General features: G+C 46.8%; 1 protein-coding gene across 1 annotated transcript; it reads right to left on the bottom strand.

The window, feature by feature from the left end:
• Positions 1–46,576: 46,576 nt before the first annotated feature.
• On the bottom strand, positions 46,577–129,296 carry SOD1 (superoxide dismutase 1). Its single transcript, XM_078658399.1, has 5 exons — positions 129,142–129,296; positions 122,195–122,288; positions 112,979–113,048; positions 68,179–68,296; positions 46,577–46,774 (listed from the first exon to the last, which is right to left on the bottom strand). The coding sequence occupies exons 1-5, from the start codon at positions 129,214–129,216 to the stop codon at positions 46,664–46,666; spliced, it is 468 nt and encodes a 155-aa protein (XP_078514525.1). The 5' UTR covers positions 129,217–129,296; the 3' UTR covers positions 46,577–46,663.
• Positions 129,297–144,179: the final 14,883 nt, after the last annotated feature.

Genomic DNA, 144,179 nt, shown 5'->3' with positions numbered 1-144,179 from the left:
TCTGGGCACAGATTTATACAGGTGGTAGTGGATCGTGCCACCAGGTATCCAGAAGCTATTCCCCTAAGGACCACAACAGCACCTGTTGTGACAAGAGCCCTCCTGGGAGTTTTCTCAAGAGTGGGCTTTCCAAAGGAGGTTGTCTCAGACAGAGGTGCAAACTTCATGTCTGGGTACTTGACTGCTATGTGGAAGGAGTGTGGTGTTAATTACAAATTCACTACACCCTACCATCCACAGTGCAATGGGCTTTTTGAAAGATTCAACAAGACCCTCAAGGGTATGATCAAGGGTTTACCTGAAAAGCTTAGGCGAAAATGGGACATCCTTCTACCCTGCCTTCTGTTTGCTTACAGAGAGGTCCCACAAAAGGGGGTTGGCAACAGCCCTTTTGAGCTTTTGTTTGGGCATCCTGTAAGGGGATCCCTATGTCTGGTGAAGGAAGGATGGGAGTTACCTCTCAAAAAGCCTAAACAAGACATAGGCTTCTCAGCCATCTCCGCTCCAGGATGGCTGAGTATATGAAGAAGGCTTCTAAAAACCTTGAGGCTAGCCAAGAACTCCAAAATGCTTGGCATGACCAAAAGGCTGTGCTGACTGAGTACCAGCCAGGACAGAAGGTGTGGGTGTTGGAGCCAGTGGCCCCAGAAGCACTCCAGGACAAATGGTCTGGACCCCACACCATTGTTGAGAAAAAGGGAGAGGTCACCTACTTGGTGGACCTTGGAACCCCTAGGAGCCCCCACAGGGTGCTCCATGTCAGCAGACTCAAAGCATATGTTGACAGGGCAGACATGGGCTTGCTCATGGCTACATATGAGGGACAGGAGGAAGAGAGTGACCCTCTCCCAGACCTGTTGACTCAGAACCCTGACGATGGTTCAGTTGATGGTGTGGCCTTAGCTGGCAGCCTCACTGACCAGCAGCAACAGGATTGCAGACAAGTTCTACAGTCCTTTAGACACATGTTTTCATTGACACCTAGTCAGACTAACTGGTGCACCCATGAGGTGGACACTGGTGACGGTCTGCCTGTGAAGAGTAAGATCTACAAGCAACCTGACCATGTCAGGGACTGTATAAAGACTGAGGTGCAGAAAATGCTTGAGTTGGGAGTAATTGAGCCATCAGAAAGCCCCTGGGCCAGCCCAGTAGTCCTTGTACCAAAACCTCACACCCAAGATGGTAAGAGAGAGATGAGGTTATGTGTGGACTATAGAGGTCTCAATGCTGTCACAAGGACAGATGCTCACCCAATTCCAAGAGCAGATGAGCTCATTGATAGATTGGCTTCTGCCAAGTTTCTGAGCACATTTGATTTGACAGCTGGCTATTGGCAAATCAGGTTAGCTGAGGATGCCAAGGCCAAAACTGCTTTCTCAACCCCAGGAGGTCATTATCAATTTGTGGTAATGCCCTTTGGCTTGAAGAATGCACCTGCCACTTTCCAAAGGTTGGTGAACCAAGTCCTCACTGGGTTGGATGACGTTTGTGCAGCTTATCTGGATGATATTGCTGTCTTCAGCTCCACCTGGGAGGATCACCTGAAGAAGGTTTTAGAGGCCCTGCAGAAGGCAGGCCTAACTATCAAGGCCACAAAGTGCCAGATAGGGCAGAGTAAGGTTGTGTACCTGTGCCACCTTGTAGGTGGGGGTCAGGTTCAACCACTGGAGAGTAAGATCCAGACCATCAAGGACTGGGCTCCTCCAACCAACTAGACACACGTCAGAGCTTTCTTGGGCCTGTCTGGTTACTACAGAAAGTTTGTTAAGAACTATGGGTCCATTGTGACACAACTTAATTACTTGACTTCAAAGAAGATGCCAAAAAAGGTTCAGTGGACAGTTAGCTGTCAAAAGGCATTTGATGACCTGAAGAAGGCCATGTGCTCTGCACCTATCTTAAAGAGTCCTGACTACTCCCAAGAGTTTATTGTCCAAACTTCTGAGTTGGGGGTGGGAGCTGTGCTTTCACAACTTAATGTAGATGGTCAAGTCCAGCCCATTGCTTTTATTAGCAGAAGGCTGACCCCTAGAGAGAAACGTTGGTCGGCTATTGAGGGACGCCTTTGCTGTGGTTTGGGCCCTGAAGATGTTGAGACCATACTTGTTTGGCACTCACTTCAAAATTCAGACAGACCATAAGCCCCTCTTGTGGCTAAATCAGATGAAGGGCGAGAATCCCAAACTGCTCAGGTGGTCCATTTCCCTACAGGGGATGGACTTTACAGTGGAGCACAGACCAGGGACTGACCATGGCAATGCAAATGGTCTCTCCAGGTACTTCCACTTAGAACATGAAGACACAACTGGTCAAGGTTAGTCTAATGTCCCTGCGTTTGGGGGGGTTATGTAGGAGAGTAGGGTCTGCTTTCCTATGGTCACCCCATTTTTTGCTTTCTGCTTCACTGGTTTTCGACTTAGATGTGGCTGTGGGCCTGCTAATCAGACCCACAGCCCTGCTGTTCTCTCTCTAAATTCACACCATGTACTTTAGGTACATCACCAATTGGGATTTGGGTCACTCTTGTGAGTCCCTGTACAGTGTACTATATTTATTATTTATTTATTATTTATTTAACGATTTGTAGAGCGCCTCGTGCCCGGAGGCATCCCCGCGCTGTAAGAACTTGAGTTGGCCAAAGGGGGAAGTGGGCTTATTTTGGAAAGAGAAGGGTTTTAAGCTGTTTGCGGAAGCGTAAGTAACAGGGTTCCAACCGCAGACAGCGGGGGAGCGAGTTCCAGCGTGAGGATGCTTTTACTGAGAAACACCGCCCTCCAGTGCGTACCCTCCTGAATTTGGGGACATTAGCCAGATGCTCGATGTCCGAGCGCAGGGGTCTCGAGGCTTTGTACGGGGTGACCATGTCTTGACCCTTAAGGAGTTTGTGGGTGATGCACATTGCCTTAAACTCTATCCTCTCTCGCACTGGGAGCCAGTGGAGAGCCTTAAGCGCTGGTCTGGCAGAGGCTCTAGAGGGAAGGCTCATCAGCAGTCGGGCAGACGCATTTCGGGTACGTTGTAGCTTGGTCAGAGTATTTTCGGGGGCTCCTAAGTAGACGGCATTGCAGTAGTCCAATCGTGCAAGGATCAGTCCTTGAACCAGGAGTTTCCTAGATGGGGGAGGAAGCAGCGGAAGGATCTTACGGACTGATCGCATGAGTCCGAAGCAGGTTCCCGCTGTTTTGGTTGCCTGGGTTTTCATAGACAGGTCTGGTTCGAGCCAGACCCCCAGACTCTTAATTTCCTTCTTCGGGGCGGGCACCTCACCCATAGCAGCGGGCCAAACAGATGGTGGAATTGCTGACCATTTCTTGCCCATCAGCATGACTTCAGATTTAGACCCGTTGAGTTTGAGTGAGGACTCGCTCATCCAGAGGTGGATTTCCTGGAGGCATTGCAGGAGGTTGTCTGGGCAGTGGTCAAGGTGTGAGAGCGAGACGACCAGTTGAGTGTCGTCCGCATAGCTCACTATCTTGATGCCGAAGGGGGCAACGATGTCCTCTAGAGGGGCCATATAGGCATTAAATAAGGTGGGACTAAGTGAGGACCCCTGGGGCACCCCACTAGTCAGAGGCAGGGAATCAGAGCGGGAATTGCCATCCCAGACCTGGAAGGAGCGGCCCGACAGAAATGACTCTATCCATGCCAGCGCGGTACCCAGTGCATAGGTACCCAGGGCATAGGTGCACCCAAGGCCTACCAGGGGCTGCAGCATATCTTTTGCCACCCCTGGCTGGCCATCCAAACGGACACAACTGGCTGATCACTCAGCTGGGGCAAGGTCGTGTAATCACCCCTTGCTTAGATATAGTATACCTATATCTACCCTTATATCTAGACATATATACACCTATAAGTCACTCCTATGGCAGGCCTTAACAATCCTGGAGGCAGAGTGCTTGGTTTTATGTGAGATGGTGCTCTAGCATGAGCTGAGCCTGTCTGCAGCTTTCGGAACCATGTCCTTATAGCTGTTCTAGGATATTGCCATACCATATACTCTTAAGTGCATTATGAACCTCGCGGTTAAATGCTAACTCTGGTTTGGCTTTATCAAAACATGTCGTGTAAGGTGTCATACGCTTTGGAATACTACCCCCTCGCCAGTTCTAGCGACGGGGGTAGCATTCCACCCTTCTAGAGGGAGAAGACATGTTACTTCCATTAATCCCGGTTAAAGTTAACCAGAGGCTCAGCATCACAAAATGGATGCTGCTGCCACAGACACAAGTCTGACCTCCTGCTGCTGGGAGTCCTTCCAGCGAGGGAGGCTTGGACAATAGGTTTCCTGTCTTGGGAGGTGCTAGCACCACCCCAGACAGGCTATAGTGTATTGGGGCAGGGAGGGCTGAATGAAATAAGACACTGCCTGTGGCACATAAGGTGTCCCATGCATAGTCCAGTTCAAACCAGTGCTTGGGCACTCCAGCCCCAGCTCTGGCGCGAAACTGGTGCAGAGCCATGCTGGGCTGAAGAGAGAAGGAACAAGAGTATTTCAGAAAGAGGGATCCCTAACCTTTGCTGTGCACCATAGCACAAATGAGTTCCATCTGCAGGAGTATACCGTCTTTGTGGAGAGACGCCGGGCTGCCAAGATTACATCACAAAGTTCAGGAGGCAGAGCTAAAGAAGTCAACAGCCGCCGCTCCATCTCCACGCAAGGAGGTGGAGACTGGACAGTTTCGGGTGGAGGACAGAAGATCCTCCCGAAGAGGCAGTCGGATCGGAGGATCGATGGCCATGTTGAGCAGCTTAGGATACCAGACTCTTCGTGCCCCATCCGGAGCCACAAGAATGACTTGGGCCCGGTCATGCCTGATCTTCAGCACTCTGGGCAGAAGTGGTATAGGCGGAAAGGCATACAACAGACCGCAGCTCCACTGGCGACGAAAAGAGTCGCTTAGCGAGTGCCGCCTTGGAAATTCCAACGCGCAGAATTGCTGACATTGGGCGTTCTCTTCGGTGGCAAATAGAAACAAAGGGAAAGGGGTGTAACCACCCCCTTCCTGGGTCCCACCCATAGGAGGGACCTAGCAGGTAATCCAGCCCCTAGATTTGGTATATAGGTAGGAGCTGAGTCCCAAGACTTTAGATTTATCCTGACAAACTCGGATACAAAACTCTGGACCTTCGACATCCTACTCGACGTAGAAGACTGAAGAATCTCCCTTGTGGTCAAGGAGCGACCACCCTGTGCAAGCAGGCACCATCAATCGATCAATGGTTCGCTTTGTCGACGCTCCTGCCGAAGCCCAAGCACAGAGCCTGACATTACCCGGACTTCGACTTCCAACAGCCCGATCCACAGTCACAGCAGAGCTGAGACCCGTGGAGGAGACGAGAGACGTGGGACCAGCCATCTTGGAAAGCCAGCGAATTGATTTCTGTGCAACTTCTGAGGCACCTTCGAAGTTGTGCATTGGGGATTGAGAAGCCCCAGCCCCGAGCACCAACTGCACCGAAGATCAGCCCTCCACACTCCACGAGTTCTGCGTGGGGCCCTTCTGCATTTTCCTGCTCGACGCGTCTGTCCGGTCACTTGCCCATTGGCTAGTGGCCTCTGTGACGACGAGACCTTTGATTTGAACCGCTGGTCTGGTTGCTCCAGAGTGGCCCCATCTCCCCTGAAAAGGAGCAGCCCATCAGACCTTGCTGGTCTGATTACGAAGCCATCTTCCTTTTCTGCGTGGGGTGCCTTTGCCAAGGCTTGTTGACTCCAATCCGGAAGCAGACACCGCCGACAGCGAGATCCTTCGTGGGACAGTCCGTCCGTATCCAGCGCCTGGTTTTCGTCGACACCTCCTCGTCCACGTGGCTGCAGAGACAAGCTTCACGACATCACCTGATCGCATCCCGACATCGTCTGGTTCCATCCTGGTCACTGGCTAGTGACCCAGACTCTGTCCCCTCTGCTTTCAGGTACTCTTCATCCTTGATCCGTCCTTGGATCCACCCGGACACTTCTCTCCTGGTCGCCTGCAGCATCTTTCTCCAAGGCTCCGTTGGGAACAGCGACGAAACCCGACACACTTTGACACCTATGCACCCGCTTCCTGTGGGTGAGGTAACGCGAGTATTTCGGTACTCCTGTGGGTATTGACTATCCTAGTGTCCTAGTTTCAAGTAGCTTTTCCCTAGTCAATCCGGAAGTGTCCTAAAAGAACTAGTTTCTATTTCTTTCGTTCCCATTCTAACTCCATGGTAACTTGCGTGCAAAGACACTGCACGCGCATCCCGTGGGCCTCCTGCTCTCCATCCATTGGTAGTACAGTGTAGCCCCAGCGATTCTCCAGGCCCTAGGCCTTTCCTTTGTTCGTGACGTGGTCCTTATACCACTATTTTAGTATATGGTTCAAAGTGCCCCTAGGGCATTACTGTATTTTGTGCAACTTATTGTATTTTTAATTAAGTATCTTGTATTGTGCTGGTGCCTCTGACCTCAAAGAGTTCAGAGGATTGTGTTATAAATAAATACATATATATTTTGATATACAACCTGTGTGGTGTCCTTTCACTTGGTATTAAAGGGATTACATATGGTAAAACAGCTGGCTTCACATGCCCTCTTGAGTTTAGCCTAAGACTGCTTTGTCCATGCTACCACTAGGATAGCTGGTCTATAAGGTTGAATTTACAACCATCAACATAAGGGTTGTTTGGACTGATATGTGATGTCCACTAGAATAGTGGACATCACATATCAGGCCAACTTCTCACACGATACCCCAGCAATAATAACCCCGGTGGTGGGTCTGCGAACCAAAATCACACCAGAAAGTTCTGGAGAACAGAACGGCAAAAGAAGCCGTCTCTCTGGGCTTGGCAGTCCAGGCAGTAGTATTTTGTGAACGTTTGCAGCGATGCCTACGTAGCCGCCTGACAGATGTCGTTTAGAGGCACGCCTCTTCCCAAGGCAGTAGTGGCTGCAGTCGCCCTTGTAGAGTGAGCACGTAGCCAGACTGGAGGCTCCTTTTTAGCCAGAGTGTAACAAGCCGTAATGCACAACACAACCCATCTAGAAATGGTGCATTTGTGTACGGCCCGCCCCTTCGTGGCACCCACGTAACCAACAAAAAGTGTATTATCCACCCAGAACGGTTTTGTGCGATCCAGATAGAGCACACACTTTGGGTCCAGACGGTGGAGCCTCTCTTCCTCCTTTGAGGGATGCGGAAAGAAGGTGGGCAAAGTAATGGCCTGCCCGATGTGGAAGGCAGTGACCACCTTAGGAAGAAAGGATGGACGGGTCCGGAGAACCACCTTGTCCAAATGAACGGACAAGCAAGGAGGTTTGGAAGAAAGAGCCTGGAGCTCACTCACTCGTATAGCAGAAGTGATGGCTACCAGGAAAGCAGTTTTAAAAGTTAAGAGGCGTAAAGGACAGTTATGAAGTAGCTCAAAGGGAGCACACATCAATTAAGATCGTACAGTACAAGATTCAAGTCCCACTGAGGCACAACAAATGAAATTGGAGGAAAAAGATCAGTTAAGCCTTTCAAGAAACGGTTAACTATCGGGGACTTGAAAAGATAAGGCTGATCTGGCAGCCGAAGGAAAGCAGAGATAGCAGAAAGGTAGCCATTGATAATGCCCAGAGCAGAGCCATGCTGGGCTGAAGAGAGAAGGAACAAGAGTATTTCAGAAAGAGGGATCCCTAACCTTTGCTGTGCACCATAGCACAAATGAGTTCCATCTGCAGGAGTATACCGTCTTTGTGGAGAGACGCCGGGCTGCCAAGATTACATCACAAAGTTCAGGAGGCAGAGCTAAAGAAGTCAACAGCCGCCGCTCCATCTCCACGCAAGGAGGTGGAGACTGGACAGGTTTGGGTGGAGGACAGAAGATCCTCCCGAAGAGGCAGTCGGATCGGAGGATCGATGGCCATGTTGAGCAGCTTAGGATACCAGACTCTTCGTGCCCCATCCGGAGCCACAAGAATGACTTGGGCCCGGTCATGCCTGATCTTCAGCACTCTGGGCAGAAGTGGTATAGGCGGAAAGGCATACAACAGACCGCAGCTCCACTGGCGACGAAAAGAGTCGCTTAGCGAGTGCCGCCTTGGAAATTCCAACGCGCAGAATTGCTGACATTGGGCGTTCTCTTCGGTGGCAAATAGATCTAACCAAGGCTCTCCCCACTGTTGAAAGAGACCTTGCACCACCTTTGAGTGAAGACCCCATTCGTCATCCATCATGCACCTGCGGCTGAGTTAGTCCGCCCTGGCGTTCAGAGAACCTGCCAGGTGTTGAACCACCAAGGAAATGCCTTGATGTTCCAGCCATGTCCAGAGGTGAAGGGCCTCCTGACACAGGAGGCATGAGCCCACCCCGCCGTGTTTATTGCAATACCACATGGCAGTGGTGGTGTTGTCCGTGAACACCTGCAATACTCTTTCCCAGACAGTGGGAAGGAATGCCTTCAGTGCAAGACTAATCACCCGAAGCTCCAGAAGGTTGATGTGAAGCTCGGACTCCGCCGGAGACCAGAGGCCCCTGATCCCCACCTCTCCCATGTGGCCGCACCATCCTAGGATTTAGGCCCAGATCTCTGTACTGGGGTGAATGTATGACCTTGTTCTGCATTCTGTCCATCAACTGTTTTTGCATTTGTCACCCCGAATGGGACGGGTATGCCCAGACGTGGGTCCTGTGCTCTCCATGCCACTGGAATCAAGCTATCCTGGCTGAAGAGGGGGTGAAACCCCGAAACCAGTCCAAGGATGCTTGTTTCCAGTCCAGGGATAACCTGGCTTGGCAGTTCGGGCTGAACTGTTCCCATGAGGCACAGGGTCAAGACTGATTTGCATATGGCTGGGTTCAAACTGGAATGGCATGGTGAGAAATAAACAATGGATTTAGGCCCAGATCTCTGTACTGGGGTGAATGTATGACAATGTTCTGCATTCTGTTCTTCAACTGTTTTTCCATCCTAGAAGGGAGGCATTCGTCACCACAGTGTGTACTGGTTGGGGAAGGGCGAGGGATCTGCCATTGAACCAATCCTGGTTCGTAAGCCACCACTGCTGTCGAACAGTGCCCTCCAAGATCTGGACGCAATCGGACAGATTCCCCTGATGATGCGCCCACTGGAACTTCAGGTCTCACTGCAGAGCCCACATATACCACCTGGCATGATCGATCAGCAGGATGCAGGAGGCCATAAGTCCCAGCAGCCTCAGGGTCATTCTGAACGAAACCCGGGACAGATTGTGACAGATCGGAATCATAGCCCGAATATCCCGGGCTCGCTGTTCGGGAGGGATATATGACGTTACCACGCGGTCTTTTACCGCGCAGACCATTACCACGCATTTTTTACAACGCAGGATCCTTTACCACGCAGACCATTACAACGCTGGTATTTACAACGCAGGTACTATTACAACGCATACCATTACAACGTAATTATAGGTAAGTAAATAATATGGTAAAATAATTTAATTATTAATAATATTTCTTTAATTAATAAATTATTATTTTAATATTTAATATTTTAATTATTTATATTAATATTTATTTATTAATTTTTAAATATATATGTTAAAAATACCCCTGTACCCCAAAACCCAAACCCAGCCCTAAAACCTAAAAATACCCCTGAACCCCAAAACCCAAACCCAGCCCTGAACCCTAAAAATACCCCTGTACCCCAAAAACTGAAAACTGACCCTGAACCCTAAAAATACCCCTGCACCCCAAAAACTGAAAACTGACCCTGAACCCTAAAAATACCCCTGTACCCCAAAAACTGAAAACTGACCCTGAACCCTAAAAATACCCATTTACCCAAAAACTGAAAACTGACCCTGAACCCTAAAAATACCCATTTACCCAAAACCCAAACCTAAAATATTTTAAATAAAATTATATACTTACCAATACTTACGTTGTAATGGTATGCGTTGTAAAGGTACCTGCGTTGTAAATACCAGCGTTGTAATGGTATGCGTGGTAAAGGGTCCTGCGTTGTAAAAGTTGCGTGGTAAAGGTAGGTCGTGGTAAAAGTTGCGTGGTAAAGGTTGTATACCGTTCGGGAGGATAGACCCGAAATTGCGTTTCAGAACCGCTCCAATGAAGAGAAGCTTCTGAGAGGGAATCGGTTGCGACCTCAGCACATTGATGGAGAACCCCAGAATATGCAGGAGGTCGGCCATAGTCTGGAGGTGGGAGACGACTGCCTGTGGCGAGCCCGCCTTCAACAACCAGTTGTCGAGATAGGGGAAGACTGAAACTCCTGATCTGCGCAGATGAGCTGCGGCCACCGCCATCACTTTCGTGAACACCCACGGGCTCTGGTAAGACCAAAAGGGAGAACGGTGACCTGAAAGTGTGTGTAGCCTACCACGAACCGCAGGTAACACCGGTGGCCCGGGATGTGAAAATAAGTTTCCTGCAAGTCTAACGCTACCATCCAGTATTGCGGGTCGCGGGCAGACCAGACCTGAGCAAGTGTCAACATCTTGAACTTCTCCTTCCGGAGGAAGTGATTGACGTCCCTGAGGTCCAAGATAGGACACAGGTCCTGGTTGTTCTTGGGAACCAGAAAGTAGTGGGAGTAGAAACACAACCTACTTCTGGCACGGGAACACGCCCAATGGCTCCCTTGGCCAAGAGAGCCATAACCTTCCTGTTGGAGAAGGGGCAGATGATCCTCCAACATGCAGTGGTATCACTGTGGCATAGCTAGCGGGGTAGTCTCGAAGGCGACGGAGTAGCACCTTCTGACTATTTGCAAAACCCACCTGTCCGAAGTGATGGTGTGCCAGTGGGGGAGGTGATGGCGAATCCTGCTGCCCACTGGCGTTTGATGGGCCTGAAAGGACGGACAAGGAAGGTTTAGAGGCTGCTGCAGAAGGGGGAGGGTTGGTGAGCTGGTCCACCAGCTGGCCACCAGAACCACGACGTTGGTTCCCACGTCCCTGGCCGCGCAAAGATTGGGTAACTTGCTGAGACCAGTGTCCCAGGGTGAGATATAGCATGGCACCCCTTCTGTAGCCACAAAAGGGGCGAAAAGCAGACTGGGCTGGACAGAAGAAGCCCAAGGACTTTGCCGTAGCCCGTGAGTCCTTGAAGCGCTCTAGGGCATTGTCTGCTTTGTCGCCAAAAAGGCGACGGCCATCAAAGGGCATGTCCATCAAGGTGTTCTTAACATCCCCTGAAAAGCCAGTGGACCTCATCCAGGTGTAGCGGCAAAGTGCTACCGACGTTGAAATGGTCCTGCCCAGAGAGTCAGCAGTGCCCAGCCCACAATGGATTGTAAACTTGGCTGCATCTCTCCCGACAGCGACAGCCTGGGAGAGCACTGTCCGGGTCTCCTCCAGACACGGAGGCAGCACTTGCACCACCGTATCCCACACAAAGTGCGAATAACAGCCCAAGAGACTGCAGTGTTTACAGACCGCAGCCCTAAGCTGGCGGAAGAGAAAAATGTCTTCCCAAGATGGTCCAGCTTCTCGGATTCCCTTTCCGGTTGAGCGGTAGGGAAGGCGCTTTTGGGGAAGAAGGCATGGACCACTAAGCTCTCAGGGGTGGGGTGTTGGGAGAGGAAAGTGGGGTCGACCAGAGCCGTCGGGTGATCATCTGGTCCACAGGAGCCCCTGTGTTGGGCCTGGACCAGGTGCCCAAAAGGACATCGGTGAGGGCCTCATTAAACGGAAGCAGGGGCTCCAAAGAGCTTGCCACCGGTTGAAGCACCTCAGTCAGGAGGTTAGTCCTGACCGCCACCGTAGGAAGCTCAAGGTTGAGAGCCTCAGCCGCCCTACGCAACACCACAGCGTATGACGCTCCCTCCTCCATAGCCAAGGTAGGAGGAGACAACATGCCAGGGTCGGGTGAAGTGTCAAGACCAATGGCATCCCCCAGTTCCTCCCTCCAGTCCTGCTCAGGCTCAAGTTGGTCAATTAAAGGGTCGCCTAACCCCTACCAGTTCTCATCTTCTTTTGGGTGCCACTGTGGTTGGAAAGGGGCCCCAGGAGTGAACAGGGGCATGAAAACCCCACCCGGCACCGGATCCGCTCCGTGTCCAGGTCGGGAAGGAGGCGGAGTTCAACACCGGTCGCGGCCCGACCAGCGTCAGGCACGGTAGTGGTGCCGTCGGAAGTGGCGCCTGTGGAGGTGTAATAAGGTCAACTGGCGCCGATCCAGGCCTTGATCCAGGGGGGCCTGCGCAGCAGAGGCCGCCGGCAGTGAAAACCTTGGCCCGTGCAACCGAGTCTGCGGGAGGAGGAGGGGGGGGGGGGTGGGGGGGGTTCGGTCCACCCAGAGTTGGCATGCATCGCCTCGTAGAACATAAGACACTGTGTGGGGGTCGCTCCGGGTCCCGGAAAGGGAGCGAAGCTTGGAGTAGACTCTTCGGGCTCCGCGCTCGAAGCCACGGGGGTGGCACCACCCCCGCGCCTCATCAGATCGGCCGACCAACGAGAAGTCGAAGAGCGACGATGCTTCTTCGACTTCTTATGCTTCGACTTCCCCGACCCAGAGTGTGAAGACTTAGAGCCGGAATAGCGATGCCTACGCTACCGGTCCCTCAACCTCCCTCTTGAACGGCACAGAGCCGACTGCCGGTGTTCAAGCAGCTTTCAAGACCGCTCCCGCAAAGTCTTCAGCGTCAACAACTGGCATTCAGAGCACGACTTGGGGTCGTGTTTGCACTCCAGGCAAAAAAGACACATGTGGTGCTGATCCGTCACTGACATCATGCAATAGCAGTAACCGCAGGCCTTGAAACCGGGCATCCCTCGTGCACCTAACCCAGTTGAAGACTCGAGAAAAGAAGTCGACAAAAGTCGAGAAAAAGTTAATCAAAAGATGACTGAGGTACTGCTCTTCCTGGATCTGCGCTGGCTGGCTCGTAAAAAAGAAAGAACCGACGTCAGTGTGCGAGGGCGGAGTCTAAGTAGCTGCCGCAACGTCATCCCGGTGACCACGATGATGAACGCGGAGCCAACCGATGCTACCTTCCGACACGCAGAGGTACTGCTGATGAGAAATCTTTCCAGATCCAGTCTGACGTTTGGGGGTAATTCTAAGGTAAGGAATCTATAACGAACATGTTTCTTTCAGATCTCTCACCCAATCTACCACAAAAGCGACCATTAGTATCACCTACTTTAGCCCCTGTAACACCTCGGGGGTATCCACTGGACTCTGCACACTATACCTAACTTTGGTATAGTATATTCAAAGAGCTCCATTTATCCAACATTCCAGGCGCCTGGCAACCCTTCGTGCTTATACAAGACATTGGTAGTCTTTTGAGAGATCCAGGGTCTCAAAAGGGGTCACTGGTTTAAGGACCGACAGTCAAGAGTTATGGATTTCTTAAAGCAAGAGTTCAACTTTGGCCTGGCTATTTCAACCTTTTGGGCTCAATGGGCAGACAGAGCTTTTAGAGTCTGGATTGCGAGGTTCTGATGTCTTTACCGGCCAAATACAAAGTCAGACTACCACCATTCCACTCTGAACCCACAGAGATCACCTGCGGAGTGCCTCAGGGATCCTCCCAGAGCCCCACTCTCTTCAACATCTACATTGCCCCGCTCACAGCCATCGTCCGGAACCACAAACTCAACATAGTCTCCTATGCGATGACACCCAGCTGATCCTCTCCCTCATCAACAGTCGCCAAGAACAACTTCGATGACAGGATAAAGGCGGTCCCTACCTGGATGAAGGACAGCTGCCTCAAGCTCAACTCAGAAGACCGAAGTTTTCATCCTGAGCGCCACCCCCTCCACTTGGTACGACTCCTGGTGGCCCACAGATCTAAGACTAACCCCCCCCCCCCCAAAAAAAAAAACCTTGGCATCGTTCTGGACTCCTTGCTCACCTTAAACTGCCAGATCATCACAGTCTCATCTCCTGCTTCCACACGTTACACCTGCTCCAAAAGATGTTCAAGTGGATCCCCACAGAGCCCAGAAAGACAGTCACCGACGTGCTCATCAGCAGCAGACTACTACGGCAAACCACTCTACGCCATCAACACCCAGAAACTCCTCAAGAAACTGCAGAACATTCAGAAAACCTCCGCCAGACTCCTCCTCAATAATCCCCGCTGCAGACATCACCAGTCATTTGAGAAAACTCCACTGGCTCCCAGTCAACAAAAGCATCACCGTCAAGCTCCTCACACACTCCTACAAAGCCCTACCCCAACCACCACCTCCAATTCCACATACCCACAAGAGACCTCCGCTCTGCCAATTTGGCCTTGGCCACCATCCCACATATCTGCAAGACCACAACTGGGGCAAGATCCTTCACCTCAGTCACTGCCTCAATTCAGGAAGAACCTCAAGACCGGGCTCTTCGACAACCACAGTGCCTTCAGCGAATCAACAACCCATTAGCCCCCTGCAGCTGGAGACCCTTACGGGTTCGTAGTCACGCTTTACAAGTTACTTTATTGATTCAGTTACTGGGCTTTTTTAAACCTTTCTAAATAGACTAGTGTAAACATCTCGCGTTCCCCCTTGTGATTTGCCATTGGTGTTGGACGCTTTGCAGTTTCCTCCGTTTGAGTAAATGGAGCGGGTTTCTTTGAAGTTTTTGACTCTGAAGGTGTTGTTTCTGGTGGCTGTAACCTTGGCAAGTAGGATAGGGAAGTTGGTGGATCTGCTGTGTTTGGAACCACTTTTGAAATTTCTCCTGGATGGGTAGTGCTTAGACAGAGTCTTCAGTTTGTGCTAAAAGTCCCATTCGTGTTTCATTGCTCAGAGGATGCAGTACTCCCTTTATTTATCCTTCTCCAGGTTCAGGAAGGGAAGTTACTTCATACATTGGATTTAAAGAAGGCTCTCGGTTTATATGGAGCAGACAGCTGAATTGTGGAAGGGGTGTGCGTTGTGTATGACATTTGGCATTACTGGTCATAAGTTGAAGCTGTCCATTGCTACTTTGAGTAGATGGCTAAAAATAGTTAATTACCTTCGCTTACATGGCATAGAGAAGCTCTTCCTACTGTTATTCAGGGATGAACAACTAGAGTAGTGGCAGCCTCTTCGGCAACATTCAAAGGGGTCTCAATCTCAGATGTTTGGAAAGCTGCTACATGGGCCTCGCCTAATACTTTTATCAAACCTCATCAGTTGTGTGTAGGACAGAAAGTTTCTATCGATTTTGGGGGGTCTGTTCTGGGGGCTTCAAAGAATTTGAGACATGAATCACTTTTCGGGTTGTGGTCATAAATGATAATTGTAGCATCATTTTGACCGATTCATTTCATTGAAGCTGTTTTTTCAGCTCGGTTATCGGCTCATATGGTAATGACCGATAAGGAGATTGGAATGAGGAGGGTAATGGTTCATTACTTACCAGTAACCATTATTCAGAGGCAACAGCCTCCCAGTCACATTTCAGTTTCCCCTCACCAACTGTTGGCTTCAATGTTAGACTTGGGGAGTTCAAGAAGTAAGGTTGATGTTTACAACATTTATAGGTAGTATGGGAAGCAATGGTAGGTCCGCAGTGGGGATGAGAAAACAGGGCCTTAAATCTACTTGGTGATTGTTCTTGTGGGAGAAGCATACACTCATTATGGTAATGACTGACAGGGAGGTCACGGATTACTGGTAAGTTACTGGCTATTCCTGTTCTACCTACACCGTCCCTTGTAGTGTTCCTTCTCGAATCAGTTTCCCTCCCCCACATCTGCATCTACACTCATTTCCCTCAACTACCTGTGTAACCCACTCCAGGGTTGGTCAATCCCCAACCCATCTGCTGATTAACCTTAACTTCGCTTCTTCCTCTGCCCCCCCTTTTATGCTCCTCCATTCTCTCCTTTATCTAGCTTTTCTTTCGCCACACCATAGCTCCCTCTGCAATACACTTTTTTTGCTTTTGTACTCTCACTATGTCACGGTAGAGATTTCCGTGATCCTACACTTTACTTATTTTATACTCTATATTTCAACACACAAATTTAGGAATGGTCATATGTTCTGGATTTACTACTATCATTCTAGAACACATTTTTCTCTATACAAGTCATCATTTGACATTCCTCAGGTGGGTATTTCTTCAAAAATACCCTTCAGTGTCATGGGATAAACAAATAGTTTTGTTGCCGAATAAAAAAAAAAATGTCTGATATAAGTGAGGATCAGCCTCTATTTTCTTTCAGAACCAAAAGGACACCTTGGGGAGCTATAAAAAGCCTTCAATTCTAGGATCATTATATGGAGGCAGGCATCTTAAGGGTATGCACAGACTACTCAGTGCAAGAAAACAAATGTAAAACAATTAAATGCAAACAGGTGGTGTGAAACAGAACCCCACCAAATGTTTTGCCTAGAGAGAAAAATCCTCTTCGTGTTAGACTGAAAGTAATCATGTAAGGTAGTGGGTTCCACTATTGGCTTTGAAAGGTTACATACACCACCTGCTTCTTGAAGGGAGGGAGCCACAAAGACATCCACGGCAATGATCCATTAAGGTCTCTGGAACCACCATGATATGGGTGCTAGCAAGGACAGATCCCATTTCCACACATACACTTTTAATTACAGAGTGTCTGTAACCACTCTGCAGTTATAGTTAGGATTTCCAGAGATACAAATTCCTTGGATTTTTCTGCCATAGTTTGCTGAAGCTCCACAAAAATGTGCAGACCTATTGCATTATCTACATTGGCTAATGATGCAAAGTTGAGGCAATTCATGAAGAAGGTACAAAGAAATAAGCGAAACTACGTTTTTCCACCAGTGGATTTTCCATAGACTTTTTACAAGGACATGCCAGCAAAATGGCCGTAGGATTCTTATACAATATGGGGTAGAAAGGTTCTTATCTGGTACAGGATGTAATTTGGTTAAGTTGTTTCAAACTTTTAAGGCAGTAAAACTTAGAGATATATTAGGCTGCGTATACCATGGTACATGCTAATAAGACAGTATAGGATTGGCTAATGACTGCCTTTACAAAAGTAAAAGGCAACCACATTGTTGAGCTCAATTTGCTATGTGGGTTTTAATTTGAAATGTAGTATTCTGCCGTTTAACATATAAAGGCTGGAGGCACTTTAGATAAGTCTGTAAAGGCCGGCAAAAGTAGTTTCTCATATATATATATATATATATATATATATATATATATATATTACCTACTGGCGGTCGCCAGTAGGTATATATAGTTAGGATTTTTTCTCTATGGGTTTTTTGAAAATTCTATGTCTAATAACTTTGGCGTTTGTGGACGGAATTGGCTGAAATTTTCAGGAAAATGGCACATTTTGTTTCTGAGCAGCCCTTGAAAATTTGGGGGGGGTTCGTCAAGGGGGGGCTGAGAAAAAAGGGGGGTCCCAAAACGTGTTTTTAACATTGAGTTTTCCATAGGGCGGTTGGCCTCACTTTTAGCCCGAACGGCTGAATGGATTTGCACGAAACTTGGCAAAATTGTAGGGACTGGTAGCCCGATGTGCCTTTTGTAGGTCTCAATATATGTGCTCCAGTGGATTTTGAGAAATTAACGTTTAAAAAAAGATATATATCTGTAACAGCGGACCGGGCAGCGCTCCAGGACGCGTACTTTTCGCGCAACGGAGCTTTGTGAAGCGAAGCTGATTGGTTCTCCGGCGTCTGTCAACATTCCAAACAGTCCGTAGCGGCCGCCATCTTGTCTCTCGGTAGGATCGAGAGACAAGAGGAGGCCAAAGCGAAGGGGCAAATGACCATAAGGGGGAATAGTAGATCCTCGCTGACCCCCTACGTTTGATGTGGAGGTTTTAAAAGGGCCCCGCGGGGCAAAAAAAATAATAATAATAATAATCGAACGGCTGAATGGATTTGCACGAAACTTGGCAAAATATTAGGGACTGGTAGCCCGATGTGCCTTTGCTAGGTCTCAATATATGTGCTCCAGTGGATTTTGAGAAATTAACGTTCAAAAAAAGATATATATCTGTAACAGCGCTCCGCTTCGCGTACTTTTTGCGTTACGGAGCTTTGCGAAGCTGATTGGTTCTCCGGCGTCTGTCAACATTCCAAACAGTCCGTAGCGGCCGCCATCTTGTCTCTCGGTAGGATTGAGAGACAAGAGGAGGCCAAAGCGAAGGGGGAAATGACCATAAGGGGGCATAGTAGATCCTTCCTGACCTCTTAGGTTTGATGTACCATTTTGCCAAGTTTGGTGTAATTCCGTTCAGCCATTCAGGCTGTAGACGTATGTAAATGTCCTATGGAAAATTGCATGGGGAAAACACATTTGAAAGTGTTGAAATTTAGAACCAATTAAAATGTTACTTTGGTTTTGTATTTGTGTGTGATGAAAGTTAATTGGTTATGTATATATTTCAAATGAGAGGAAACCACAGCCATTTTGTGATACTACTGTCTGAGGTACATTTGTGAGGAATTTTTGGTGGTGAATTTCTGGTGTTTGATTTACACAGTACTAACACTTCTCCTACTTTTAAAAAGGTGAGTTGTTAATTTGTAAGGGGAACTATGTTGTACACTTGAAGATAATTTGAAAAATGTTTTCTGTTATTTATTTGCAGTCCTTCTGTTATACTAAATACTTGATAAAGTTAGTTTTATATTATGTATTACTAAAACGATAAATGAAAGTGATTATTTTTTTCTGCAATTTACAGCAAGCAATTTCAAAATAAAATGGCTCACAATGAAGAGACCGTGGCAATTTCTTTTGAATTGTCCACTACATTGATTGAAATTGAGAGCACCAATAATGAAATATTGTCACAAGGAGGACATGACTTGTATGATTCCATTAGATTGATTGAAATGGACAGCACCAAGAATGAAATATTGTCACAAGGAGATGACTTGAATGATTCCACTACATTGATTGAAATTGAGAGCACCAATAATGAAATATTGTCACAAGGAGGAGATGACTTGTATGATTCCATTAGATTGATTGAAATGGACAGCACCAATAATGAAATATTGTCACAAGGAGGAGATGACTTGAATGATTCCACTACATTGATTGAAATTGAGAGCACCAATAATGAAATATTGTCACGAGGAGATGACTTGAATGATTCCACTACATTGATTGAAATTGACAGCACCAATAATGAAATATTGTCACAAGGAGGAGATGACTTGAATGATTTTTTTGATCAATCTCTTGATGGCGAATTTATCGAGTGTTTGGAGACCATAGAGTTACAAGAATCATCATTGGAGACTTTTCATGAGGACATTGCTGATGAGGACATGTTACTAGTTCTTTCAAATTTAGAAAATTCTGAAGAATAAATTTATATTTAGAAATCAAAAATTGTTTGAGACATTATTCATTTTTATTTTTAATTTATGAGGTTGTAGCGAAGTGATTGTAGTATAAAATGAGACTTATAGTATAGAGTGCAACATTTTTATGTTACATGGTAAGTTTACTCATATTTACTTCCCTTCTGCCACTATATTATCTCCAATGTGTATTTGACATCTCTTCTTCATCTCCGGCCTCCTTTCTCTCACTGTGTGTCTCCGATGCATCTTATCGCTGCTATTTTGTGTAATTACAGAAGAGAGTAAAATAAAATAGTTCGGAACGTGAAAAGGGGGCAAAGTAGAGTACTCCTCACCCCCTAGGCCTTTTTAGGCGGTCCCAAAAGGATCAGTTTCTGCTTTCCTGAGAGATTATGGTATGAGTTCCATATACCACAATAACTTGCATTACAACATGCAAGATATCTATCTCCTATTACCAACTTTTGGAGATATTCGCGCTAAGCGCGAATATCTCCAAAAAGTAACACCTGCCCTGAGCAGTTCTTAGCCATGTTATCCAATGGGAGGTGGATAACATGGCTAAGAGCATTAGCTCGGTAATGCATGAATATCGCTGAGTTTTTAGCGATATTCATGCATTGCGGCCGTTTATTATCGCATTTGCGATAAACCTTGATAATAGCAAGGTTTATCTTCGATAATTTCTGACGATGCTTAGTGGTAAAAAATTCGTTGGTAAGCATCGTTAGCGATAAATATCGCTTAACTTTGGTAATATGCCCCAACGTCTGTTAACGTTCGATTCGAAGGAAATGAGGAAGTGTTGAAAAACATGGTCTGCGCCATCTTGCCTTTTTTGAAATGCCACACTTTTGTCGTGCACGGCAGCCATTTTAGATGTCTTGACCAGACCCACTCTCTGCACGCTGTCGATTCGTAGCATGGCTCCTCACCCACGCAAGCATCTCACCCAGGCAGTGGTCACCACCGCTCTCTGTCTTATGCATGGGCAATAAACCTCCCCCCATCTGCGCTGCTCTTCCCTGAGAATCACACTCTGTGCCCGCCCGACACCTCCCTTTCGCCCTATTCACTACCGCACCCTCTGACACTCCTCTTCCTCTGTGTCCGATTGTCCAGGCTATCAGCTAGCCCTGCAGATGTAGTTTATGGCCCCAGCTGTAAAGAATCACCCCTCTTCAAAGGAGTTATAGTAGATCAAGGCCCACACCCGATGAGATCCGTCACACCACACGTGTTCCTACTATCTGAAAACCATCCTGTATTGTGATTGGGGAGGGGACCGAGCCTGAAGCGGAAGATTCCAGGTATGACTCTTTGTACATCAAAGTTTTTACAATTATGTGTCACATTAAAAATATATAGCACTCCAACAAAGTAGTAGGAATATAAAACTTTAATAACATATAAATATATACAACAAAACAAAAACAGTAAAAACATTTAAACAACGAAGAGACCGTGGCAATTTCTTTTGAATTATCCAATAGATTTATTGAAATTGACAGCACCAATAATGAAATATTCTTGTCAGTAGCGGTCTGTTGTGCGAATAGTTCCAAGGCAGCAGAACGCGCTGAAATCTAGATGGCACGAAGGTGATGTCTAGTAAGTTGCCGCCCAGCAAATAACGGCGTGGGGCGCCGCGGGGGTGAGTGAGTCCAGTAGGCACCACAGCTATTCTTACCGGCATTGCAGAATTACTGCTGGGGACAATGCCTGTGCTGTAGCAGGGTCACAGCAGAAACAAAAAGGATTCTGTTGAAGATGTTGTTGGTTTTCAATTTGAAAACAGTTCTGGTGTCAACTGCTATGCTAATGTAGTGGTTAATGTTTTGTTTTCTCTAGAAAATGTAAAAGAGGGGGAGGCAGTCCAAAGTTCCGTTAAAAGGGCAAAGGAAAGGATCGGTGGTTTGAACTATCAGTCAAAAAGGGGAGGGGGTGCAATAATTTTTCCTACCGGGTCACACTGTGCTTTCACCGGAAGTGAGGTCTGCAGGATTCTAGCAATTCAAAGTGAGGCTGGCGCCAGCATGGGAGCGCCGACGTCCCGCAGATACAGTTTCGTCACTCCACGGGCGATCATGGCAGTCATTCCCCATCGGGGGTCGGAGACTCCCGCGGCTCCTCTAGAATCTTCAAGGTCGTGGAGGACTACGGTGGTGGAGTCAACCAGTGACCGGGCCATTTCTTTATGCTGGGCCCGCTCTTGCCAGGTCGACCGCCATTTTGAGAGTTCGGCAGCTACCGGCGATCGCGGGGTCACATGAGCGGACGGGCTCCACCCTGCCGGGCGAGACGTTGCAGCATGGCCACAGTGGAAGAACCCTTTTCCGGGCGCCTGGAGCGCTGAGGGTGCAGCTGGGAAGCCTCCACCTGGGGAGGCGGGAGAGGCCTGTTCGCACCGTCTCTCCCTCCCAGTGCACCCCACGGCGTCTCGCTTGAGATTTGTTATGGCCGGACCAGGCGATGAGGACGAGGGGGGGGTGGTCGGAGGCATGTGCAAGACATCCCCCCCCAGTGTTGTCGCAGCCATTATTCAAGAAAGAAGAAGTGTCCCATCCGTCTTCGGGCCGGGCTTCCGGTAGATGTCGGCCGGACGCCCCTGGCTCTGGCCCCATGAACGGGTTTCTTGGTTTATCGGCTGCAGCCGGATCCCGTCGGCCTCGGCCCCCCGACCGTTGGTGGCCGGACCGGAAGAGCATGTGGCGGGACTACCTGCAACTCTCAAGGGCCACCGCGGCCGGACTGGGAGAGAGAGGGGAGGGTCGAGGAGACATCCCCCCCCCCTGCAACTGTTCAGCGTTGTAAAGGCAATCCCCTGGCCGGGTCCCGCTGGCCTCGGCCTCTCCTCCGGCTACACCCTACGTTAGGATCTCCTGGCTGAGGCGTGGCAGCAGGACCTGCCTTATATGGGCTGCTCCCGGCTGGGCGTAGTCGGAACCCTGCCCCACCTTGGAAGTTTCCAGAGTGGGGGCGGATGTTCTACTGACTTGCATTTTCCCTAGTCTATCGATTTTTTTGGCGTGGCAGGCGGTGGGACAGCGAGGGGTGATTTGGTTTCTCTTACTGTTTTTCTGGTCTCTCACCACTGGCATATTTTAACGTTTTCTTGTTTCTAGGACATTAATAGGTTTTATCATTACGTTATGTTATCGTTTCTTTGTTCGTTGTTTAATAAAAGTTCATGTTCATCAGTGGCCTACTGATTTTCGTTTTCCTATTCTTTTCTTTCCAGGTTGTTTCATGCTAAAGTTTCTGTTAACAGGATACAGTGATCACTTCGTTATTATTGCATATGTCCTTTTCACTAGGGGTGCTCTCTGGTCGGGCCAGATGACGTATCCTTAGTAAATGTTCCGGGTGAAACAGGTGCATCAATCAGTGGGGAGTAGATAGGCATGACAGATTACAACGGGGGAGAAAGGTCCGCATTACGTACCCTTTCACTACTTGCAAAGATTTTCCTACGTTTATTTGCAAACAGGGAATACCTCCAAAAAGAACTAATTCCCAAACAGTCAATGTTAGGACAATCAATCAATCAATGAGGAATGAAATAGGTACGACGTGTTAAAGGCTTGCGTTACCTACCCTTCACTATCTGCAAAGGGAGAGAGAATATTCCTATTCTTCCTCGTTTGCAGGCAGAGAAGATCCTTAAGAGAATTAACTTCGAACAATTCAATGCTCGATTCAAACAATCAACAAGGGGTACTGTGAACACAAATGAACGCCGCTTATGTACATACGCATTGCTATTTTCAACAGGTTGTTCCTAATGTTTCTATTTTAGCGAGGTCAAAAAGAGATCCCATTAGTGGCCTACTGATTTTGCTCGATTCCTTTTGTTTTTTTACACGATTTTTCGCTATCTGCAAAGACTAAACAGAGTATTGCGACTCTGTGCTGGTTTGTAAATAGAGAATGAACCAAAGAGAACAATCAATCAAATGGAGAGAGAAGCAGGCACGACGGATTACAAAGGGGGCAAAGGGCTGCGTTAACTACCCTTCACTATCTGCAAAGAGAGAGTACTCCTAATAGAAATGAGGGGTGGGGGGCAGCATTCAAAGCAGATCAGTGTGCATAAACACGAAAATGTTTTTACTTACCACGTACTTGACATTCGACAGCTTATGATATTTGCTATTAAAAAACCATTGAAATTCACTGAAAAAACCATAGGTTATAGACCATATATAGTTAGGAATTAGCATTTACAAAACCTTGAAAATTCACTGAAAAAACCATAGGTTATAGACCATATATAGTTAGGAATTAGCATTTAAAAAACCTTATTTTACTCACACAAAACCATTGAAATTCCATATATAGTTAGTTGCACTAACTATATATCGCGCACCCGCAATCCACTGCTGATCATGTCACATATTACATCATTCATGACATGGTCAGTGACATCGCTGATGACATCTCAAATGACATCACTGATGAGATCACTGATGACATCTCATTTGACATCAATGACCACATCACTGATGATATCATTCATGTGACAATACAATGCATCTCCTCACGTTTTAATATAACCTCTGTTTCACCCAGTGTTAAATACAGAGTATAATTTTTGAAACCATTGACACACCAATACTAGTTACTACATACGTACTCACTGATTCCTACGTCTACACACACATTCACTCATTCACCCATACAATCATTCATACATACAATCACTCATCTTTACAACACTATCATATGCACTCATACACCTATACAGACACTTACACTCTGCCACTCATCCATGCCACTCATCCATGGAGTTACTCACACACCTAGTCAGTCCTGTAAAGAATCAATCACACTTCCATTTTCTTGTCTATACAGTTAAACATAGAGCACCTTACATTTTCAAACATATACTAACACATACTTACTTTCTTATACAATCATTGATACAAGTACACATTGATCTGCACAGAGTCACACACCTCCCAGCCAGCCACACACACACACTCCTATACAAATACTTGGACAATCAATCAATAACCCATATAGTTAATCATATAGCTACTGATCAACACATGCAGCAGTTTACAGAACAACAGACATAATGATGCACAAATTAAGACAGTTTAGTCACTAACCCATGCACTCAGTGAGACACATTTAATCACTCACTCATACATTCAGTCATGCACCTACTAAATCCTTCGTCCAGACACTTATACATCTACTCATTCTTCAATATGTAAAACATATTTAAACTTTACAGAAACACAGTCACTGGATGATGTCATCAGTGATCTCATCAGTGATGTCATTTGAGATGTCATCAGTGATGTCACTGACCATGTCATGAATGATGTAATATGTGACATGATCAGCAGTGGATTGCGGGTGCGCGATATATAGTTAGTGCAACTAACTATATATGGAATTTCAATGGTTTTGTGTGAGTAAAATAAGGTTTTTTAAATGCTAATTCCTAACTATATATGGTCTATAACCTATGGTTTTTTCAGTGAATTTTCAAGGTTTTGTAAATGCTAATTCCTAACTATATATGGTCTATAACCTATGGTTTTTTCAGTGAATATATATATATATTTTACAGCGTACCACAGTACTACCTAGAACGTATAGCTATACTTTAAATGAAGAAAAATAATTTAAGTATACTTTCAGAAATAGTGTCCTACAGTATATTTGTAATTCTTTTACATATTTAATAAACAATTACAGTACGGCGGTACTACCTAGAAAGTTGTGCGGTACACTGTATCACACTATATTTCACAAATTGTGTATTAGTGTTATGTTTGATATTTCCGAAAATTACGACTACTACAGTACTTGCACACATTTTAAAAAAAATTACAAAAAGGAGTACATTGTAATACACCATTTTGCAAATAGAGTGCTACAGTGTATTTTTTTTTTTTACATATTCATGTTTTATCTTTCTGTAGCTACCCTGGTACTTTCTAGGTACTAGCATGGTACTCTAAACTGTTTTTATAAAAAATATATATAATGTAATAAAAATTATTTACCCTACCACTACAGACTTACCCAAGTTGCTTCACTCGTGGATATGCACATTTTATATAGTACTACACTACATTACCACTTAAAACGCAGACTAGGTGTGGTCTAAGCAACATGGCTACCTTTTACTTTTGTAAAGCCAGTCATTAGCCGATCATATACTGTTCTTTTAAATGGGAATGTACCGCGATATACTGAGAACCAATATATCATTAACTTTTTGTGCCTTATAACATTAAGGCGGCTAAACCAAATTACAGCTACCAAAAAGGATTCCCACCTGCCCATAATCTATATTCCTGTGAAATTGAATCTACATTCAGTCAGGTCTCTTTAAAATACACTCTACGACACACCTTTCAATCTACGACAGTCCACTCCATTCTAGGATACCCACTGCACTCTACCACACTCCACAATATGCTATTCCACAACATCCCAGTTAACTCTACGTCCCTCCACTCTAAGACACTATCACACCTGTCAATAGCACACCACTCCACAACTCTACTCTTCTATGTCCCCCCCTACTGTATGCCACGACAATCTACGAAACACCAATCGACATCAACGTATGACACTACGCTCCTTCACTCTAGGACACTATTCCACTCCGCGACTACCACTATGCCACTACACGCCAATTACTCTACTGTACTCTGTCACATACCACTGTACTCTATGACATACTACTGCACTTTCCTCCACTGAACTAACTACACCACACCACTAGGCCACTCCACCCTAGCACACTGTACAACATGCCATGACAGTACTCCACTCTATGCCCCTCCACTGTACACATTTACAACACCACTCCAGTTACACAATTCCACTATACATGACACTGCATAATAGTACAACTCCACTGTACTCCATTTAACAGCACCACTCCAGATCACACGCCACTTCACTGTACCATACATCACTGCACGACACTCCACTATAAGACTCAACACACCATTCTGACAAACCAAAGCAGACCACTACACTACTCCAATCTACTGACATGCCACCCCACTGTACAACACATTATAACACTCCAATCTAAGACAATGCACTCTATGCCACACTACTCCACTGTACCATACTGTACAAAACGCCACACCACAAATCTAATTGAAGACACTGTGGAAAACGCAACTCTATGACACTACTCTACTAGATGCCACTCACCTACACTGTAAAACATGCCAGTACACAGTAATCCACTATGACACCACTCCAATATACAACACTCCACCCTACAGCATGCCACTACACTATTAGCCGAACCACACCCCTCCATTGTATGATACTGTACGACACGCTACTCCACTCTATGCCCGTCTATTCCACTGCACGCAACTCCCTCTAGGCCAATGTACTGTATGACACTACTCTACTCCACTGAATGTCACTACACTCATCTATTCGACACTTCACTCTAGCATAGACCACTTTGTCATTCCACTACACTCTAAACCCATCTAAGACACTGACATTCTAAAACATGCCACTAAACTGTACAAGATGCAATTACGCTCCGACCTTTACTCCACACCATTCCATTGCACTCTGCTATATTGTAAGTCACTTCACGGCAGTCTCCTCCACTGTACCCTGACGCTCCACTTGACGATTTGATTTTTTTTTTAAATAATAAAAAAAATTGAAATTCAATTAAAAAAACAGTAATGTTACATTTATAATTTAATATAAAAGGGTATAAGCAGTACATCATAAAGGTGTGCGATATAGGTAATGCAGTGCGGCTAGCGAGTGGACATCAATGTGTAAGGAGGTGCTAGAGTTCCAGTAATTTGAAGGTGGTTTATAAAGTATACATTTAAGGTGTGACTAACTAACATTTCCAATGTTTGTGTAGTTTAAGTTTGATTCGTACAGAAAACGTTTTTTTCTAGCTATAACTAAGTTTTAACCTTTTTTTCTATTTAGAGAATATATACACACTTTTTTTACAGTGAAAAAATAAAGGTTACATGGATGGATGTAACTCGTACAAAACCATTGCAATTCTGTAGTTATAGTAACCCAACTATAACTTGAGCCCCAAAAATGCACTGCTTATGACATGGTCAGTGACATCACCGATTCACCCATGCAGCTACACACTCACGTATACAGCCCGTCACACACCCACTACCCATAAAGCCCCTCAACACAACCACTCATACCTCCATACAACTACTTACATACCCATTCACACATGCATATAAGTACTGCATCCACTCACACATACAGCCAGTCACACACTTGTTCACAATACAGCCACTTGTACATCAATTCACTTAACCAAACACCCACTCAAACAGCCACTCACTCACCCATACAGCCACTTATACACCCAATCACTAACTCATGCACCCTTTCAGAAACCCACTCACCCACCTATGCCACATACACCCATTCATACATCCATACACCCATCTAGTCACACAACCACTCACATAATATATGTGTGAAGTACTATCACTCATTAGTAGTACACCCAGCATACTAATTTAACTTTTGTAGTAGCTTAGTATATGTTTAACAATCAAAAACTTAGAAAATACTTACACCGAGAAAGCCAGTCACACCCATAGAGCCACTCTCACACCCACCGCGAAAGCAACAAAGCCACTCACAGATTAATAGTCACACACACCCACACACCCATACAGCGATCTTCCTGTTTGCTCACCTGGCTGACTCTCTTGATTGCGAGGAGGGTGCTTGAGAGACCTTTCACGGCCCCCGCTTCGCGGGCGCCGTTCACTGGACATCGGGGCGGATTTTGTTGACTCTGCAGAATCTGTGGGACTGCGAGGCACAGCAGGCCATTTGCTCCACACCTGCCGCCTCTTCCCGCACTGGACACGCCCCCCGCCTGCCTCCTTATATTTTCATCAACTTCCCGCGACGCGGGCTAAGCCCGGGCAAAGGGCGGGCCGTCTGAGGTTGTCAGAGGTTGGGTTGGGTCACCCCTCTTTTAAGTGAGCCCCGGATTATATTGCTCCGTTGTATGTCACTTTGGAGATTGTAGAAACGGTTTAAAAAAATAAATAATTTCCACTTATTTATTATTGGTGGGGTTTGGAGCCTCTATTATCTTATTCGGTCGATCCATTGAAATTGTTCCGGGGCTGATTTGGTTACAAAAATGACTCTACGATCTGGTAAAGAAAGACTGGTACAGGTCACTACATCGAATGGGGCGTTTATAGGTACCATTGATCATTTTTTTAAACAAACTTCCTGTATTTTGGAAAAAGAAATAGCTCTTGCCGAAAAACGCTTATCTATTGACCTGGTTACTGGGAAGCGGTCTTCACTAGGGAAAATAAGTGAGGCAGTTTCCCCAGTCCATTTATCCCTACTGGACACTAGTGACAATATCGCTGTAAACCCGGTACAGGTATCAGTGGGTCAGGAGTCCGATGTAGCTGATAATGCTTTGGATACTTCATCGACTAGCTCCCTTTTTAATAAATTAGTGGATATCGATTTATGAAATTAATGATCCAGCATCTAGCCCCGAGCCCATAAGAAATACTTTAGGAGACTCTCAAAAATCAAAACCTAGGAAAAGGGAAGAGAAAATACAAATGGGGGTATTGCGAAGGCTTTAAAAAAATAAGAGTATCACTACACTAATATCAGATACAGTAGCTCCCGTGAATATCTCCCCTTCTCCTACGAATATTTTAAATTATCCCCAAACAAATAATGTTGAAGATGCTTTGCTGGGCTAGATAGAACCTGTGGTAAAATCATTATTGTTGCAGTTATTAGAACGAACGAGGTTGTTAAATGACAAAATGGACCAGATGGAGGCATTAGTGAAAGATAATATGGTTAGCTTGAAAAAGTTAACCAAGTTATCAGATAATATAGGTGATGCCCATTCTGGAAACCAGAAACAGCCCAAAAATAAAACTGGAGGGAACGGGCAACCAATCAAACCAGCACCACTACCCCCTCAACAGGTACTGCAAAAACAGGGGGACGTTAGGGTTGAGAACAAAATTGGCAAGGATAATCCCCGGAAAGAAGGTGTGGTAACTAAACCCCTCCAAGCACCTAGTAGGCCAGTTAAAACCTCCCGTTCACTGGAATTTGAAAACCCGGGCAGGGAAAAAAGCCACCAAAAACTGCCATGTGTTAATCTGCCACCTGAGTCATTCCCTTACACTATCATTCTCACGGGAGTGGCACCCTTGGAGGAGGGGAAAGTGGAGTCATATCGGGATTTACACAATAAAGTTAACTTTTGGCTTAATAAGAACAGAACTCTCCCACCTATGTCCAAAACTGAGATTTTTAATGTCAGGAGAGTAGACTGGGTGGGTCATTGTTAAAAGGATCTAGAGGGGGACTGTATTATTGTTAATTTCAGGGAGAAATGGGTGGTGGATTTCATTCGTAGAAAACCAGTATTTGGGAAAGTGGGTGAAGTCCAAACGCTATTGTTGCATTATTTCTACCCCCAACGAGAGAGATTCTGTGACCCTCCCTATCAAATACCAACATATCACAATAGTAGATTGAGAGGGAGACATCCACCTGATTTATCTACATATCCTCTGTTCCCTACCCAACTTTCGAATCGGTATGCACCGCTTAGTGGTTTGGAAGGGGTCGACTGACTCTCTTGTGTGTTAGCCGACTATAACTGTGACCCTATTTTAGTTAGCAGTCTAGAGTATCTTAACCCTTCCTTCAAAACGGGGGAGGATAGTGGTACTCAAAATTTGTATAGTACAGAGATTGAGTTAGGGGGGAGAAATACAGGAGATGATTCTAAAGGTTGTATAGTGGCAGATGTGCCCGTATGTGGGCTAGCGATACGTGAGGAAGAGAGGGGGACTTTAGATTCAAATTCCATTGAAACTCCAAGACATGAACCCACACTAACGGTAGTCTCATGGAATATCGCGGGGGTAAAGGGGAAATTAGATGGAGCAGAATGGGGGGAATTTATAGATCAGCATGATATTTTAATCTTTCAAGAAAGCTGGGCAATAGATCCTGTCTTTCGTACAGGTTCTCAACCTTTATAAACCGGCTATTGAGGGAAAAAAGGGAAGAACGTCAGGTGGGCTAATTATTTGGATTAGACAATCATTAGGTTATAGACCATTGGAATTGATAACAGAAAATAACAATATCCTTGGCCTAAAACGGAGTAGAGACAAACAGGATTTATTTTTGATTTAACATCTATGCCAGGGGCTTACAAGGAGGGCGGAGCCCAGCAATAATAGATGATCTAGATGTCTTATTGGACTCCATTGGGAGAGATAAGTGCATAATAGTGGCAGGTGACCTAAATTGCACTTTTGAACCCCTGCCTAGAGAGGGAGAAGATTGTTGCTATGGAGAGGTTGATCAATTATGGAATGTTCCTTACCTTGACATGAAACCTATTAAAAAGGTTACTGAGGCAGCACTTTCGTGGCTGGGTTTGTGCCTGGAATGGGGCTTCAGGGCAGTTAGTGGACGAACAAATTCAGATAGGGCAGGTCAGGCTACATTCGATAATGGTGTTAATACTACTAGAATAGACTACTTTTAATTAAATTAGAGTTTTGATCGCTATTAGAGGATATGGTAGTTATAGCGAGGCCAGAGAGTGAACACAATCCCCTGGTTTTACAGCTGAAAGTTGAAGGGGAACCCGCTAGATTTAACGCTACAAATTGTATTACAGCGGAGGCTATCCTCACTAATGATTGTCGCAGGGTTCGTTGGTGTAAGATCTTGAACGACCCTGCCACCCTCGATATAATCTCCCATGAAGTGTTATCTTCGGTAACACAGGCCAGGTCAGTGATTGAAAACTTAGGCTCATCTGAGCAGATTTGCTTTTTACATGAGGAATTGTTTAATAAATTAAAAACCCTCTTTATAAAGCAAGGGAAACCCGGGAAAATAGGTGGAGAGCCTCCTTCTGGTACTAAATGGTATGATAAAATCTGCCGTCAGGCCCATAGCTCCCTGATTAATGCTATCAAATCGAGGAAGACATCAGCTATGAAAGCGGTACGGTTAAACTATAAGAAGGTCCAAAAGATTGCGAAGCAACGTTGGGAAGACCACCGCTGGTTGGATTTGTATGAGGCCAGCCTGTCCTCCAACCAGATCAAATTCTGGCAGGTTGTGAAATGGGGCAGGACAAAGGACCCGCAAATACCAGCTATTCATGTTCCCGCCGAGGATTGGGTGGAGCATTATTCAACACAGTTTAAAGGTCTGGCGATGGCAACAAATGAAGAAGAGAGGTTTGTCGTCAATACCTAAGCCCATAAGTAAGCTTTTAGTATTTGAAAGCATTGAGGCTGAGAATGCCTTAAGGTTGGTCCAAGCGGGCAAAGCGCCCGGCATGAACTGCATTCCAGCAGATCTTTTCAAGTATGATCAGCAAAATTGGGTACCATACATAACAACTTTAGCTAATGCCACTGCCAATGGGGCTAGGGTTCCAGAATCATGGAAAAGGGCTGAAATTCTACCGGTTTTTAAAAAAGGAGATCGGTCTCTACCAGGGAATTATCGCCCCATAAGCCTCTTAGATGCCCTACAGAAAGTTATAGCTAGAATGCTTCTTGCTAAAATTCAGACATGGATGAGTGAGGAAAACATGTTATCCCCGATGCAAGCAGGATTTAGGTCATGTACCAGCACAGTCGACCAAGTGTTCAGGTTTAATATGATATATTGGAAGGTTGTGCTTTTAGGTGGGGGTACTATTTACGCAGCATTCGTGGACCTCAAATCCGCATTCGACCTTGTCCCTAGAGAGAAGTTGTGGGATGCACTGAGAAAAATGGGAATGCCACCAGAACTACTGGAGTTAATAAGGCTGCACGAGAACAACTTTGCTAGAGTAAGATGGTGTAGGCAGGGACAGGTGACAGAGCCCTTCCCAGTGACCCGTGGTGTAAGACAGGGTTGTGTCTTGGCACCAACCCTGTTCCTTCTTTTTATAAATCAAGTAGTGCAGTTTCTTGCAGATACACCCACAGATGCACCCACAGATGCACCAGTTTTAGCCGGGAGAAAGTTTCCCCTTCTTATTTTCGCCGACAACACGTTGATCTTGGCAAAAACACAGACAGGGCTACAGGCTGCAATCAACAAATTTGTGGAATTTTGCAAAATAACGATCTTGAGATCAACGTGTCCAAGACGAAATTTATGGTCTTAACAAAAAATAAACCACATCGGAGTCAAGTCAGTATGAAATGGCACCAATTTAGAACAGGTGGGTGTTATGACTTATCTGGGAGTGGTTATAGATTATAGGTTGCGATGGAAGGCACAGATTGAGGCTCTCTGCTTAAAATTTGCTCGCTTAACGGGGTGCCTTATAAAGAAGCAACGATGTTCGCAAACCAAAAGGATACTACCAGCATTGAAAATATACCATGCAAAAATAAGCTCTGCTATCCTTTATGGAGCGGATTCATGGAGTTTTGTGGATCTTGGACCTTTGGAAAAAATTCAAAACAAGTTCATGCGTAGCTTGGTTAGTCTTCCACAATCTACGCCTATTATCCCCCTTCTATTAGATATGGGCTGTAACTCCATCAGAGATCAAGCTCAATATAGGATGGTTTCCCTGTGGAGACGTATATGGTCCACCTCAGAACTGATCTTATTTGCCAATGAAATTTTGGATCTGAGATCAACCATTGGATCTGGTAATCTTCCGTGGTTTCGGGAAGTGAAGTCCATCCTAAACAAAATGGGCTTGAGTCTATTGTGGTGTGACCCGGGAAACAATGTATTTCCGACGAAAAAAGAATTCAAGTTATTATATTGTGCATCTGTAAAAGAACAATATGTTTTGTTGTCGCAGTCTACAAACCGGACAGGTCTCTTTCTGCTTCATAAGGTTGACATCCACTTAGAGCCATATTGGGATAGCATCACCAAAAGTCTAGACAGAAAACTATCATCAGTTTAGAGTTGGTACGCTACCTATAAGGGAGTTTACATACAAATGGCGTGGTCAACAAGATGAATTCTGTCCTTGGTGTAGTGGGCATAAGGAAACCATTGGCCACTTCCTTTTTGCCTGCCCTGCCTACTCTGCCCCGCGGTCCAAATGGCTTAAGCCCATTTGTAGGAGGATTAATTCACGGGTGTGTATGGAAGCCATCTGGGTATTAAAATCTAATACCTCAGAGTGGGTGTCTATAGGAATGGCCACATTTTTGGGGTGGGCATGGATTATCAGAGCTAGGCACCAAATTGTTATATAATCAGTTGAGGATTAACAATTGTTATTTACTGTAATGAAGATTGAATTTTTTTTTAACATAGAACGTCTATTCGAACTCATTTAATTCTATTTTTACTGAACTCTTGATGTTTCATGGGACATTAGGGGAAATCTCTTAAAATCATTGGATAAATTATGTTATCAATTTTTATGTTTTATGAATTGTGAATGTATTTTTAAATGATGTCTTTTAGGATATAAAACTCAAAATTAAGACGTATGAAACTGACTATCACTCATTAGTAGTACACCCAGTATACTAATTTAACTTTTGTAGTAGCTTAGTATATGTTTAACAATCAAAAACTTAGAAAATACTTACACCGAGAAAGCCAGTCACACCCATAGAGCCACTCACACCCACCGCGAAAGCAACAAAGCCACTCACAGATTAATAGTCACACACACCCACACACCCATACAGCGATTGAGACACCCACTCACACAGCCACTCAGGTAGTATATTTTCTGTAGTACTAATGAGTGATAGCATTTCTAACATATGCTAATTTAAACTTTTGTAGTAGCTTAGTAGATCTTTAAATTGAACTAACTTTTACTAAACACTCACATAAACTGGATGTCATTTAAGAGGCCACTGACCATGTCGCACAACAGTGCTCGAAAGATTTAAATTCGTTGAGTCCTGAACTTTGCAAACCTTTGTAGCCTAAACATAAAATGTGCTTTCTTATACCTGTATTCAAATAAATGTTACATTAACTATATAAACAAATACACCCATGCCCACATTGCTAATATACCTCCATGAAGGGTTTCTGGCATGTTCTCAAACTGCAGGATAACTTCAGCACATGTATACAACAAGCATTTACAATGCAACAGTCTCGCCTTTGCAAAAGTTAGAGCTATTGGCATTGTATATTTCAAACTGTTTATTTATGTGTTGGTTTTGAAAACAGATAATAAAGGGCATTGTCATTTACAATGCCAATAGCTTAATCTCTCGCACATGCGAGACCTATTGCATTGCACTTCGCTGCCTGTGCAAGAAAAGTGTGGGGTGCAGGACGAGATACAACATGATGCATGCATATTCCTCTAACAAGAAAAGCAATAGTGCTGGGGTTTGACTTCACGAAGTGTGAGGGGGTAGAGGAAGAGGTGCGGGTATCCTCCACGGGGGTGGGGGTAATTGTACAGTTATCCGCTTCTGGACTCTCTGGGAAATATGCCATTCTAAAGGAGGCCCAGATGCTTAAACGTCAAAGCCTGCCTGGTCTGAGACCCCCCTCCACCATGGCATGGTGTTCTTTCGACCAACAGGTGGGAACTGGGAGGGGTGGTTCATGAGCTGGAGTAGGGGGTGGGGCAGGGGGTGTCAGGCCTTCTCTGTCAGGGCCTCCCTTAGCTGTGACCTCTTCCAGGGAGCACGTGCGCTCTCAGGCCCCCTCCTCCGGCAGTGAAGGGGGAAACTAGGCCTTTTCGCTGCCTCAGACCTGCAGGAAGGCAGCTGCTCCCACCAGCTGCATGGGAGAGGTTTTCAGATTTCTGAAGTCTGGCCTTGTGGAGAAGAGACCGGGAGACTGTTAGAGGGAAGTGCGCTGCCGAAACTGGTCTGAGGTAGCCACCAGTAGTGAAGATGTGGCGAGGAAGAGAACTCACAATGAAGGGCGGCAGCCGCAGTGTGTCATGTTCGCTGGATATGGGGAACCCACTGGATGTAAGCGATGTCGAGGCGGCAGTAGGGGCGGGGGATAGGATATAATATGCGGTACAGGCAAGAGGGTGAAAGAAAGATGGTACGGCTAGGCACCGGCAGCTTAGCAGATGTAAAATAATTCACGCCACTTTTTGCCTCTTTCCTCAGATTGATTTTAGCATGGCAACATTTTTAAAGACCCCCAAAAAAACGACGTTGACAATTTGCACAGATTTATACGCTGTTCTTTATTGGACCCATTATCGCCAACAACTTCAAGAGTGGGGAGAAGCTGAGATTTAAAAAACAAAAATTCCTCAACACAGTTATTCGACAAGAAATAATTAAAGAGTGTAAACACCAAACACTGCTTGGAACCCTATCCGCCCTTTAAAGACGTCTGCTTTTTAGGCTGTGTTTTGTTTGTAATAAACAATACAGTGAAGAAATGTTCATTATTCACAACCCACACATGGGGTTTATTGACAACACATTTATAACAACTACCCAACAATCCGAGGAAAGTTCGCGGAGAAGGTTATGGGGTAGAGCACTAAAAACAGCTGTTGTAACGGCATCAGAGGCCCCTGCAGCACCTTTGGTGTGGGGGGTAAGGGGGTGGAGACGGCCCTATCTCCAGGAGGTCCCATCAGCACATTACCTCGGTCTGTTATTTAAAAAGAACCCTAAGTTACCGGTTGAAGACCCATTTCAGCTAAGGTGCTCAGTGTGTAATTCCCATTCCAATGTTACTTTCACTTTCTGTAGCAATCTGTCCCTCCACGCCTTCCTCCCCTCGATTTATTATTAATGGAATATGTTAATCACTGGCTTTACAATGTATGCAAAGGGGAGCGACCCTTGACCCTGGTCTCGTTCTGCGCTCCAGTTTGTACTTTGATTTTTTCGTTTTGTTTTTCTTTTGCTCTCTGTTAACTGTGCCATTTGTTTATTTTTCTTTGCATTTTAGCCCTACGTTCGCTGTGTGGCGCCCCTGCCCCGCCCCCTTTAGCCTTCTCCCGCCGCTGCCCCCTGTGGCCCCGCCCCCCCATTCCCGCCCGCTCCCACCTCCCAGCTGCCCTTCCCTCCCACATCCCCTTATATGGCGGGCGCGCCGCTGGCACGCCAAAGGCAAGCCCGTCTGCGCCCATCCACGCCCAGCGCCAGAACCCCGAAGCTGCCACTACACCAGACTGCACTACGACTCCAGCAGCCTTCACGCACTCAACCCCGGACGCGATCACTCCTGCTACCGGGCCATCCCGAAGCGCACCCAAGGGCCTTTCACCTGCCGGAACTGCAGCTTCACCAGAATCGGCCCGCCAAACCATCAGCAAGAGAACCCAACCACCTCCGATGCATCCTCCTCAACACCCGCTCAGCCCGCCATCAAACTCTGGGACCTCCTAGACTCAACCACCCCCGACGTCGCCATAGCCATCCCAGAAGGCTATAAGATATCCCGCAGAGACCGCACCAACTGAGTGGGAGGGGGAATCGGCATCATTCACAAGGACACTCTCAGAGTCACAACGGTCATCAACGACACCCTCATCACCGCCGAGCACATGCACTTCCAGATCCACACCGACCCAAACACCACCCTCAGAGGAACACAGACCACCCGGTCCCCGAACACAGTTCAGCGACTCCATTGCTGACCTCATCAGCACGCACGCCCTCGCCTCCATGGACTACATCCTCCTCGGGGACCTGAACTTCCACCTCGAGAACAACAACGACACTAACTCCACCGACTGATCAACAACCTCGGACTTAAACAACTCGTGACGACACCCACCCACGCCACTGGACACACACTGGACCCCCATCTTCTCCGCAAGTCCCCCACGTCTCCTTCAACCACACCACGAACACCACTGGACAGACCACAGATGCGTCCACTTCACCTTCAGGAAACCCACAACCGCACTCAATAGATGCCACGCCGCAGCTGGGGCAAGGTCACCGAGGACCAACTGACCACCACCCTCGCCCTGGGACCACCCCCCGACCCAGACATCGCCGCCATCAACCTCAAACAGTGGATCAACGACTGCGCCGACACCCTCGCCCCACTCAAGACCTCCTCCACCAATCACGCCAACAAGAAAGCCGAATGGTTCACCGAAGACCTCCGGACCTCCAAGCGCACCTGTCGGAAGCTGGAGAAGAGCTGGCTCCGCGACCGAACACCAGACAGCTACACCGCCCACAAGAACACCACCCACAGACACCACCAACTCATCAGGACCGCCAATAGGACTCCCTTCAAGGACTGCCTACACAGCAACGCACACAACAGCAAAGAGCTCTTCAGCATTGTGAAAGAACTCTCCAAACGCAGCTCCAACACCGACATTCCACCATCACAAGACCTGTGCGACTCACTGGCCACCTTCGTCCACCGCAAGATCACCGACATCCACGACAGCTTTGACTTAGTCACCCCCACATCCGCCGCCGAGACCACCCCCCCTGCGACCAACAACCGCACCAATCGCATGACCGCTTGGTCCAACGTCAGCAACGAAGACACCATCAAGACCATGATCTCTATCCACTCGGGATTCCCATCTGACCCATGCCCTCACCACGTTTTCAACAAAGCCAGCACAGCCATCGCACCCCATCTCCGGAAAACAATCAACATCTCCTTAGAGACAGCAACCTACCCCGAGAGCTGGAAGCACGCCGAGCTCAACGCCCTACTGAAGAAACCCAAGGCGGACCCAAACGACCTCAAGAACTTCCAGCCCATCTCCCTGCTCCCCTTCCCGGCGAAAGCCATGGAGAAAATAGTCAGACAGCTGACCGGCTACCTCGAAGACAACATCCTGGACCCATCCCAGTCCGGCTTCCGCAGCAACCACAGCACCGAGACCGCCCTCATCGCCGCCACCGACATCAGGATCCTTATGGAGAAAGGAGAAACAGCCGCCCTCATCCTTCTGGACCTATCAGCAGCCTTCAACACGGTCTGCCACCGCACCCTAACAGCACGCCTCCATGACGCTGGAATCCAAGAGAAGGCCCTGGCCTGGACCACATCCTTCCTCTCCGGCAGAACCCAGAGCATCCGCCTCCCACCCTTCCGCTCCAAGACCACCGAGATCTGCGGCGTTCCACAGGGATTATTCCTCAGCCCGACGCTGTTCAATATCTACATGGCACCACTCGCCCACGTCACACGACAACATAGCCTCAACATCATCTCCTACGCCGACGACACCCAGCTGATCATATCCCTCACCGAAGACCCCCACACCGCCAAAGCCAACCTCCACAGAGGAATGAAGGCCATCGCCGAATGGATGAAGGACAGCAGGCTGAAGCTGAATTCTGACAAGACGGAGGTCCTCATCCTCGGCCCCAACCCCTCAGACTGGGACAACTCCTGGTGGCCAACATAGCTACGAACATCCCCAGAACCCACCAACCACGCACGCAACCTGGAGGTAATCATCGACTCCGCCCTCTCCATGAGCAAAGCAGTACAAAAGGGGGTGGTGATGGACGGAGCATCTGAACCAATCAAACTCTCACCCAGTCAAAAGATCTGGGTTTGATCCATCACAGTTCTTTAGCCCACTCTGCCACCCCAGTTCAGACATGGCTATATGCATATCAGTCTGACCCTGTGCCTCATGGGAACAGTCCAGCCCGAACTGCCAAGCCATGCCTTCCCTGGACCGGAAACAAGCTTCCGAGGACCGGTTTCTGGCATTCCAGCCGTCTTCAGCCCGGCTTGCTTGAATCCAGTGGCAAAGGGAGCAAGGGACTCACGTCTGAGCATACCCTGCCACACTTATGGCGGCCAAAGCGGTACAAAAGGGGGTGGTGATGGACGGAGCATCTGAACCAATCAAACACTCTCACCCAGTCAAAAGATCTGAGTTTGATCCATCACCGTTCTTTAGCCCACTCTGCCACCCCAGTTCAGACATGGCTATATGCAAATCAGTCTGACCCTGTGCCTCATGGGAACAGTCCAGCCCGAACTGCCAAGCCATGCCTTCCCTGGACCGGAATCAAGCTTCCGAGGACCGGTTTCTGGCATTGTATGTAGCGCGCTTTACAAATGAAATGATTTGATTATAGGCGGGGGAGAAGCACACATACATGCACTATAAGCAGATGTTGGGGAGGGGAAGCCTGAAGAGAAGTGCTCAAAACTAGCTCTAGTGTTTTCCATGATTTTAGTGGGTCATGCCTCTGCTTCCAACCGGCATTAATGCCATCTCTGTCTATCAACGAGCCTATTTTTATTTTTAAATCCAAAGTGGTGGCATTTCTCAATGTTTTCCAAAAGCCCTATTAAATATATATACGCTAAGGGCCAGATCTTCAGGGTTAACTGCATGACTTGAATCGAAAAAGTGTCCCAGACAACAGCCACGCATCGTCAGTATGTTTTGTGAGTCAACTCGGCATGAAGACGCAAAAAGCATGTTTCAAAAAACAACTGCAGGCGGAGCACCATCAGCGCATGCACCAGATTTGAGACAGCCTAAAACAAAGTTCACAGAGACTATGATTAAGTTAGAACACCTGTACGAAAGAGAAGTGCGAAAGTGGTGGGAGGCTACCAGTCTGCAAGGATACATTGAGGTGGACAGAATCCCTAGGGGATTGCGGGTATATACCGTCCCCTCTTATGAGAACCCTGACCCTGAGCTACTAACTGACTGGGCTGAGCATACCGCCCACTACTGTAAAGGAACTTTGGGCTTACTGGTGAAATATGCATGGAGTGACCGCGAAAAGGCATTGGCAGAAATAAAACAGATGGAAGAGGACCTTCACAAGGAGGAAGACGCACAGAAAATAACGGAAGCAATGGCGCAAATGAAGTCCAGGCTATTGAAATACGAACAGAAAATCAAAACCCGGAAACAGGAGAAGTTTCAGAGGGATGAAAAGGATTACATGCAGGGCAGGGTATTGACCTATGCGAGGAAGTTTGATGCTCCGCGTAAGGAATTAAGTGTAAAAACAGCAGCACCGATTCAAAACGTGGAAACATCTGAATCGGATCTGACGGGTAATGAATCTAATGATGATCAAACTGCACCAACCACTAGCAGATTCAACAAACAAACCCCTTTTCAGACCGAATTCCAAGTCATACGGCAATCCTGGCTGCGGGGGGGCAAAAACAAGCCACCCGAGGCAGATGCAAACGTCGGAGGACAAGACGTGCAGGCGGTGGTAACAAAACCAAAAAGTACGGCTTGGACCAATCGCAGGCGGAACAATCGCAGATAGGAACAGCCACAAATCTAACGGTGGTCAACCTTTCAAAAAGACAACTGACTGACTCCGAAAGAAAAGTACTTAGCCTAGGTTTAACATTCTGCCCGGATGCACGACTTGAGTATACTCAAACTAGAATTGACCTTTTCGCCTTTGTTAGAAAACTGAAACTACATAAATACTTCAAGATTAGATCCCATTTGAAGCCAAACAAAACAACAGGAAAAAGACTTACAGCAACTGATATCCTCGCTGTAAATGACCTTGTATGTACTGAGACTATGGAAGACCTCCTGAATGAAACAACTAGGGACAATATGGGAAGTCAGGAGGTTGTTCAACGGGCAATTGATGCGGGAATAGAGCAGGACAGAGAGGAGAGTCCCTATAAATCCATTTCAACCTTTAACCCGCAGATGCCATTCGATGCTTTGGATACCTTTTCAGAGGTAATGACAAAGGACCTTTTGCAATTTCGAAAACATCACACATTCGATAGTAATGGCATGAATTTATCACGTGAGGAGAAACAAGCACTCAATATATTGGCCTGTGACAAAACCATAGTCATCAAACCCTCCGACAAAGGGGGCAATGTGGTGGTACAGACAAGGGAACAATACCACCAGGAGGCAATGAGACAATTATCTGATATACGATGTTACCAGAAAACTACGTACCAGATATACCAACTAAGTATCCAAGCGTACGATGATCTAATCAGCAAATGGTACAAGAAAGGAATGCTTGGCAATGATGAACACTTATATCTTCGTAGCTCCAATCCCACTTGCCCCACCTTCTACCACATCCCCAAAATTCACAAGGACCACTTGTGTCCCCCAGGGAGACCTATAGTTTCTTCGGTCCAGGGGTTGACAGAACGTGTCTCTAAATTTCTTGACTTTTTTCTGGCGAAGTTGGTGATCAAGTTACCCTCCTATGTGAAGGACACAAAGGATTTCCTCACCAAGATTCAAGATGTACAATGGGAGTCTGACTATTTATTTGTCGTGCTGGATATAACGAGTTTATACACCTGCATTGATCATCTAAAGGGAATTGAAGCAGTTACTATGTATTTAAAAACTAGACAACTAAGATATGCGCAACACAACTGCATGCTGATTGAATTTTTGCATTTCTGCTTAAATAATAATATTTTTCTCTTTGAGAATGATTATTACAAGCAGGTGTCCGGCACGGCGATGGGTACCTGCTTCGCTCCCAGCTATGCAAATTTATTTGTTGGCTGGTGGGAGAAGCAGGTGCCCAGGACCTACAGGGATGAGGTGTCTAATGGCTCAGTGATTGAGTGGCATCGATATATCGATGATCTACTCATCATTTGGAAAGGATCTGAGGAGAGTGCACATCGATATATCGACAATCTAAACACTAATGATTTAAATCTGCACTTTACTGGAACAATTAGTGCAACATCTGTCGACTACTTGGACCTTAAAGTGCAAATTGTGGAGGGCAAAATAGAGACTGCCTTATATCGGAAAGCAACAGCTGGCAACTCGATATTATACGCGACAAGCTGTCATCCTCCCAAATTAGTGCAGAGTATCCCCTATGGGGAGTTACTTAGATTGCGACGAAATTGCACACGAGAACGATTTTGATACTGCAGCCACAGCCTGTGTAGACAGATTCATCATAAGAGGATACAACCCTACCACTCTAACCAAAACCCTCAAAAAGGTCAAAGCCATATCCAGACAAAGTTTGCTAGATCAGAATAGGGGGAAAAATAAGGAAAAAGGGAAATTCAGACTCATCACTCCATACTCGGCGGAGGCTAATCACTTAAAATACATGCTAAGAAAAAACTGGCACATTCTCAAAGCCGACAGTGTGATAGGTGAGGATATCCCAACACACCCCCTGGTAACTTTCAAAAAGACTCGGTCTATACGTGACCATTTGGTACAGAGCCATTTTGATAAAGTGACCCCCACCACTAACACTCTGAGAAGCATGAAGGGCTTCTTTCCCTGTCACAAATGCAAAGCGTGCTGTAATAGCAAAAGAACGCTCACGTACACAATCCAAGACACAGGTATGGTTAAAAAAATCAACCGGTTCATCACATGCAGCACCCCCTATGTGGTGTACTGTCTCGTTTGCCCATGCGGGCTGCGCTATATCGGCAGTACGGTGCACCCTCTTAAAATCAGGGTATTAGAACACATGAGGGCAATAGATAAGGTGGACCAAGCATATCCTGTCGCAAGACATTTTGCGGAATATCACAAAAGTGACCGCAATCTACTTGCGTGCTATGGGTTGGATTTCATCCCGGATAACATCAGGGGGGGTGACAGGTTGAAAAAACTACGGAGGCTGGAATCCAGGTATATTATCGACCTCCACACAAAAACACCTTGGGGGTTGAACAGTGGCGAAGACCTTATGGTTCACATAGGTGTATAACATGCATAACATCTAGGTTACTAATACATTTGGTGTAGACGGTCGTGTAATACTAGCAGTTGTGTATATCAATAACTGTAATAACATCGGGATACACACAGTTGCAAAATAGTAATATAACACACAATAGTTCAACATTGTATGATATATGGCGGGCCTGATAGTAAGTGAGCACCTGTATATATGTGAATAAACCAATGTACAGGTAACATCAATGTATATATGTATATAGGTTAGGACAACAATCACAATGGTTGGTGGTAGAATGTAGTGTCTTTTGATTCTTGAATTTCATAGTGACCACTGTTACATTTGTTATATATACACATTTTTTCAATCCTTCGGTTTGATTCGAATTATGGTTGGCTAATCTATCATCGAATATTCTATAAACCAAAAGGGATAGATAACAGAGTAACTATGACACATCTGTAATTCTGTAAATATGCTAATGCAACGACATGACTTTTCTCTTCATACAATATGACACATATGAGCTTTTGAATCTAATGGAGCTATTGTAAATGTCATTGTATATTGTAATTGTAAATATTAGCGGGTTGAGATAATATGATTAACAGATATGAGTAGTGGCTTAAGAAGGACAATTGCCGATACACGGCTGAATTGTGACAATGTGAACATTGAGTAATTAGGCTACCCGTAAATATTTCGAGTGGCATGAGAGGAATGTGGTAAACTATATGTGACGCATTTACCCTTCTTTCACTGTTCTCTTTAGTGGTTAGTTGTATGTTTATACATATGCTGACATACAAGGAGTTGATTACAACGTTGTTTAATGTTTGCTTATTAGCCACTCCAAGATGGCGCTGGTGAATGTCAGCACACCATCAGTCCTTCTTCCACTACACTAAATAATGTTTAAAAACAAGACGATGGTCAGTGGCTACTGACATCGAAAAAGGCTGTTTGCCGAAACGCGAGGGCGTCTGTCTTGTCTGTTGTACCATTAAAGCAACCTGAATGAACTGAGCCTGGGAGTGCGGATATTTCTTACACAAACTGAGAAATTGGAGCTTCATATATATACATATATATATATATACACACACACATACATACACACACACATTCCTTAAAAGCAATTTTAAACTGGAATTGTCACAATATTTCTCTTTTAGTTAACTCAATGATATATAAAAAGCATTTCCAAGAGGCACGCTGCTGCCTTCCGTGTCGATAGCCACAAGCCATTTCCTGAAGCTTTTACAGCCCTGTAAAAGGGCCTCAGGCCGGCTGGAAGACTTACAATAAGAGGCGTCATGCTGGGACGTCCGTTTGGAGGATAGAGAGCTCAGTGGGCAGTCACTTACTGGGGGTCGCCATATGACCACTGCACAGCCCAACCACCCCTTCCCCACCCCAGGGCACCACCACAAATTATCATCCAAGGGTCTTGCTTTTGGATGTTGGTGAGATAGGACCGGTATTGCTGCACAGGCCAGTGAATAACCGGTTAAATTAACAGCTTTTTGCTAACGTGCAAGTATGCGTACATCAAGTTTCTAGTGAGCGAACACCAAGTCTAAATGTTCACTTCGGCTTTGATGTGTCTTTAAAAAATAACCACGGGTGTCAGCAGCACGAGGCACTGGAAAGGCTCTCTGAAATGCACCAAACAGGAAGACATCCGCCCAGCTCATTTGCCCTTTCCCAGGCCGTGCAAAAGCACTCTGGCAGCTTAGAGTTGCCAAAGAGGAGAGAAAAGGCACTATACTGTTAAATATAATCGTACACAAGGAGGATTCTTCTCAGATTTATTTGTATACTTTAACCCCCAAGACAGCACCGCAATGCAGACACAACCGTCAGCTGGAGCTCCGTAACAGGAATGCAGCAGGCATTCAACAAACTCAGCGTATACACAACTCTAGAATCAACAACATTCAGGATGGCTCGAACATACGCTCGAGTCCAACAACAACATAAAACACAGCCTGCTCCCATGTGCCAAGGAACTCACCATCTCCCCAAACGCATCCTTGCTAAGCCGCAGGGTCAGCTTTATGGTCCCCATGAAGATGAAAAAGAGCCGTAGAGCTACAGACAGGATCATGATCCTGGAGGAAGCCATGCGGAAGACCGGATGAGCGGGCGTGCAGGTCTGCTCCACCAGTAGATGGTGGGGATCCTCACCAGAGAGACTAGCGGGCAGTTGCACAGCGCTAGCTAGAAACCACACCATAAGTTAATTAATTGCAGGCATTGCTATTGCAATTTGCAAGCTTACATGCAATGCGCGTGCATGACTTTAAACACAAACCTTGCACAGAGTGCAGTTGCATTTATCTGTGCAGTAAGTTAGAGAGGGGGGTGTGAACCTGAGGTGCATTTCAGGAGCCCAGTGGGGCAGCAAATGGTCGCCGGTATTCTGTGGGGAAACCCTAATCGCAACCGTGATCCAAGAAGCAGGCGACTAATCTATGCTCGCAGGTTAGAACAAGCACTTGGAAAAAAAAAAGTTTAAATAAATAAACGGAGCGTGGTGACCCTAAATCGGACGCCACACTCCAAAATATCATAAACCAGCACTGAAAAGGGGGCGGGTAGTGGTGGGGACGACGACGGGTGGGGGCGGGGGGAGAAATAAAAGCACATTCATAAATACGGAGTAACATACATTAAAGGTGTAATGAACACATCCCCCGCGCAAGCTTGCTACCAGTGGCAAATTATCAGACGTAGCCCTTTCGAAATAAAGGAAACAGAAATGACATTCGAGTTAACATGACAAGCACAAGTAGAGACATTGACCTACAATTTACAATGCGAGAGTTGTCAAATTCTTGCATAGTGCTTCCAACGAATGAGGTCACGTTCTGGGTGAGTGTGAAAGAGTTTGTTACATAGATCTCTGGTTTATGGATTACGCTGGACAATAAATGTCAATGCATTTCTGTGTGGTATCTCCAAAACTGATCTAGCGCCATACGTGCTCTCCTTTTAGGGTGAATGAAGTTTGAGCAGAGTTAAGACACAAACGGCATGTGTGTACATAAAGGTGTATTTGGAGGGGGTGAAAAAACAGGCTTTAACTATCTCACATTTTAAATGCCCAAATGTTGTGAACAAGCGCTAGCCATTTGTCACTAAGCCCCATCCTTTTCGGATTGGGGGTGTGTTTAGCTTCTTTCTCACCTCTTCTGCATTGGCTGGAATGTAAACAATGGGCGTGTTTTTGACTGTTTACATTCCAGCCAATGGAGAAGAGGGAGAAAGAAACTAAAAAACATGCCCACCAATCCGAAAAGGACGGGGCTTAGAGCGAGAGAATGTCGTCACTGAGACCTCTTCTCCAATGGAAGGCCGCAGTTTAGGAGGCCAGCCAATGGAGAAGAGGGGCAGGGCTTAACCTCGCTACTCAGACATTAAATCTCGCCAGCGAGACTGCGCATGTGCGCAGCCTAATCTAGCCGAGGCCTAAAAAGGATAGTGGTCTACATGAAATATTTCATCCACCCAGCAGGACTCCCAAAGGCTAATAAAATTACAAAAAGAGGCAACAGAAGTAGTGTAACTGAATATATTTGAACACCGGTACACTCATAACAATATCCTGATTTTCATTTTTTAGTAGTACAACAATACAATTTAAACAATTAAAATCATAGAAATTAAGTGCCACTGGTAATTATGGCTTTGCCATGCTAGGTTTAAGAAGGTATGACAAACGTTCAGTTTTGATCTGTAGTTTATTAGCTGGAGCTACCACCGTTTATATGCTGTAACAAGTACTGTATGGAGCAGAAAGCAATGGGATTCAGCATGAAGTTATCCCAATTACACCACAAGCCAAACGACCACCAGCATTTCCAGTTTTCAGGCTTTCATCATTTCCCCCTTTTCCCAAGTCATCTTCTTTCTCATGAACCTGCAAGAAAGCATAAAAACATACATGAATTACAGATTTACAGTATAAAATGGAGAACTTCACCAGAATCTGTATATAGCAAGTACTTATTCGCCACACAAGAAAATAAAGCAATGACGCCAGCAACGCTGGTTTAGGGAACTATGAGAAATCATAAATGGCTTTCAATGTCAATCAAGTACTACTCTTTTGGTGTTCTTTGCTAGGCAAAAGTAACAGCAATGAGTTCCATCTGTTCCATGCTGCCAAAACACTTAAAGTAACCGAATGCTTTATAAATTAATGTTCACCTATTATTCAAGGGGCCGATAAGGTGTGTTTTCATTTGCCCTACCCCTAGCATTGATCACCATTCTGATATGGAACTCTATCACTATTACTATAACTTAATATGGAGTTTATGCCTTCTGAATTGATGTGGGATTGATCCTTAACTGATAGTATTGCATTGCACAAATTTTTGTTACACAAGCAACTTTTGAAGCTTGGCTGTTCTACAATCCCAAGTTATGTCCAAATCCACCATGTAGGGTTTGAACTTGGAGTAGGCAAAATTTAAGAAAAAGTTGAAATGTATCCATCGATCCACAGGTGTGCTTTTAAAGACCAAGAATGGCGGATGTGGATGCGCACAATTTCAGACAGTCTCCTGCCTCATACACAGGAGGTAGCACAGTATTGAAATACCAGCTTCACACGTGTTTCCTTACTCCTTTGCTTCAAAGCAAGGAGATTGAATAGGTGCATGTGGCTCGAAACCACTATGATAAACAAATAATGCCATTAATCGGTTATTGTCCACATGTTACACGTCAAAGTAGCGAGAGTTTGTACACATGTAATTATTGTGGGAAAAAGACAATGTGTGCACTATGACTGCTTTCAATCTAGCATTAATACAAGATTTGGTAACACTAGGCATGGCAGATAGATAATAGCCAGATTTATATGTATCCAATATAGACAGAATGACAAAGGCTTATGACGTTGCTCTTTAGTTAAGGGTTCTTGTGAGCCAAAGAAAAAAAACGAAAAAAACAAACCAGGCCTTTTTTGTATTATCTCAACGTTTCTAGTAGGGTTACCTTGGTGCTGCGATTCAAAGGCTACACAAATGAGGTCCAGGTGCCCAACCCCCAGTGTCCATTCCATATTGTACATCAAAGCAATTCGAACATATAGCACATAAAGAGAGCTCTGCAGGTTATCCCCAAGACAGACCAATACAAGATTGTGTATGTTCTCAGACTAATTCTGCACTTATTAGTCAGATTGCTTGATTTACTCTATGGAGCAAGGTAACAACCATATAGAACGCTACCATGAAGGTTACATTCTTCAACATACATTTGTTAATACCTTCAAATAGAGGTAACAGTCAGGAAGAATGTTATAACGCAATGGGAGAGATTAAGTCTTGCACAGAAGGCCTAGTCTCACATTACACTACAAAAGCATGCTTTGCAGATCAAGATGGATTAAGAAACCCTCATGAGCCTGTTGCAGCTTTTGGCCAAGTTAAAATACGCCCAGCTTGGAAAGTTTATATTTGCTCTCCTTGTGGTGTTCTCCTGGGGCAGTTGTAACTGAGTTTTTCCCCAAGCTACAACTCCAAGGATCCGGTCCCCAATAAACTTAAGTACACAAGAATATTTGAATCCCGCACATAACAATTGCTGACAAAGGGAGGCCAATCCACCTTGAAAAAGGACCTGAATGGGGAGTGTTCTTTAAACCATATGCAGAACTGCACTTTAAAAACAGGCTGACTGCTACAGAATTTGGTTGGGTTTTCATTATGCACTGCTGAGAGACAAGAGCATACCACTGCGTACAAGTGACAGGCGCACATTCAACCTTCTACTTGAACAACTTGAGCCACTAGTATGTGTGAATGCTCAAATGTGTTTACAATACCAGCTCAGCTGCTCTTGTGCCCATCTCCATGAACTGGCAAAATTAACTGAAGTGCGATCAATACGCACACTTTAAACCGCACTCACCGGGAGAAGCAATGCCTTCTTGCATCGCGGCACCACCAACCTTTTTTTGGTAACTTCAAATCAAGAATGTCAGGCTCCAGCTCTGTAACACAGTACAAGCATTCCAACTTTCCAACCCATCTAGTGGTGAAAGTCTCCCTGGAGGCCCCTACAGGAAAGTCTACTCATATTAGGTCAAGCCTAGCAGTGTGCATGCCCTGCTCTGAAAGGGAGTGTATTCAGTACATGGGCTTCAAGCTGGCCCATCGCTGGTTGCTTTGGGTGACTTTCTAAATTCCTTGCTTTTGAAGGGTAAATCATACCCATTTATCCCTTCTTGTGGCCAGTCGTTCCCTTCCATAGCAGCTGGTCCGGTTACAGGGCTCATTTCACTTCGATCCATTTCAGTTTGTTTTGGACACTATTTTTCCCCAATTGCCTGCCTAGTGTTCTGGAAATGTTGAGAACGCGAGCAGCTGACCAGTGTTACTGCTTTCTCCTCCCAACCACTGTTCCTGTGTGTTCTCCCCTTCACACCTTAGCTTTCACTTATGATCTACAGAGTCTGGCTCACTGAAGATGGAGTTGAGAAGTCACAAAGTTAGAATGTTAGAAATGTGACTTTACTTGCTATCTCCCTTTCATCCAATCTTTAGTGTTGAGCATTAATTATGTTCCATTCGCTCAGAGTTCAGTTTCTGTAAACAGGTCTGCTGTAAATCTTTAACGGGTCACAAAAAGGGCAGCTGTGTCTCTGTTCCAAGTGGTAATTACCCTCTTAGACCTCTAAGCAGTGTTGCAGTTGCATCTGTTCACGGGGTAATTCCTTATTCGAATTCCTCTAGCCAGTGAGGCTAGCTTCTGCTCTGGACCCAGTGGTAATTCCTCACCCGTAGTCCTCTAGCCAGTGCTGCTAGCTGCTTTTCTGGTCCAGTCAGCAATTCCCCCATTTTAAGTGCTCTAGGCAGTGCTGCAGCTGTGTCTCTGTTCCCAGTGGCAATTACTCATTTTTAGGTTGAGCCTAGAGTCAGCGTGCATGTTCTGCTCGCTCTTGAAGGCATGCTGTAACAGAGTATGCAGTGGAAGCCCGCCCACTCTCCGCCTATACTTGCCATTGGCTTGTGTCATTGTACTTCTTAAATGCTGGCTGTTGATTTGTAAATAGGCTGGTTAGTCCCTTCCTGGTACAGCCTGGTCTGCATTTGTTACACTCATAACGACTGGACCGTTTACTGGTCTTGTTACACGGTCTGCATTATAAGTGGGTGAGCACTATTTTGTTTGACACTGATGTGGACAATGGCAGCGGCTTTGAATGTATTTGCATGCTGAGAGTTGCACCCGCTTTAGGGACAGCACTTACCCAGGAGCAGCTGCTGCTATCAACATGCTTCGGCTTCTTCGCTGCCCATTCCCTCAACCAGTCCGTGCATGCCTCCTCGATTGGCACCCTCCCTCCCATAAGGGGGCAGGGCTTATGGGGCAATCTTGGCAAGTGAAAACAGGCATACAATGCAATAGATCTCGCATTTACGCAAGTTTGAGCTACTGGCATTGTAAAGGACAATGCCTTTTTTTGTTTTAAAAAACAAAAACATAAAAGGCATTGTCATTTACAATGCCAATAGCTTAAACTTGCATAAATGCGAGACCTATTGAATGGCAAATGCTCGTTTGTCTTCTACACAGTTCTGTTACTTGAGTCTCTGGTCCCATGGTACTTACTCATTCTTAGACCTATAGACAGTGCTGTTACTCTGGTCCCTTTGAGAATTACTCATTTCTTAGACCTATAGACAGTGCTGTTACTCTGGTCCCTTTGAGAATTACTCATTCCAAGTCCTCTTTAGGCAGTGCTGCAGCAGTCTCTGGTCACAGTGGTAATTCTTCATTCCAAATTTTGCAGCAAGTTCTGCTGACTGCTACGCCAGTTCCATTGGAAATTGCTCACATTTTAAGTACTCTAGGGAGTGCTGCAGCTGTTTCTGTTCATATATCCACTACACTCCAAACCAAAAACCAGATAAAAGACTAATTTACAAGCAAACAGCTCCAACTCCGACAAATGAATACCTATTGCATTGCAAATGCTTGTGAATTTTGTTTCGGTGGCACCTCCATTTCACAATACAAATCTTATTTTTTGCCTGCACAAGTTTAGCCATGGACTTGCCATCCTATAGGAGGTCTTTTGTTTTGAAGTATTTTCAGCACTTATTTAAAGTGGACCATGAGCATTCCACAAAGCACTGTAATACCACCAAGTTTCCTTGTGCAAGCTGGGCCTACTCTTATTGAATGGAGTACACTATGATATTTGCGATAGTTACCTTGAGGATAATGGTGTCAATTTCCCTTCCATTCACAAGAAGGTGACATTACTAAATGTCCTTCGCAAGGAAGGGCAGCAGAGTTTTAAGTACATAACTCAAGCAGGGAATACTCTCTCAGTTTGGCCTTTTGTAAACACATAAAAAGACAGTCAATATTGCCACGACAAGACAAATTTTATACAGCTGCAAAAAACATAAGAGACAATTGTGTCAAGGTAATGTGAATTGGCAAAATCCATCGTTCCTGTCTCAGGTTAGAAGTTAATCACGGACCAACCTATACCCCAGTGTAGTAGTAAGAAGTTAGAAGAATATTCTTCAGGCTGCAAGCAAAGCAACCCTCAAAAGAAGCAATTATAACTGCAGAAGTTGTAGAGGAGTTAGACTCATGATGGAGGTAAATGTAACGCCTGGAGTTGCAAAAGATTTTAGAAATGGCTGGCTGTCAGAACAAATCAAGGCTGGGAACGTCATTGTTCCTGAGAAAAGAGTGAAGGTTTTAGACAGATCAGAAGTGGGACAGTCAACAAGACTTTGTTGCCCTCACATCTCTGGGGAAGTCATGCTTGATCCGATGTGCGCTCTTAGTCGGAGCGGCGCTGCAATGCCCTACGGGTCCTCCGAAGGGTCACTTTGGTGGAGAGCTTTTGGTTGCCATAGGATTAGTGCCAAGGGTGTCCTAAGTGGGGCGATTAGTGAGGAGTGATGTTAGTGAGCCAAAACTGACTAGGGATGTCGGATATGCCTTTATTCTGTGGACCTCCCCAGTCAGGTTAAAATAGTTGGTGTTACTTTTAAGGTCGATAATGTGACCAAGTAGCTAGTGAAAAAAGTGTGGGCCAACATGTTTCGCGCCTCTATGGTCCATGCAAGATCACTGGGGAGACCTCCTTGTGCTGTTGGGCCACTGACTAGGGCCGTGCGTGTCTGGTGCAGAATCGCCGGAATCTTGTCTTGGAGTCCTTGTAGAGCAAACCCGGAGCTCAAGGGAGACAGTCTGTAAGGTGAGTGCGAGACCATTCCTCTGGGCTCAGGGGGTATGCTGCTGCTGAACATGCCGGTTTCATTGCTGTCGACATGATTGGGGCTGACAGGCCGGTAGGACTGGGGCCAAAGCAGTAGTTGTCCTCTTTTTCCTGGGTCAGCACGGCGCTTCGTTCCTTCTTTCTTCCTCTAATCTGAGGAGGTAAGGTTCAGGGTTTTCCCATAATGCTAGATTTAGGGTTTTTTAAAGGGGTGTGCAGGTTGGGATCAATGGGTCCCTTCCCAGTGATGGTACACCCCCTATTATGCCACCTTCCACTGGAAGGGGGCACGAGTCTCTCCCGAAATGGCTGAGTCCCCACATCGTCAAGATGGAGGAGAGAGATGTGGGCTTCACCCCGCCTACCCCACCTGAGTGGGGTTGGCAAAGGTGGGCACACCGCTCTTCGTAGTATGGTTTTCCAGCTGATTCTCCCACCCAAAGTGGGGGCAGAAAAGGTGAGCCAGTTGCTGGGGGGCACTAAAAGGCAGTGACCGCTTCCAAAGGCAGCAGGCCTTTGAAGTGTCCCCTTTGTGGATCCAGCACATGCTGGGGGAGAAGGCATAACACCTCTGACCAGAACGGGCTTGGTCTCTGGACCCAGAGAGCGGAGAGTCTCGACCCAGAGGTCCAGAAACCGGTCTGAGGGTGGCAAATAGCAGGCAGCCATTAAGAAACCACAAGAGGGCTGGTCTTTTTCAGGGGGCATCACTAAGATGCCCTATGAAGGTATTTTACATTAAATCCCACACTGGTATCAGTGTGGGTTTAATGTGCGGATTAATTTGCTATCAAACTTCCCAGGTTTTAGTAAAGCCATCATGGAGCTGTGGGGTTCGTAATGACCAACTCCTAGACAATATACTCTTTATGGCTTTACTACACTTACAATGTCCAAGAATAGGCTTCGACATGGTAGGGGCACAGTGCTCATGCTACTGTACCCTCACCCGAGGCCTAGTGCACCCTGCTAGCGGGGTGACTTACCTAGGCCTCAGTCAGTTGTAGGCATTGCACTCTACGATTGTTCCATGTGGACTCTTCACTTTTCCATTGCAGGCTGTGTATTTTGGTACAGAGAAGTGTGTGGGTGTTGAGGTGCAGGGCCTCCAAAGGTGGCACAATAGGTGCTGCAGCCCTTAGATACCTTCCCTTGTCACAGAGATGAGCAAATTGTGGCTACAATGGTACAGGGTTGGGACAGTACACAGGCCCTGGGAACCTGATTCGGCATGGACCTGGGGCACAGCAAGTCAGGTTGCATAAGATGTCAGGCACAAAAAAAGTGTGGGGTAACCAGGCAAAAGAAGGGATACTTTCATACAACCCATAAGCTAAATTTGTGGTTAGAATGTGCCCTCATGGCAGAAAGATTCCCTATTCACAATTGTTCAACAGAACATGTTTGAAGAGACATGCCCAATGGTCAAGTTGCACCTTAAAATAGTAAATCCCAAAGGTTATCAGAGAAACAGTACTGAAATAGTCAGCTATATGTGGGCTGATTAAGTTCGGGGATAGAATGGGGAAGGGAAAGGTAAACATAGCCAAGCCTAGGCTCTCAATATTAGCTTGGGTATAATCAGTAGAGCTTTAGTGTAGCCATTAAACTAGGAGAGCCAGACCAGATGATAGTTCTGTAGGACATGGATGTTGGTGGGGTTCTATCAAACTTCCAAGCAGTGTTCCAAAATAAAAGTTGGGCATAGTCAATAGTTCTAGACAGTCATGAAAAAGGGGACAATCCCTGTTAAACATAAGGCTAGAAGAATTTTCTGGCCATTTAAGAGGTCAGGATGTGCTCCAGTAGATTTTGCCTTGCTGCACGCATCGAAACCAGCACAAACACCACCAATGAGCTTTTCAACGTAGTTGAGGAATCCTCCAACCCAGCTGCCAGTGAAATTACATCCTCACAGAAGCTGTGTGACAATCTTGCCCAGTTCTTCCACAACACAATGGCAACCATATACAGAAACGGAACCCCAACCCACACCTATAGACTTCAGACACACCACCACCATAACTGACAAACCACACACTGATCACCCGGAATATCATCTCCACCCAGGAAACTACCGCTACCATGAAATCCATCCACTCAGGAGCTTCCACAGACCCATGCTCACACCATATGTTCAACATTGGAAACCAAAGGATCAGCCAGTAACTCACCACCCTACTTAACACCCATCACTACCACCACATTTCCCACCACATGGAAACATGCTGAAGTCAGACCACCACTCAAAAAACCCTCCACCGGCCCCAGCAAACTCAAAAACTAACAGCCAATCTCCCTGCTCCCATTCCTAGCTAAGGTACTAGAAAAGATCAATAAACTCACGACACTTGGAGAAGAACCAGCTACTTAACATCTCCCAATCTGGCCTCTACAGCAATCACAGCACCAAAATCGCCCTGATCACAGCCGACAACATCCAAACCCTCCTTGACCAAGGAGAAACAGCAGCTTTAATCCTCCTTGACCTCTTGGCAGCCTTAGACACCGTATCCCACACTGATCAAAAGACTACCACATCGGCATCGGAGGGGGCACGCACTCAGACGATCATCTCCTTCCTCACTGGAAAAATGCAGAGGTTCCACCTTTCACCTCAGACCCCATATAGATCACCTCCGGTGCCCTCCAGAGCTCATCCCTCAGCCCCACGCTCTTCAACGCATATAGAACCCCACTGGCCAACATACTCGAATCCCATGGTCTTAACAATTTCCTACGCTGACGGCACCCAACTCATCCCCTCACTCACAGACAACGACCCCACCACCAGCACCAACTTCCACAGATGCATGACAAACGTTGCTGACTGAATGTAGAACAAATGGCTGCAGCTGAACACAGACCAGACTCCAATCACGCCAGAAACCTTGGAATAATCATGGACAAGATCACCATGAAAGCACAGATCAACACAGTCTACTCTGCTTGCTTCCTCACTCTGCGAATGCTATATTGCAAATGCTATATTGTGATCTTCAAGTGGCTACCCCAATACACGAGACACTGACAAGCCCTCATTACCAGCTGACTGGACTATGGCAATGCCCTCAACGTAGAAATTGCTGCAACCCTTCCAAAGAGACTTCAGACCATACAGAATGCATAAGTCAGACTCATCCTCAGCCTTCCCCAACGAACCCACATCACACCACACCTCAGACAACTCCATAGGCTGCCCATAAGGAAGCGATGACAATTCAAGCTGCTGACCAATGCACACAAGGCTCAACACGAAGGACCCCACCTACATTAACCACCATCAGATCTTCCGCCATCAAGAAGACTACGCCCAGTCTCCCTTTCACTTGCTCATATTACCCGCGTCTACCGAAGCAGAAGTGGCGGACGCTCATTCTCCCACATCGCACATAGACATGGAACAGCCTCCCCACAACCTCCAGACCCATCATCTCACTTCGAGAATTCCAAATGGCCTCATGACCTGACTGTTCGAATAAGCCTCTTGGGCTTACAAGCGCCCGGATACCCTACAAGGTGATAAGCTGCGCTTTATAAATCCCTGATTGACTGATGTTAAAATGAGGTGTACAGAACTAGTCGGAAGCCTCAGAATGGCTTTCTCCAGTTGCGATAAAACTAGCCAATGGAACACTTGGAGTTTGGACCTCAGATCTTTGAACCAGAATAACATGGATTATTTTTACTGCCAACATCGGTTATTTGTGAAAGTTAGACATGAGAAGTGCTTACTACCAGATCCAGCTTCACCAGACTCAAAGGCTCGCACACCATTTGTAAAACCCTAATGGCATCTTCTAATGTCCGTGGCTTCCTTTTGGGCTAGCGTCGGTTGCTAGAGGTTTTCGATGCATGCAGACAAAAATTGAAAAACATCCAAAATGTATTGTCCCACACTACGTCCCCTCCCTACAGACAACATTTCGGCGTTTGGCAATACTACTGAGGAGCACAAAGGGAGAGGTTTTAGCAAGACTATCCATCAGCAGCAGGGGATGAACCTAAACCAAGATTCAAACTTTCTTTGAAGAGGAAGTAGAATACTTGGGGCATTCTATCTCTGCTGCAAGGGTAAAACCCAAAGCTGTAGATCCACAGGCAACACTGGCGTACCTTCGGATAAGGAACAGCTCAGGTTTTTCTATGGGGTTGACTTAATACCATGCGAAATTTGTAGAGAATTTTGCCAATAAAATATATTAAAGATTCTCTTGAGGGGAGCAGCATTTATGTGGGAAGGACCACAAATGGCCTCTGGGGACACTAAACAAGCTATAGCCAAGGCTGGGCTCCCGACAATCTGTTATTACAGCAGATGCCAAAGAAATGGGTATCGGGGCAGTCCTGTTTCAAATGCTTGGTGGTAAGGAAAGGACTCCTGCTGTTGCCTCTCAAGCTCTAACAAAGTAAAAAAAAAAAGAAGTTCTTGATCCTAGAGAGATAGGTAATGAGGTCTGCTTGGTGTACCGTGTACTTAGGAACTCCCGGCTCCCTTCTTATGACGCCCCCAGAGCGACCGCGCAGCGGGAGCACCGAATGAGCGCCGAAGGTGCGCCAAAGGTAAGCCCGTCTGCGCCCGTCCGCGCCTAGCGCTAGGACCCCTGGCCCTCCCCCCCGCCGATGCAAGACGACCCGACTGACCTACGACGTCGCCACTCTCAACGCACTCAATGCCGGCCGAACCCACGCCTGCTGCCGAGCCACCCCGAGACGGACCCTTCACCTGCAAGTTCACCTGCCTCCGAACCTGCCCCGCACCCGCCAAGACCAACACCTGCAGCAACCACCTCAAGTGCATTCTGCTCAACACCCGCTCCGTCCACAGACACGCCGTGAAACTCTGGAACCTCCTCGACGCTACTTCACCGGACGTCGCCTTCCTCACGGAGACCTGGATGAACGCCTCCTCTGCACCCGACATCGCCATCGCCATCCCGGACGGGTACAAGATCATCAGGAAGGACCGCATGAAACAGACCGGAGGAGGCATCGCCATCATCCACCGGAACACCATCCGCATCACGACCGACGCCAGCGACTCCTTCGCCGCAGCCGAACATCTCCACTTCCAGATTCACACCGACCCTAAGACGACCCTCAGAGGCACCCTCGTCTACAGACCCCCGGGACCACGCACACAATTCAGCGAAGACCTCGCGGACTTCATCAGCCCACACGCCCTCCCCTCCGCTGACTACATCCTACTAGGGGACCTCAACTTCCACCTGGAGAACAACAAGGACCGCAACACCACCACCCTGCTGGACAACCTCGGACTCAAGCAACTGGTCAATACCCCCACCCACTACGCCGGCCACACGCTTGATCCCGTCTTCTCTTCCAGCAAGTACATCACCTTCAGCCACGCCGCTGGACTCCACTGGACCGACCACAGGTGCGTCCACTTCAGCTTCAAAAGATCCACGACCCACCACCACCACCCGCAACAGGTACATCACAGGAATTGGAGCAAGATTACCGCGGACCAGCTCACCACCTCCCTCAGCCAGAGCCCACCCGCCAACACAACAGACCCCAACGAAGCAGCCCGCAACTTCACACAGTGGCTGACCGCCTGCGCAGACGACCTCGCGCCACTAAAGAACCCTCCCAGCAGACCCAGAAGCAAGAAGGCATCCTGGTTCACCGACGAACTCAAGGACTCCAAGAAGACCTGCCGCACCCTCGAGAAAGCCTGGCTCCTCGACCGGACCACCGACAACATGACCGCCCTCAAACACGCTACCCGCAAGCACCACCAGCTCATCCGCACCACCAAGAAGAAATCACTGAAGGAACGACTGGACAACAACGCCCACGACAGCAAAGAGCTCTTCACCATCGTCAAGGAGTTCTCCAACGCCAGCACCGGCACCAACGACATCACTCCGTCACAAGACCTCTGCAACTTCCTCGCCTCGTTCTTCCACCGCAAGATCGCCGACATCCACAACAGCTTCGGCGCACCACCCTCCGCACCCGGACCACGGTGACCACCGAAGACACAGCCCACACGATGAACACCATCCACTCCGGATCGCCGACCGACCCCTGCCCACACCACATCTTCAACAAGGCCGACTCCACCATCGCACCCCAACTCCGGAACATCAACACCGCCACCTTCCCGGAGAGCTGGAAGCACGCCGAGCTCAGCGCCCTCCTGAAGAAACCTACAGCGGACCCCACCGACCTCAAGAACTTCCGCCCCATCTCGATCCTCCCTTTTCCTGCTAAAGTCATCGAGAAGATCGTCAACAGACAGCTGACCGCCTTCCTCGAGACGAACGGATCTCTCGACCCCTCGCAGTCCGGATTCAGAGCCAACCACAGCACCGAGACCGCCCTCATCGCAGCCACCGACGACATCCAGACCCTGCTCGACAAAGGGGAAACAGTGGCCCTCATCCTCCTGGACCTCTCCGCGGCGTTCGACACTGTCTGCCACCGCACCCTAGTCCAGCGCCATCGGTATCCAAGAGAAGGCACTGGAGTGGATCATCTCGTTCCTCACCGGAAGAACACGAAGAGTCCGCCTCCCCCCGTTTCGCTCCGAGGCCACCGAAGTCATCTGCGGCGTCCCGCAAGGATCTTCACTCAGCCCCACTCTCTTCAACGTCTACATGAGACCGCTTGCAGCCATCGCACGCCAGCACAACCCTAACATCATCTCTTACGCCGACGACACTCAGCTGATCCTCTCCCTCACCAGAGACCCCGACACCGCCAGAACCTGCCTACAGGAAGGGATGAAAGACGTCGCCGAGTGGATGAAGGACAGCCGCCTGAAACTGAACTCGGACAAGACGGAAGTCCTCATCCTGGGATCTTCGCCCTCCGCCTGGGACGACTCCTGGTGGCCCCCAGCCCTGGGCACCGCACCCAAGCCAACCGACCACGCACGCAACCTGGGCTTCATCCTGGACTCCTCCCTCTCGATGACCAGACAAGTCAACGCCGTCTCCTCATCGTGTTTCAACACCCTGCGTATGCTTCGCAAAATCTTCCGCTGGATCCCGACCGAGACCAGGAAGACTGTCACCCATGCACTCGTCACCGGCCGACTGGACTACGGAAACGCCCTCTACGCCGGAACCACAGCCAAGCTACAGAAAAGACTCCAGCGCATCCAGAACGCCTCCGCCCGAATCATCCTGGATGTCCCCCGACGCAGCCACATCTCCAGCCACCTGAGGAACCTGCACTGGCTCCCCGTCGACAAGAGGATCACGTTCCGGCTCCTCACCCACGCACACAAGTCTCTCCACGACCTGGGCCCCAAGTACCTCAACGACCGCCTGTCCTTCTACACGCCCACCCGCCAGCTACGGTCCACCAGCCTCGCCCTCGCAGCCGTACCACGCATCCGAAGAGCAACCGCCGGAGGAAGATCCTTCTCTTACCTGGCTGCCAAGTCGTGGAACTCCCTCCCCATCCACCTTCGGCTGACCCAGGACCATCTCGCCTTCAGGAAACAACTCAAGACCTGGCTATTCGAGCAGTAGCATACCCCCTCCCCCAAGCATCTTGAGTCCCTCCCGGGTGAGTAGTGCGCTATACAAATGGTTTGATTGATTGATTGTGTGTGGGGGAACTAAAATCATTTTAAGGACTGATCATAAGCCCTTGCTGAGAATCATGAGGCCTGGTGGTACAGACATACTTAGCCAGTTTTGGGAAGGTTTGCGGCTAGTCTACAGAAGGTTAAGCAGAAAATGAGTACATCCCAGGTTTTTGAACTTGCTTGTAAGAATCATTCAGGTTTGCCGTATTGAAGTAAAAATTTAGAAAACTCTGAAACTAAGGAAGTAGTAGCCAGCGAATCTCACAAGGTAGGTCTATATGATGCAGTCTCTGAAGTAGTGTGGGTTGCTGCTATGGGGAGAGAGAGCGCCACGAAGGCAGTGGTTGAGTTGCTCTGGAAGGGATCAATGGACAGAGTTGTGCACCAGCGATCATTAGGATGTTCTGGGAGATTCTGGGTGAGCTTACGGTTTATAATGAACATCTGGTCATGCATAGGGAGATTTGTTCCTCCCCATGAAGAATGAGAGAAATTGAGGTGTGTTTTAGAAGGACCATAGTGGTCAAATAACAGCAAAGAGAGAGCCTCAAAGAATGGTGTTGGTGGCAAAGTCTCAAAGCAGAGGTCATTAGAAAGGTTAAGGACAGCAGGGTTTTCACAGAAGGAGAAGAGAGATTCAAAGTTGGTGGAGCAAATCAATATCAATATCAACATGAGCAGGATCCAGGTGTGTCGAAGGTTCAGGTCAGTCTAGACTTTATTGGTTCTTTTGCTGCTTTGCCAGAGACCCAGTGTTATGCTGCTGTTATAGTGGATGTTCATTCTAAATGGTTGGATGAAATTTATGAGCTCAATAATGAATTTTCACAGTTTAAGGAGGTTTTTGTCAGAGAAGGTGTGCAGCAATAATATATGGCACGCATCTCGTCTCATATGAAAGGATGGTTTTCTTAAACATGTTGGGAATTAAACAAGTCATAACCTGTCTTTACAACTCCCCAACCTAATAGTCAGGTGGAGAGGGCCAAGGGTTGATTAAGGGGCATTGAAAAAGGCTGCGACTGAGATAAAAAATTATGTTGGTGCATTTTTGTCAGAAGTGGCAGATTAGTACAATCCAGAGAAACGTCAATGGTTAAGCATTTTTTACATAAACTGATAAAGGGAAAAAAGGCAAACTGTGCCCTGACAGATTCCTTACAAGCCCAAATACAGACATCCTGAAATGAAGGACAGAGACTGAGTAAGTATCTTCACCCAAATAGCCCTACTTGAAATTATGACACCAGTTTAAGCAAAAAAATAAATCTGGATTAAGAGCATCAAAGTGAGCACATTCAAAACAGCAATGCCTGGTGTCTTTTTTGCAGCACAAGTCATCAAAATGGTCCTTGCTAGCATTCCAAGCGGCCATTAATCATCTCGTAAGAACTCAAATTACACACCCACTGAATGACACTTATGACCAGTGTTCACAGTGATTTTTTTGTGTACGGCAACATCATGTTTGTACACTTCTTTTTGGGCTATGTGCGCCTTAGATGGGAACTGGGAGCTAATTAATCAGGTGAAAGTGGGAGTTCAAAAGCCTGTGCACCAGATTAATAAAGTGCTCATTTTTGAAAGGCAAGTAACCATACTGGTGGTTCAGGTCACCCAAAAGAATTTGTACATAGTGGAGCATAAAAGTACACGTGAGCCATCATGAGGTAAAGAAATCATGTCCTCAAACCATATGGGCAAGTAAACATGAGCAAAGCATTCCGTGGGCAGAGCCACCAAACGATACAGAATGTAATTTATGCAACAAACCAAGTTAATACGAAATTGTCTAATATTCAGATAACTTATTTCTTTAACATTTGTTAAATGTTTCAATTTAATACATTAGATGTTAGCACTGTATTGAATGACATTAATTGGAAATATACATTTTTTAAACATGAACTTAGAAATATTCAAGAATCTGTGCCGCGGCAATGTTGGGAAAAGTTAACCATGAAAGATATTGGTTTGTGATCTGCACAAAAAACTGCCAATGTTAAATGGGAAACAATATTCCATTTTAACCACAGACGAGTGACCTTGTATAGCTCACATCCTGAATTTAATCACATCCTGGTGCTCCGATTGGTCAATAATGGAAAATGAGGCAGTGAACTAAACTGATTTGCCATGGACCACAATTACGTAAAGAGAGGAAACTGGAATTAATGCAGACTTCCTGGTACTACTGTGCCCAATTCAGCCTGTGGATGCCTCCTACCAGTTAATGGACAATGCCCTGTGTTTAGCTTTCTCGTGAGCTAAAGTACACTATGTCCAGTCATAACACAACACATTAAATCAAGCAGACACTAAATGTAAAACAAAATGTTCCATGGAAAGGAATGCAGAATGGACTCCCAGCTTGTCGTTTTGAACACCATCTATGACATAATCTAAAAAGAGATGAATGCCTAGGACTGAGGGAGGGGTGGTCCCATTTGTTTGCGTCATTGTTTGTGAAAAGTTAAAGGTGTTGTAATGAAGGATGCCTCCGCCACGGGACCGGTAGCAACAGGTTTGACCCGAATGGCGATCACCTCCTCCTCCTCCTCCTCTTCATGGACACAGAATACTGATCCATTGAATGAATGCTACTGAGAGGGAAATGGATATAGAGAGATTGTTGCGGTAGTGATCAGTGTATCATGGACTGTGCTGGGACAGGACATAATTCTAGTGGCCCTACACGAGATGGAGTGGTTGTCTCTCTGCGAGACCATCATTGAATGTTAGATGAACTCAACGCCCATGTCAGGGGATGGTTATAATCCAACTTGATACCTCACATTACATTCCGGTTGTCCTATAACTAAGAGAGGCGAGGGTCTGCTCTCGAAGGTAGGGGAGATGGACTCCAGTATGTAATCAAGCCGGTCTTTATAAATCTAGAAACTGTAGGGTACATCACCTGACTGCAAGGGTTTTAGTTTCATTTCTTCAATTTTATTGTTGTGTACTTCTATGCAGGATCAATTTAATAGGAATTGTACAGGACATTCAGCATGGAGATATATGCTCTATGATTTTAACTATGGGCCAATGTTCAGGGCTGACCCTAGGGTTGTTGAGGGTAGTGGGATGAGGCGTATTTTTGTCAAGTCAAAATCTATACTGATTTAGTGCCAGAGGCACTACCATATATTGGGATCACGTGAGGACCTTTGACTACCATGGTTTTAATTGACTTTAGGTGTTTTCTTGAATGTGCAACTTCATTTTTTCCTCCATGTGCCTTTTTCCTTGAAGATTTTGCTTTCAGAGTAGAACAGCCGTGCTAGGAGCAGAACACGTGGGATGTGTATTTGGAAGCATGAGAGGTGTGGAATGTACTTCTTGGTTCTCAGAGTGCAATGTTATGAGCAGTGGTGCTCAAATGTGCATTATGTCGTACATAAGGAGAGGACGTGTGTGATGGTATACAAATGTTAATTGTGTTTTACACTGGGAAGTTTTATGAAGTTCTTACTATTGGCTTTGACATGTCCTCACGGAATCTTGAATTCTGACTATCTAGCTTGAGCTTTTGCGTACACAGAAGGACCCCAGATTACTAAAGTTCTTTAGGCTATTCACATTCAAGGTTGTTTTCGGAGATTGATTTGTGAAATGTTGGAGACTTTTGTAAGCTTCATTTAGATAAGTGGCTGGAACATGTGGAAGCGCAGAAGGATACACGAGAACTGTTGCCTTTGGAATGCTTGCATGGAGAGTTGCCAACTCCAGTAAGTTTCCTTGGTGCAGAAGATGTCCTCTCAGAACCTTCTTGTGCTTGGAGATAATAAAACTGGGGTTTGTGTACTTTCAATTTGGGATTTTGGCCTGAAAGATGGACGTGTCTACTTCAGTGCATGAACCTGACTTGCTAAGTCTCTTAACCCCGGCTGTGAATACCCCAGTCTGGCGTGGGCTAAGATGCAGGGTTTGAAGCCAGTTAGGGGTTTTATTTTTGATTATAGACATTGTGATGGGAGTGTGTCTGGGTGCACATTCAAGTATTCAGTGGTTATGATCATCTGATGTGTTTAGTGTGAATATATATATATATATATATATATATATATATATATATATCTATATATCTATCTGATTTCTTGCAGTAGACGTCCATATTTTCTACATGCATTTAACAGTTCCATTTGCTTACTTAGAAGTGTGTTAATATTGCTTAGAATATATATAGGCAGACCCATCTCTGCATGTGGAGGGCTCCTGGAAAAAACTTCTGTTTATGTGGACTCCTTCTTGCAGGAATTTGTGTGTGGTCTTCCCTCCTACATCCAGGATTCCAGTGATTTTTTAAAGGAAGATCAATGAATTAAAGTGGGATCCGGAGTATTTGCTCATTACTCTTGATGTTACATCGCTATATACGAGTATTGTTCATGCTGATGGTTTGAGGGCTACCGCATACTACCTAGGACAACGTCCGATTGAATTTGTTGAACATAACAAGATGCTACTGTCAATGATGAGTTGGTCTCAATAACAACTTTTTCATGTTTAACAAACAGTATTACCAACAGGTCAGGGGAGTAGCCATGGGGGCCTGCTTCTCTCCCAGCTATGCCTGTATTCATATGGGATACTGGGAGAGGCAGGTCCTCTTCGGTGAACACTCGATAATCTGTAAAGATCATATAATTCGATGGTACAGATACATCGATGATGTATTCCTGATCTGGCATGGCACACAGACTCAGGCAGAGCATTTCATTGACAAACTGAACGCAAATAACTACAATCTGGCTTTCACTTCTAATGTCAGTACATGCAGGGCAACTTTTCTGGATGTTTCAATTGAGATCATTAATGGCTGCCTAGAAACATCACGGTTTAGAAAACCAACTGCAGGTAATACTATACTGCACGCAGGGAGCCACCATCCTCCTAACCTGATCAGGAGCATCCCCTATGGGGAGATGCTCAGGATCAGGAGAGTTTGCAGTACAGATGTACAGTGCGACATAGCACAGCAGGCAAGTAAACAAAGGTTCCTTGCCAGAGGGTATAGTGAGAAAATAGTGGCGGCTGCCATACACAAAGCTAATGCCCTCCCTCGTGCTATAGCACTTTTGCCTAAGAAATCTCAATGCCCAAATCCCTTGCCTATGCAGCAACCCATTAGACTGATTTGGTCATTTAACAGTCAACATGGGCCACTCAGAAAAATAATGAACAAGCATTGGGATTTGGTTAAATGTGATCCCAGTTATTGGTGAATACATGCCAAGGAAGCCAGCAATAACATACAGAAGGGCACATTCCTTACAGGATGCGCTGGTCAGCTCAAGCCCAGAAATCATACCATCTAAAGATTGGTTGGCAAACAGTAGAGGTTTCAGGAAATGCTCTACATGTAAAGCGTGTTCACACGGGGTCAACACTACCGAATACCTTACCCCCTTTTCTGATATCCCGTGCAAAATCACAAAAAAGTTAACTTGCAAAAGTGAATTTGCAGTTTACGTGTTGGTGTGCCCTTGTGGGCTTAGGTATGTGGGCAGTTCTAAGCTGCAAGTCCACAAACGTGTACTCCAGCACTTGAGGGCTATTAACAGTGACTCCACATATCCGGTGGCCAGACATTTCAAGGAGTATCACAACAACAACAGTGCTCTCCTGAAGTACTTCGCCATAGATTCAGTGGGTCCTCTCAGAAGAGGAGGCGATAGGGATGCTGCACTTAGAGCTCTGGAAACAAGATATATCTTAGAGTTGGATAGCAAAGTACCCCAGGGATTAAATGCTTCGGAAGATTTTTATACCTGTCTGAGGAATTTTTTCCATGATCTCCAGTGGGTCTGACTGTTTCTATACAAATGCTGCTAAAACATTGAATGCCATTCATTGGTTAATTCGAAATCTGTCGGTTCTGCTACAGTTATTATCTTGTGTGTAAAAATATCATGAAGTTAACTTTGATAGTTATCATTAAGGCCCTGTTGTTTGGTGGTCAGACTGGGATCAGTCTGATCTATATTCCATCTCCAAACACCCATCGTTGTAATTTTGCTTAACACAAAACAAATGTTTATTGAAACAAGAATAACTGTGTATAGAAATGTTAAATTAGCAAAAAGGTGGGGTTGTTGCAAAATGTATGTTTTTTCATGGTTTTAAACACAACGAATGTAGTACTTCCCCATAAGCGTAATGAGGTCTAATCAGTGTGGATTAAGTTTCTCAAACAATGATACAATTGGCTGATTATGCACATTACTTTTAAAAATTTTGTATCACTTAGACATCTCGGGCACTTTAAAACTTTCTTCATATATATTTTTGGGTATCATCTTTGAATAGCATGTAATATTTTAACACTGGATATATACAAAATGATGATGAGGATAAATCACGGAGTGCCAGCAAGGGTGGTAAATAGTTGGTTCCCTCGACGATTATCTAATCTCATGTATTGTGCATGTGAAAGAGTAGGAAATGTCATGTGTATTAGTACCCTCTATATATTATATATGGATGGTACTAAGTTAGTCAGAAATATTATTATTATTTCTTTCTATATATGGTGTTTGACAAATCCCTAGAATTGTGTATCTCTTCACATATATAACAATACATCTGACAATGTGTTTCAAGACAATATGTCCTCAATGGATTAGTAGCATCGCTCATGGATTTATCCAATTAGTTTGTTTTCACGTGTAATGATTTAGTATTTTTACTATGTCTATCGTGTATTCATTTTGATACCCAATTAAAATGAAGTATTCACTTGCACTTTAAATCTGCATCCGCCCTCAATGGCGCCATGTGACCAAGGCCTCGTGTAGGCCGAAACGTTATGCTGTCTGTTGCAGTATAAAATTTACTCACAGATCAACCTGGGTCTCCACATTCATTCCAACAACAATTGTTTTCACGTAGTGTAGAACAAAAAAAATGTCCAGGCCACTAGCGCAATTCTTCCGCGTGTACTTAATTCAGTAACGCTCACTCTGAGCGTTACTGAATTAAATAAACGCTGAAGAACTGCACTAGCGGCCTGGACATTGTTTTTGTTCTACACTACGTGAAAACAATTGTTGTTGGAATATCGGGAGTCGCACCCTTTTATGGAAAATGCGGCATGATGCATTTCGGCCTGTTCTGGCCTTCTTCGGATGCCTAAATGACAGGAGGCTTAGAAACATCACGATTATAAATGTCCCACCGCTTCCTCATTAGTAGAGATCCGCTCCGCCCCCTCACCTCGTGCTTGCTCACCAACCTGTAGTTCGTCAGAACTACAGGTCCCAGGATGCCTCCATTTTTCCAGGTAGGTGCTGCAAGGGGGGAAATTCAATCCATGTGGAGTCGCGGGGTGTCAGACATGCGGTGATGTTTAAACATAGCCAATTTCCTGCTTGAATGTAATCCCAGGTGCCTTCTCCGGTCCCCAAACACTGCTTCAACCCGACAAACCAGGAAATAAATGTGGTGGAGGGAGGAGTGCAAAATGCCACCCGCCTACATCTCGCCGCCTTGCTGTATCCTGATGAGGGAGGTGGGCCACGGACGTCCTGATACCTCGGAGTTCAAACCAATCTGCAACAGCAGCTGCCAGCACTGTCCGCGGCTAACTTGCCAACAGGCTCCACACTGCGAGAGTTCCACAGCACCAAGGAGCAGATATCCACAGGTAATTTACCCAAAAAAGTGCTTTATTAGTACACCATTGTGCAAAGCATGGACAGTCTACGCGTTTCGGCTCTCCGCCTTCAACTGCGCGCACACATTCGACATCTGGGAAAGCATGTTAGAGTGTGTTGCACAACTAAAACTCCAAGCCTTATTCAGAGAACAGTCTTTTGATGTGTCTTATTTTATAAGAAGCGAAATCCCTTTCCTGGTGGTATTTTTATTGCTTTGCTGTGTTTGTGCCTCGTGTGGGAGGGCAGTATTTACTACTGGAGATGGGCGAAGCAATACAACTGATAAAGTGCAATTCTTGAAAAAAGATTCCTCAGCCTTAACACTATAAGCAGGTGGTCTTTTGAACAGCCAACATTTGTTTGTGGATGGCTAGGGGCAGGAGCTGCAGCACAATGGCGTTATTACTGGCTGCTCTTTAACGAAATGTGCATCTTTGCTGTAAGGGGAAGGAAGTGGAAGCCCGAAAGCAACACGGGACATACTTAAAGCATTTAATACAGCATGTCCAGAGGGCCTTTGTCTGGCGAGCTGAAAGGGCCATCCATCCCTTTAGATAGGGTAAATATTGGTATGTTTTCACTGCCATTATGTGCATGCTCTAAAGCTTGGTGTGAGAGGCAGGAAGGGAGCACGTGGGTAGGCACCCAAGCATGACCGTTACAGAGAACAAAGCTTACGATCGTCGTGTTACACATCTTACTTTATCCAGACAGTTGAACTTAAAGTTATCACAGTTTAACAATGGCCTGTTTATATGATACACCAGCTCATTTCTTAAGTGCATGAGCCTAGGTCAAATGGAGAACAGTAGCCAACACAGAAAATTAGTACTTACCACCATTGAGCGCCCAACAATGTTAGAGGGTCCATTTAAGGAGATCAACCGGTCCTCAAATTTGAAAGCTGCCACGCCATCTCCATTCGCCTCAACATTACCAAGGTCTCCAACATGCCTGCTCAGAAAATGGATTTACAATACATTAGCCAAAAAAAAATGTTAAAAAAAAAAAATCAGTGAACATCAGTTTCAATGCCATCATTTTCCTCTGCTTGCAGAGAAATAAGACAATTCACTATCTCCAACGAGTGCTTCCAGGTTAATACTTAGGTGCTCCTTTATTCAGATCGGAAAACGGTGCATATACATTACTGGGGACGTAAAGATAATTACGAAAACATGTACATTCATTTATAGATGATGTGGACCCCGAATTAACCAGAAGTGTTCCAATGTTCCACTCTGCAGGTGCAAAGTTTATGGCTCCACAAATATGCAAGATATTTTTCGGTACTTTCTAGGAGTTAGTCATATTTTGTCATACAGGTTATACTTTCTCAGGAAAAATTATACAATTGTTGGACAACATAAACGTCAGGATTGTGCGAGATTGATTCCACGCACACACTCGGGATATGTTGGCCTGTAGTCCTGCTAGCTCACAGTTCACCATCTGTATCCCAAACCTGACCATGTAACAAATGGATTGTGCAACCTCAGAACAGGACAACCCTGACACCAAGGAAAGCGTGGAAACTGATCTGGAACATTTTCATCTGGTTACTCATGCATACCCTTAGAGATGCACAAGAAATACTCAGCAAGGCATTTCAATATTTATTGAAGTAGTGTGATTCTTGTATAAAAAGAAAATAACACGTGCAGCAATAATCAATAGACGGAAAACAGAATGGGATCAGCATCACGAGCATGGTGAAAACAAAACAGCTCAACCAATGTGCTGCAACGGAATATAAACTTGCATGTAAGTTCTGTAATATTTTGTACCCCTACCTAGCGCTACCTTGCTGTTAGACCTGGCACCATTGGCGTGGGTCTCCCTTCCATTTTTGCTATTGCCTCATGTGTTTTTGCTGGTGTTAAGATGCTTTGGGCAATGTGCCACTGCTATTCAGTGCCACAGTGCAAGTGCTCCCTATTGTAAATTGATGAATGAATCAGTGGTTCCATGTTTGGCTATTTGGTTTACTTGTCAGACCCTAGTCTAGGGCACTAGTGTGCCCAGGGCGTGTAAGTTCAAATGCTGCTGGTGGGCCTGCAGCACTGGTTGTGCCACCCATAGAAGCCGCCTTGTAAAATGTGTCTAAGGTATGCCATTGCAGAGCCTGCGTGCAGTCTGGTACTGTCATGCTGACTGGGCAAGTGCACCCACTTCCCAGTCCCTAAACCTTCCCTTCTCTTCATATCAGTCCCCCCCTATGGTAAGCCCAAGGGCAGGGTGAATTGTAAGTATAAGGTAGGACAAGCCCTGATGTGTGTGGCATGTCCTAATAGTGAATTGCAGCCATTTATGTTTTTCACTATTGCAAGGCTAACTGTTCTCCATAGGCCAGAAGGGGCGGTTAGAATTGTTACATTTTATAATCCTAACAGGCTCAGAGAACATGGTAGAGATTGGAGTTTAGTATGCCTGAACTTTTAGTGACGTTTATTTTAATATTCTGTTTGCAAATATCACTTTTAGAAAGTAGGTCTTTGCTTGTCTAACCATTCAAACCTGCCTCTGGTAGTTTGTATATTCCTATGTCTGGTTTCTGTGAGTGACAGGCTGAGTCACCCAGTGGTGAATAGAGAGATTTGCATCTTGATGGGAGGGAGGAGTGCACCTGAACTCTGAATAGGGCTGTGTCTGCCTTCTACAATGCTGGCTCCACCTCCTGGGGAGCGGCTGATGTCTCTGCCCTGCACACTGAAAGAAGAGAAGTAAGACTGTCAGAGTACTCCAGGGCTGTACTTGCCTTCCACAATGCTGGCTCCACCTCCTGTGGGGCGTCTGATGTTTCTGCCTTGCACTGTGAAAGGAGAGGAGAAGTCTGGAAAACAAAGTGCTCAGGAACTGGTTTGGACTAAGCACAGGCCTCTCTCCCCTCAGAGAACAAAGGATTTCGGGGTATAAATATTGGGACCCTGCTCCCATGAAATTAGATCACTTTTGGACTACAAGAAGAAACCTTTACTGAGGAGAGAAACCTGAAGAAACTGAGGAGAGACTATTCCCAAGCTGAAGTGCTGCTTGGGGGATTGTCCTGTAGTGGTTGCCTTACTGCCAAAGGAAGGAGAAAGGAACGTTGTAACTTTGCTTTCAACTTGTGAAAGATCTCCAAGGGCTTGGAAAAGAGCTTGCCTCCTGCTGAAGTCTCAGGGACAACAGACTTCACCCCCCAGCTCCAAAGAGTTCTTGTGGAAGTGCCTGCTGCTGTTTTGGGCCTTCTGAGGAACTGCGTGTCGCAAGGAGCTGGAATCGCGACTCAACAAGAAGCATGTCGCCGTCGCTGTGCCTGCCGACACAACTCTGGAGAAAGGAGGGTGTCGCCACTGGAACTGTCGTACTGCACCCCATCGGAAAGAAGCGTGCCGCAACAAAGAGGAAGTGTGTCGCCGTCGCAACTCCGAAGGAGGGTGTCGCCGCTGTGGTTGTCGCACTGCACCGCATCAGAATCTCGCAACGAGGTCGGAGCGTGTCGCTGTACCTGCCGTCGCAACTCCGAAGAAGGAGTGTCACCGCTGGAACGGTCGCATTGCACCGCTTCGACTAAGAGCACCTTGCATCCCCGAGATGCGCGCCGCCGGAGCTGCTGTCGCATCTTGGATGTCGCCGCTGTAGTGGTCGTATAGAGTGGAAGCTTCACGCATTGTGGAGAAGAGTCACCGCTAGAGCTGTTGCCGTCGTATCGTAAGGGTGTTGCCGCTGCAGTCCACGCATCGAACCGAGAGTTTCTCGCATCCAAGAAGCGTGCCGCATCTGGAAGATCTTCACGTCTATTTCTTTGCACCTGAACTTTGCCGCATTTCCCATCGCTACAACATTGCTAGTCGTGGAAGCGCAACGCAACTTAAGGTACATTGACGCAGTGTCGCATCTAAGAACTGAAATGAGCTTAAATCTACCATCTTAAAGTAATCATAGTGTGTATTTTTGTCGTTTATGGTCTTGTGGTAACTATATAAAGTCTACTTATTTTTTATATAATACCTGTGTGGTGTCCATTTGTAGTGTTGTCACTGGGTTACAGTATGTGGTCACAACTGCTTATCTTGCAACGCCTCTGAAGTAAGGCCTTGGCTGCTCTCGCCACGCTACCTTGAGGGTGAGCAGGGGTTATTTTAGTTGTGTAAGCCCCCTTTCCCTGACTAGAGGAGAGGGTCCCTGCTTGTCACAAGTACCTACCTGTGCTAACCAGAGGCCCCCAAATCTAACACTTGACTAGTGTTGATGGGTGTTGGTTGAATCTGCAAAATCCCTGTAAGGTGATCTTACTAGTTACCTGTAGTAGGGGTCATCGGAGTGCCCATCTTGGTAGAGATCTGGGCATCCTTCCTCGCAGAGGTAAACCTGAATCAGCTTGGCTGGAATTCCAGCATGGGGTGACCTTAGTGCCAGCAAAATGAACCTCGAACTAAACAAGGAAGTGATACCATTTATATAATAAACTTCCTCCAGTTTGCCATGCCGAAGCCCCAGTGAGGCCGGTATTGTTGATTCTATTGTGATGACTCCGTCACAGAGCAGATGCTAATAAGTGACATTTTGCGCAGTGAACTTTGCCCTTGTACATAATGTTCAAGGTATCTGATAATAGGCCTACAAAGTGGAAATGTAAACAAAAGCCATTTCAGATATTATCCTACAAAAGGCACACAATGAAATGTGTCAAATGTTAATGTTCAGTGTTAGGATGTCAAGTTTTAACGTAAACATGTAAAATTGTGGTGTTCCTGCTCAATCCGGATGTGACCACATGACAATATTCAGACCGTTAAGAGCTTTTGTGCCCATCTCTGGAGTGGCTGCACGCCTTCGGACAACAACATGTTATAGGTGAAGTCGGGACAGCCATTCTACAGCTAATTCACATTCATGGAATAATTGCACCACCCAGCCACACTGCGTTTAGTCAGACACCATTTGCATTGCTAATGCCGTTTTATTCTTGTACATTCTCCAAACGCTATAGGTTGTGTTGCACAAGAGGTGAGGACAAATCAGTTTTGCTCAGATTTGAAAACCAATATTCCAACAATTAATACAATTTCTACCTATGAAAACATTAAAGTGAGATTTCAAATTAACAATTACATATTCTTCATGGAAAATAACGCATTGTTTAAAGAAAACACTTTAGCTCTCATTACAACTATACCATGAAAGTGTGCATGTGGTAATATAACAAGTAATATGTGGCATTACTGGTGGTGCCTACTTCAGCAGGCACACAAATTTAAAGATTTCACAGCATGAGTAGTTGTGGGAGCAGGAGGTACACACTGCGTTGGCTTGAGCCATCATGTTGAGCTGGTATAGTTGGATGATGCTAGATTGTGGTGTGGGTTTTGGTCCTAGGCCCAACAGCCACCAGTCTGAGTCCCACGGGGAGGTTTTGTTCCCAAAGACAAGTACTTTAGTCTGGTCAGAGTTGAGCTTCAGGCAGTTGGTTTACATCTAGTCTGCCACCATGGTCATGCAGCTGGTTCTGGTGGTGGCGGTCGTGTCTGCCAGGGAGAGGATGAGTTGGGCGTCATTGGCGTAGGAGCCATGGGTCATGTCTTGTGAACAGATGTTGGCAAGCGGTTACATGTATTATGCTGAAAATGGTGTCGTGGTGGTGGGTTGCAATCATGGTGGGACTCCGCCTGTCAGTTTCTTGGTCTCCGATGTGAAGAATGGCAGCCTAACCCGTTGGGGTTTTTCTCCAGGAGGAAAAAACAGATCCATTTGAGATTGAATCCTTGTATCTCATGAAGTTGAAGGCAGAGTGGTCAAGCAGGATGAGGGCGGTGTTTCTCCTCAGCACAGAAGGATTCCAATGTCATAGGTGGCTACGATGAGTGCCGTTTTGATGCTGTGCTTTTTTCTGAATCCAGATTGTGTGCGGTCTAGAAGACAAAGATTATGGTGGGTTGTGAGTGGCTTGCTGATGGCCTTCTCAATCGCTGTGGCTGGTTATGGGTGCAGTCAGCACAGTCTGTAGGAGAGAATTTGGTTGATCTTTAAAAGAATGCTCTATGATTTGGAGTTTTGGAATTACATTAATTTCAGCCACCGGGCGTTTAAATACTGTTTTTTAAAAAAGGATTAGGAAGAGGAATATGTATTTAGCATGTTAAACATTACGCTACCTATTCACTTTCTTTTGTGCCATATCTGGTCTCTATAAAGAGTATAATGCTTATATTATTGCATGAATTTCTTGTCCAAAAATGCTCTAGTAACATTATGTATGAATTTATGTACAATGGAGGGCATCATCTTATCGATTAGTTTTTATGGGTTTGACAATTTTGAAGGAAAGACGTCACTGATTCTCACCGATTTCCTCCACTATTGTTTCATGCAAAAACCTCTTTTTTAAAGTGAGTTGGGCACTATCATTTTCTGTCTAACAGGCCGTGATGAAGGCAGAGTGAGGGTGAAACGCGTTGCAGATTAAAACAACTTGGAAACTGAAAGTTGTGGATTGCGAGTTTGTCTGGAGTACTTATGGATTACCCCCAGCTTGCCATAATATTAATGACGGGTCCTGCACTGTGTTCTCTCCCACACTCATGGGCTAGCGCAAGATCGGTTTAACACTTCAGGGATCCCCTTTGCATATATCTATCTCCGGCATAAGAGCCCCTTTGTTTGCCAGAGAGGGTCGCAGGCACTCTGACTTGAAGCAGTTGTTGACATCTTTGCTCATGGCTTTGCGCAACCTCTCAGCCACATAGGTGGCCACCTTCTTGGCCTGGATCCAATCTGAGGAGCTTGGGTGTAGAAGGTCATCTGGATTGAGGAGGTTAGAGTCGGGGTCCAGGCTAGGGCTGTCGCCTTTCGGCAGCTTATGGGTTGAGTGTGTGTGTGTGTGTGTGTCCCAGGGCCCATCAGGCTCTATGTCGGAATCAGAGACCATAGATGTGTCAGCAGGTGACAGGGGATGGTGGGGGTTTCTAGGTCAGGGATGGGGACCTGCTGGTTCCAAGAAACTCTGGTCCAGGAATGTGTGCTTGAGTGGAGCAAAAGCTTCCAAATTGATGCCAGACACTTCTTACCAGCAGTTTGGGTCATCTCTGGTATGCCCACAAACTTTGGAGGGGCACCCTAGATTCTGCCCTCGGGTCAAGGGGTCGTAGGCATTGCGCTGCCAGAATCAGATTGCTCTCCAATGGAACTAAAGCCTCTGAGACTTGCCTATAGATTGAGGCATCCGTGACATCGCAGAATTCATAGTCTATGGGGTGGTAAGTAACTTCCTCCTTATCAGTATAGTAGCTGAGGGTGTGCTGCATTAAAGTGGCATATGTGCTGGTGAGTACCAGATTTAATGGCGGGCCTGGAAGTCACCTATAGATTATGGGACACCAAGAGCCCAGGGCGACAAAAATGCAGGGAGGGTAGCTTTAGAAGCTGAAACCGTGTCGGATAGTTTTTAATTACGTTTCAATTCTTGTGATACTTTATTTAATAGGGCCCGGGTGGGTGGGAGGCGGTTGAGGAGTAAACAAGCATGTAAAGTGGGCGCAAATATGGCCTCTCCCTGCTGTGCATCAGAGGTCAACCGCCTTGAGTATTGGCCAGATTACGCGTCAAGCACGCAGAGTGCGTACAATGTTAACAGAGGCAAATGGCCGAAGACTCTGGGCCACAAACTCAGGGGAAGGCGGAAGCCGGGACCAGACAGAGGAATCAGAGGAATGCGGCCGGCCAGCAGACGTGCCCATCTATCCTACAGCAACACATGCAGGCGCCACCCAGCTGTCGGAGAACTGCACCACACAGCTCCAAACGCAGACAAAGCGGACAAGCAGCATGTAGAAGCTAGCGAGAAAGGACCCCGTGAAGAAAAAAAAAAACAAATGTGCAGGAATGGCATTACAGAAAACTTTCAAGTAGTTAAACATGGTACAGAGCCTAAACTAGTCTTGTGACTGCGAGGAGCAGCGAAGGAAGGACTTGGTGGAGGTTCTATGATGGCCTGATTTGTTAAAACTTTATGAACTGGACACCTAGTGTTCATGGGACTTGTAGTTTAAAGAAAAGAAAGCATAATCCTTGCCTCTGGTCCCGAAATAGAATTGCACTAAGTGCTTTATTTAAAAAAAAAAACGTGGGGGAAAGCAACAATTTCAACTGAGGGTGGGTGGGTAGGGAAAAAGCATCCTGAGCAACAGCGGGTCGGCATGAAAAAGCAACAAGTGCAATGAAAGGAGCGCAAACACTAGGCTAAAGCACCAACGGAGGAAGGATTGGTGGGAAAAATGTAACAGCTGCAACAGGGGGGGGGAGGAGGTAAGCAACAGCATAGATGGTCAGGAAAGTGAACGTGGACAATGAAGGGAGTGCAGACACTAAACAGCAGAAATGGAGGAAGGAAGGTTGGAGAGTGAAAAAAACAGTGGCAGCAGAGGGAAGCTCGATGGACATCGACAGCAGCAATGGAGGGAAGGTGGACAGGGGAAAAAACCATGGCAATGAAATATTGGTGGACAGACTAAGCAACAGCTGCAAAGGGGTAGATGTGTGCATGTTATGTTAATTGAATTTATAATACGCGTAGTTGCCTCAGCGATTGGACATCCAAGTGCTGAAACCAGCAACATTACAGGGTGGAGGATAAGTCCAGGGTGGAGGATAACTCCGGTTTTTATGGCCCTTCTAAAAGCCACATGATTCTGGATACTCCTGATGGACACCGGTAAGGAGTTCAGAGGGCTGACGTCCAGGCTTTAAAGATCGTCCCCCGGCCCTAGCTCTGGACTCTAGGGAAGCTTGCTAGATAAGACTCCATAGAGCACAGTGTGGTATATACAGTAAGAGCAGATCTGATAGAATATGGAGCGCTTGGTGAATAAAACTTGTGAGCAATGCATAGGGTCTTGAAGAGAATTCTCTTTTCCACCGGCAGCCAGTGTAATTTGGGGATGAGATTTGATACTGATATGACAAAGCGAAGTACACTGAGGAACGGAAAAAATACTACTGTCACATCAGGATGGCTAAAGCTACCTATTATCTGACAAAAATTGGGTTGGCGGAAAATTCCACTAAAGAACTTTAAAATATATAAGGAGATTTCCTCCCACGCAGTTACCGTCGCACCAGTGGCTGGCTCAGCTGAGTCATGCAACCAGATTGCGGAAAAAGTGGAGAAAATGTACTCCACCTTTCCAGGGCCGGGAATGAGGGGTGTGGATTTAGAGGAAAAGATTGGGGAAGTTGAGGTGGGCAAGAGATTGTATAACTTTACTATTCCTTCCCCCGAGTTCCTCAGAAGAATTTGTAGTAGCATCAAGTCAGGTTCACCCAGGGACCCTGCCTCACCCAGGGTGTCAGGCGAAAGTGTGGATATTCTGGAGCCCTATATTAGGCATGTTTTGTAGGTCTCATTTAGATCTCATACGGTGCCTGGTAGGTGGAAAAGGGGAATTGTTCTCCCTCTCCAGAAGAAGCTGAACATCAGCCCAGACATACTGGAAATTCTGCGTCTTCTCGCTTCTGCAATATATGGCCAAAATAGCTGAGAGAGTGGTCATTCAACAGCTGATGACCTTTTCTTGAGGAAATCTAGCCTCTTGCATCCATCTCAATCGGGCTTCCGGGCATTACATTCTACAGAGTCTGCATTACTCCTGGCCACAGAGTACATCAGAAAGGGGGCAGACGCTGGGCACACTATGGCCCTGGTTATGCTAGACATCAGCGCTGCCTTTGACACTGTGGCACATTACACCTTGCTGCAGTGTCTGAATAAAGGCAGAGTCTCTGGCCCGGCTCTGCAATGGCTGAAATCATTTTTGGTAGAGCGGAGCTTCCAGGTCAGACAAGGGACGCACTATTCCAAGGACATCAAGCTGGAGCAGGGTGTGCCCCAGGGGTCTGCCCGGAGCCCTACCTTAGTCAATCTATATGTCACCCCATTGGCTGAGATAGCGCAGGGCTTTGGAGTAGAGGTGGTCTCATATGCCAATGACACTCAGCTGGTGATCTCCCTATCTCGAGCGCCATAGGTGGCTGTGTAGGAAGGTGGATATCCGACTATGGTTACCCCCAACTTTGTGCCTAGTGTTTCGCTGGTTTTTGACTTAGTTGGCCTGGGATCCTGCTATTCAGGACCCCAGGCTTCCTGCTCTCTCTGTTAAAATGGACTCCATGTACCTTAGGTGCATTTACCAATTAGTACTGGGCCACCTTATCAGTCCTTGTACAGTATACCTTAGGTATCCAGGGCATAGGTGTACCCAGGGCCTACCAGGGGCTGAAGCATGTATTATGCCACCCCTGGCTGGCCATCTAAAATAGACACAACTGGCTGCAAGACAGCTGGGGCAAGGTGGTGTAATCACCCTTTGCTGTAGATTATAGTATACCTATATCTAACCCTAAAATGGACACATATATTCCTATCAGTCACTCCTATAGCAGGCCTTATCAATCCTGGAGGCAGAGTGCTTGGAATTATTTCAGATGGTGCTCTGGCATGAGCCGAGCCCGTTCCCAGCTTGCGGAACCAAGTCCCAATAGCTGTTCCATGATAACGCTTTACCATATACTCTTAAGTGCATTATAATCCTCGCAGTTAAATGCTAACTTTGGTATAACGTTATCAAAACATGTCGAGTAAGGTGTCATACGAATTGGAATACTACCCCCTCGCCAATTCTGGCGACGGGGGTAGCATTCCACCCTTCTAGAGGGACACGACATGTATGTAACTGAGAACCCCGGTTAAAGTTAACTCGAGCCTGGGCATCACAAAAGGGATGCTGCCACCACAGACAAGTCTGACCTGCTGCTGGGAGTCCTTCCAGCGAGGAAGGCTTGGACAAAGGGTTTCCTGCCTTGGGAGGTGCTAGCACCACCCCAGACAGGATTTTGTGTATTGGGTAGGACAGGCCTGAAAGGAATGAGACATGCCCGGGGCACACAAGGTTTCCTGTGCATACACCGGTTCAAACCAGTTCCTGGGGCATCCCTGCCCCAGCTCTGGCGCGAAACCGGACAAAGGATAGGGGGTGTAGCCACCCCCCTTCCTGGTCCCACCCAGGGGAGGGACCTAGTCCGTAGTGCAGCCCCCTTTAGGAGAATAAAGGTAGGAGCTGGTCCCATTCCAAATTAGATTATCCTGAACACATTCTACAAGAAGAAACTCTGGACTTCGACGTTCTGCTCCACAGAAGACTGAAGAATCTCCCTTGTGGGCAAGGAGTGTCCACCCTGCACAAGCAGGCACCATCATCGTCCAGCGGCTTCACTTTGTCGTCTTCCCTCGAGGATCCAGACTTCAGAGCCCGATGAGACCTGGACTCCCAGACCTCTCCGACCTCTACCTACATCTGCAGCACAGCTGAGATCCGTGGGTGCGACGAGACACGTGGGACCGGCCATCTTGAACGAACCTGCACTTCGCTTTCAGCACAACTCCCGAGGTAAACTCGACCAAGTGCTTTGGGGACTGAGAAGCCCCAGCCCCGAGCAGCTCCTGCACCAAAGACCAACCCTCCAGCATCCACGAGAGCTGCGTGGGGCCCTTCTGCTTGGTTGCTGCTCGACGCGTTGTCTGGTCACTTGCCGGCTGGCTAGTGGCCTCCTAGACGACGAACTTTGAAATCCTTGCTGCTGGTCTGGTTGCTCCAGACTAGCCCTTGCTCCCTTCCAAAAGAGGGGCACCCCGGACTCTCCTAGTCCGCACCAGACGCTTTCTCCACCCACCGCGTGGGGTGCCTTTGCCAAGGCCTGTTGACGCCGATTCCGGATCAAACACCGCCGACAGCGAGAGCCTGCGTGGGACAGCTCGTGCCTCCATCCTGGTCGTCGAAGACACCTCCTGGTCCACGTGGCTGCAGAGACAAGCTTCCACTCTTCACCTGATCGCGGCAACGACGACATCTGGTTCCTTCCTGGTTCCACTCCAGTCACTGGCTAGTGACTTTGAACATTGTCCCCTCTGCTTTCAGGTCCTCTTCTTCACCGATCCACCCTTGGATCGCACCGGACATCTTCCTCCTGGTCGCCTGCAGCATCTTTTCTTTCAGGCTCCATTGACTCCAACGCGAGAACCCGGCACACTTTGGCACCTAGGCACCTACGGCCCGTGGGTGAGGTAACAAGAGCATTTCGGTGCTCAAGGGTAGTTTTGTCCTAGTGTCCAGTTCCACAGTCGTTGTAGTCCTTACTAGTCAGGATTGTCCGTACTCACCTTTAACTTGGACTGTACTGTCCATAGAAGTTGTTACGCATCTCGCGTGTGAGTTCACTCTGCACACGCGTCCCGTGGGCCTCCTATTACTTACCGAAGGTGAAGATAGCGTAGTCCTAGCGAACCTCCAGCCTCTGGACAGCTCCATTCCTTCTATCGACTTTCACATTCCACTTACTTAGTATATGGTTTATCGTGCCCCTAGGGCACCATTGTAATTTTGTGCAACTTATCTTATTTTTCCTAAGAGATAGTCATGTGCTTAGCCCTCTGATCTCAAAGAGTTCAGAGGTGTTGGTTATTAATAAATATACTGTTTATTTTCATAACAACCTGTGTGGTGTCCTTTCATCTGGCATTCAAGGGGTTATATTGTGGTAAAACAGCTGGCTTCACATGCCAAAAGAGTTTAGCCTAAGACTGCTTTGTCCATGCTACCATTAGGATAGCTGGTCTATAAGGTTGACTTACAACCAATCACCATAAGGTTTGTTTGAACTGATACAAGGTGATCACTAGAACTAGTGAGCATCATATATCAGGCCAACTTCTCACATGCTGCCTCTAACTTCAGGGCATGCATGCAGGAGCGTGCCTCCTGGATGGCAAAGAACTGCCTGAAGTTGAATAGCAGCAAAACGGAGGTGCTCATGGTAGGGGGAAATGCATCTGGCTGGACGTCAGCTTGGTGGCCTGCTAGTCTGGGCCCCACTCCGGTTCCATGTACCCTGGCTAAAAATCTTGGTGTCTGGCTGGACCCCACTCTCTCCTATGAAACACACTAGACGTGTAGTGGGGAAACGTTTCGGAGTCCTCAAAAATGTGCGGAAAACAATGGATCTCCTGCCTATAGAAGCAAGGAAGACGTTGGTGCACGCCCTCATTACATCTCGCCTAGATTATGGCAATATCTTCTATCTGTGTGCTACCATGAAATGCCTGGGGAGATTGCAGAACGCAGCTGCGAGACTGGTACTGGCGCAACCTAGGAGAGCTGCTTCCAAAAGAGCCCTTGATGCTTTGCACTGGCTTCCAATTAGGAAGCGAGTGATGTTTAAAGCATTGTGCACATGCCATCGCATTATCCAGGACTCAGGACCCTCCTATATGAAGGACTTGGTCACCAGCTATGTGCCTGGTAGGTCCTTGAGATCAACTGGGACAGGCCTATTGATGGTGCCTAAAGTGAAGAAGGCCAGAATGGGAGGCAGATCCTTTCGGGTCTTGGCAGCTCAGATCTGGAATAAACTCCAGATAAATCTCCGGCTGGAGACCTCCGAAGTTAGATTTAGGAAGGCGCTTAAAACCCACTTGTTTTTGGTTTAAGATTTTGCTAAGGCCTTGGAGCTGGGTCGATGCCACTATCTCACCCTGAAAGAAATACTTTATTTTGATTTTTAAAAAATCATAAAAAGGGTGGGCTTACCACCATGCAAGCGACGTTTACATCGTAAAAGCAACACAAAATCAACTTTGAGTCAAGTTAAAAATTAAAAACATAAAATATGAACAATTAGCAGGGAGAGGTCTAAAAGAAAAAGAATGAAAGGAATGGTGTGTGTTCGTTCCAATGCACGTTATTTTTGACTCTTGATAAAAGGGAAAGAAGTAAAAGGTATGGGGGAATAATGGTAGTTCAAACAAGGGGCACGTTATTTTTAGCTCGCAATACAAAAAGACGACCATTTAGAGAGGAGGGGAAGAGAGTAGAAAAGTCCGTGGCCGGCCAAAGCCGGGCCTACTGTCCAGAGACCTCTTTAATTACTGCCCTTTTTTTCCAGCTCTGTGGCGGCGAGATTCAAAAAGGTTATAGTTTTACATGAGAGTTCTATCCAAGATCCACTTAGGCATCTTATCACCGCCGCCCTACAAGTTCTCACCTGGGCTTCTCTTAGAAGTGATTGAAGAAGTATTTTTCTTAGATTATGAAGTGCCTGACATATGCATATAAGGTGCAGTAAAGACTCTGCGCCGCTGCCAGAGGCGGCAGTCTGGAGTTGCCCACAACCGTAGCCATTTAGGAGTGAGGTCTTTGGACGAGAAGCAGCCCAGCCTTAAAAGGCTTAATTTCCTTTTGTAATGGTCCCTGAAGCATTCTTTCAAATATTCCTGAGGTTTTAGGTGGGTATATGACGGCAAAACGATCCAGGCATTGCTTTTGCCAGCCACTGCTGCTTTATCCATAAGTAATGATGCTAGTTTGACTGCTTTCTTGGTTATCAGCTTGAAAGCGGAATAAGTCATGGGCAAAAGCCAAGATTCTTCCAGTTTTAATGCCTCCAACGCTTGCCTCAAGATCTTATATGTTGAGTCTGGTAGCCCGGCCTGTTTTTCAACTTCTGTCCAGCAAAGGTGGGCCGGGGATTCGTCTGCTGCATCCCTCATGCGCCAATAATATTTGGCGAGTGCTCCTTGTCTTGCCGGGAGCTGGTTAGTAAGACCGAACTCCAAACAGATTTGAGCTTGCGAAATAGGACGCGGGATTGAGAAAAGATTTTTGAAGAGCCTGGATTGGGCGAGATTTAACACTACGGCGTCCCGGGTAGCCAGTAATTCAGAGCCGTAGGTTAGTGATGGCAGAAATTTAGCAGCTGATATCTTTAAAATGTGGCCGGTGGAATGACCGTTTAGTTGCTTTTGGACAGTTTTAAAAGCAAATTGAAGCTGCTTAGCTTTGGAATTGCCCTGTTCCAGGTGCTGTTTGAACTTTAAATCGGTGGTCCAATAAGATTCCCAGGTATTTATATTGGTCTACCTGGGTTAGAGGGGTAAAATTTATCTTCCAGACGAAATTTAGTTTTTTCTTTCTAGAGCCGCAGAAGCATAGGATGTTGTTTTTTATTTTAGATTTATAATCAATTGTGCATTCGAGAGGTACTGCGACAGTTTGGAGATCAAGCGTTGTAGGCAGATGTTTTTTTTTGAGAGGAGCACAATGTCGTCTGCATATTGAAGACATATTATAGGTGAGTGGGCCAATTTTGGTGGGTCTCCCTGGATGGTACATAGGTCACTTTCTAGGTCCGCGGTATAGATGTTAAAGAGGCTGGGGGCCAGTACGCAGCCTTGCTTTAAACCGTTGGTTGTATGGAATTTCCTTGTCAGGCATCGACCATCTCCTTTTTTCACTTGGACCCCAAGTGTGTGTAAAGCTCGATAATTGCTCCCAACAATTTTGGCGGCACGCCCCAGGCTTTCATTTTGGCCCAAAGATTGGATCTGGGCACTTTGTCAAAGGCCGCTTTTAGGACCAGAAAACAAGTGTACAGCGGGGTGGAGTAGAAGGTAGCTTTGTTAACAAGGAGGGTTAACGCGGATAAGTTGGTCAAGGTGCCCAGTCCTGGCCGAAAGCCTGTTTGTGTCCGGGGAATTATCCCTGTACTGCGGTGTGGTGCCGCGGCCAGGGCGACTGACGCTGGAATCTGGGGACCACTGTTCGATCCCCGGCTCCGGCGGCAGGTTAGCCCAGCACCATGTGACTCTGGGCAATAGCTCGCTTAATCTTCCCGACGGCCCCCAGCGCCGAAAGACCCTTACGGGTGATTGTGCGCTTTACAAATGTGGGCTTTACTTTCACCCAAGTTTCCAGTCCTAACAACAAGTTGGAAGCATAGATCTTGGCCTCCACATCTATTAAGGCTATTCTATCTCACCCTAGTGCGGGGACATGCCGAGATGGCGTAACCATGCGCTTTATAATTTCTTTATTATTATTATACTGAGCAAGACTTGGAGTGCAAAGAGTACGTGCCTGTGGAACACAATGATGGGACGCGAAAGCGAGAGAGAATTAAGGGGGAGCAGTAACTTGAAATGAGCTACAATCCCAAAATGATGCGATCCAGGCAAATGCAGCGCCACCAACCCCCATTTCCTGTGACGGTCTTAATCGGATCTCATGAGATACCGTATCGAACCCGGCACTGAGGTCAAGAATTAGAGCTGCAGAATTTCCCTCATCTAACGAACTCCGTAGATGTTCTTAACCACCAATAAGGCCAATTCGGTACTTTGGAGAGATCTGAAACCAATCGGAGAGGATTCCAATCTCATTAAATTCTATACATTTAGTCAGAGTGTAATTAACATGTGATTCTGTTGCTTTAGCCAGAAACGAGAGACGGTCCAAAGAGTTTCTTCAGCAGTGGTGCTACTTTGGCAAGCTTCCATGCGGCCGGTACTGTTGTCGTAGCCAATGAGAGGTTGATCAATTCACAACTTTTTTGGAAGAAGGTGTTTCTGAAATTTACCAATTTGATCAGGTTTCATAGGGTCCACTGGGGAACCAGATTTAATATTGTTGCATTGGATCACCATCTCCGACAGGGATAGCAAAAGTAAAGAGCAAAGAGGGGGCCACAAGGTTAATCCCTTCCTTCCAGTTCACGATGTCCGCCAACTTTTCCCGATTTGCTTTACCACTCATTGTGGATTTTTTTTACTAAATACTCTCCACCTTGTCGATGAAATTGTCATTTACAAGGGAGAAAATTGTCGGATGGGTTATTACTATCCCAATTTCTTTCTTCCTATTGCTTTTTTATTATTACAAATAATAACATTACAGAGTCACATCACAATGTACATCACATGTTTATAGCTTCTTCAGTTAAATCCATTCTGACATTTTCGCCATCTCGTCATTCTCTTGATTGATTGATCAGATTGTGCTTTATTTAGGTTTGCAATGTTCGGGTTTTCAAGCAAGAAAGCAGTTCACAGAAGTCTTTTGGACATGACCTTGCAGGGAATCCTTCATTTATCTTTAGAGTGTCTTTGCAATACACCATATCTTTTATCCATTTCTGGCATGTAGGTTTTAGTTTGCGGTCACAATTTATTGATATCCCACGCTTAGGCAGCAGTAAAGCTATTGCCGCTAGCTTCCTCTTTACTGGTGGTATTAGTTTTAATATGCCTAATACACAAACTTTAACTGGACATTTTAGGTCGCATTTCATGATAACCCGTCGTGTTTCCACAACTCGTTCCCAGTATTTACTAATTTTCTTACAATACCACGCTAGGTGCACAAAATCAGCATCTCTTGTGCCGCATCGTTGGCAGTTAGCATTTATCCTCAGGCCATATTTCTATAATTTCGCCGGTGTGTGATATTTAGTGTAGGTATTTTTTAGTGTATTATATGCAAATTTCACTTTGTGGTAAGCATTTTGGTTAGTGTGCAGCAGAAATGCCATTCGGCCTCAAGGTGTACCTAGCGCCCAATTCCAGTGCTCTGGTAGTGTCCTACGCCAGCTCCTTTTGCATTGCTCGGTATAATCTGGCTACCATATGCTTATTTGTGGTGCTGTTAATGATCATTTGCAATGGCGCTAGTGTGGGCTGTTTCGTTGGTATTTTGGGGTTACTATCCCTAATTTTATAAGCAAAATAATCAGTCCTAGATTTCTGCATTTGCTTATGATAGGCTTTAATGGATGCGCAATACTGTCTTTTTGCCTCTGGATCATAAGAGCGTATCCAGGTACGTCCTAGATACACAGTTTTTTCTCACTTGGGTCAGGGACTCCTTAAACCAATGATTGGTCTGCGTTTTTTTCCCTGAATATAAGCGTAGCACAAATACAATTATCAAGGGCATGTGTAAGTCAGTCTTGAAAGATAGTTTGCTGCCTGTTAGGGGGCAGCTGGGGCTTTTGTGCTAGCAAAAGGTCACTAAAATGGTCCACGTCTAGTTTAACACAAGATGGACGGAATGTTGCACACTGCCAAAACATTCACCCCCAGTCACAGATCTGGGTTTAATCCACTGTTATTTTGCTCACCAAACCACCCCAGTTCAGACATGGCCACATGCAAATCAGTCTTGACCCTGTGCCTCATGGGAACAGTCCAGCCCGAACTGCCAAGCCATGGCTTTCCTGGACCGGAATCAAGCATCCTAGGACCGGTTTCTGGCTATCAGCCGTCTTCAGCCAGGATAGCTGGACTCCAGTGGCTTAGTGTGTAGTTTGTGCCATGGTCGTTTCACGATAGAGAGTGCGAGGCTGATGTGGCTCGCCTTGCCAGCGTAGGGGCCTGGAGATAAGCAAGTGGTGCGTCCAGGCCATTGGGAAAGACCTTCAATGCGGGCAAATTAGAAAATACCAGATCTAACAGATGGCCTGCCACATGCGCAGAACCAGACATGCATTGTATCAGCTGGCATTCTGCTAGAACATTGGTGCTGTAGGAGTAAGATTCCTTAAAAATAACTGCAAGCCCCCCCCCGCCCAAGCTTTACTTAGTAGCAGGTTTGTGAAACTCTTCATACAATGAGACTTCTCAAAATACAGTCAGCACTGGTTTTGTAGTAACATTCACATTACTTTTTCAACACAGAAAACTATAACTGTTCAAAAATTCTTGTAATTACTTTATAGTTTAAATCTTTTATTGGGTTTTCAAAACAGGAAAAACATAGACCACATTTCCCCGTCAGATGCGATAGTGTTGGCTTTTGCATTAAAACCCCCAGGGCATACGGTAACAATTATGTTGACAATGACGTAAGTGGAGGATTCTTGCAGCGGGGAAACCCAGTCTGTAACCCCTTCCCACCCCCCCTCCTTGTCCACAAAGCAAAGGAATAAGTAAAAGAACATCACCACATCCCTAACGGTAGGCCATAGGTCAAACATCAGCCCTTAGTCTTGCGCCTGTGCGGCCGGACCTTAGGTTCCTAGAGTGGTGTTTCTGCAATGCGAAGCAAGCGTAAATAGCGGGGACAGCTCAGTTCCCTAAATTCCCCCTTGAGGAGAGTCAAAAATGGTCGCCAAAGTGCTGTGAATTCCTCTCCCCTACCTTCTTTGGCCAAGGTTAACTTCTCCATCCCCAAAATCATCCACAGCCTGTGGAGCCAGCCGGTGTATGGGGAGGTTGAGTGGTCCTCCAGTGCGCTACTATGTTCTGGACGGCAGCCCCCAGCGCTATCGCTATGAGCCTCCTTCTAGACTTCAGGGGGTACATCAGTGCATTGGAGAGTTCAAGCAAAATATAAGCGGGGAATCTGGTAAGTTGGGTGTCCAAGTGGGAGTCTACCTCATCGAGGATCGAGTTCAAATAGCGGTCACAGCTCCATAGTAAGTGCTCTAGTGTGCAGAGTTCCCCGAATCCCCTCCAACAGCGATCACTAATGCGGGGATCCCATCGGTGTAGGCGGTCCGGTGTGTGGTACCAGTAGGTGGCCACTTTGGTCAGGGTTTCTGTGAGACCAGTGTGGTAGGCCGAGTGCCTGGCTCTATGGTATATGCCTTCCCATTCCTTGTGTGTGAGTGGTCTCCCCAGGTCCCTCTACCACCGGACCCTCCCTGCGTTGTATGTGTATAAGTTGGTGAGGAGGTGCTGGTACAGGTCATAGATCAGTTTTTTTATCTGAGGTGCGCGTGAACAGCCACTTTTCGTACGGGGTGAGGAAGCGCTGTGCGCCGGGTTTGACCGTCGGCTGTAAGGCCCAGTGGCGGACCTACAGGTAGGGCAGGCGGTCTGCCTCTGGTATGCCATAGTCCTCCTTCACCTTCTGAAAGGGAAGGATGCCGTTGAGATCGAACAGGTGTCCCAGTTCTCTACAGGGCGAACGTCTCCAGGCAGCAAACGCCTTGGGGTCCAGACCCGGGGAGAAGTCAGGGTTATCGAAAAGTGGAGTCATCGGGGAGGGGGAACGACGTGAGGTCATGTTTAACCGCTACTCTGTCCCACACGTCCATCACGGTGCTTTGATCTGTGATGCATAGAGATTGGGGGCCTGTGACATCGCGGTAGAAATGGAACCCCCCTGAAGGGGCCTGCCCGCCACAGCTTGGTCTTGAAAGCCAATGCTTGCCCAACTCCAGCCGGTACCACTCCACGAGGGTGCGGAGCTGCGTCGCTTGATAGTATAGGGCGAGGTCAGGCACCCCAACTCCGCCATGGGGGGGGGGGGGGGATTGCGATCGCATGCTTGAAGCGCAGGCGGCGACCGTTCCACACAAAGCGTGCCAGGTGCGACTGTCCACTGGAGCCAGCCCGTGGGGGGGTGCAACGGGAGGGTCGGAAACAGAGGATCTGTGGCAGCTGAGTCATTTTAACAGCCGCTATCCGTCCAAGCCAGGAGAGCGAGTGTCGTTTCCACCTCCGGAGTTCGTCGCTGAGTCGCAAGCGGAGTTTGGTATAATTGGCTTCGGTAGTGGCCTGAACGGTAGGGGCCAGCAGAACTCCCAGATAGGGGATAGTAGTGTCGGACCATTGCAGATCAAACTCGCTTTTGGCCTCTACGAGTGTGTCTGGTGACAAAGATATATGTTTAGTGCCTCGGATTTCTCCAAGTTAATTTTAAAACCTGAGGCTAATGCGAAGGTATGAAGCTCAATAAAGAGCGCCCGGAGGGATTGCATCGGGTTTGTCAGGGAGAGCAGGATGTCGTCCGCATACAGACTTATGCACGTCACCACCGTAGGGATGCCTTTGATGAGGTTATGTTGCCTGATCCGTTGCGCCAACGGCTCCATATAGAGGGCAAACAGGATCGGGGAGAGCGGGTGCCCCTGCTAATTGGAAAGCACGGGGAGGTATGCCCATTGACCCGGACCGTGGCATTAGGCTGGCAGTAGCAGTTCATTATGAGATTACGGAGCGTCTCTCCCATCCCGGCCCGCTGCAGCACCAGCTCCAGATATGGCCAGTGCACTCTATCGAATGCTTTTTCGGCATCGATAGTCAGCAACATTCAGTCAGGCCGCGCCCGCGACCCGGCCTCAATGAGGTGGAGGACTAGTTTCGTATTGTCGCTGGTCTGTCTTTGGGGGATGAAGCCTGCTTGGTCAGGTTCCACCAGCTGCTGCATATAAGGCGCCAGTCTATTCGATAGGATGCCCGTGTAGAGCTTGAGGTCAATGTTTAACAGGGAGATCGGCCTGTAGGAACTACACAGGGTGGGGTCACGCCGGGCTTGGGTATAACCGATATCGCCGCTTCTAACAGATCCGCGGGGATAGCACAGGGCTGGTTGAATGTATTGAAGAGATCCCGCAGCAACTGGGCCAACTGATGGCAGAGGGTTTTATAAAAGGCCGCCGAGTAGCCGTCAGGGCCCGGCGATTTCCCCAGTTTGAGGCGAGATATCGCCGAGATCACCTCCTCTAGCCCAATGGGTCGATCAAGGAACTCCGCTTGTGCCTCATTCAAGGACGGCAGCTGCGCCCCTCCTATGTAGGCTTGGCCCGTCTGCGTGTCCAGCGGGTCTGCGGCGTATAAGTTGCCGTAGAAGTCCCCAAAGGTCGCGGCGATGGCGTCGTCGTCAGTGACAAGGTCACCCGGACTAGGCCTGATGGTACGAATGCCCTGACTTTGGCGTTGCTCCCGCAATTTACTCGCCAGGAGTCTCCCGCAGCGGTCCCCCCCAGAATAATACGCGTGTCGTAGGTTTAAGGCTGCGTATTCGGCCACATCTTGGTCCAAGGCCTCTAACATCTTTCTCTCCTTACAGAGTTGGCGCCACGCTCGGGCCGCCCCGGTGCGCTGATGCATCTGCTCCAGCTCCGCCACACGCTGGGTGAGTTCCGCCCGCTTCTGAGCACGGTCTCTATTGTTAGCTGTGGCGATGGAGATGAATTCCCCACGGAGGACCGTCTTAAGTGCGGCCCACTGGGTGGCCTTGGTCGTGTGTGTTGACATTATGAGTAAGAAACTGGGCGATGGCGGTTTTGATCCTCTCCACTATAGCAGGGCGTCTTTGGCGCCAGTGCCGCTGCGGGCCAGGTGTGGGTGGGAAGAGAAAGGAGGCGAGCACCTGAGAGTGATCCGACAGAGGCCGGGAGGACGTCGACATCCTTTGCGTGGGGCACCAGCTGTGAGGAGCATAGAAAATAGTCAAGTCTTGCGTAAGACTTGTGGGCGGCTGAGTAGCAAGTATATGCTGTGGTTTGTGGGTGGAGGTGCCTCCATAGGTCAACAAGGCCCAGGTCGCAGAGGTGAGTGTGGCCTATCCCGGAAAGCGTCCCAACTTGACCACTACGTTGGACTGAACAATCTGCTTTGTTATGGAAGACTAAGTTGAGATCGCCTCCTAGCAGCAAGTGTGGTTGTGTGTTAGCTGTGGCCGATTCCAGTGCTGTGTGTAGGAATTTCTCCTGTCCTTCATTGGGTGCATATATAGTGCCCACTAAGAGTGTGTGCCCGGCAATGAGAAAGCGGTGGACCAGTAACCTGCCCTTGATCTCCGCTTCCTTCTGCATAACCTGCCCTTCAAAGGATTTGGACACTAGGATCGCTACCCCCGCTACTTTCTAGGTTGCCGACGAGAAAAACTGCAGAGGGAAGGACCGCGACGTAAGTCGATGCTGATCTTTGGGCAGTAAATGCGTCGCCTGTAGGAAGCAAATATCTGCAGCCGAGCGCTCCAGGAGGGAAAGTATCGCCCGGCGTTTGATTGGGTTATTAAGTCCCCTCACATTGAGAAAGAGGATAGCCAATGGGCGAGACATCCTAAGTGTTTAGCTGGGGCGGCGCCGCGCTGCACTCTATGTGTGGTGTCCAAAGAAAATCAGAACCCCCCCCCCCCCCATCAGCAGCTGAATACAGCTACGACTCAAAACAGTTGGATCAATATCCTCCTGGACGTGAATCAATAGGGAGAAAAGCCATCAATCAGGAGCAGAAAAGAAAGCAGATCTAAAATAAATAAATAAATAAATGCCATCCAACCATGAGCAAGGGGCTCTCCCAAACCCCACTCCAGGGGTGTGTAATGTATTGAAAACCACCGGTTTCCAACAGACATCTGAAGCTACCTGTAGAAGAGACCATATTAGAGTGAGCTGGTGGGAGAAGGGAGTGCTTACCTTCTATAGAGTGTGCTGAGAGAGGTCTCAAGAAACAGTGCTGATCACAGAAAATATAGCATAACAAAAAAGGTATGAATTAAAGAGCAGGGGTCTGCTCATTCTCTTGCGGTCTGCTTGACTGAAAGTCTGAGAAGCTCAACCTCTTTGGTAAGTCGCACCTTGGAGTGCCTTCACCCTTTGGCTGGAGTTCAGGTCGCATACTCTTTCCAAAAATAAACAAGCATTAGAAATGCAATCGGGCTCGGATTTATTTGAGTTTGAGCTAATGGCATTGTAAATGGCAATGTATTGTTGCTATGTGTTATGGAGTGTGTTCATGTGGTGTGTAGTGCCAGTGATTTCATTGTGAGTGTGAGAATATTGCACCGTTACTGCCTGTGTTGTCCTTCTTGTGAGTGTGAGAAGCTTGCACCTCTGCTGCCTGTGGTATCCTTGTGAGTGTAAGAAGCTTGAACTGCTGCTGCCTGTGATGTCCTTCTTGTGAGTGTAAGAAGCTTGCACTGCTGCTGCCTGTGATGTCGTTGTTGTGAGTGGGAGAAGCTTGCACCTCTGCTGCCTGTGGTCTCCTTGTGAGTGTAAGAAGCTTGCACTGCTGCTGCCTGTGGTCTCCTTGTGAGTGTAACAAGCTTGCACTGCTGCTGCCTGTGATGTCGTTCTTGTGAGTGTGAGAAGCTTGCACAGCTGCTGCCTGTGAGTATGAGAAGATTGCATTGTGCATCTCTGTGCTGTGCCTGTTCTTTATAAGGGACTCTTGGTCTGTTGCTGCTACTGCCTTGGCACAGTACCTGCTGTGAGTGTTAGTGGAGAGTGTTAGTGGAGAGTGTTAGTGGAGAGTGTTAGTGGAGAGTGTTAGTGGAGAGTGTTAGTGGAGAGTGTTAGTGGAGAGTGTTAGTGGAGAGTGTTAGTGGAGAGTGTTAGTAAAGAATGGAGAGTGGTAGTGGAGAGTGGTAGTGGAGAGTGTTAGTGGAGAGTGGAGAGTGGTAGTGGAGGGTGGTAGTGGAGAGTGGTAGTGGAGAGTGGTAGTGGAGAGTGGTAGTGGAGAGTGGTAGTGGAGAGTGGTAGTGGAGAGTGGTAGTGGAGAGTGGTAGTGGAGAGTGGAGAGTGGTAGTGGAGAGTGGTAGTGGAGAGTGGTAGTGGAGAGTGGTAATGGAGAGTGGTAGTGGAGAGTGGAGAGTGGTAGTGGAGAGTGGTAGTGGAGAGTGTTAGTGGAGAGTGTTAGTGGAGAGTGTTAGTGGAGAGTGTTAGTGGAGAGTGGAGAGTGGTAGTGGAGAGTGGTAGTGGAGAGTGGTAATGGAGAGTGGTAATGGAGAGTGGTAGTAGAGAGTGGTAGTAGAGAGTGGTAGTAGAGAGTGGTAGTAGAGAGTGGTAGTAGAGAGTGGTAGTGGAGAGTGGTAGTGGAGAGTGGTAGTGGAGAGTGGTAGTGGAGAGTGGTAGTGGAGAGTGGTAGTGGAGAGTGGTAGTGGAGAGTGGTAGTGGAGAGTGGTAGTGGAGAGTGGTAGTGGAGAGTGGTAGTGGAGAGTGGTAGTGGAGAGTGGTAGTGGAGAGTGGTAGTGGAGAGTGGTAGTGGAGAGTGGAGAGTGGAGAGTGGAGAGTGGTAGTGGAGAGTGGTAGTGGAGAGTGGTAGTGGAGAGTGGTAGTGGAGAGTGGTAGTGGAGAGTGGTAGTGGAGAGTGGTAGTGGAGAGTGGTAGTGGAGAGTGGTAGTGGAGAGTGTTAGTGGAGAGTGTTAGTGGAGAGTGTTAGTGGAGAGTGTTAGTGGAGAGTGGTAGTGGAGAGTGGTAGTGGAGAGTGGTAGTGGAGAGTGGTAGTGGAGAGTGGTAGTGGAGAGTGGTAGTGGAGAGTGGTAGTGGAGAGTGGTAGTGGAGAGTGGTAGTGGAGAGTGGTAGTGGAGAGTGGTAGTGGAGAGTGGTAGTGGAGAGTGGTAGTGGAGAGTGGTAGTGGAGAGTGGTAGTGGAGAGTGGTAGTTCTATAGCCTGTAGATATGCTCTGCCATCGCTAACCTGTATATATGCTTTGTCATCGCTAGCCTGTATATATGCACTGTCATCGCTAGCCTGTAGATAGTGGAGAGTGGTAGTGGAGAGTGGTACTGGAGCGTGTAGAGTGTTAGTGGATAGTGTTAGTGGATAGTGTTAGTGGAGAGTGTTAGTGGAGAGTGTTAGTGGAGAGTGTTAGTGGAGAGTGTTAGTGGAGAGTGTTAGTGGAGAGTGTTAGTGGAGAGTGTTAGTGGAGAGTGTTAGTGGAGAGTGTTAGTGGAGAGTGTTAGTGGAGAGTGTTAGTGGAGAGTGTTAGTGGAGAGTGTTAGTGGAGAGTGTTAGTGGAGAGTGTTAGTGGAGAGTGTTAGTGGAGAGTGTTAGTGGAGAGTGTTAGTGGAGAGTGTTAGTGGAGAGTGTTAGTATAGAGTGTTAGTGGAGAGTGTTAGTGGAGAGTGTTAGTATAGAGTGTTAGTGGAGAGTGGTAGTGGAGAGTGGTAGTGGAGAGTGGTAGTGGAGAGTGTTAGTGCAGAGTGGAGAGTGGTAGTAAAGAGTGGTAAGTGGTAGTGGAGGGTGGTAAGTGGTAGTGGAGAGTGGTAAGTGGTAGTGGAGACTGGTAGTGGAGAGTGTTAGTGGAGAGTGTTAGTGCAGAGTGGTAGTGCAGAGTGGTAGTGCAGAGTGGTAGTGCAGAGTGGTAGTGCAGAGTGGTAGTGCAGAGTGGTAGTGCAGAGTGGTAGTGCAGAGTGGTAGTGCAGAGTGGTAGTGCAGAGTGGTAGTGCAGAGTGGTAGTGGAAAGTGTTGGTGGAGTGTTAGTGGAGAGTGTTAGTGGAGAGTGTTAGTGGAGAGTGGTAGTGGAGAGTGGTAGTGGAGAGTGGTAGTGAAGAGTGGTAGTGAAGAGTGGTAGTGGAGAGTGGTAGTGGAGAGTGGTAGTGGAGAGTGGAGAGTGGTAGTGGAGAGTGGAGAGTGGTAGTGGAGAGTGGAGAGTGGTAGTGGGTGTTGTAGTGGAGAGTGGTAGTGGAGAGTGGTAGTGGAGAGTGGTAGTGGAAAGTGTTGGTGGAGAGTGTTAGTGGAGAGTGTTAGTGGAGAGTGTTACTGGAGAGTGTTACTGGAGAGTGTTACTGGAGAGTGGTAGTGGAGAGTGGTAGTGGAGAGTGGTAGTGGAGAATGGAGAGTGGTAGTGGAGAGTGGTAGTGGAGAGTGGAGAGTGGTAGTGAGCAGAGTGGTAGTGGCCATCTGAACTGCCTGTGGTCTCCTAGTGGATGTGAGAAGCTTGCACATCTGCACATCTGCTGCCTGTGAGTATGAGAATATAGCATTGTGCATCTCTGTGCTATTCCTGTTTTTCATTGTTGCAAATGTGGAAGTTTGCAGCTCTGCTGCCTGTAGTCTCCTTGTGATTGTGAGAAGCTAGCACTGCTGCTGTTTGTAATGTCGTTCTTGTGAGTGTAAGAAGCTTGCACAGCTGCTCCCTAAGATGTCAACTGCCTGTAGTCTCCTAGTGGATGTGCGAATTTTGCACTACTGCTGCCTGATCTATTCTGCAGTGCGCAGCCTTGCACCACTGCTGCTTGTGATGTCATTCTTGGGAGTGTGAGAAGCTTGCACATCTGCTGCCTGTGGTTTCTTTGTGAATGTGAGAAGCTTGCACTGCTGCTTCCAGTGGTCTTCTTGTGGCGCTGCAGTCGCGTGGGGCAAGTTGTCAGTGCAGCCTGATAGCTTCACTTCGCCGGGTGTGCAGACTGCACAAATATTGGCTGTTTTGCCAGAACACACTGAAGTGCCTCCTTTAATGTCCCGCGCTCCTCGTATAGCTCAGTGGCAGCGTGCGCCTGCTGCACTCGCGTGTGGCAAGTTGTAAGTGCAGCCTGATATCTTCACTTCACCCAATTTGAATAAAAGAGGGGACTGTCTCAGCATTTTATCCTTTTTATGTGGATAAAAGAAAAATAATTTTTTTATTGCGAAAATATCTGTTAAACTGTAACATATTGAAAGGAGGAGAAAACAGCAACACTGAACTACTGCAATGGGGCTGCACTACTGCACCCTGTAATGTCGTTCTTGTGAGTGTAAGAAGCTTGCACAGCTGCTGCCTAAGATGTCAACTGCCTGTAGTCTCCTAGTGGATGTGCGAATTTTGCACTACTGCTGCCTGATCTATTCTGCAGTGCACTGCCTTGCACCACTGCTGCTTGTGATGTCTTTCTTGGGAGTGTAAGAAGCTTGCACATCTGCTGCCTGTAGTTTCTTTGTGAATGTGAGAAGCTTGCACTGCTGCTTCCAGTGGTCTCCTTGTGGGTGTAAAAAATTGCACAGATGCTGGCTGTCATTTCCTTCTTGTGAGTGGGAGAAGCTTGCACCTCAACTGCCTGCGGTCTTTTTGTGAGTGTAAGAAACTTGCACAACTGCTACTTGTGATGTGCTTCTTGTGAGTGGGAGAAGATGGCATCAGAGCTGCCTGTGGTCTCCTAGTGGATGTGAGAATTTTGCACTGCTGCTGCCTGATCTATTCTGCAGTGCACTCCCTTGCACCACTACTGTTTTTTATATCTTTCTTGCGAGTGTGAGAAGCTTGCACATCTGCTGCCTGTGAGTATGAGAATATAGCATTGTGCATCTCTGTGCTATTCCTGTTTTTCATTGTTGCAAATGTGGAAGTTTGCACCTCTGCTGCCTGTAGTCTCCTTGTAATTGTGAGAAGCTAGCACTGCTGCTGTTGGTAATGTCGTTCTTGTGAGTGTGAGAAGCTTGCACAACTGCTACTTGTGATATTGTTCTTGTGAGTTGGAGAAGATGGCATCTGAACTGCCTGTGGTCTCCTAGTGGATGTGAGAAGCTTGCACATCTGCTGCCTGTGAGTATGAGAATATAGCATTGTGCATCTCTGTGCTATTCCTGTTTTTCATAGTTGCAAATGTGGAAATTTGCAGCTCTGCTGCCTGTAGTCTCCTTGTGATTGTGAGAAGCTAGCACTGCTGCTGTTTGTAATGTCGTTCTTGTGAGTGTGAGAAGCTTGCACAACTGCTACTTGTGATATTGTTCTTGTGAGTTGGAGAAGATGGCATCTGAACTGCCTGTGGTCTCGTAGTGGATGTGAGAAGTTTGCACTGCTGCTGCCTGATGTATTCTGCAGGGCTCCTCTGTCTCATCATCCTTCTTGACTATGCAAAGAACAGCTGCCTGGCACTGAAGCCTGATCTGTGCTAATGTAATATGCAGGGCTGCTCTGTGTCTTCATCCTTCTTGCGTCTGCAAGAAGCAGCTGCCTTGCACCACAGCTGCTTGTAATGTCTTTCGTGCGAGTGTGAGAAGCTTGCACGTCGGAGTTGGAGAAGATGGCATCTGAGCTGCCTGTGGTCTCCTAGTGGATGTGAGAAGTTTGCACTGCTGCTGCCTGATGTATTCTGCAGGGCTCCTCTGTCTCATCATCCTTCTTGACTATGCAAAGAACAGCTGCCTGGCACTGAAGCCTGATCTGTGCTAATGTAATATGCAGGGCTGCTCTGTGTCTTCATCCTTCTTGCGTCTGCAAAAAGCAGCTGCCTTGCACCACAGCTGCTTGTGATGTCTTTCGTGCAAGTGTGAGAAGCTTGCACGTCGGAGTTGGAGAAGATGGCATCTGAGCTGCCTGTGGTCTCCTAGTGGATGTGAGAAGTTTGCACTGCTGCTGCCTGATGTATTCTGCAGGGCTCCTCTGTCTCATCATCCTTCTTGAGTATGCACGATGCCACTGAGCTATACGAGGAGCGCGGGCCATTAAAGGAGGCACTTCAGTGTGTTCTGGCAAAACAGCCAATATTCGTGCAGTCTGCACACCCGGCGAAGTGAAGCTATCAGGCTGCACTGACAACTTGCTACACGCAACTGCAGCAGGCGCACGCTGCCACAGACCTATACGAGGACCGCGGGAAATTAAAGGAGTCACTCTGCTGTCACTCTACACTCACTGTCAATCTGCACTCACTGTCACTCTCCTGTCACTCTGCACTCACTGTCACTCTGCACCGCCACTCTGCACCGCCACTCTGCACTCTGCACCGCCACTCTGCACTCTGCACCGCCACTTTGCACCGCCACTCTGCACCGCCACTTTGCACCGCCACTCTGCACCGCCACTCTGCACCGCCACTCTGCACCGCCACTCTGCACCGCCACTCTGCACCGCCACTCTGCACCGCCACTCTGCACACCGCCACTCTGCACCGCCACTTTGCACCGCCACTCTGCACTCTGCACCCCCACTCGGCACTCTGCACCGCTACTCTGCACCGCCACTCTGCACCGCCACTCTGCACTCTGCACCGCCACTTTGCACCGCCACTCTGCGCCGCCACTCTGCGCCGCCACTCTGCACCGCCACTCTGCACTCTCCACCGCCACTCTGCACAGGCCGGTGCCTCAACGACTCACAGCGCCGAGAAAGAGTGGCAACAGCACTTGACAGAAGTATGTGCTGTGTAAGGCGGGAGCAGTTTGAAATCTGCCTCAGCCTTTCATCATTGTGTGTGACATATCAATGGAAATTCCAAAACGCGTGCCCTGAGCTCCACTACTCTCATGTCCACAGTTCAAGTGTTTTCGTGTGTGTGCTTAAATGAGGCCCCCCCCCCTTTATTTTCCAGTTGTACTCGGAACCGTCTATGCTTCCGATGAACTTCCACTATGATGTGTGACCCTGGGCATATACGTACGGCCACCACGTCTGACATTAAAATAGTGCAGAGTTTGCATAGCGCTTACTAAGGCAGATTTCAGTGCTGTAATTAAAAGGTGCTATTTCCTCGTGCACACTGTGGTAGTCGGGTGGTTTGATGGGATTGACCACAGCGTTTGTTAATTCATGTGGTTCTGTTTTTAGGTGTATTCTTTGCTGTGTGACTGTATTTGCTGATGAATGTTTTTGTTAAGGAGACGACTGCTTTCGACATAAGTTTTGTTAGGTTAGAATTTGGCCAGTCTTGCCTAGGCAGTAAATATTCTGTGCTTATTCTCATAAAGTGCAGGCAGTGCTATGAAATTCCAGAAAAAAGCTTTGCACATGGGTGTGGTGGGTGGGGGGGGGTTGTGAGTATTTGCAAATGTGTTATGGTGGTCACAGAAATAGATTAGTTGTTAACGAAGAGCAGCTTTGCTTGGGTTATTGGAAAAAAACACCAAATAAATTCTGACCTGAAATAAAGAACAAAATAAAGAATAGAGAAATACGCACATACACACCACGTACACACACACACACCAATCACAAAACAATACGTGCATCCACATGAACTACACACACGCACTAAATGTACACTACTTCATATGCACAGCTACACAACACACTCAACCATTCACACACCAATTCAAACAGATTTCACGCCTATCTCTTTGTCTTTTGTTGTGATAAGGAAACGATTGCAAAAACACAGCGATATAAAGCAGAACACAACAAATGTTTTGTTTTTTAAAAAAATGTTAAGTTACATAAAGTAAAAAAAAAACAGACTCTCGAACACTCTGGGCCTCATAAAAGTTAAGAGAACATCTGTTGTCCGTTAATTACTTCTAATCTCGTCTTGTCAGAGTGGTGTCAAATTCCTGGCCTGTTTCCTGACCTCAGGCTTCATGGAGACAGGGTAAACAGTTACAAAGCTTTCTTTTCCCACTAACTGAGATCGACTTTTAAACAAGCATTTACAATGCAATGGTTTTGCCTTTGTTAAAGTTAGAGCTATTGGCATTGCTCTTGACATTATATTTATTTATGTTTTTTTAACATAAATAAATGGCATTGCCATTTACAATGCCACTAGCTTTATCTCTCGCAAATGACACACACAAACACACACAGAGCCCCCCCACACACACACCCATACAGAGCCCCCCCACACACACCCACACAGCCCCCCACACACACAGCCACACAAAGCTTCCCACACACACAGCCACACAAAGCTTCCCACACACACAGCCACACAAAGCTTCCCACACACACAGCTACACAGAGCCCTCTACACACACCCACACAGCACAAGCAAGCAACAGGGGCACACGGCATTGACGGACATGCCCCTCATCCAATGGCTAGGCTCCATTTACGGACACGAATCCCTACAACCACCTCTGCACACACTCAATGACACTACACAACATTTATACATGCAGGACATGTAGTAACTGGGACTGAATCAAGAGCAAGCCAGGGCACAGAAACCCCTGGCTTTCTTCAACAAAGGGTTCTATATTCAATGCAAAAAACAGATAGTTTACTAATATCACCATAGTTAAAAATACCTTTACCAGACTCCAAACAAAACCTAGCCTCGCAACTACATATGTACACATCCCAAGACATCCACCTCACTTTACTGAACTACACAGCAAAAACAATCATCATACATTCATTTCCACGAGCAACACACATCAATAACAAGGACAATACACTGCACCACACACACACACACACACAATAGTGCCACCCAGCACTCCAACTTGCACCACATCCTATCAAACTGAATGGCCAAAGCCAAACCAACATGACAAATGGCCAGGTGGAAGAAAGCATTTAATCGGCACCCAGTGCTGTGCACTTTGGAAATTTCACCAGGAAGGCAGGATGTCTTTAAAACACTGATCACAGCTCCTTGTGGACACATACTGAAAACGTATTCACAACACAAGATACAAACACTTGAGCATTCTTGCATTGCAACACCAGACCATGTCTGCAGGTAAAGCTCTGCTCAACTAAAACACAGTAGAACTACATCAAACTTCCTGAAGGTACTAAACTTTCCCCAACTTCACATATCATGGGGTATTCTACCATAAAGCCTCTAGTGACAAGGCACTGTTCTTTCTCAGTTCTCAACAACAAATGCATAAACAAACTATGTGTATCTCTCGTGATGGGATACTAACATTCCCTACACCCATGACATTTGGACATGTACAGCCAGCAAGATGGGCACTACACACTCTTCCCTCAAACTTTTAACTAAAGTCCATGTGGAGTTGAAAGTAAACGTTCACTCTGTATTCTAAAAACAACCTACAAGCTCACAATTTAAACTTTCCACCCTGTCCATTCAGCACACCATAAACAAACTGCAATACCCAATTAAATTGTAACGTTCATAAACGTGCTAACCAGTACATATACAACCAATAATGTGTAAATGTCACAAGGCAATATTAATCGCCCATTGTTTCCTAAACTAATTAACATCACTTGGAAAACAAGGCACATTTTGTAACAGAAGCACGTAAAATAATACCCCATGAAAGCCACACAACCCTGTTGATTAATTTACTGAATGTCAAATTTTAACTGACACTGGACAAATTACCGGGCAGGCGATGTTTTGTTTTCTTAAGTTGCCAGGACATAGTACACTCTCAAACAATACACTCATTTCTATCGCCAATGCCCTACTTCTTTTTCTAAATTAACAAAAAGACATTGGACAGTCTTTCTTCAATGTTTCCGGACTTATCCCTATCAAACATTAGCTTACTATTCTCCTTCGTGAATTCGAAGTCTATGTAGCCAGTGCCACCACTCTAACACCCATAATATTGGAAAGTCTCTCTTAAGAGCAAGTTGCACTGATGAAGCCCAAACATCACACCCTCTTCCAGTGCCGACTGCCTCGAGCTGGAGAGGAAAGTTCACATTTACTGGGTGCTGCGCATTAATACAAGAACTTTGGTCCAAAGACTTAAGCATACAGCTAGCACGAACCACGTTATCTCCTATGGTCACTGTGTAAGACACCACAAAATATGCAGAATGCACACTGGACCCTTAAAAGCGATGGACTAAGCTGTACGTTTGTCATCTTAAATGAGGAATCATACTTCGCGCTCACCAACGCTGCTCCTTATGTTGCATGTGTTTTTACCTGAAGTTTCATGTGTCATTTCAAATGGAAAAAGAAATGTAAACGAAATATCTATCTTGCCTCTTTCCTACTGTCCTTATAACACTGTATCCTTAGCATTGGCCTTGAGCTTAGAACTATTCACTGGGACACATCACCTTGTTTTACAACTTAATCAACTAGGCTCATTGTCCTTGTCAGAGCTTGCCTAATATACTGACTGGACTCCTGCTCAGCAACTTGAGCCAACAACACTTGCCAGTAGATGTGAGTGTAAGCACCTCCAAACCAGACGTTCATTGTCACATGGCCATCTTACTACACACAACATACCCTCTCCTCCACCAAACCGCCATCTGAGTATTGCTGCATTTTCATGCAGCTCCTTTAAGAACTTGTTGCCAAAATGTTGTAGTTAAGAGGACAGGATCTACACACAAGAGTCAGGTGCCACTTAGGTAGGAAGTACGTTCTTTATTTAATTTAGGTCCATAAGTTACATGAACATGTCAAGGATCCATTCCCCCTCAACATTCCAGGCATCAGCGCGGAGGGAATGAGGACAAACATAATACTACATAAAATAACCCCACTAACCTGCCCTAAAAAAGGTGATCACAAGCACCAGAAAGCAACAGTAGTAAAACAGAGGGCCGCAGAGGGCCGGCAGGGGTGATTAATGAAGTCCCTGGACAATTGGCAGCTGTTGGTAAAGTTAGCAAAAGGTTCCAAGTGACACTTAGTTTTGTTTTTGAGGGGTGATTTAGGTTAATCCACTTGCGCTCTGGCTAAGTACCACAATCGTATAATTCTAATAAAAAAATAATAAAAAAGTATAAATTCCAGAATGTAGAGAGCGGTGTTTGGCTGAAAAGCCAAGACTTAACAGAAGGGAACATTCCGAACGTATTAATTCAACAACTTTGCAGTCCTCCCCGTTGCCCACCATTTACAATGTTGTTTTGCACAACTTTAACGTGCACATGGTGCAGCAGTTCAATGCCCGTTCCATACACTGAGGGGCCTTTACGTCCACGTAGATAGATAGACCCGTTAACACACAGTAACATTTGGCGACGGTGGTGTGATTTTGAAAAACATAACTGAGTGGGAGGTGTTTTCACACTGGCGAAGACTGTAGTGAGTTCAACTTTAACCGCGACAAGGCTAAATGAAAACCATTTGATGTTTTCAAAACACGAGTACCCCGCCTGGATCGGGTCTGGTCAGCATGTATGATCTCGGAGTCCTACGTTATGTACGTCACTCCCACCCCAATGGAGCTCGATGATTGTTATCAATCGTTACTTCTTTTCCATCTGTAGCAAAGTGACCTCCACGGATTAAAAAAAAAAAAAGGAACTCTTATGCACTTCGCCCCCAAACAAGCACCCCAAATTATCCTCTGTTGCCGAGACATGAGGCACCTTGAGCCGGCGCCACGCTAGGCCGCTTTTTTTTTTTTTGTCAACCATCAGCGGATCACGCCACGCTTCCCCTACAACCCGCACACACAACCATACAAGCCACATACACAGCAACGGCCTTTGTGGCGCCCGAGCCCCGGAAACAGGCACCGCATAGGCCGATAAACAGGAAATCGCTAGGGTGGATGGCGGGTTCCGGGGGAAGTTGAATTATTTTTTACTAGCAAAGAGATCAACTTCCACATCCGGTACGGGCCAGAGAGGCACAGAGCGCCGACACTGACCTGGAAAAGCTTGGGGTCTACGTCCCGACTCTTGTCGTGCTGCCAGCAGAAGGTCTGCCAGGCGTGTAACGGCAGTTCCAGCGCTGACCCTTAGAGTAAAGCAAGCAGATTTTCCGAAAATGCCGTCCGATGGGCGCCTAAAATCTTAGAGTATAGTCCCATATGCCGAACGCAGGGGAAGAGAGGAGGGAAAAAAAAACCAAAACAAATCAAATCGACTCACCTGCACCTTGCGACGGCGGCACTTCTCCGGTCTCCCTCTTCGGCATGGGAGACCGGCAACGTCCTCCGCATCTCCCGGGGTTCCCTCCAGGCCACGGGAGCCCCGCGGGCGCCGCCATAGTGCTTGCAGTCTTCCTCTCCTTCTTCCCCGGGCTGCGGGGGGCGGGCACTTCCGGCCGGCCGCGCTAGGATTGGCCGGCCGGCCAGTCACGGGGTTAGGAGAGACGCAGAAGTGCCGGCAATGCCGGACCAGACACGGGGGCGTTCCCGGCGTCGCGTGACGTCGGCAAAAGGAAAAGAATGTCAGGAACGCCCCCGTGTCTGGTCCAGCATTGACGGACAGGCCCCTCGTCCAATGGCAAGGCTCCGTTTACGGAGCCAGCCAATCAATGACGAGGGCCGAACCAAAGCCACACTACAGTTCTCAACAGGATTTCGCCTGCGCGAAAAGCTGCGCAGAGCGCAGCTTTCGCTAGGCAAAACCTAAAAATAGGCAGCATATAGTCCCAAACATAAGCCCCCTTAAAATGAATATTACATTTACAGAGCACAAAGAGGCACCCTTGCAGATCATTCAAGTTTTTACGTTCCCATATTTCCCTGCCTCTCTATTTAAGGTTAGTTTGCATTTGTTCATGTTCTCTCCTACTTTCCTCTATTGATCTCTGTCTGTTCGTTCATCCCTACGTTTCCCTTAACAACACTTTCTGCCTCCATGACCTTCGCTCTGTTTTGGCCTTTGTGTTACCCTTGCCTTTTGTGATTTCTTTCTGCCGTTAACGCTTATTTTGCCATCGTGTTTTTCCTTTTTTTACACCTTTCTCACACTTCTATTAACTTAAGTCCTCTCTTTTCCTCAAAATTTAGCAACTAATAAATGTCTGCGCCACACATGCCTTGGTTTGTTTACTTTCATGTGACGTGCTGTTCTTCTCATATTGACCCGGCCCTCTTCTCTCTCTGTTTTCCGTCTGCCCTTTCACCTCACCTACAACACTGCAGCCTGCATGAATATTCTCTGTTTTACCAGAACACCCTTAAGTACATCCTTTAATTTCCCGCGCTCCTCGTATAGCTCTGTGGCAGCGTGCGCCTGCTGCAGTCGCGTGGGGCAAGTTCTCAGTGCAGCCTGATAGCTTCACTTCGCCGGGTGTGCAGACTGCACGAATATTGGCTGTTTTGCCAGAACACACTGAAGTGCCTCCTTTGATGTCCCGCGCTCCTCGTATAGCTCAGTGGCAGCGTGCGCCTGCTGCACTCGCGTGTGGCAAGTTGTAAGTGCAGCCTGATATCTTCACTTCACCCAATTTGAATAAAAGAGGGGACTGTCTCAGCATTTTATCCTTTTTATGTGGATAAAAGAAAAATAATTTTTTCATTGCGAAAATATCTGTTAAACTGTAACATATTGAAAGGAGGAGAAAACAGCAACACTGAACTACTGCAATGGGTCTGCACTACTGCACACTGTAATGTCGTTCTTGTGAGTGTAAGAAGCTTGCACAGCTGCTCCCTAAGATGTCAACTGCCTGTAGTCTCCTAGTGGATGTGCGAATTTTGCACTACTGCTGCCTGATCTATTCTGCAGTGCACTGCCTTGCACCACTGCTGCTTGTGATGTCTTTCTTGGGAGTGTGAGAAGCTTGCACATCTGCTGCCTGTGAGTATGAGAATATAGCATTGTGCATCTCTGTGCTATTCCTGTTTTTCATTGTTGCAAATGTGGAAGTTTGCAGCTCTGCTGCCTGTAGTCTCCTTGTGATTGTGAGAAGCTAGCACTGCTGCTGTTTGTAATGTCGTTCTTGTGAGTGTAAGAAGCTTGCACAGCTGCTCCCTAAGATGTCAACTGCCTGTAGTCTCCTAGTGGATGTGCGAATTTTGCACTACTGCTGCCTGATGTATTCTGCAGTGCGCAGCCTTGCACCACTGCTGCTTGTGATGTCATTCTTGGGAGTGTGAGAAGCTTGCACATCTGCTCGCCGGGTGTGCAGACTGCACGAATATTGGCTGTTTTGCCAGAACACACTGAAGTGCCTCCTTTAATGTCCCGCGCTCCTCGTATAGCTCAGTGGCAGCGTGCGCCTGCTGCACTCGCGTGTGGCAAGTTGTAAGTGCAGCCTGATATCTTCACTTCACCCAATTTGAATAAAAGAGGGGACTGTCTCAGCATTTTATCCTTTTTATGTGGATAAAAGAAAAATAATTTTTTTATTGCGAAAATATCTGTTAAACTGTAACATATTGAAAGGAGGAGAAAACAGCAACACTGAACTACTGCAATGGGGCTGCACTACTGCACCCTGTAATGTCGTTCTTGTGAGTGTAAGAAGCTTGCACATCTGCTGCCTGTAGTTTCTTTGTGAATGTGAGAAGCTTGCACTGCTGCTTCCAGTGGTCTCCTTGTGGGTGTAAAAAATTGCACAGATGCTGGCTGTCATTTCCTTCTTGTGAGTGGGAGAAGCTTGCACCTCAACTGCCTGCGGTCTTTTTGTGAGTGTAAGAAACTTGCACAACTGCTACTTGTGATGTGCTTCTTGTGAGTGGGAGAAGATGGCATCAGAGCTGCCTGTGGTCTCCTAGTGGATGTGAGAATTTTGCACTGCTGCTGCCTGATCTATTCTGCAGTGCACTCCCTTGCACCACTACTGTTTTTTATATCTTTCTTGCGAGTGTGAGAAGCTTGCACATCTGCTGCCTGTGAGTATGAGAATATAGCATTGTGCATCTCTGTGCTATTCCTGTTTTTCATTGTTGCAAATGTGGAAGTTTGCACCTCTGCTGCCTGTAGTCTCCTTGTAATTGTGAGAAGCTAGCACTGCTGCTGTTTGTAATGTCGTTCTTGTGAGTGTGAGAAGCTTGCACAACTGCTACTTGTGATATTGTTCTTGTGAGTTGGAGAAGATGGCATCTGAACTGCCTGTGGTCTCCTAGTGGATGTGAGAAGCTTGCACATCTGCTGCCTGTGAGTATGAGAATATAGCATTGTGCATCTCTGTGCTATTCCTGTTTTTCATTGTTGCAAATGTGGAAGTTTGCAGCTCTGCTGCCTGTAGTCTCCTTGTGATTGTGAGAAGCTAGCACTGCTGCTGTTTGTAATGTCGTTCTTGTGAGTGTAAGAAGCTTGCACAGCTGCTCCCTAAGATGTCAACTGCCTGTAGTCTCCTAGTGGATGTGCGAATTTTGCACTACTGCTGCCTGATCTATTCTGCAGTGCGCAGCCTTGCACCACTGCTGCTTGTGATGTCATTCTTGGGAGTGTGAGAAGCTTGCACATCTGCTGCCTGTGGTTTCTTTGTGAATGTGAGAAGCTTGCACTGCTGCTTCCAGTGGTCTTCTTGTGGCGCTGCAGTCGCGTGGGGCAAGTTGTCAGTGCAGCCTGATAGCTTCACTTCGCCGGGTGTGCAGACTGCACGAATATTGGCTGTTTTGCCAGAACACACTGAAGTGCCTCCTTTAATGTCCCGCGCTCCTCGTATAGCTCAGTGGCAGCGTGCGCCTGCTGCACTCGCGTGTGGCAAGTTGTAAGTGCAGCCTGATATCTTCACTTCACCCAATTTGAATAAAAGAGGGGACTGTCTCAGCATTTTATCCTTTTTATGTGGATAAAAGAAAAATAATTTTTTTATTGCGAAAATATCTGTTAAACTGTAACATATTGAAAGGAGGAGAAAACAGCAACACTGAACTACTGCAATGGGGCTGCACTACTGCACCCTGTAATGTCGTTCTTGTGAGTGTAAGAAGCTTGCACAGCTGCTGCCTAAGATGTCAACTGCCTGTAGTCTCCTAGTGGATGTGCGAATTTTGCACTACTGCTGCCTGATCTATTCTGCAGTGCACTGCCTTGCACCACTGCTGCTTGTGATGTCTTTCTTGGGAGTGTAAGAAGCTTGCACATCTGCTGCCTGTAGTTTCTTTGTGAATGTGAGAAGATTGCACTGCTGCTTCCAGTGGTCTCCTTGTGGGTGTAAAAAATTGCACAGATGCTGGCTGTCATTTCCTTCTTGTGAGTGGGAGAAGCTTGCACCTCAACTGCCTGCGGTCTTTTTGTGAATGTAAGAAACTTGCACAACTGCTACTTGTGATGTGCTTCTTGTGAGTGGGAGAAGATGGCATCAGAGCTGCCTGTGGTCTCCTAGTGGATGTGAGAATTTTGCACTGCTGCTGCCTGATCTATTCTGCAGTGCACTCCCTTGGACCACTACTGTTTTTTATATCTTTCTTGCGAGTGTGAGAAGCTTGCACATCTGCTGCCTGTGAGTATGAGAATATAGCATTGTGCATCTCTGTGCTATTCCTGTTTTTCATTGTTGCAAATGTTGAAGTTTGCAGCTCTGCTGCCTGTAGTCTCCTTGTGATTGTGAGAAGCTAGCACTGCTGCTGTTGGTAATGTCGTTCTTGTGAGTGTGAGAAGCTTGCACAACTGCTACTTGTGATATTGTTCTTGTGAGTTGGAGAAGATGGCATCTGAACTGCCTGTGGTCTCCTAGTGGATGTGAGAAGTTTGCACTGCTGCTGCCTGATGTATTCTGCAGGGCTCCTCTGTCTCATCATCCTTCTTGACTATGCAAAGAACAGCTGCCTGGCACTGAAGCCTGATCTGTGCTAATGTAATATGCAGGGCTGCTCTGTGTCTTCATCCTTCTTGCGTCTGCAAGAAGCAGCTGCCTTGCACCACAGCTGCTTGTGATGTCTTTCGTGCGAGTGTGAGAAGCTTGCACGTCGGAGTTGGAGAAGATGGCATCTGAGCTGCCTGTGGTCTCCTAGTGGATGTGAGAAGTTTGCACTGCTGCTGCCTGATGTATTCTGCAGGGCTCCTCTGTCTCATCATCCTTTTGGACTTTCCTCTCGGTTAATAACGCATTAGGGTAACTGAAAGGGCCGCAGAAGGAGGCAGCATCTCTTGAAATAGGTATCTGGGTGTCCTGTTGAGATAATAGATTATGGAGAATTCTATTACAGGGCGCCTGCTTTGCAAATCCCACCCTGGCCTCTTTCAGTGAGTTATCACTGTTTCCATCTGCAGAAGCAGCCCCCCACTCCCTTTTATCTCGGAGTCTGCCAGGCTTTTCAAGACCACCATAAACAGTGCAGCCTCAAACACGTGACTTCACTCTAGCCGTCTAGTTCACTTTGTGTGCCCATACCATGTCCGCCGCTCACCCTCCTCCACTGTCACACTCACGGCCATTGCCGTTCCTTGTTGCCTTGCCGGTCTTTCAGTTAATAGGCGCTTCCAACTTTTTCCCTCAGCGAACTAGCATCCACCTGGAAACTTTCCAGAGAGGCCATGGACTGTATGGGCTTGGAACCATTTGGCGGTTATACAGCAGCGAGGGAAACTGTGCCTGTTCTGTTATGTATTAGTGAAGTGGCTGCATCAGACAGGGTTCAGAAAGTTCAAAATGCCTAAACTTCATTAGAAATTACGGAAATCACTCTGCTCACCCTGCATACTCGCACTCTGCTCACCCTGCATACTCACACACTGCTGACCCTGCACACTGACACACTGCTGGCCCTGGACACCCGTATACTGATCACCCTGTATACTCGTATACTGATCACCCTGCATACTCGTATACTGATCACCCTGCATACTCAAACACTGCTCACCCTGCATACTCACACACTGCTGACCCTGCACACTCACACACTCCTGGCCCTGGACACCCACATACTGATCACCCTGCATACTCGCACTCTGCTCACCCTGCATACTCGCACTCTGCTCACCCTGCATACTCGCACTCTGCTCACCCTGCATACTCGCACTCTGCTCACCCTGCATACTCGCACTCTGCTCACCCTGCATACTCGCACTCTGCTCACCCTGCATACTCGCACTCTGCTCACCCTGCATACTCGCACTCTGCTCACCCTGCTCACCCTGCATACTCGCACTCTGCTCACCCTGCTCACCCTGCATACTCGCACTCTGCTCACCCTGCATACTCGCACTCTGCTCACCCTGCATACTCGCACTCTGCTCACCCTGCATACTCGCACTCTGCTCACCCTGCATACTCGCACTCTGCTCACCCTGCACACTGACACACTGCTGGCCCTGGACACGCGTATACTGATCACCCTGTATACTCGTATACTGATCACCCTGCATACTCACACTCTTCTCACCCTGCATACTCACACTCTGCTCACCCTGCATACTCACACTCTGCTCACCCTGCATACTCACACTCTGCTCACCCTGCATACTCACACTCTGCTCACCCTGCATACTCGCACTCTGCTCACCCTGCATACTCGCACTCTGCTCACCCTGCACACTGACACACTGCCGGCCCTGGACACCAACGTACTGCTCACCCTGCATGCTCACACACTGCTGACCCTGCACGCTCACACACTGCTGACCCTGCACGCTCACACACTGCTGACCCTGCACACTGACACACTGCCGGCCCTGGACACCAACGTACTGCTCACCCTGCATGCTCACACACTGCTGACCCTGCACACTCACACACTCCTGGCCCTGGACACCCACATACTGATCACCCTGCATACTCGCACTCTGCTCACCCTGCATACTCGCACTCTGCTCACCCTGCATACTCGCACTCTGCTCACCCTGCATACTCGCACTCTGCTCACCCTGCATACTCGCACTCTGCTCACCCTGCATACTCGCACTCTGCTCACCCTGCATACTCGCACTCTGCTCACCCTGCATACTCGCACTCTGCTCACCCTGCTCACCCTGCATACTCGCACTCTGCTCACCCTGCATACTCGCACTCTGCTCACCCTGCATACTCGCACTCTGCTCACCCTGCATACTCGCACTCTGCTCACCCTGCATACTCGCACTCTGCTCACCCTGCACACTGACACACTGCTGGCCCTGGACACGCGTATACTGATCACCCTGTATACTCGTATACTGATCACCCTGCATACTCACACTCTTCTCACCCTGCATACTCACACTCTGCTCACCCTGCATACTCACACTCTGCTCACCCTGCATACTCGCACTCTGCTGACCCTGCACACTGACACACTGCCGGCCCTGGACACCAACGTACTGCTCACCCTGCATGCTCACACACTGCTGACCCTGCACGCTCACACACTGCTGACCCTGCACGCTCACACACTGCTGACCCTGCACGCTCACACACTGCTGACCCTGGACACCCACATACTGATCACCCTGCATACTCGCACTCTGCTCACCCTGCATACTCGCACTCTGCTCACCCTGCATACTCGCACTCTGCTCACCCTGCATACTCGCACTCTGCTCACCCTGCATACTCGCACTCTGCTCACCCTGCATACTCGCACTCTGCTCACCCTGCATACTCGCACTCTGCTCACCCTGCATACTCGCACTCTGCTCACCCTGCATACTCGCACTCTGCTCACCCTGCATACTCGCACTCTGCTCACCCTGCATACTCGCACTCTGCTCACCCTGCATACTCGCACTCTGCTCACCCTGCATACTCGCACTCTGCTCACCCTGCATACTCGCACTCTGCTCACCCTGCATACTCGCACTCTGCTCACCCTGCATACTCGCACTCTGCTCACCCTGCATACTCGCACTCTGCTCACCCTGCATACTCGCACTCTGCTCACCCTGCATACTCGCACTCTGCTCACCCTGCACACTGACACACTGCTGGCCCTGGACACGCGTATACTGATCACCCTGTATACTCGTATACTGATCACCCTGCATACTCAAACACTACTCACCCTGCATACTCACACACTGCTGACCCTGCACACTGACACACTGCCGGCCCTGGACACCAACGTACTGCTCACACTGCACACTCACACACTCCTGGCCCTGGACACCCACATACTGATCACCCTGCATACTTACATACTGATCACCCTGCATACTCACACTCTGCTCACCCTGCAAACTCGCACTCTGCTCACCCTGCATACTCGCACTCTGCTCACCCTGCATACTCGCACTCTGCTCACCCTGCATACTCGCACTCTGCTCACCCTGCATACTCGCACTCTGCTCACCCTGCATACTCGCACTCTGCTCACCCTGCATACTCGCACTCTGCTCACCCTGCATACTCGCACTCTGCTCACCCTGCATACTTGCACTCTGCTCACCCTGCATACTTGCACTCTGCTCACCCTGCATACTCACACACTGCTCACCCTGCACACTCACACACTCCTGGCCCTGGACACCCACATACTGATCACCCTGCATACTTACATACTGCTCACCCTGCATACTCACACTCTGCTCACCCTGCAAACTCACACTCTGCTCACCCTGCATACTTGCACTCTGCTCACCTGCCCTCAGCGAACTAGCATCCACCTGGAAACTTTCCAGAGAGGCCATGGACTGTATGGGCTTGGAACCATTTGGCGGTTATACAGCAGCGAGGGAAACTGTGCCTGTTCTGTTATGTATTAGTGAAGTGGCTGCATCAGACAGGGTTCAGAAAGTTCAAAATGCCTAAACTTCATTAGAAATTACGGAAGTCTGGGAATGTGCATCAGTCTTGCAGTCAACAGCCTGTTCTAGAAACTGTGGGGCAGTGAAGTTTTTAAAAATCTGATTACGTAGACAACGTCTCTCTCCTCCGTGTTCTGGATCATTGAACTGAAACCTACACACATTCAAACAACGGACGGACACACTCCCCTTCCCAGACCCTAAAAATAAACAGTCAGCACACCATCGCTCATTATTCTTACAGACTGTCACGCAGAGGCAGAAAAAAGACACCCCGTAGCAACTTAAAACAAGAACTACAGCGTGGACGAGCATGTATGAGTCATCTTCTGTGAGCCTCGCCTGCTGCCTCTCGTCATTTAACATTGAACGCGCTCACCGCTGTGAACGCGTTCGCATCATCTGGCTTGCATTACACGGGCACTCTGACAGCTCGTAATTAAGATTAATCACTCTGCCATGCTCGCTCTCGCAGACAAAATGCCACATCGGGCACGCGTACATTACTTACAGCCTATCACTTCAAGGCTACTACATACACAGCACAGGGAAGACGAATCACTGACCAGATGCCAGAAAAAGCAAAGGAATGTGTGGAATTCCTCTCACCAAGGCCCTTCTTCTTCTTCTTTTTTTTCTCCTTTAACATTAGTTCTCTAACTCCTCCCCTTTCAGGGGAAGGAGTCCGAGCCCTAAAAACATTTAAAAATTGGCTGCTATGGCGCTCATGGGCGTGCCACAAGGATCTTCACTCAGCCCCACTCTCTTCAACGTATACATGAGCCCCCTCGCGACCATCGCACAACCTCAACATCATCTCCTACGCTGATGACACTCAAATGATCCTCGCACTCACCAAAGACCCGAACACCGCCAAAACCAACCTACATGAAGGAATGAAAGAAGTAGCCGAGTGGATGAAACACAGCCGTCTGAAACTGAACTCTGACAAAACAGAAGTCCTTATCTTAGGCACCTCCCCTTCCGCCTGGGATGACTCTTGGTGGCCAGAAGCCCTTGGAAAAGCACCCACCCAGACCACGCACGGAACCTGGGCATCATCCTGGACTCCTCACTCTCGATGAACAGACAAGTCAACGCCGTTTCATCTTCGTGCTTCAACATTCTTCGCATGCTCAAAAAAACATTTCGCTGGATCCCCACCGAAACTAGAAAAACGGTCACCCACGCACTGGTCACGAGCCGCCTGGACTACGGTAACACCCTATACGCCGGAACCACCGCAAAACTTCAGAAAAAACTCAAACGCATCCAGAACGCTTCAGCCAGACTCATACTAGACATCCCGCGTAAAGACCACATTTCTAGTCACCTGAAAAACCTCCACTGGCTCCCCGTCAATAAGAGAATAACATTCCGCCTCTTAACCCACGCACACAAAGCACTTTACGAACTCGGACCCGAATGCCTCAACACACGACTCTCCTTCTATACCCCCTCCCGCCAGCTACGCTCCTCCAACCAAGCCCTTGCTGCCGTACCCCGCATCAACAAAACCACCATGGGAGGTAGATCCTTCTCCTACCTGGCAGCTAAAACCTGGAACTCACTCCCCATTCACCTGCGCCTCACTCAGAACCACCTATCATTCAGAAAGCAACTTAAAACTTGGATATTCGACAAGTAATTCCACACCCTCCTCAAGCGCCTTGAGACCCTCTGGGTATGTAGCGCGCTATATAAATTATTTGACTTGACTTGACATGGGAAAAAGTTAGCAGACAATGGAGGCTCAAGTTGGAGTCCTAAAACAATGTTTTAATACACCCTCCTCGAATTTGCTCAAATCATTGCGTTAGAGGGGTAACTTACACTTCTTTATAATCTATCACATCAAACTTGAGGGGTATGGGCTTTTGGTGGGCTCTATAAAGATTTTCCAAATCAAACCATGTGATCTACCACATATGCTGTAAACTGAAAATGTTACTTACCCGTAACAAACAATTTGCTGCTACTCGTTTAACAGATTCAGTTGTGTCGGCCCACTAATCCGGATAAAGGAATTTAGATGGATCTCCGTTAGCAACAAAACTTAGTATTCAGGTACACTAATCACTCAATCCGGATACAAATTGGGTTTTGGGGAGAACATGATCAAAAGTCGTTCAATACCTGCTTGACACACAAAGCGTATTTTTTTGAATTTTTTTTTTTTTATCACACATCCAAACATCCTGTAATACACCTAACACTACATGACAGATGTACGACAAAATAACAGAAATACATGACTAGCAAAGTAACGCATAGCTTAATTTCATTTTGTGCAGCTTTGCAAGATCACTTCAGCTGGAGGAGGAGAGTACAGTTATTTACAGAACATAGGCTGCTGCAGAGATTACAAAGAAGACACTTACCGGACTGCATCCCCAGGTGCACCATGGGTTTTGTCTTCTGGGTTGAAGTGCGACCCTGCGCTCATGCAGCCTACAACAAATCATAAAGGACAGAAAAGAAAATAACTAAAATGTAAGGTATCGATAAATGAAAGAAAACCGGCAAAGCTCTACTTTTCACATCACGAGTAACGATGTTCAGGCTGCTAGACAACTTTGGAAATATTAACGAGACTACCTCCCGCACAGCTTGCATCATTAAGAGTGACTGCAGGCACATTAACACAGGCGTACAAGTCTGTAGCACTAAGGATACGTAAACCGTGGTAATCCCTTGCATGGGAATACACTAGATTCTCGAGTTTAACTGGAAGGTCTAATGGCATTAATGACATAACGTATTTTACTTACAAATTGTTATTTTACAGCACTTCAGTTTGAGACTATGTACATTGCATTTGTTTATTATATGCAATTCTATCCAATAGCCAACAGTTTCCTATGCCCATCTTCTCTGGGTTATTTAATGTGCTTTTAGTAAATTAAACACTTCTATGTGTGTTTAGGCCTACTAGTAATGATGTCTTGGTCATAAATCTGATTGAATTTTACAGGGGTCTTCGATGGGTTATATAAAGTCAGGGAACGATTTGATTTAGCACGACAATCTCGATCTTCTCCTCGAGCATGTTACGTTATGTACATAAGGCCCTACATTTTACTAGTTCTGGTAAACTTTACTTCGGTGGTAGGGCTTAGACTGATTCGGCAAACTTTGTAATTCCAAAATCTCCAAAGTAACTAAAAATGTGTTTGACCAATCAATATTTATTACTACTCAACTGCCCTCGGAATGAACACCATCAGCATAATGTTGTGGCACTTGTATCTACGTATAAGGCTACATGCAGTCCTATTATCCAGTAGTCGGCTGGCTAGTGAGCGGATAGTCAATTCAGCACAAAAGGTTCAACTCCTCAACTACAGGGAGGCTTCGCAAATAAGGGCTACTCGGTCTTAGAGAAGTGCTTTAAAATCAGGCGGTACTAAATTCCCCACAACAGACCACAGTCTTCTGATAAGCAGGTTTTAAAGCTAGAGAGCCAGAGAGGGAGAAATACAGAGGCACATGGAGACAGGCAGAGTGGAGAAGATATGGAGTAAGGAAGAGCGAGAGAGGCAGAGACTGAACAGACACAAGCAGACAGGCAAGCAGACTGAGCGACAGACTTTAAGAGAACATTCTTTAGACTTTACAGTGTTTGTGTCTGAGATCTATGCAATAGTCACCGGGGGAGCTATTGACAGGACAGGGGTACTATCTAGTCCTCCATTTCTCTATTAATGAAGGTACCTTTCCCTTGGGCAGAGGCTAAATCAAATTATAACAATGTTAGAAAAGGACTACAATTATGGGGCCAGAAACAAAGGCCATCAGCCATGCAGGCACAAAATGTCATGCTCGGAGAGCACTGCATTTTAGGTAAATCTTGATGTCTCCAAAATGGTGCTCCAGGAAGTACCTGTGACACTGCCATTCACCTCGAGTTTGAAGTCATGTCACACTAACTTATGGTGGTGGCCTTCCTTAGCTAAGATTAGTGCCTCAAAATACCACCAATAACATAGCAGATTTGGATTAGAAAACCGAACAAAACATTTTAAAGGTGCAACATGCTCGAGCACCTTGTCTTGATGCATGCGTGGAGGCCCCCAATCCCAAACAACGTCGAGAGCATTCTACTCTGGCTGGTTCCCAGCCTTGTCATGATCAAGGCAAATAAAAGATGAGGAGCTTGGACCAATGATGCCATCTTCTCAGGGGTGGGGGCAGGGCAGAACAGGAGATTAAAATAATTGTGAGATGGCAAGCTAAGGCACCAAAAAGGCCCCTTCGAGGCACTCTGTGCACAATACTAAACTACCCAACTTTCAACCTTAATTGAGAAACTATTCGGAGGAAAAATTACAATACATACATAATACTGAGAAAACATTACCACCATATCCTTGTCTAGCTACTGCATCGTCAGAGAAATGTTTCATTGCAAACTCCTCCTTACGGTATGCAATCTAATAAAGGCCTTGTTGGCAGCTCTTGGGACACCAAGAGGTGAATGCAAACCAAGCACCTTAAAAAATAAATAAAGACAGAGCTAAGTTAACTTTGACCGAGTCAAGCTTCTCATTTAGATTTACAGCTGCTCTGATCCACTTGCAACTAGGCCAGCTTCGAGATCCCAGTGTACTGAAAAGATCCACATAGAAATTGACATTTTTCTAAACTCTGGAACTCTCCCTCTAGACTCATGAACATCCATGTTGACTGTTTTCTACAATGACTTCCACTACAAGGGCAAAGGGTATTTTTACACAATCCGTTCAAGGTAAAACATGTTCTTTGGGGCCAACCAGTATAGAGGAAAATGACATACAGGTGGTATTTGTCTCTGGTTCACAATTCTCATGAGTTAAGCCAAGCCTCCAAGATTCTTAGTAATTCACTTGCGAATTAAACAGTAAATATGACAGCCTTTCATTGCATATCAAACAAGAAAAGAGGGACTGTTGGCGCATATAAGTCCAGCATACACACACCTAGATATCGGTTTAACAATAAAGGTATGCAGTTCCTAGAACATATAGAACAGGAAAGAGGACTGGTCGGTGTGGGTTAATGTCCCAAAAAGGGGAGGAGTCTCCCACCTGTGGGACTAGGGCCCTCACACTCAGCTGGGTGTCATGCTTCATCGTAGGACTTGCTCCTAGTCAGGTCGGTGCTATAATGCCTGACGGGCACCCAATGAGGAGCTCTTTATCAGAGATCTTTTATTCCCAATGCCGTTTGGTGCGTGTGTAGGGCCTCACAGTGTAGAGAAGTGTAAAAGGTGGGGGTGCAAAGTGGAGGTGAAAATACTAAACGTGAATGTAGTGGTACTCAAAATTTTAATCGGCGAATCCAAAAATCTCAGTTAAAAAACGATTTGGTCTAGTGTCCTAACAAAGCAGTGTTTTTTAGTAATACCAAATGATTTGATCATTTTATTGGAGTGTTCGATCTTTTCCATGCATAAGAAAAAAAAATTACAAATGTAAATTGTGTAACTAATATTTCATAACCGCTTCGCAACCGGTTTTAGGGTAATGAATAACCTTGACAATAATTCTAAGTGATAGTGCTTTGATAATTTTGTAGATGTTTTATGACTTGTGCAATTATGTTTTATCCATTTATGTGAATCATTAACCTTGCACAATCACGATTAGTAAATAACTTATAAAAATTATATTTCCCAGATTTCATCTGGTTAGGGACTAAACACAATTACTTCTGCCACCTACCTTCACAGCACCACAAGAGTACAGACTTTTGAGATCTGGCAAATGCACTCTACGGTAGCCAAACTGTACATCAAGGAGGCCCTTCCATCTTGCCTTGATTGATTAATTTATATTGCTGTTGTGAGGTCAGCTCAAGAGTGCAAATCCACCTGCCACTATACCAATCTTTAAGCAAATCAGTCAAATGCACACCAATTGTAAACCAACTTTTGAAGAACGCTCACAGGCAAAGTTTAGGGTGCAACCCTGGTGTGCAAATATAATCCTGAATACGCGGATGGTGTGCACCTTGGGACTGTTGCACATGTGGGCATCAGCTTATTCAGGACTATCCCAATCTTGTCAGCTGATTTCTTTCAGTGGACTGAGGGAGAGAACTCCATTGTCAGACAAAAGTCAAGGCATTGTTAGACGAGACAAAGTCTCAATTTTATGCCAGAATCATAAGGGGTTAATCCCAGAAGTGTATCAAGCCAGCTGTGAGTGTCGAAGAAACAAGTCAAGGCCTTGATCAAGCTTCTTAAATAACTTCTTGGTTGGCCTGGGGAAGTAGACAAGGAGGATAAAGTTAAGGTGATAGCAGAATGAAGGAAATTACATAATACCAACAAGAGGGGATGATCTCAGATTGGTTTGAGGAGGTCAAGTGTGTCCTGTTTTCTCTTGAACAAAATCACTACCGATCAGCAAGAGGTAAAGTGGAATGAGTGATGGTAATGTGGATTATAGAAGTAGTCACTGATATTAATATAGGTTTCCATGGTGGTATTGAAGTCAGACTTGGGATTGTAAATAACATGCATAATGATGGAAATAGTCTAATAAAATGTGTGTCAAAAGGCGGGGTTATTGGTGCAGGGTTGTGGATTTGCAAGCTGTGGGTGGAGGGTAGAATGCAAAACCTGAGCAGGTATAAGGGAGAAAGGGGTACTGTCTGCTTCGCGAGGGAGGCTCAGGGTACAGTGTTTATATTCGCACCAGTGGAAAATATTCACAACACAACTATAACAGAAAAAAATGAATACGAATTTGAATGCCTACGAAAAGCCACTCACGTAAATTCACGGTAATCACAGATCAGCTTTAATAGGTCCAATAAAACCAGCCACAATTTAAGCTTCTGTCATGAACTACTGTTCTCTGCTCCATGCACATTCAGTGATGAAGAAAAACTACCTTGATCTGAAGGATTTCAAGTTGGAGGTCCTGCTTGTGTGGCCGGTGGACTCGGACCTCTTATTTCATCAACCACAATAAGAGAAGCCTGGTTTCTTAATCAGCAAGTCAATGATCTGTGTGTTACTGCCAATTAAGAACTCTCCCTCACGTCAATAATGAATGCAGCCATTTAATCTACCTAGCATACAAAGCGCCTCTGAAGTAACAGCTCTCCTACAGATGTTGAACGAGATTTTTCTGGTACTAGCAGGAGTCACGTTTACATTAATACTGATGCAAAGATTGCAGTTAAAGCAGTGGCGGCTCCTCCGGTAAGGCAGAGGAGAGTCGCCCCACTGCTTTGCAGCAGTGAATGAAATGAAAAATAAAGTAATACCTTGAGGTTGCCATTTTATTTGTTCCTGCTGCAGCAGTATGGGGGTCGGCTGCTCTGCTCACACTGAAGTGCGCATAACGCTTTGGCCGGCCATCTCTGGTCGGCCAGTCATGCTCACTTAGCATGTTCTCCACCCAGGATGTTCGCCACCCCAGCTGCAGAACATGCCCATGCCCCCAGGCCCTGTCTGCGCGCCGAACTACCACACTCAGACCAATCACAATGCTGCAAAGTAGCGTTGGAATTGGCTCTGGGGAGTCTGGCTGCTTCCTGTCCGGAGAAGGACGACGTGGGAAAGAGCGGCGAGGCTAATGTGTTTTTTTTACACCACCGATCCATGCCTGCCGCCACTGTGTTAACATTTCAAATAACTTGCAGCAGATCCATAACAAAGCTTATCTAATGTCTGCTTTAAAAATGCTCAGGGATAGAATTAACTCCTTCCAAATTCTGTAGATCAATCAATCAATCAATCAGAGCATTTATATAGCGCACTACTCACCCGGAGGGTCTCAAGGCGCTAGGGGAGGGGGGGTCCGCTACTGCTCGAACAGCCAGGTCTTGAGCTGCTTCCTGAAGGCAAGGTGGTCCTGGGTCAGGCGGAGGTGGGTCGGGAGGGAGTTCCAAGTCTTGGCGGCCAGGTAGGAGAAGGACCTTCCTCCTGTGGTGGCTCTTCGGATGCGGGGGACGGAGGCGAGGGCGTGGCCGGTCGAACGAAGCTGGCGTGTGGGGGCGTAGAAGTTGAGGCGGCTGTTGAGGTATCCTGGGCCTTGGTTGTGTAGGGCTTTGTGTGCGTGGGTGAGGAGACGGAAGGTGATTCTCTTGTTGACCGGGAGCCAGTGCAGATCTCTCAGGTGTCCGGAGATGTGGCTGCGTCGGGGGATGCCCAGGATGAGTCGTGCAGAGGCGTTCTGAATCCGCTGGAGTCTCTTCTGGAGTTTGGCGGTGGTTCCGGCGTAGAGGGAGTTGCCGTAGCCCAGACGGCTGGTGACGAGGGCCTGGGTGACCGTCTTCCTGGTCTCGGTGGGGATCCACCGGAAGATCTTACGTAGCATGCGCAGGATGTTGAAGCACGACGAGGAGATGGCATTGACTTGTCTGGTCATGGAGAGGGAGGAGTCCAGGATGAAGCCCAGGTTGCGTGCGTGGTCTGTTGGTTTGGGTGCGTTGCCCAGGGCGGGGGGCCACCAGGAGTCGTCCCAGGCGGAGGGTGAAGATCCCAGGATGAGGACTTCCGTATTGTCCGAATTCAGTTTCAGGCGGCTGTTCATCATCCACTTGGCTACGTCTGTCATCCCTTCGTGTAGGTTGGCGGTGGCGGGGTCGTTGGTGAGGGAGAGGATCAGCTGGGTGTCGTCGGCGTAGGAGATGTTGTGTTGGCGTGCGATGGCTGCGAGGGGGCTCATGTAGACGTTGAAGAGGGTTGGGCTGAGCGAGGAGCCTTGGGGAACGCCGCAGATAACTTCGGTGGCTTCTGATCTGAACGGGGGGAGGCGGACTCTGTGTCCTTCCGGCGAGGAATGAGATGATCCATTCCAGTGCCTTCTCCTGGATTCTGACGTTGCTGAGGCGCCGCACTAGGGTACGGTGGCAGACAGTGTCGAAGGCCGCGGAGAGGTCTAGGAGGATGAGGGCCGCTGTTTCTCCGTTGTCGAGCAGGGCTCGGATGTCATCGGTGGCTGCGATCAGGGCGGTCTCGGTGCTGTGGTTGGCCCGGAAGCCAGACTGCGAGAGGTCGAGGGATCCGTTAGTCTCGAGGAAGGCGGTCAGCTGCTTGTTGACGGTCTTCGATGAATTTTGCAGGAAACGGGAGCAGCGAGATGGGGCGGTAGTTCTTGAGGTCGGTTGATGGCTTCTTTAGTAGAGCGCCGAGTTCGGCGTGCTTCCAGCTCTCCGGGAAGGTAGCGGTGTTGAAGGAGGTGTTGATGATGTCCCGCAGGTGGGGTGCGAGGACAGCGTTGGCCTTGTTGAAGACGTGGTGAGGGCAGGGGTCGGTCGGAGATCCGGAGTGGATGGAGTTCATCGTGCGGATGGTGTCTTCGGTGCTGATCGGGGTCCAGGCGCGGAGGGTGGTGGTGGGGGGCGGTGGTTCAGTCGTGGCGTGCGTCGGTTGAGTGCTGAAGCTGTTGTGTATGTCCGCGATCTTGTTGTGGAAGTAGGAGACGAGGGAGTTGCAGAGGTCTTGCGAAGGGGTGATGTTGTTTCCGGCGTTGGGGTTGAGAGCTCTTTAACGATGTTGAAGAGTTCCTTGCTGTTGTGTGCGTTGTTGTCCAGTCGTTCCTTGAATGCAGTTTTCTTGGTGGCGTGGATCAGTTGGTGGTGTTTTCGGGTGGCGAGCTTGAGGGCAGTCATGTTGCTCGGTGTTGGGTCTCTGCGCCAGGCTTTCTCGAGGGCTCGGCAGTTCTTCTTGGAGCTCTTGAGTTCGTCGGTGAACCATGGGGCTTTCTTGCTGCCGGGTCTGCTAGGCGGGGTCTTCAGAGGGGCGAGGTCGTCTGCGCAGTTGCTGATCCACTTCGTGAGGTTGGTGGCCACCTGGCTTGGGTTAGTTGCGCTGGTGGGAGGGTTCATGCTCAGGGAGGTCGCGAGCTGTCGGCTGTAATCTTGTTCCAGCTTCTGCGTGCAACCTGTTGGTGGTGGTGGATCGTGGTCCTTCTGAAGCTGAAGTGGATGCAGCTGTGGTCCGTCCAGTGGAGTCCGGTGGCGTGGCTGAAGGTGATGTCCTTGCTGGATGAGAACACGGGGTCGAGTGTTTGTCCGGCGTAGTGGGTGGGGGTGGTCACCAGCTGCTTGAGACCGAGGTTGGCGAGGTTGTCCAGCAGGGTGGTGGTGTTGCGGTCATTGTTGTTCTCCAGGTGGAAGTTGAGGTCCCCGAGGAGGATGTAGTCAGTGGAGAGGAGGGCGTGCGGGCTGATGAAGTCGGCGATGTCTTCGCTGAATTGTGTGCGTGGTCCTGGGGGTCTGTAGAGGAGGGTGCCTCTGAGGGTGGTCTTGATGTGGATCTGGAAGTGCAGGTGTTCGGCGGGAGCGAGGGTGTCGTCGGTGTTAGTCGTGATGCGGATGGTGTTCCTGTGGATGATGGCGATGCCTCCTCCTGTCTGGTTGAAGTGGTCCCTCCGGATGATCTTGTAGCCGTCCGGGATGGCGATGGCGGGCGCTGAGGAGGCGTTCATCCAGGTTTCCGTGAGTAAGGCGACGTCTGGGGCTGTGGTGTCGAGCAGGTTCCAGAGCTTGACGGCGTGTCTGTGGATGGAGCGGGTGTTGAGCAGGATGCACTTGAGGTGGTTGCTGCTGGTGCTCGGCTTGGTCGGTGCTGGTGTAGTGCAGGTCCGGATGCAGGTGAACTTGCAGGAGTGGCAGCAGAAGGGTCCGTGGGTGCATCTCGGGGTGGCTCGATAGCAGCCCGGGATTCGGCCGGCGTTGAGTGCGTAGAGTTCGGTGGCGTCGTAGGTCCGGCGGGTGGGCTGGTGTCTGCGGGAGACAGGGGTCCTGGCACTGGGCGCGGGCCAGGCGCGGACGGGCTTGCCTTAGGCGCGCGTCCGCTGCGCGGCCTCCATATGAGTGGGAGAGGGAGGGAGGAGCAGCTGGGAGGTGGCAGCGGGGCGGCCAATAGGGTGTGAGGGGGCGGAGCTACGGGACGCGGCGGCCAATAGGGTGCGAGGGGGGCAGAGCTACGGGACGCGGCGGCGGGAAACGGGCGGCGAGGGGGAGACGCGGGGAATGATAGAAGAAAAAAAAGGGACACAATCTGGGCACCAAAGGAAGGGGGAACAATCAAGGCAGCAACATACACAGGTACAGTGGGGGAGAATCACTCACTCGTGGGTACAGAAGAGAAGGAGGGCACAGTCACTCTTAACGCAGGCAGACACAATGCAGCAGCGGTCAGTGGTCACACATGGGGCTGCGTGGCGGTGAGGGGAGCGACCTGCCTGGTAAACCGGGCCAGACCACACCCTGTTCAAAATCATGTGCATAAATCATAACACTCTGCAGAGACAGGCACCATCCTAGCTCTCCAGAGAGTTCCTGAGCAGCAAGCCAAAAAAATTCTATCATCCATCTCCCTAAACCAGCAGGCTGTCTGCGAGTCCCAGTGCATTCGCTTTGGCAGAAGATCGCTGCATTACTAAAGTTCTTTCCTTTGAAATTATATACTTCATTTTTTTTTTTAAATAAACCTGGCTGCTTGAAATTCAGGTGAGTGCACACGATCCACCTGTTCCGCCCTGCATGGTGATCCTAGAAATCTATACTCTTCTTGCTCTGCATTATTGTAATCCATTACTCTTAAATTGTTGAAACTAGTAATAAAACAGACTGGATTGTGATTTTAACATTACCATTTGTGTTATCGCCAAAAGCATGGACGTGGAAGCCATGTTTGCCGGGAGTCAATCCCTGAATATTTCCTTCAACTGTAACTGGTCCACCCGCCTGAAGAAAAAGAGAAAAAAAGTGTCAATCGTTACTAGTCTCAAGCCTCTTCATTGTCACTATTGATAACCAGTCTGTCTAGGCACGCTGTAATAAACGTCATACTATTGCAAATCGAGAAAACAAAAAGCATTTACAAGGCACCAGAAAACCGAGGTGCCCCACCACAGCTCCAGCTGAAAGGTATCGTTTGAGTGGATGGCCAACTAAATTTGCCCTTTTTTCGGTGCAGCTGTAAATACTTCACCTTTAATTCGTAACATTCAAACCACAGTCTTCAGATGCACAAGAGTTTTTATCCCAGTCAAAGGCATACAGGAGAATGTGACCCTAAAATGTAAATAGTGCAGAATTCAGCTGAGAAATGAATGGTTGCAAGGGGCAGTCTAGTTCAGAGAGCTTGTGTAGAGTAAGAAACAGGCAACGATTAACAGGACATGAGAAAGAAGACTAATGTTACAAACCGGTATGGTAAATTGAGTCATAAGAATTACAGCGTTCCCTTCAGTAGGCGGTCCATACTCAGTGCTGCACAGTGATCCACTTTAGAACAAAACAAGTAACACTGTTAACAAATGTACAGCCATATTCCTCCAGCAACAGGCACCCCCTCGTTTGTGTGGATCAGGCCATGAGCCAGAACACAGGAGAGGCAGGAATGACATTATGTGGCGACTACCCCCTTCACTGGGCCCATCCTAATAGCGCATCTATACTACAACCTACCACCTTGTGCACATCATATAATACAGCCACGCACAGGTAGGTATACATCAGACGTAGCAGTCGGCATCAGATGCAGACTTTAGATTCTCTTCAGACACATGACTGGAAAAAAACAGTCTTTATTTGCAAGTCAATAAAACAGTTACACATGAATAATACTGATGAAAAAATAAAAAAGGTATGAAACTATATAAAATAACAGCAATTTGTTCCTTTTGGTGCTAGTTGTTGGTAGAAAAGCTAAAAGATATACTAATCATAGAAGTAACGAAAACTTCTCACAATGGGTAGAAAAGTTAACTTTATTCAAGAATACAAACACAGGTTTTTTTCACGGCCCCACTATCTACAGATGGGGGTGTGGAGTTCGATGCAAATTTTGAAACAGGAGTTTGGATCACTGGGCTGGTTCTGCTTTTTAAATGACCAAATGCTACAAAGTTTGTGCTTGGCTTCCTGCATTCAACATTTTAAACAGAGGTCTAAAACATCTGCACTTTGCCATAGCCAGCCACTTGGGGAACTTCATACCATGCCTCGTTTAAGAGGCTGCATCATCCTTGCTTTGATAACTGTTAGGACGTGGGCTCGAGTAGGTCCTGAAATCATTTTCAGTTATTAGTAAATAGCAATAATGGCACTTTAGATTTAAAAAAAATGCCAAATAATAGCAATGTCCTCAAACTAGACAATGGGTACTCACAAACATTTGCCATGGGCCACAAAGTTTGGTCTGTGATGTGACAGAGGGCCATATTGATGCTAGAGGGGTGGTGGTCTGGCGGGGGAGCAGGCGGTAAGATGGGTGTAGGAGAAGCAGAGCATATACATCTGGTGGCTGAATTGCACAATGTGAACCCAGTAAACCAGTGATTAATCCAAGCTTCCCCACTTTACCAAATTGGGTCATCCTAGGTAAATGATTTATTTCACTTTTCTTCCTTTTTCTTAATTATCACATATAAGAAGACCTTGCAATACATTACTTCAGGATGTGTGCTGTAGAAAACCTCCTGTGTTTGATTTAATAAACTATAATGTTGTTCATGTATAATAGTAACTTAAGCCACCCTACCAGTGCACATAACTGAAGAGCCTCGTGTTCATTATTGGCATTTTTGTCTGTGAGTGTGAGTGTGTGTGTGATGGATGAAGAGGTTCCAAAAGTTAAGTGGTGCATGACAATCTAATTACTTCCCTTCTTTAACTTCAATTATCCTTTAAATAAAAGGTGTGTCGGTTTATTTCCCAATTATAAGGTTTGTGCTTATAGTCAAGTGAACAACCACCAAGTGCTGATGTTGATCGGGGACTGCAAATATAGGTCAGGAGGGCCGCATGCGGCCCCTAGACCGTACTTAAAGTATTCCTGAACTAGACTCAAATACTACAGACCGGTACTTTTTCTTCTGTCACAGCGTTTAAGAGTCTCTTACCTGCCCGTCTGTTTTGGCGTTTGATTCAGAGAGGAGTAAAACAGCAGATACAAGTGAGCTTTGCCCATGGCCTGACCAAAGATGCTACATACAGGTTATAGTAAGCGTGACAAAAAGGACCAGTTTCAACCAGTGATTTGTGACAAACCTCATTTAACCTGGACCCATTTAACTAAGTGTAAAGCCTGGACTGCCCAAAAATTACGTGGGATCCCTTGTAAGTGAGAGTGCTGCTCAAAGGTGAGATCAGCTGGGAGCTTTCTTCAAAAAAAGTAAAAGGACAAAGAAGGGCATCTATGTGGAAGATGCAGCTGCATAATGGGACTGGGATTGACCCAAGTCCTGGCTGGGGAAAGGATGAAGTCCGTTTCCTAATGCAATCTGCGCCCATTTGCCCTAGATAATGTCCAAGCAGTATTAGAGGACAGAGTGACAGTGAGGAAGCAGTTTGGATTTTGAGAAGGTAATGCACTTTGAGTCCTGCCCGACCGGGGCTCCAAGCTCCACTCCCCTTAAGACTGAATTCCAACAAAATCAGTGCAAACGAAGACAGGGAGTGAATGTGGTTCAAGATGACCTCAGCGGCACAAGCACTTCAGTGGCTATGATTTTCCAGCGCACATCTAACCGTGACAAAAAACAACAGCTCAGTTGGAAACCTCCGACTCCGAGCTTTTAGCTTCAAAACTGAGTGCGATATTTAGTATATCCACCATATGGAGCAACAGTCCAAACATCCTGCGTGACCCCCTGAGCAACTCTCCCGACTTTCACAAGGATGATGGGACCCATTATTTTACAGAGAAGCAGGACATAGTTTCCATATTTCAGAGTTTCCTGGGGAAATTGTGTTTTTATACCACTGCATTTTGTGCAATAAAACCACCAAAAACATTTAATATATGTAACATAATTTAGTGACCTTGGAGGTATTAAGGTGTTCAAATCATGGGCAACCAGATAATGTTCATCATGTCAGGAGGGTACGATATAGCCTTCTGTACAAGATCTAAAACTGGTTTAGTGACTATACACATTGAATTATGTAACGTGGAACTCCAAAATATCGGTTTAACGTTAACCTCGACTAGTCTTCAGGCGATAACCTCGAAACTACCACCATCTCAAATCAACAACTTGCTAAAGGGGGGAGGGGGGGGGGGGAGTTGCCACGGTTCAAGTTTACATTTAGTAGTAGCACAGTTCATTCAACAATTCCAAAGTTTGGGTTGCACAAGAGCAGCAATGACTCAGCAGTTTACATAAGAAGCTATTGCAGCGGCATGCCAGAAGGGAGAGGCGGGAGCACGCAGCCTTTCCAACAGAAGCGTCTGCCCTGTTACATCACGGATCATCCCGTTAAGACTAACATGCCAAGTTCCTCGTAGTTTGAAATTAACGTGTGAGCGCCAGGAGCTTTACTACTTTTGAAGTGAAGCGTTTACATTTTTTTTTTTTTTTTTTTAAATTCAAGGTTACAAGCAACGACCATCCAGTCGCAGGACCTCTCTGCAGGTTTATGGATCCCGCAACTGCTCTGCTGCAAGATCTGCTCGAGGTGCTTTAAAAGAGCAGGCCGGCATCAGTGTAATAATGGTGGGCATGCCTTTTAACAAGCCGTCCGCGTCCATCTGTATGACGCGTAATGCGCCACTTTATAAAAGGAACTTTGTCACCGAGAGACAAGAAGAGCTGGTATGTCCAGAATCAAACGGATGAGGGAGGCAATGTGGAATGTCGACTCTCTTTGATGTTATCTCCTTTTACGACTACGTTATGTTTGCTAACTGGCTCCTTCACACACCGGTTTTTGATTTACTTTGAATTAACATAGATTTAAGCCACGAGCTATAAAGGTTACAGATGCCGCCATAGCCACGGTTCAAATACCCGCTAGTAATATACGGAATTATTGAATTAAGTAGAACTGAACAGGTCTAATAGTACAGCTAGGAATTAGAGGTGGGAGAGCGACAAATTAACAGGGCGAGTCGAGTGAAGGGTCAGGCTAGAGCCCGCGCACGTCCCGAGCCATGAAAATGTTCCCCATGTCCATGTGCACACATGTAAAGTATGCAAGTCTCTTCAAAATGAAAAAACACATTTAAAAAAAAGGTAACACGTGGAAGCTTTGATATTAATAGGTCACATTACATCACTGCGGAGTACTTATTAAAAGTGAGCTTAGAACAACAGTTCCTGCCCCAGCCGCCACCCTGGCGACAGTGTCATTACTGAAATATGAGGCAAGTTAGGTGTCACGTGAACCCTGTATGTGACCTGGATTCTTACAGATCGACCAACACCACTATGTATTAAATCAAACAATAGGTTTGTGTACAGCTGGTATTCTGACGTCGCGCATTTCAAGGCGCTTTCGCATGCGATAGTGTAGGGGGAAAAAAAGTCGACGTAAAATCGAATATCTGCTCAAGATCAGTTATGCTAATCGTGGCTTCCACACTTAACCAAAGTTTTCTAGTTTTACTTTGTACAAATCAGCCACTTAAATGGGTATCTGTTCAAGTCTCCATTGCTCTAAATATGAATACTTTCTTTTTACTTTTGTGCATGAGGGTAGAGTGAGTGGCTGGCAGAAGCCACAAAGGCTTAACTCGTGGGTTCAAAAGGACCTCGAGTCGAGCAAAAGTCAGGCTTCAGGGTCGAGCATTCAGCGGCTCGCCCACTTCTACCCAGAACCAACAGCATGACTGCATGAAACATAAGAGGTCCCCCGTGTGGGATGGGACAAGGTCTAGCAATTCCCTGTTCTCGGTCTGCTTTAAAGAGACCAAACCATGCCCCACACTTAGTCTAGTCCCTGCATAGCGGGCCTACTCTGAACATTTTACAGGGGCGATTTTGGTGTCCAGTACAGCTCTGGCCACATAACACCGTCCACAGTGGAAGGAATCTCTCCATGCGATGGCAGATTTTTCAGTTTACAAACGTAAAGTCAGCAAGTTCCTTCCAGGGGTCCAATCAAATGAGCTAGTGTTGCAATGTGAGAGAAGGATCTTCCGCCTGCTCTGGTTCTGTAGATACGCGGTGTTTCGGACAGTGCGAGGTTGGAAGATCGAAGTTTCTGTTGGGTACATGGAAGTTGATTCTGACTGAGGTATTTGGGTCCGTTGTTGTGTAGGCATGAGTGAGGATTTTGAAAGTGACTTCTCCACGGGAGCCAGTGGAGACTTCATAGGTGTTGACTGATGTGTTTGTGTGGGTACGAGTCAATATAGCTTCTGGGGTCTAGTCACAGGAAGGACATGCCAACTTTAAATTTGACTTTTCATAAAGAATAGGCCCCCTGGTGCTCTTACGGTGGGGGACTTCGTATCTAAAAAGGAGGGTTTCAAGTCTATGAAAACAGTTATTTTAACAGATTTGACAGTACATATTTAAGTCACTGGAACAAGCTGACCTTGTGGACAGCACAATACAGTGTACAAGTGCCATATAAATTCCAGGTCCTGAATGCATTTCCTAAAGCACATAGTAATCCTTACAGGAAAGTTAATGTAAATTAGGAATAAGACTGTTTAACCATGGTTAAATAGGCGAGCACAATTAACTCCTATTTAGCAATGTTAAAGTGCACAGAGTTCCAATGCCGGAAAAGAAGGTTCCAGAAAAAGGTTACAAATAAGGGATGGCCAATTTGCTACAAAAGTCTACGCATTATGGACTCTTCTGGAAGCTGTATCATTCTGAAATCATGAGCATGCATCCCAATTATTGTGTACCTAATAACAAGACAGACCATTTTCTACTTGTGTTTACTGATCAACAATGGCAGACACCCTCAGGAAAGTTTAATAAACATATTACTGCACGAAAGTACTTTTCCGAAAGAGGAGAGGTCAAGCACCAAATGGCAGCTGCTAGATCCTTCAAAAACTGTAAAAAGAATAAAATATTGTATTTTTACAGACCCCTCTGGATATAGGAAAATGGAGAAACCGAAGCAGAGTAGAGTAGAGTAGAATAAATATAACAAGTTAAAGCCTCGTAGGGGAAAAAAACACAAGGACGAGTATTTAACAGGATAACCAACATATGAAGGAGATGAAGCAAAAACTCAGGACTCCTGGCAGATTTCAGCAGCAAATACATAAAGCGCTTGATGTAAAGACTGAACAAACACAGATCTCTAAAACAATTGCAATATTGCAGCAGAGGCACGGGTCCCAATGCACCCAATTGCAGAGGTTCTACAGACCAACCACGAATTGAGGGAAGCAGATTCTTGGCAAAGAACACAGTCAGCAACGACGGGCGGGACCGACAGAGGTCAAGGTTTGCACATGGGGGCGGAGGACACAGAGTGAACCAAGGTACAGAGAGCCCACGAGGACATGAGGCGCCTCTCTACCCCAGTAAAGAGGTTCAGTAAGTCTGCACGAGGTGTAGGAGGCGCGTAAATCATCGCCTTTACGCATGCGCAATTGCCGCTAAGCCACTTAGCTAACGACACAACGCGTACTTTGCTGCCCAGACATTGTCTGGCGCTTTCCAACGTCAGCAAAAGTCGAGTACCCCTTAAACTACCTCAGTAACGTCCACGCCGGACAGCAGGAGGAATTTACTGGACTTGGAAGGCTTTCATTCGTGCTGAAAAATGACCCCCCCCCCACTCCCCGTAATATAAAAGGATAATCCTCCCTCCCCCCACATCAAGAAATATTCCTTGCCTCGTGCTGAGTGAAATACACGGTGCCAGCCACTGCCGTATCCCCCTTCAGCACGCACACCGCCTTGCCCACCATGACTGAAGCTGCTGGGAGCACTGACAGGTTTCCAGCTCTGAGGATCACACCCTCTCCTTTCAACAGACTAGGAGGCGAAACGTCACAGCGCTCCGAACCAATCAGTAGAAAGGAACTGCGTCACCGCCTTCTCCACTACCGAGTTCTGATAAACAACTAGAGTGCTGACTTCGTGTATGTAGATGACAAAGGAAGAGACAGCCACCGGCGACATGCTGCTGGTAACAGGAACTGACGAAGCCATAGTGTTTCTCGTAGAGCAGGCTGCAGCAATTAGCATCTGAACGACCGTTGGTCTTGTTTTTGTAGAAAAATACACTACACAGTGTAGTGTAATTTTTAATGCATATTTAAACCCTGGTTTAGAACTGAACACAGACGTGCATTTTATGTCATTGTTTATCTCAGCATAAATATTAATCTATGGTAAAAGTATAAATTGAAGTCGATTTTGGCACAGCTTGCTGTCAACTTTTCCATGCATGACTAACTTACGCAGCCCATGTGTATGCGGCTTGTAAACTCTAGTGTTTTGGCCGTACGCCTGCATGCAATATGCAATGATGTAATGTTTATTGGATCTGCCTGTATCTCCGAAAACGTTTGCAGTTGTTTCACTCACGATCATGCATATGCCCTGGGTGTACTTTTGTGACAAGGATTGAGACCAAAAACTGTGCTCTGTGTCTGTGCTCAGAGATACTACATGTGCACCATCTAATGACCAGTACTGGGCGTTCTCTGATATCCACATGGGAGAGAACTTCCCACCAGGATGACAAATCAAGGCGTTTGGTCAAAGGCGCAACCAGAGCCAAATTTCGAGGGGGGGAGAGGAGAGCAACTAAAAATGTAAGGGGGGCTGACTCTTCCAGCAATAGGCAGAGTGGAGATGCAAGGGCTCTAAGAAGGGATGAAGAACAACAAAGCCTCATTAACAAGTAGGGTTTTCGTGAAAATGAAACTTGCTCGGATTGAGCTCTCAGTAACATTTACTAACTGTATGCGGTGAAAATTATATTAAAAAGGCTTAACATGAGGGAAAATGCTACTGCACAAGCATGTACTAAAGTACTAAGAGTGAGCCGCAAATGCTCCTTGACTAACGAATATAAAAAGGACTAATGCAGCTTATGTGCACGTTTTTATTGCCTACTAGGAAATTGATAAATACTAATATGGGTTACCCAGGGGTAACAGTAGCATTGGGTTGGTGCGTAAGGAAAACGAGTATAAGTGAATAATAATGTCTGTTTGGTTTTCTAGAAGCATGACTTTCTATTCTGCATGACAAATAATGGGTTAAAAGTGCTGTCAGGATCATAAATACGTTTACATTATGGAAAATGAGCACGAAGAAGAGAGTGGAACATTACTTTGTCCTTCAAGTCCTGAGTGTCTGCCAAGATCAGAATGAAAGAACAATGCTAAAATAGAGGGAAGCTTCCTCTGCAGAGAGGCGCTCAGCGAAAAAGATATTCAGTGATTGAAACATTTTGCAGGAGACGAGGAATACAATGACGATAGTTTGGAATTGTATTTCCTGGGGTGGAAGCTTGGGTCAAAGATTAATTGAAAAGAAAGGGGCATTTAGAGAGGCTGTCATGCTGAAAGTGGTGTGTCCCTACCCCCCTACTTTAACCAATAAAATGTGAAGAAAATCTGTAGTTTGTTAGATGTGAGGGTTGGACATGTGGGTTTTAGGGTATAACTGAGTTGTCTGGTGGGAGGAGTTTTAGGATTGCTCTGTTGGGAGATCTTCGCTGTCGTCGGTTTTCTGTCCTGTTCCTGTTTACTGATTCCTGACTTAGTCTTTGCCTCTTCAAATCTCTTTAATGGGCCTTGTAGCCCTCATGGCCAGAGAGTAGATATCCTATTTCCTATTTGGGTTAGTATAGACTGAAATCTAGATAAACATGTACATTTACAAATGAGTCTGTCTTTATTAAGAGTGATTTAATTTAGAGTATTATTTTGCCAAATGTAATCACCTATAAAAAGATTTCATCGCCAATTTTGGTAAACTAGAATATGAGAATAAATTATTGGAGATTAATAAGTTTGTTAAAGTCGTTAGAATTACATTAACCCAGCATGAAGGAACTATGTTGGGTAATGGAAATTGGGCCTAGTCTTTGGAAAAATTATAGTCCTGAATCAGTGGATCAAGGGGCTCTAAGAAGGGGTGAAGAACAACAAAGCCTCATTAACAAGTAAATGGTCTTTTAAAGACCTGTGAAGTACTCGGGTGCGGCTGCAAGAAGAGGGACGCCAGCCTGGGAATGTGTCTCAGCCCGGGCTGACACACACAAGGGTGGGGCAGAAGCCCTTTGAGGCCAATGGGCGTTGCACGCCTGCGTCTGGTTGTGGTAAGATTCATTCAACTCAGAGAATCCTCCTCCACATAACCGCACAGAACCTAGCCCCTTTCAGTCAGCTTAAGAACGTGCACATCCCATTAGTTCCTAAAACCTGCACATTTTTAATCACATTATAACCTTCTCACCATTCCTTTCCTCCCAACACTTTTTCTCCTACCTATCTTCAGTTTCATGCTGGCTTCTGCGTTGTATGTGCAAAATGTCTCCTATACTCTTTACAGCTCTTGTTCTTATTTGAACACCCTTATCAGCAGTCTTCAGTCTTTTGATAGCATAGCGCTTTATTTTAAACTGAGTTGAGGCAGTATGGCATAATCTTCCAGAATTAAGAGCACAGTTTAACCATGGTCACTTCTTAGCATTTTGGTTTAATTAGGAGAAAGTGGTCCGCTTTCTGCTCATGGGTACTTTGAAATTCTTTTTTCCGTCATCTCGAGCTGAGGTCTTGACACCACAGAAGATTATTTGGTCTTTTCATTCAGTTTTCAGAACCCATTCCTGCAAACGTCTGTGGTTCCATGTCTGCTGAAAGTTGATTGATAGTGTTTAGAGGTCGTCCTCCTAAAGGGAGATGTGGTACATGGAGAACTGGTTTGAGGTAAGAAACCTTTATTGTGGCAAGGAGGCTTCAGTGTAAACAGACTTTGCCTACCTCTTCCGAGTTGGGTAGGTTTGCCTTGGCAGGAGCACACATTCTACAAGAGATGATCTGCAAAATATGATGATAATGCAGGTTAAGGAAGTAGGTTCTATAGTCAGAAATCTGATGGATCTGTCTTTGGGCTTCAGCGCACCCCAAAAATCCCTACTCTGCGCATTAGATAACATAGGTTTTCCCATCTGTTGGAAAGTTCACATCCCAGTGAGCACCCCCTCCTACTGTTTCTGCATTTGGGGAATGTTACTAATCCCACTGCAAGTCTTTCTGCAGCTGCTATGTCAGGGGAAGGGCACTAATCCTAATGAGAACTCTCCTTCTGCTGCTGTGGCTGAGGAATGGCACTACAACTATGATCTCCAAAATAACCCTTTCTAGATTATTCCCTCCTCTATCCCTCTAGGCTCACCCCAAACTGCATTTTACTACTATGATCTCCCAAACATCCCTTTCTAAATTCTTCCCTCCTTGAGTCATCCGAAAACTAATTTTACTACTATGATCTCCCTAATCCCTTTCTAGAGACTCTTCCCTCCTCCATCTCTCCTTTAACTCATCCCAGACCTCATCTTACTACTCTGACCTCCCAAATACCACTTTCTAGACTTTTCCCTCTATCCCTCTTGGCTCACCCCACACTTCATTTTACTACTACAAACTCCCGAGCAACCCTTTCTAAATTCTTCTCTCATGTATCCCTCCTTTGACTCGTCCAATACCTCATTTTACTAATTGGATCTCCCTAATCCCTTGCCAGAGACTCTTCCACACACCATCTCCCCTTTTTACTCATCCCAAATCTCATCTTCCTACTATTATCTCCCAAATAACACTTTATAGACACCTCCCTCCTCTATCCCTCCATTATTCTTTTCAATCCAACTAACAGAGTCACATGCCCACTGCTCAAATTAACTCCTATTTTCCTATTCTAATCCACCACTAATCCTCTTGGGTTCCAGAGTAGCGTGCTACTCACTGAAAAGCACTTTGGTGCCTCGTCAGGGGTAGTAAGCTCTAAATAAATACAATTGCAGTACAATTACTGTCAGGTCATCGGTTTAGGTAGCAAAAGATGCCTTTTTATATGTCACCTGTTAGGGAGAGCATTTTACCGGTTTCTTGTGTGTTTTGTTAAATTGGTTGGCCAGTTCCCAGCAATTGGTTATACGAGCATCCATGTGGGACATGTATTTATTGTATAGAGTGTGGCATGAATTTATTATGTAGTGTGACACAGGTACCTATGGCCACACTGGGATCCATTTTGTCTTTGTTAAATTTTCACTCTGACAGCATATGTGAAGTGCAGGGTTCCCCTCCCCAAGCATATGTCTTTGTATTGGGTCTGACTAAGAAGTGTTAAAGAAAGGCTAGAGAGCGTAATTTAAAGCTATGGATTTTACATCCTCCTTTTCCTGGCTCATTGTCATCTGAAAGTGCTACTCCCTATAGATTAACAGGTAGTTAAGTGGAGCAGTGTAGTGCCAGAGGCACTCTTATGTATTGGGACCTCATGATATACTTTGACTAACCTTGTTTTAATTGACTTTATATGTTTTAATTTACTCAAGCTTGAATGTACAACATAATTTTTTCTGCACATGCATTTTGCATTGAGATTTCATTTTGTGTCTCTTTGTAGCTGTCAGAGTGGGAGTATTTCACAGTTTAGGACAGCCTTAGCCTTTCCAGAAACAGAACATGTGGTATGTGCGTTAGAAAGCATGAGAGAGAAATGTGTGGAATGTAATTCTCTGTCCCGGAGTGTAGTGCAATAGGCAGGGGTGCCCAAATGTGCATTATGTTGTACATTGGGACGTTTTATGAAGTTTTTACTATTGGCTTTGACATGCCCTAAACTCCACCTTGAATTCTGACTGTCCAGCTTGAGCTCTGCACACACACAGACAAGATCCCTAGGTTACTCACGTTAGTTAGGTTAGTCATCTCTCCCCCTTTAACAGAAACCTGGGCCAACGAAACATCAGAGACCAACTGGGTCATTGCTGTACCAACAGGATACGCACTGAGCAGTGTGGATAAAATTGGGCAAAAGGGAGGCGGCCTAGTAATTATCTATCAGTCTAAGCTCAAAGCCACTTTTGAGCCTATTCAGCTACCTGGGGCAGAAGCTATGGCCTTTAACATACACATTTCTAATACTTTGTCCGTTCCCGGTCTACTTATATACATGCCACCTGGACCGCAAGCCCCGTTTATCCAAGGATTACAGACACATATGGAATCCTGTCTGGAATATTCTATCTTCACGATATTTGGAGATTTCAATTTTCACCTGGAGAATGACAAGAATGTGGATACTTCCATTCTACTAGACAACCTGGAAGGTTTCAGACTAACACAGCTAGTCTTTGAGCCCAATCATAAGGCCTTACATACTTTGGATGGTATGTTCACGAATAACCCCAATATCACAGTGGACAAAGTATCAACCCTCATCTGGACTGACAATATGGCTATTCATTTTAAACTATCTTTTTGGGATAACAGCAGCTTGCAGTCAAACAAACGCTGCAGGCGAAAATAAGATTTAATTTTAACAAATAAAATTGAAGCGTCCAAAAACTCTTTAAGAGAGCTTTTTAAGACCGTTACCGCCTTGTCCAAACTGCAACAGGTGAATCAATTTGCTTTGGACCAAGCCCCTTGTGATAAAATGGCAAATTTTTTCCAGGAGGTCAGAACAGTCTACAACGAACTTGCTGGTATGGTCCAGGCATCGTTCGGACCCTCCTCACCACCGGCGGAGGAGTAAATCTCAGACAACTTGACGTGTCAGTTGATCAATTTCTCCTCTTTAACTGTGGACAAAGTGAATGAGCTGTTATTAGCTGCAAAATATGGGTCCCTGCTTGATCCCTGTCCCCCTACAATAATACATCTGTCCTCTGATAAGATCAGTACCAAAGGAACTCCGCTTCTGAATAATGTCATTAGGTCAGGAATTTATGCAGTCTCCTGGAAGAAAGCTTGTATTCGACCAATTTTAAATAAACCCTCTCTAGATCCACTAAATGTGAAAAACGACCGACCTATATCTTGCCTGCCCATGGCGGCAAAAATATTAGAAAAATCAATTGATCAAGGCAGTCCACAAAGTCAGCTCTAATCAAGGCAACGGAGGAAATACGTAAACAGCTGGACAGAGGTGGTAGAGCCGTCCTGATACTTCTTGACCTATCAGCCGCGTTTGATACAGTGAATCATCTGGTTCTGACGCCACGGCTGAAGGCAATAGTAATTAAAGAGGCAGCTCTAACCCTTCTTACCTCGTTCCTTACCACTAGGGAACAGAGGGTGTGCTGGGATAATTTAACATCAGAGAGGTTTTCCTTTCCCTGTGTGGTACCGCAGGGATCAGCCCTGTCACCAACTCTATTTAACATATATGTTACACCGTTGGCCAAGTTAACAAGGGTTCACGGTTCTTGTTGGTAACTTACGCCAACGATACACAGATCATCATCTCCATTTCCTCAACTGTCGAAACTGTGGCAGGGAAATTCCATAGTTGTCTGAAGCAAATTATAGGGTGGATGCATCAAAGTTACCTCAAACTGAACACAACCAAAACGGAGGTCAAGGAGTTTGGAACAGGGCCTCCACTTTGGGATTAATCCTGGTGGCCAGCAGAAGCAGGTCACTGTCCAAATCCCTCGGTAAAGATTAGGAACATAGGGTTTCTGTTTGACGTCCAACTAAATTTTGCTAGGCAGATTAACCAGGTGACATCATCCTGCTTTTTCCTGCTGAAAATCTTGCATAAAATTCTACCATTCATTCCCTTAGACCTCGGGAAAGTGGTTATAGTCACCATAGACCTCTCCTGTATCGATTATTGTAATGCATCTTTCTGGGCGTGGATAAACGCCAACTGTTAAAAACTTCTATCACTGCAAAATGCAGCAGTTCGGGTGCTGCTCAATGTTCCTAAATACCAACACAACTCAAATAGCATTAGGGAGCTTCATTGGCTACCGATTAAGCAGCGCATTGAGTTTAAGGCTTTATGCCTGGTGCATAAAGCACTGTACGGGGGAGGGTCTGGGGACCTAAAGAAACTTTTTCAGCATTATTTACCAAATTTGATGCTTAGATCGGCAAACAAAGGATTCGTTCAGGTGTGGAAAAGTAAATTTTGCCATGTTATATGTGCCTACGTGTTCCCCATCCTATGCTATATGTGCATGACCGATATGCATGTATCCCCCTATGATCGATTAAAGACGCAATTATAGTTGTGTCCAACTCTAGTATGCCAGTTTCCAGTTCTCGTGAAAACAACGAGTATTAGACCTATGTTGCCACGTTTACAGTGTGCACGTTAATTCACCGCATTGTCCCCGTTTCTAGGCCTCAAAAGGGCCCGGACACCAGATTCAAGTTCCAGTCTCCTGAACCCACTCCGAGGAGCGATGCAGCCCCCACCTGCATCCCTGACCCTTCACTTACTTCCTGCCACGCGGTGCCCGGCCTGGCCTGGCTCTGCCTGCCTGTCTGCCAAGAGTATGTTATGCTTCTAGTTATCAGTCCAGCCCTCCTTCTTTGCATTCCTAAGCTACTGAACCGCATCAACAGTTCCAGCTATGGTCTAGTCTTTCTGTCTCCATGTAAGAGAAATACTGTATTAATATTCATAGAATAATTCCTAGTTCACGCAATACATGTAGAATAATGCATGCACCAGTCTTAGTATCAAGTAGCCTTTGCCCCGATAACTTTTGGATTCTATCAACATGTACTCCAAACACCAGATACCAGATATGATATAGGTACATGTCGTCCTGACACCGCAGACTTTAGTCTCCTCTTCTAGTGCAGAAGTCATAGCCCCCAGTTCTCCCTAGTAACACGTCATTGCCCGTTTTGCGCGCACCACTAGGTTAAAGGTCCCAGCTGCTCAGGTAGCCCCCTCCATGTTTCCGCCCCATTCATGACACTTCTATGACGTTTCACATCACATGTCTCAGTGCACCCCCTGTGCACGCCTTCTTTTTCCACCCATGCCTTCTTATCTTACGTTTGTCATAAGTTACGCCTACTGTATGTAATGTAATGTAATGTATTACTATATATATGCTGCACTGTCGATGAAATGGGGCAGCTGCCTTCCTTCCTTTTCATTTTATTTCAGGCTGTCCCGTTCCAGTCCCTTCCCTTTTGCCTGAATAAATCCTTCTGACTCGGACACATCGGATCCTGCCTCTTATTTATTGAGCTATCTGTTATTGTTAATGTAATTCAAAAATAGTCCCGGTATTATTTATTTATATACCACATAATGGCGCCCGAATAGGGACGAGCCCCTTCCTCACGCGCTGGCGATGCCACGCAGGCCCCCTGACCCTCTGCAGCCGTGACGGAACTCTACTGCGCACCGGCAGATATTTCTGCTTCAAGTCTCCCTCAGGCCCACGGAGGAGACGGAAACTGCGGTCCGACATCCAGACGAAGCGCTGTGGAATGCGGTTCGTCCCGACCAGAGCCCAAGCCGAGAGAGCAAGGTCCGAAGTATCCGGAGGCCCACCTGTAACCGAAGTTTCCGAAGTTCTTAGTCCGACGTCGTAGCAGTCCAGTCCAGTCCGAGGCCTTCCAGTTTCTGCTTCCCGGTGAGTACCGTCGCGGGGGAAGTATCTAGACAGGATCATTAGTTGGTCCTGGTCCGATGGGTTTGGGTACACAGATCCAGTACGAAGTATTCACCTAGGTGGATACGGGTCCTGACGTGTCTCTTTATGGGACCGGTATGTTCTGTACTGTTTTAGCAGTGCATCCAGTAATTCTAGTAAGTTTCGTTCTCGAGAAATTCATGTGTTCTGTTTTCAGTGTATCAGGTAGTATTCTGTTCGAACTGTTATTTATGTATTTTCATGTCGTGGTATGAGTGCTTTGTTCGCTGTTTTTTTACTGTGATTATCGTGTATTGTGTTTCAAGTGTATTCCGGAAATGCCTCTGTTCTCGAAACTACGTCAGTTAAAGACCAGAAAAGGGTTGCTCGAAGAAGCAGTTCCTGTCCCTCCTAGGGACAGTCCAGGACATTTTATGTATCACAAGCATGGCTTAGATGCCATAATATATCTAGACTTATGGGCGGACTATACAAAGGAACTAGAAGAGAAATATAGATGGCCCGTATCAGGTACATGGGATGCCGAGTGCATCATGCGAGTAGAAGAAGCATTATGGAAAAAGAAAGCCAGACAGTCCCAGAAAGATGCCATCGAGTTATGGCGCAAAGAATCTCATAAAAGAACCGAAAAAGAATTCAGAAAAACAGAATTAAGTAGGGAATCCTCAGAGAAAGCCCAAGAAAGGGAATTAATCGAAGAAGGTGAACGAGTTAGAGTAGAACAGTCAGACAGACAGAGAAATGCCCTTATTAAAGGTATGTATCCTCTTCTTGCCGAGGGCTTGCCGAAAGCAACCCCGGAAGCACCCTGTAATTTACCGCCGCCATTGGTCCCTATTAAGCTACGTCACAAACCGACCGCAGCTGATATTTTTCTTTCGTCCTATTTGGACGATACAGTCCCAGAATATGCAAATCCTATTCCGCCTGCTCCCGTTAATAATGTAATTCCTGCTCCTCCAACCGCTGGTCCCGTGGGTCCAGTTAATGTTACAGCACCTGTTACAGCACCCCCGGCCCAGCCCACAGTACATGTACCCGCTTTGCCAGTCACTCTACCAGCCCGTACAGTATTCACCGACGATTCTAGTTTAGGAGCCGCGGGGGGAAGTTCTCCTCGTACCCCGCCTCAACCAAAACGTCTGACGCTACATGAACTAGCGTTACAGCGTACGCCAAAAGTGACTACATACGTAGATATCAAGCGAGCACTTACTGAATGTCGTTATGATCCAGTTCCAGGCGATGATCACATGGTCATATATTCATTACGTTTAAGACGGGTTGCCGGCTATTTGGACACCCTGCCCGATATGGGAGAACATCTAGACAGAATATATCGTTTTATCCGTACAGGAGTGAATCCAGAAAGTATTCACGAAGCCATGGTTCAAAGAAAAGTCGAGACTCAGCTCATGATTTTAAAGTTCTTGATTAACTGTTTAATAAGAGAGCAAGATTATCCAGAAAAAGATCAAGAAGAAATGAAAGTCCTGACCAGGTGGAGTGACAATATAGCCGAGGGAAAACACAAGACACAAAATTGTATAGAGAGTATGTACAAGAAAATTCGTAGGGAAATCATAACGATACACGAGAGACGAGAAGCAAAACAAGCAACCGAGAAAGAATATGACTCTTCTACTGAAGAGGTAGACAACGGGAATCCCGATAGAATAGCGTATGTAGGTAGAACTAGACTTTCCGACCGACATTCACGCCTAGATTACAAGAAAGCTTTTCCTCCTCCAGTACCAGAACAGTGTTCTCTTGAGCAAGTATTCCAAGCTACCGATCACATCCTGAAATCACGAATAGGGTATAGCGAGCTTAGTACAATGCATGAACAAGAACTAGCCCGATCAGCAGTCCGATGGACTAGTGATTCTACCACTTTTCCTGACGAAATAGTGGCCCAAACGTTTCTGAAACTGCCCCCAGCCGAGCAACGACTGGTGGGTATGTATATGATTCAGCACCTCATTACACTGTATGAGGAACAACATTCTGATCCAGGTCCTTTACATGATGTATTAAACGAGTTACTCCAGTACAGATGGAAAGGTCTAGGTACCGATTTAATTAGTGTCATATTAGAACAGCGCCACAAATACCGAACGTTTCTGAATCCACATTTTGTTCACGTCTCACCCCCAGAAAGTAAACCATTCTACATAGACAGACAGAATCCGTTACGAGAAGTACATCCAGTCAAGAAAGAGGGTGGTGGTCTAGAACGAGTATTTGTTTACACCCCTATCACAAAGATGGAACTCTTAGAAATGAAGGAGTTAATTCCCTGTCATGATAAAGATCCAGCAGGGTTCCACCGTGAATTAAAAGACATGCTCCGTATGGGAGAATACACGTATGTTATGTTATGTTATGTTATATTTGTGCTTCTATAGCGCACGGCCACTCCATTTGGAGCATCCCGGCGCTTTTTCGAAGGTACCCACCAAGTGAGGTAGAAACATAACACTGAAGGGATATGTAACACACGCATAAAGAAAAAAACAGCAGCGGTCTAAGGGAAAAGCCATGTTTTAAGGGCCTTTCGGAAGGACATCAGGCTAGAAGCCTGTCTTAGCGAAATCGGAAGGTCATTCCAGGCACGCGGGGCTAGATAGCGGAAGGACCGACCTCCTGCTCTGGCGCGCTTAATAATGGGAACCTTCGCTTTGGATAGCGCGGCAGATCTAAGAGATCTGGAAGACTGGTACCAAGACACACGGTTGGAAATATATTTTGGACCGATACCGTGTAAGGCCTTGTAGGTCGTAGTCAAAGTTTTAAAAAGAATCCTTTTATCAATCAGGAGCCAATGTAAGGTCGAGAGAAGAGCAGTGGCTCTAGCTCTTCTTGGGAGACCAAAGACCGCTCGGGCTGCAGAGTTCTGAGCGACTTGAAGACGCCTGACCAGGTATTTAGGAAGCCCCAAAAATAAAACATTGGCGTAATCCAGTCTGGAGCCAACCAGTGCCTGGACAATAATTTTCCTGTGCTCAATGGATACCAAAGGTAGAAATTTACGTAGCATCCGAAGGATGCCAAAACATTTCCCAGTGAGAGAGGAAATATGTAGTCCAAAAGAAAGGTCATTGTCAATGATCACTCCCAAATTTTTGGCCTTCTGGGATGAACTAACTGGGGGAGACATCTCCTGCGGCCACCAGGGTTTCCAATCCGGCTCGGAGGTGCACCCGAAAAAGAGCAGCTCCGACTTGTCGGAGTTGCATTTCAGTCCATGGTGTCCTAGCCACTCAAAAACCGCACTCAGACAGCCTCTGATCTGATCGTCGTTAAATAGACCGTTCCTGTTGCTCACAAACAGGAGCTGGGTATCGTCAGCGTAGGTGACAATCCGGGCACCGAAAGACTCAGCGACCGCTGCCAGAGGAGCCATAAAGATGTTGAAAAGGAGGGGGCTCAAGATGGATCCTTGAGGAACCCCCACTTCTAGCAGCGGCATCTCAGCGGAGTACGGAGGAGCCCAGATTGTCTGCCGGCGGTCGGCTAAGAAGGATTTAAGCCACCTCCACACCGTTCCCTGCAGGCCAAAATCCCAGAGTCTGGCAAGGAGAAGCGCATGGGGAACGGTGTCGAATGCCGCCGACAGGTCCAGCATGACCAATACCGCCTTTCTTCCAGCGTCCAACTCCTCCCGGATAGCGTCTGTGACTTCGAGGAGCGCAGTTTCCGTGCTAAAATTCGCACGGAAACCGGATTGGGTGTTATGTAACAGATCGTTTTCCTCGATGAAGTTGGATATCGATCTGTGAACAAACCTCTCAGTCACTTTCGCTAGAGCCGGGAGTAAGGAGATAGGTCTGTAGTTGGCATGGACCAGTGGGTCGAGTGCTGGTTTTTTCAGGAGTGGCAGGATCATGGCGCTCTTCCAGGCCTTAGGAACTACCCCGGATGAGAGTGACATATTTAAAATGGGGTTGACCAAGTCATTTAGCACAGGTGCCAGGTTCGCTAAACACTTGGCCGGGCACGGATCCTGTGGAGATCCAGATTTAAGGTTGGACAAAATGTCAAGAGAACTTGCTTTGTCCAATGGAGGAAACTCACACAACAGAGGACCATGATCGGACATGGGACACCCCAGACTCACAAGTTGCTGCTGGAAAGAGGAAGAGAGGGAATCTTGAATAGTAATAATTTTCTGTACAAAGTATACAGCCAGATCCCTCAACCAGGATTCAGAGTGCGTGTGGATGGGGGTGTACGCAGAGGAAGAAGTAAAGTCTTTTACCACCCTAAAAAGTTCTTTACTAGAATGCTCCGCCTCATTTATTCTGGATTCTAAATAGGCTTTTTTCCCCGCCCAGATTAACTTATGGTAAACTCTCGTCAGTGTCTTAAAATTCTGTTTTTCCGAAAGATCATAAGATCGCCTCCAAGCTCTTTCGGCTTTTTTGAGATCTTGTCTAGCTTTTTTTAGCTGCGGCGTAAACCATGGGGCAGATGTCCTTTTATTGGCAGAGTTCTGTGACTTAGTCGGAATCGAACTCTCAAGACACTCTAAGAGCCATTGATGGAAGGAAGCAGTATAGTCCTCAACATTGTCAGATGTGGGACAAGGAAAATTAGTTAGGGTATTTAATAGCATCTCTCTGGCAAACAGATGAAAAGATTTAGACCGATGCTTTGACGGCCCCACATCTTTGGACCGTGTTGGTACCATATTAGGGAGGGAAAAGGTAATAAGAAAGTGGTCCGACCACAAGACTGGCTCGGGGAGATCTACCCCGATAGGGAGAGTAGAGAAGATCTGGTCCAGCGTGTGGCCCTTCTCATGGGACGGTCCTACCACGTAAGGAACTAATCCGAGCACAGAAGTAATGTCAAATAGTTTTTGGGTATCCGGATCTAAACTGACATCCATGTGAATATTTAGATCGCCTAACAAGAGGCAGTGATTAGATCTGAGACAAGGAGTCGAAAGGGCTGTCTGTAATTCTTCTAAAAACGGCCCCACCGAGCCTGGTGGTCTATAGACAAGAATCCCTGTACAAGCCTGGGAGGACGGGAGCTGAAGAGTGAAGCCAAGGGCTTCACTGCCCTGAATGTTATCAACCGGAAAGGTGCGACATAATATGCTCTTCTTTACTATAATCGCCACTCCACCGCCTCTACCAGACGATCTGTCTTTTCTAAAGATATTATAAGCGGGGGGTATGGCATTAGACAAATCAGGGGCAGACAAATCAGACAACCAAGTCTCTGTCAGGAATAAACAGGAAATCTTAGAATCCTGTAGTAAATTCCAGATATCCATAACATGGCCGGGTAGGGACCTGGTATTAAGTAATAAGCATTGATAATTCAGGGGTGTGCTCACCTTAGAAGATTGTTTGCAATCAGGGAGGCGCCAGCCGCAGTCGCTGCAGCCTTTCCTTAAAGCCCTTCCTCCGGGGAATACATGATGGCAGAGACTATGCGGAGGACGGAGAGAGCATAGCACAGCACTAGAGTAAATAAGCATAATGAGGCGCAGTATGAAAATGAAAATAGGCCGGAAAGCGGTCACAAAGCCGGCCGTCCTGCCCCGTCCGCCTACGTGCCGCTGACGGGCGCAGACGGGCAGGACTCTGGCGCGACTCAGGCGCAGAGAGGGCGCCACACCTGCGCGTCACCGCTGCGCGTTGAAAGAGGTGGAGCTTTAAATAGGCCGGCTGAATCTCGGAGAAAAGAACTCTCCTAAGTACCTGCACCAAGATGGCGGCGGCGCGCTTCCCAACCTACCCAGGATGGACACCACCTCCCCAGAACCGGACCCGCCAAAGTAGCGGTGCTCTAACCGATTAGAGTGTGGGAATGAGGGCCGGCGCAGCGCGGTAATATTAAAATCAAGGTAAGCTGCTAAATGAAAAATAAAAGAAACGAAAATAGAAAAAACGGGTAATTTTAAAAATCGTCTGCTGGCGGCGCGATTACGCGACCCAGCAGCAGCAGTTGCAATCTCAGCAATGGACACCTTACCAGGCTGCCCCAGACGAAGTTCCGCCTTAAATAGGCCGGCTGAATCTCGGAGAAAAGAACTCTCCTAAGTACCTGCACCAAGATGGCGGCGGCGCGCTTCCCAACCTACCCAGGATGGACACCACCTCCCCAGAACCGGACACGCCAAAGTAGCGGTGCTCTAACCGATTAGAGTGTGGGAATGAGGGCCGGCGCAGCGCGGTAATATTAAAATCAAGGTAAGCTGCTAAATGAAAAATAAAAGAAACGAAAATAGAAAAAACTGGTAATTTTAAAAAT

Source organism: Lissotriton helveticus, chromosome 8, assembly GCF_964261635.1.
Source record: "Lissotriton helveticus chromosome 8, aLisHel1.1, whole genome shotgun sequence".
Taxonomy (NCBI): Eukaryota; Metazoa; Chordata; class Amphibia; order Caudata; family Salamandridae; genus Lissotriton; species Lissotriton helveticus.
Note: the sequence above shows the minus strand (reverse complement) of the source record. Positions and strands in the feature narration are given on the sequence as shown.

Bases quoted from the DNA above. Each gene is read 5' to 3' on its own strand.
- SOD1 (XM_078658399.1), bottom strand. From the start codon at position 129,216: ATGGTGGGCAAGGCGGTGTGCGTGCTGAAGGGGGATACGGCAGTGGCT. The intron at 113,049-122,194 runs GTAATGTTAAAA...GATTTGTTGTAG, and splicing joins TTTTGGCGATAACACAAATG to GCTGCATGAGCGCAGGGTCG. The intron at 46,775-68,178 runs GTAAGTACTAAT...GCTTTCTTGCAG, and splicing joins TTGTTGGGCGCTCAATGGTG to GTTCATGAGAAAGAAGATGA.